General features: G+C 30.3%; 11 protein-coding genes, 1 long non-coding RNA gene and 6 pseudogenes across 21 annotated transcripts; 9 read left to right on the forward strand and 9 right to left on the reverse strand.

The window, feature by feature from the left end:
- The first annotated feature begins 1,721 nt into the window (after positions 1 to 1,721).
- Positions 1,722 to 2,164, forward strand: LOC149876836 (uncharacterized). Its single transcript, XM_090075016.1, has one exon. The coding sequence runs from the start codon at positions 1,760 to 1,762 to the stop codon at positions 2,162 to 2,164; it is 405 nt and encodes a 134-aa protein (XP_089931142.1). The 5' UTR covers positions 1,722 to 1,759.
- A 3,069-nt stretch (positions 2,165 to 5,233) lies between these two features.
- LOC149876837 (uncharacterized) lies at positions 5,234 to 9,446 on the forward strand. Its single transcript, XM_090075125.1, has 2 exons — positions 5,234 to 5,294; positions 8,863 to 9,446. Exons 1-2 carry the CDS (start codon positions 5,234 to 5,236, stop codon positions 9,444 to 9,446), a joined length of 645 nt encoding a protein of 214 aa, XP_089931251.1.
- Positions 9,436 to 10,502, forward strand: LOC145196031 (uncharacterized). Its single transcript, XM_090074887.1, has one exon. The coding sequence runs from the start codon at positions 9,606 to 9,608 to the stop codon at positions 10,299 to 10,301; it is 696 nt and encodes a 231-aa protein (XP_089931013.1). The 5' UTR covers positions 9,436 to 9,605; the 3' UTR covers positions 10,302 to 10,502.
- Positions 10,503 to 18,775: 8,273 nt separating this feature from the next.
- LOC149876838 (uncharacterized) lies at positions 18,776 to 20,319 on the reverse strand (annotated as a pseudogene).
- A 5,675-nt stretch (positions 20,320 to 25,994) lies between these two features.
- On the forward strand, positions 25,995 to 27,114 carry LOC149876839 (uncharacterized). The gene is made up of 3 exons (XR_016448588.1): positions 25,995 to 26,183; positions 26,422 to 26,611; positions 27,083 to 27,114. It is a non-coding gene; the product is annotated as an uncharacterized LOC149876839 (long non-coding RNA).
- An 18,429-nt stretch (positions 27,115 to 45,543) lies between these two features.
- LOC149876840 (uncharacterized) lies at positions 45,544 to 51,841 on the reverse strand. Its single transcript, XM_090074886.1, has 9 exons — positions 51,714 to 51,841; positions 50,678 to 50,914; positions 50,219 to 50,535; positions 49,423 to 49,577; positions 48,883 to 49,057; positions 48,107 to 48,302; positions 47,904 to 48,003; positions 46,467 to 46,516; positions 45,544 to 46,093 (listed from the first exon to the last, which is right to left on the reverse strand). The coding sequence occupies exons 1-9, from the start codon at positions 51,760 to 51,762 to the stop codon at positions 45,906 to 45,908; spliced, it is 1,467 nt and encodes a 488-aa protein (XP_089931012.1). The 5' UTR covers positions 51,763 to 51,841; the 3' UTR covers positions 45,544 to 45,905.
- A 2,590-nt stretch (positions 51,842 to 54,431) lies between these two features.
- Positions 54,432 to 58,115, reverse strand: LOC149876841 (uncharacterized). Its single transcript, XM_090075136.1, has 2 exons — positions 56,348 to 58,115; positions 54,432 to 56,186 (listed from the first exon to the last, which is right to left on the reverse strand). The coding sequence occupies exons 1-2, from the start codon at positions 57,342 to 57,344 to the stop codon at positions 55,414 to 55,416; spliced, it is 1,770 nt and encodes a 589-aa protein (XP_089931262.1). The 5' UTR covers positions 57,345 to 58,115; the 3' UTR covers positions 54,432 to 55,413.
- Positions 58,116 to 60,977: 2,862 nt separating this feature from the next.
- LOC145186369 (uncharacterized) lies at positions 60,978 to 62,998 on the forward strand. Of its 2 annotated transcripts, XM_090075142.1 has the most exons (5): positions 60,978 to 61,249; positions 61,345 to 61,743; positions 61,813 to 62,187; positions 62,284 to 62,522; positions 62,605 to 62,998. In XM_090075142.1, exons 1-5 carry the CDS (start codon positions 60,991 to 60,993, stop codon positions 62,755 to 62,757), a joined length of 1,425 nt encoding a protein of 474 aa, XP_089931268.1. In that variant the 5' UTR covers positions 60,978 to 60,990; the 3' UTR covers positions 62,758 to 62,998. The 2 variants fall into 2 exon arrangements, with proteins under 2 accessions (XP_089931268.1, XP_089931269.1); XM_090075143.1 differs by having other exon boundaries at positions 61,855 to 62,187; positions 62,284 to 62,737.
- LOC149876842 (uncharacterized) lies at positions 62,943 to 65,274 on the forward strand (annotated as a pseudogene).
- A 2,066-nt stretch (positions 65,275 to 67,340) lies between these two features.
- On the forward strand, positions 67,341 to 85,694 carry LOC149876843 (uncharacterized). Of its 5 annotated transcripts, none has more exons than XM_090074974.1 (9): positions 67,341 to 67,471; positions 75,211 to 75,447; positions 75,601 to 75,917; positions 76,373 to 76,527; positions 76,759 to 76,933; positions 77,262 to 77,448; positions 77,623 to 77,722; positions 84,536 to 84,585; positions 85,462 to 85,692. In XM_090074974.1, the coding sequence occupies exons 2-9, from the start codon at positions 75,366 to 75,368 to the stop codon at positions 85,650 to 85,652; spliced, it is 1,257 nt and encodes a 418-aa protein (XP_089931100.1). In that variant the 5' UTR covers positions 67,341 to 67,471; positions 75,211 to 75,365; the 3' UTR covers positions 85,653 to 85,692. The 5 variants fall into 5 exon arrangements, with proteins under 5 accessions (XP_089931100.1, XP_089931099.1, XP_089931097.1 ...); XM_090074973.1 differs by lacking the exon at positions 67,341 to 67,471 and adding an exon at positions 72,966 to 73,079; XM_090074971.1 differs by lacking the exon at positions 67,341 to 67,471 and adding an exon at positions 73,608 to 73,861.
- On the forward strand, positions 68,800 to 69,774 carry LOC149876844 (uncharacterized). Its single transcript, XM_090075126.1, has one exon. The coding sequence runs from the start codon at positions 68,800 to 68,802 to the stop codon at positions 69,772 to 69,774; it is 975 nt and encodes a 324-aa protein (XP_089931252.1).
- Positions 80,774 to 83,042, reverse strand: LOC149876845 (uncharacterized; annotated as a pseudogene).
- Positions 85,695 to 86,842: 1,148 nt separating the features above from the next.
- On the reverse strand, positions 86,843 to 98,300 carry LOC145186303 (uncharacterized). 5 transcript variants are annotated; one of them, XM_090074998.1, is made up of 4 exons: positions 97,910 to 98,300; positions 93,565 to 94,311; positions 91,832 to 91,886; positions 86,843 to 91,353 (listed from the first exon to the last, which is right to left on the reverse strand). In XM_090074998.1, the coding sequence occupies exon 4, from the start codon at positions 90,036 to 90,038 to the stop codon at positions 87,963 to 87,965; it is 2,076 nt and encodes a 691-aa protein (XP_089931124.1). In that variant the 5' UTR covers positions 90,039 to 91,353; positions 91,832 to 91,886; positions 93,565 to 94,311; positions 97,910 to 98,300; the 3' UTR covers positions 86,843 to 87,962. The 5 variants fall into 5 exon arrangements, 4 of the variants coding, with proteins under 4 accessions (XP_089931124.1, XP_089931125.1, XP_089931126.1 ...); XM_090074999.1 differs by lacking the exon at positions 97,910 to 98,300 and adding an exon at positions 94,482 to 97,889; XM_090075000.1 differs by lacking the exons at positions 91,832 to 91,886; positions 97,910 to 98,300 and adding an exon at positions 94,482 to 97,889.
- A 3,346-nt stretch (positions 98,301 to 101,646) lies between these two features.
- On the reverse strand, positions 101,647 to 102,656 carry LOC145189532 (uncharacterized; annotated as a pseudogene).
- A 6,546-nt stretch (positions 102,657 to 109,202) lies between these two features.
- On the reverse strand, positions 109,203 to 111,455 carry LOC149876846 (uncharacterized; annotated as a pseudogene).
- A 482-nt stretch (positions 111,456 to 111,937) lies between these two features.
- On the reverse strand, positions 111,938 to 112,781 carry LOC149876847 (E3 SUMO-protein ligase ZBED1-like; annotated as a pseudogene).
- Positions 112,774 to 113,791, reverse strand: LOC149876848 (E3 SUMO-protein ligase ZBED1-like). Its single transcript, XM_090075127.1, has 2 exons — positions 112,855 to 113,791; positions 112,774 to 112,784 (listed from the first exon to the last, which is right to left on the reverse strand). Exons 1-2 carry the CDS (start codon positions 113,789 to 113,791, stop codon positions 112,774 to 112,776), a joined length of 948 nt encoding a protein of 315 aa, XP_089931253.1.
- A 26,509-nt stretch (positions 113,792 to 140,300) lies between these two features.
- LOC149876849 (uncharacterized) lies at positions 140,301 to 142,416 on the forward strand. The gene has a single exon (XM_090074981.1). It carries the CDS (start codon positions 140,797 to 140,799, stop codon positions 141,982 to 141,984), a length of 1,188 nt encoding a protein of 395 aa, XP_089931107.1. The 5' UTR covers positions 140,301 to 140,796; the 3' UTR covers positions 141,985 to 142,416.
- Positions 142,417 to 144,179: the final 1,763 nt, after the last annotated feature.

Raw genomic sequence — 144,179 nt, forward strand, 5'->3', positions numbered from 1 at the left:
TATATTTGATGTTCTAAAAAAAGGATAAATGGTACAGATGTATAATTCATTAATACTTTAAGTATTACTACTATTCGCAATTATCAGAAAAAAAAATTTTCTATTAACGTCAAAACCTCTGTAATTTTTAAAACTTACAGAGGTTTTGACGAAACCGATAACTGAGTTAGAAGTTTCCACCAAAGAATTATTTTTTTTGCAGTGCTGCGAAGAGAGTTTTGTTAACAAACTTTTTTAAATTTTAAGACTTTTGAGATATCTCTGATAGGGCTAATATAGAACAGATTTCTAAATCTTAAATACAAACATTGCAAAGTGTCTTCATTTTTAACCATATCACAAGGTTAGAATTATTTTGTTTTACCTCCCATTTTAAGATAGAACAAACTCTAACCTTGCAATATATTATCTCTCATTTGTCTTTCCCACACTCATTTATGATAAATGAAATATTATATGAAATATGAAAAACGAAAACATGAAATATCTGGCCGCATTTTACAAGATAATCATAAATTTGAACAACATTTTAAAAGGTTTTGTATTATCAAATCAATTATAAAAAAGCCCATTAGAAAATACACCTACAAAAAAACGATACATAGTGGAATATATATAATAGAGCATATATAGTAGTCGAGGCAAAAACGACCAAGGAATTGAATGAAACTTTTCTAGCTTTACTTTTTTTGAGTCATTTTAAAGTTATCCTTACAGATCTATTTTATTATTGACAGATTTTGTTTACACGAAAAAAATTACCAAAGTTTACTAATGCTTATCTTGAAAAAATGATAAAATCTGTTCGTGCCGACAACAAATTTCTTTTACCTTGGTGTAATTTGTTTAGTATTTTGTCAACACATTAAGTAGTTACTTTATCCTGAACAGTCATGAAACTAATGCTATAAAAGTTAAAAACTAATGCTAAAAGTTTAAACTATAATAATAAGTTGCACGTCCATTTCTTATACGTCCATGCTTTAATTCCTTCCTTAACCCTTAAAGGATGGCGGGGTATTTTATTACCCCAGAGGAGTTTATTTTTAACTGCCACATCAACAAATTTTGTCTATTTAAACTGCCACTTCAGAACATCTTTTATTATCATTTAAGGAAGTTGTTAGTGTAAAATGTTTTTGTTTTACTAATCAATTGACAATAATATTGTTGGTTGAAAATTTAGTTACTTTAAAGACGGTTGGGGTATTTTATACCCCATGCAAGTTTTCTCATTTTTTAGTTAGTGAATCAATAAATAGTTATATAAATTATGTTTAGTTTAACACTTGCTTGTGTTTTAGTTATTTTTTAATAGGTATAGGGTATTACTTATCTTTTTTATGAGTAAATTATACCATATATTTATTATATATATAAAATCATTGTAACAACAATAGTGTGGTCATGTTGCATATATTTTGTTTTTATGTCAAAAATAATTATATTATTGATACAAAAAAATAATGCCTAAAATGTTTGTTATACATTTTTCACATATTTGGTTTGATAAACACTTAAACTATTTTTTAGAATAAACATAATTAATATAGTGAGTCGCCCAAGAAGAAATGCTGCAGTCGAGGCTAATAATATTATTTTTGGTTAAAATGAGTTATCTTCAAGTGATGGCTTAGCTGATCAAAACCTTACAGATGATGAAGAAGATAATATTACAGCTAACGATGAATGAGATGCTATCATATCTGAGGAAAGTGATGAAGAAGTTGTTCAGGAAAATCACATTTTAGATCAAAACATGATCTCAAAGAATGGTGAGGAAATTTGGAGTAAACTTCCACGTGTAGATGCTGCTCAGCCACGTGCACACAATATTATTCGACAACCAACTGGCCCAACAAGATTTGCAGTTCAGGTTTGCGGCCAAAGTGTGGATACTGCCTTTAAACTCTTTATAACCCCAGAAATGATTAGAATTATTGTCAACTGCACTAATGCTGAAGATCGTAGAATAAAACTAGAAGGATGGGTTGACACGACGGTAAATGAGCTTTATGAGTTTATTGGAGTTCTCCTCCTAGCTGGAGTGTTCCATTCTAAAAACCAAAGTATAAAAGAACTTTGGAGTAGATTAGATGGCATACTAATATTTTCAGCTTCAATGCAGAGAGATCGATTTGTTAACTTGCGACGATGCATTTGATTTGATGAGAGAGAAACAAGAAATCAAAGACGGTTTGAAGACAAATTTGCACCTTTAAGAAATATAATGGAAATGTTTATTACTAAATGTAAGAGTAACTACAATCCAAGTGCATATCTTACTGTCGATGAGCAACTAGTTACATTTAGAGGACGTTGTCCATTTAAGATGTTTATACCTACTAAGCCAGGAAAGTATGGAATGAAGATATGGATATTATGTGATGCTAAAACCTCTTACTGCATAAACTTGCAACCATATATTGGTAGAGTAAATGGAGTACGTGATGTTGGACAAGGTACACGAGTAGTTCTTGAACTAACAGATCACTTAAATGGAAGTGGTAGACACATAACAGCTGATAATTTTTTTACAAACATTCATCTTGCACGGGCATTGCTAGGACGTAAAATGACATATACTGGCACCATTAAAAAAAATAAAGGAGAAATACCAAAAAAGTTCTTGCCAGCCTTACATCAACCAGTTTACTCAAGCATTTTTGGTTTTCAAAATGACTCTACTATAGTTTCTTATGTACCTAAGAAAAATAAAGCAGTAATACTATTATCAACCTTCCATCACAGTAATGACATTGTTATGGACCATAATGAAAAACCACGTATTATTCTAGATTACAACAAATATAAAGGTGGAGTTGACACGTTAGACCAGGTTGTCAGGTGCTACTCGAGTCGCCGAAAGAGTAACCGATGGCCATTTACAATGTTTTGTAATATTTTGGATATTGCAGCATACAATGCTTTGATTTTATTTTTGTCAATTCACCCAAATTATAAAAATGGGGCTTCTCATAGAAGAAGAGAATTTTTAAAAGAATTATCAAAAAGTCTTATTAAAAAATTTGATGCAAATGATCTTCCACCAATAGTTGCAAATAATAATCTTCGCCAAGTAATTGCACAAAATAACCTATTAAATCAAGGTTAACCAATTCAAGAGCAGCACATAAAAAGATGCTATATGTGTCCTCGTGTTCATGACAGAAAAACCCGTCTGCAATGTGCATCATGTAGTCATTCTGTTTGCAAGGCTCATAGCAAAATCGTTGCAATAGTTGCCTTATTTAGAAGATATATTTTGTTTTTATTTAAATGAATTGTATCAAATATCACTTTTATTTTAAAAAAAATTGAGAAATTTGATATTTCTGTTAAAAGCACGTATTTTAATTTAAAAAGTTCAACATATTTTGTATAAAAACCTATATTTTCAGTTGGGGTAGTTTAATACCCCAGCCGTCCTTAACGTAACTTTTTTTTCCCGTCCTTTTAAGGTTGATTCCATCTTTAATTCCGTCTTTAATTCCAATTGCGGAAGAATTACAGGAATTGTGTGGTTTAAAGTTATCCGGTCTAACAATAAAATCAGTTGTACACAATGTTAAAGTCAGATCTTTTCTCTGTAATGCCCCAGCAGGATCATTTTTAAAAAGCACTTTTGCTCATACTGGATAATATTCTTGTAAAAGGCGCATTATCAAAGGTACTTGGGAGGGAAGGGTAGTGTTTAATGAAGAACAAGAAATTTGCAAGTGGACAGATTGCAAACTTTGCTGCCAATCGTGTAAGCAAAATAAAAAACAAAAGTCTCCTCTTATAGCTGCTGATATAAAATGTGATTCCAGATCCTGCCTTGACTATATGCATTAGAAATGTCTTAGGTTTTTAAAATGTTTTAAAAATCTTGAATTATTTCCGTAAAGGTGTTAGGTTATCACAAGCACATAATTTACAGATTTCTGAGAAACTTCGAAATTAAATCGAACTTAGAAATTAGATTGTTCGCTCATGATAAATTTCAACATTGATGGACAGAGAGGCGGAAAGAGAAGTTTTAAAGAAACTCATCTTTATAAATGTGTAATTGGTAAGTGTCTTTCAACGCTGCTTTCCAAAAAACAATGATTTTCTTGACCTGTTATTGTTTTATTAATTTTCTCTTTTTAGCGGCTGTCCGAGAGACATTTCCAAAGGAATCAGAGAAGACAGTGCGTAAATATATTCAGGACGTGTTAAAAAACACACCAGCATCAGGAAAACCATATTGAAAGTATAATCATGTACTCTTTTTTGTGGATGCTATGAAATATATTTCTATAGTGAATCATGTCTCTTTTTATCAATTATTTCATTTGGATAGTTCATATTTTCATACCTTTCTATTTTCTGTCACCACCTTCCAGTGTCCTTTTAATAAAATGTAAATATATATATATATTTATTCTGTATTTGAAGGAGACTGGAAGGGGTTTATATATATATATATATATATATATATATATATATATATATATATATATATATATATATATATATATATATATATATATAAAATGAAAATTTCAAGATGCTGTATTCAAAGGACATTACAACGACACAAAGAAACTGGTAAGAATGCAACTAGAAAACTTACTACAAGACCTGAAAAACTAATAAATTACAAGATAGAGAAATAAAAAAGATTTGTTTATCAAATAGAAGATACACCGCCGAAAAAATCAGGTCTGTGTACAATCAATTTGATGATCTTAAAATTAGCACTTCCACTGAGAAAGATTGATTGAAGAAATTTGGCTGGCATGGACATGTAGCTGCTCGTAAACCATTATTAAGACCAATTAATAAGACAAAAAGGCTAAATTGGGCTAAAAATCATCAACATTTGTAAATTGAAGAATGGAAAAACGTCCTTCGGAGAGATGAATACAAGTTTGAAGTTTTTGGTTCAAGACGTCGTGTTTTCGTGCGATGATTTGCAGGGGAAAGGTATTCGGAAGAATGTTTAATACCCACTCTGAAACATGGGGCTGGATCTGTGGTCGTTTTGGGATGTTTTGGTGGGGGGAAGATTGGAAACCTACACAAAATTGAAGGAATTATAACAAAAGAGGTGTTTAAAGACATTTTAGAACATCAAATGCTGCCTTCTGATGAGAGGTTATTTTCCGATCAGTATGTTTTTATGCACGATAATGACCCGAAACACACCAGCAAAATCTTCAAAACATATTTAGAAGATCTTCAAAGCCAGAAAATATTAAAAATAATGGAATGGCGACCACAATCACCAAATCTTAATCCGATAGAGTTGTTGTGGGAAGAACTCGGTAGGACTCTGCGAGAAGAACAGCCATCTTCTGTGAAAGACCTTTGGCACATATTGCAAGTAAAATAGGACGCAAAACAACCTGAAAAACTGTCTAAATTGATTGATCGTATGCCGAGGATCTGTACAGCTGTAATACAGAATAAAGGTGATTATTTTGACAAATCAAAAATTTAATTAAAACGTTAGTTAAAATTAGAAATTATTGATCAAAAATGTATAGTAAGGGTTGAACAAGACAAGAGTGGATCTTGTTTTTATCTTCTATTAAATCTACCAGATCATTTAAACGTTGATTTGACTAACAATATTTTCGCTATTGAAAAAACTAAAGATCCGTGACGTAACCTGGCCCAGATTAGTGAAAATAAAAATATTTACTAGATTTACTATAAAGATATTGGCTTTCAAAAAAAAAAGGGCCGCTCAACCTCCCTTTACTGGGTAAGTTCAGCTTTAATATGGCCAAGTTGAGTAATAAACCATGATACTCAAAGTTCTACGGAACCTTCAATATAGTCACTAAGTATCTAATAAAAAAGTGAGTTATTACTATTTACATTTCCGAGCATACCCTGAGTTTTTGAAAGGTTAATTGTTTGAATATTTTTCTGTAAGCCCAATTATCTCTTATAAAACATTTGTGAATATCATTCTTACCGTTTAAATATTGACTTTAAAACATGTATATTGTGTTTGGTATATTGATGTAAAAAGTAATAAACGAAAAATAAAAAATAAAACAAAAAGAAAGCGAAAAGAAACAAAGCATCAATATTTTTTAACAAAATAATAAAAAAAATTAAAACAATCTTAGTCATGGAAAATCAATCATCTTAGTCATGGAAAAAAAAAATCAGCTATTTTACAGTTGACTAAACATTAATGTCCATACTGCAATTAATTCAAACATAACTCAGACCTAAATTAGAATTGCTTTTCCTGTAGGTCAATTGCTTACAAACTTGACCCTGGGTTCCGTTATCTCCAGGCATACTTTCAGAGTAAAATTCCCAACATACAAAACAACAATAACAACCATAGTCGTATTCTGAACCTGAATTTAAACTCTTTTCTTTTTTCAAATGCTATTTTTTGTTTTTAAATTTATCCAATATCTCAACTAACAGTCTCTATATTCCTACACTCTCTGATTTGTTTTAAAGCATTTATAATTTTCTTATATTGTATCTATTTTAATATATCTCTTTCAGGAATATTTACTAGGATTGCAACTTTTCTTTTCCGCTTTACAACTGTTTTTGTCAAGCTTCGGATAAGTTTAAATGTTTTTCGGAGAAAATGCTTCTGGAATTATAGGAGCAATCTATGACAGGTTGACAAACATATTACCCTTCTGAGATTGTTCCTCAACCATGCACTTTGTGCACGAGCCAAGAAATGTTGAAAAAGTCTTAAAACTGGTATGATCTTATGCAAGATCATTGGAGAGATTTAAAAGGAAAACTCGGGCTTTTTCCCATAATTAGCAACGAACTAAGCAACTTTATTTCTTTAGTTTTTTGAAGACTGTAGAGTCTTTTTTAGCACGTCTTTAAGCGCTCTTTTGTCATACTGTTGTGAACTAAAATTGAAACAGTAGACTTTAAAATGAGACTAAAGAATTTAAAGAGATAAGGTTGCTTAGATTGTTGCTAGAGATGGGAAAAAGTCTCTCTTGACGTTGAAAACTAGTATGAGGACTTTCTATTGCTTTGTTTAAGAAAAAAGTCCTCGTAATCAAGAGTGCTAAAACTTTTTTATCATCAATTTTTTTTACCACCTAAGTTTGTACCATATAGTATCCATAAGATCTATTCAAACAACTTTTCTGAGCCTACATTAACCATTGGTGGAGGGGAGAGGGAGGAGAGAATAGCCTTGATGAGCGGGATTATTGATTTGAGCAGTTGAAAACAGATTATTGATGTTAAAAAAGTACTCTACGCGAATTACCTACACAATAAAGAAAACGGCAATAATTAATTTAACGTTATTCTTATAAGACCCAACGGTGGTTCTTTATTTTCCTAGGAATTTGAGACGGTCATGTTCATGTTCACAATTCCACGTTTTTTGTGGATCTCGGGTTTGAACAGTAAAAAATTTACATTCACGTGGGGGTCGTTTCCTTGGGTTTCAGTTAGCTAATTGAAAACAATTTGCATGATAATTAATTTGCCTATTTCAGAAATTTTTTCCTTCAATTAAGTTGTCTGGCCGGCTCTCTAATGACCTTATTATGAGAAATACATCTACGTTAGCACACTTTGAAAACAGACTTAAAAAGGACTCCTGTGATACAAGTTTTAAAATCTGCGAATACCAAGAGTAAACTAAGTTTTTAATTTGTTTTGTTTTTTTGAGTAAGTTCTTATTCTGTTATTTTACATACATACATACATACATACATACATACATACATACATACATACATACATACATACATACATACATACATACATACATACATACATACATACATACATACATACATACATACATACATACATACATACATACATACATACATACATTCATACATACATACATACATTTTTCTTTTCTTTCTTTATTTCTATTCTCCTTATTTCTTTATTTCTTTGTTTCTTTCTTTATTTCCTTTTCTTTCTTTCTTTCTTTATTTCTTTTCCTCCTCTTTTTTCTATTATGACGTCAGAGCACACGATACAGTAATTTTTGTAATTTGTAACGGTTTTTATATATTTTTGATTTGTATTTTATGGCTGATGATTGCCGTTAGGCATGAAACTTTAAGTACCATACATAGTTGTTGTTTCTTCGTTTTATATATATATATATACATATTGCTCTATTTATACAAAATATTGAGTAGGGGAGATGGGGGCGCATTGATCGCCGGGGCAGTATGATCTTTTGGCTTTTACTCGTTCATTTTTGCCTTACTAGAAGTGAGGTTGCAATTTAATTAACCATTATGCTTCCCTAATTGATTATTCGTAATATTTTTTCATAAGGTTATCAGCGTCAAAAAAAATAAAGAAAATATTGTTTTTCGTCATAAAAAGTGATTTTTTTAAATCGTACTATAATTCAAATATATTTTTTATTTAGATGTCTGTATGGGTTAACAACAATTTTATTTCAAATTTGTAAGTGTTAGGTGTATAATATAATATATAATTTTTATTTTGCTGCAATTTATACAGTAGATATTGCTATCAATATGTTACCTATACCTATTGAGGTACATTGATCTTTGACTATGCGGGGCCCATTGATCGGAGGATCAAAGTGCCCCATAGAAGACGAAGTGCCCCATGTTTTTGTTTATAAGCAATACAGTTAAACGAATGGAATTGTATTTATAATTTAAAATAAAACTATATATAAACAAACAATAGCTTTTAGCATTTCATTTTTTAAATCTACTTATGTTATAAGCTAGTAATAATAATACTATTATTTTATAATATCAAAAGAATAATATTTAACATAATAATTAAAAAATATTTAACATAATATTATTATGTTAAATATTAGCATTTATTAAAAACATATGTTTTTATTGATATATTTTTTTACAGATCTTAAAATGGTTAGAAATAGAATTAAAAAAACAAATAAAGTTGCTATACCAAGTGAAACAATGAAAGTAGCTGTTAATAAAGTTTTAGAAGGAACACAACTGAATGTTGTAGCACGTCAGTATAACATAGATAGAATAACTTTAAAAAGATATTGTCGTAAAAAGAGGCTTAATCCAAATGAAGCTTTCAAGCCTAACTACAACAATAGACAAGTTTTTACAGCAGAAGATGAAAAAAGTTTATCAAGTTATTTACTAATTGCATCAAAAATGAACTATGGCCTTTCAACTAGGTCAACGCGATTATTGGCATATGAATTTGCTTTAAAAAACAATAAGATATGCCCATCATCATGGATCAAAAATAAAATTGCAGGCATTGATTGGTTGCAAGGTTTTATGAAAAGACAACCAGAGTTGTCTCTACGAACACCTGAAGCAACGAGCTTCGCTCGATCAACAGCTTTTAACAAACACACTGTAAGAGAGTTTTTTCAAAATCTTAAAACGGTAAGAAATCGATATAAATATAATCCTAACTGTATATATAATGTTGATGAAACTGGTTTAACAACCGTTTAAAAGCCGGTAAAGGTTTTAGCTGGTAGAGGAAGCAAACAAGTTGGAAGAATCACATCTGCAGAACGAGGAACATTGGTAACTGCATGTTGTGCCTCTAATGCTATTGGAAATTCCATTCCTCCATTATTTATTTTTCCTAGGGTAAAGTTTCATGATTACATGATTAAGGAAGGACCTCCTGGATGTGTGGGATTTGCAAATCCTTCTGGTTGGATGAACTCAGAAATTTTCATAGAATGGATTAAACATTTTGTTAAATATTCAAACTGTTCTCAGGAATCTCCAGTTTTGTTACTTCTCGACAGTCATGAAAGTCATATTTCTGTTAAAGGCTTGGAGCTTGCAATTCAACACGGAATTACAATGATAAGTTTTCCTCCCCATTGCAGCCATAAATTGCAGCCATTAGATAGAACTGTTTTTGGACCATTGAAAAGGTTTTACAATTCTGCATGTGATAATTGGATGGTTTCAAACCCAAGACCAATGACCATTTATGATATTGTTTCAATAGTTCGAGAACCGTATACAAAAGCTTTCTCACCATCTAATATACAGACAGGATTTAGAGTAGCTGGCATTGAGCCATTCAATTCTGAAATTTTCGAAGATGACGAATATTTACCATCATCAGTTACAGATAGAGCTGCTCCAGATACAGTTACTATCACTCCTGTCAACAACATGGAATCTGAAATGATACCAGCACATGTTAATCACATAGAGTCTGAAATAACTATAGTAAATATTGAAACAAGTATTTTAAACAAAGTGTCAACAAGTGTTGCTTCTATAATCTCACCTGAGGTTTTAAAACCTTACCCAAAAGCATCTGCCAGAAAAAAAAAATGTTAAAAGTAGGCAGTTAAAAACAAGGATCTTGACTGATACTCCTGTCAGAAATGAAATTCGTTTGTCAAAAGAAAAGAAAATTTTGAAGCAAACCAAAAATCAACAAAAAGTCTCCACAAAAGATAAGAAAGAAACTAAGAATTACTTGCTTAGGAATAAAAAACAATGTAAACCAAAAGCTGCTTCACAACTTGACTTTCACAAATGATGAAATATTCTTAACCAAAATATTGTACTTTTAACAAGTTTTGTAAACTTAAAAGTTGTATTCTTATTTCAGTCTTTATATTTCAGTTCTTATAAATTTCAAGTTGTTGTAATGTTTTAAACGTATATAAAGCGGGTAGCTTATAGCTGCTGTGATTTATACATTTTTTAATTAAAAATTAGACTAGTGGGTTTAACTGCTTTATTTAAAAAGTAATTAAAAAATTTAGATGTATTATATGTTATACAATATTACCCTTTCACTAAATTATTTACAAGATTTAGTTATAGAAGTGTTAAACGTTTAGAAAATATTACGCATATAAGATCAATGTGCCCCAAGTCGGAGATCATAGTACCCCATAGTTTGGGGTACATTGATCTTTTGAGAGGGTTGTTTAAAAGTTAAAATTATTCATGTTTATCATTTTTTTAAATCAAAATATTTATATATTCCAAAAGCCAGATAGTTCTACATGTGTTTCGTAGTTAATAGGTTTTTACATCTCTTTCAGGTTCTGCGCAATTTTCAAAACACTGCTACGGCGATCAATGCGCCCCCATCTCCCCTAATATTTAACCATTTGTGTATATACTTTTCAGCTACTCAAATAGGAAGGTAAAAGTGAATAATAATTTCTTTTAAAAGTTTTGAATATAAATGTTTGATATTTGTAACTTTATATTTCTATTTAAGACTTTTATTTATATGTTTCTTTAACCTAACTATTTAAATACCACTATTTACATGATTCTTTAATCTAACTATATATTTACTAACACTTATATGATTTTATAATCTAACTGATAAAAGTATAAATATTTTTATATATTTTTCTTTCTTTAACAATAATAGTTAATAATCAAAAGCGTTTAAATTAAGTTTTGAAAAAGAGGTCTGACCTTTTTCAGATATCTTTAAAAGTGCGTCTTACTGACAGACGTTTTAGACGTCTACGAGACGTTTTGAAGACAAAAAAAGTCTTTGTGTCGGATGGGTAGCCTCTGAGTTTTTACATTCAAATGCATATTCACTGATTTTTAAGATGGTTGTAATAAATTTGAACAACTTTTAAAGTGTTCAAATTTATTTCTTTACATGGATTCAGTATTTGCAACAAATTGATCGGCTTTTGACAAAACTTAAAGAACAGGTTTTCGATTAAAATCCAGCTTAACTGCGCTTTTGCTATTCGCGTAACCATAAACCATTTTTGTTTTGCTGCTGTAGCCAATCATATCGCAGAACTGGGTTGGAAGAACTAAAAGTAGAATTTAAATAGGAAATTTTTTTTTTGATTTAAAATCTTAAAACAAGTAAATCAGTAAGCTTATTTCAAAACTGCAAGTAACCCATATATTTAAAATTCATACCATACCTTTATATGGTATGTTGTATAACATACCATATAAAGATATTGCAGGTATCTTTTAAAATTAAAAAGTAATTTAAAATAATTAAAGATGTTAAAACTAAAGATAACTATTTTTTTAAGTTTGAGTCCTGAAATTAATAAAAGAGAAACCATATATCCATTTAATATTATAATATAATACAAGCATATATTATGAAAGAACGTATTTAATTTTTGAAACTTGTAAAAATGAAAATTTAAAGGACAGTGACAGACGATTGTTGTTAAATTTTGAAAGAAAAAGATAATAAATTAGTTTACTTAAATTTCATGTCTGGAATTTTTTTCCCGTGGGTAACGAGAGCTATGTTGTCTAAAAGCTTAGTATCTAACATGTTCTTGTAAGTTGAGGTGGTCAATGATTTGAGCTATGCAAAACAAAAACCAGCGTCTCGTAGCTCGTTCAAAATGTATTTAGGAGGTATTGCTTTACCTGCGCATGTATGGGATATCGTTGCGTTTTCTAGCGTAATGCGCAAAATTTAGCACATTTTATTGGCAATGGAAATGTTGTGAATTGACATACATACATGCATACATACATACATACATACATACATACATACATACATACATACATACATACATACATACATACATACATACATACATACATACATACATACATACATACATACATACATACATACATACATACATACATACATACATACATACATACATACATACATACATACATACATACATACATACATACATACATACATACATACATACATACATACATACATATTAACTTTAAGATGACAAGTACTTCATTTTTTATTGCAAATCTTAATTTGTACATGCTTAGTCTCGATTGCAACTAAATAACACTTGAAGAGATAAGTTTTGTTTCGTTTTGTCCCGTCGTGCATAATCTCGCTAAAAAGTATTTTAACCATATTGTTAGTTCCTTTTTTTTTTCTTTTCCTTTCTTTATTTTTGTTATATACTCTTTTTTTGATAAATATGCTGTGTTCCCTAAACATTGAGCGCCGAAATTCTCAAAGGTAAACAAATATGAAAAAACGAAAGGGTGAAAACCAATTGGATTTAGCTAATTAGCTCTAAAATCTTCAATATTTTTGCAATCCAAACCTTTAATCATAAAATGTTCAAATACTTCTTTTCAATTTTTTCCTCGTAATCTATATGGTGAAGAACTTGCCAGTGAAGTCTTTCATTTACTTTTTAAAAACACACTTCAACCAATTATGACATCACAATGGGCTGGAGAGTATTCGTGTTCAAGAAAGAGAATATTATAAATGCATTAATCACTTAATTCAGATTAAAAAAACAGTATCTCTTTTACTTAATAATATTTATGGAAAAAAGTATACATTTACGGTTGACAAAGAATAAAGAAAACCATTCTGAATTGGTCATCAAAACGTTCAGTTTTCGTTTTAAATTACCGCATATGCAATTTCTCTGCATTCTCGATTCTTAAAGAGACTTTGGAGTTTCTAAAAGTAAAAATGATAATGGAAAGTGTGATTACTTTTGTACATGTAGTCCGTTGTCAATTAGGTGAGTGACGTAAGTATATGCAAGCTTCTTCCTTGACCATTTTGCACAACTTTTTGACTGCTCAATATCCAACTGAGCCAATAAAATCATTGTAAATATTTAATGGTGTGTAGCTTTTTGGAACTTAGAAAGTACTACACATTGTATTTGATACTCTTCATTAACTAAAATGATTTCAGAGGAAAAATAAACAGAGTGCACCTATTAAAAAAAAAAAGAAAAATCATCATTCGCACAAAAATTGAGCGAGATGGAGAAAAAAAACAAAAACCTATCATTTGTTTTGCAATACCTTATAAAAAGGACATCCGAATTTAATGCGTAAAAAATCAACTGAATTTACTTTACCCTTATCCGGCCGATAAGGATCCTATGGACCACTCCTATGATGCATTTTAGTATTGTGGACCAACCTGTTGTGTAAAATATTTAAAAAGATTTATATTTTTACGTTTTTACAGTTTCCATTTTTAGTATATGTGGAGTTTTCCACCAAACTGTATACATTTGTTAAAATGATATTTTATTTTTAGTGACAAAGCCGACCAACAGGGGTCCCCTTACGTGGCCCATACATACATAATGGCATAAAACAGCCAGCAAATGCCAAATGCCATTGTCTCTTTTTTCCTGGCATATAAGACTACGTTACAAGTTGTCTTTTTATATATAATTTTCCCGGTTCTGCGTATTGTAATTACTGCGTAATTACACACTGCGTAGCTACCAAAGACGTGGTATTAATTTGCCTTTTACAAAAAAGTAAAAGTTTCGAAATTCTGTAGGTGTTTGTAATTGTGGATATTTGTTCTACTTAAGTTTGAATTATTTCTATTGCAGTGACCTAGCTGCAAACTCAGAATTTATTTACCATAGACCTTTAAGTGAATTATAAGCATGTGCTGGAGCCAAAATTATTAAGTATTAACCTGATAGTTAATTCAACTCTCTTTTCAAACAAAATTTTTTTAATTTTTTTGTATAAGTTGTTATGTATGGATTATTGTTTTATCTAGCGGTTAAAACTCAATGTTTGTACATTTAACGGAGAAGGAGAGGGATAAGATTCTGAAACGGTGAAACTACCATTAGAAATGTAGGTGTGATAATCAGGACTCTTTGAAAAATTGTTAAGAAAATTTATTTTCTTCTCTTTGTTAAAAATTTCTTGGTTTCTTATTTTATGTAAGTATTCATTGATCCGCAACTTCGTCCCGAAGTAATATAATTTAGACCAGTGCAAGCAATTGAAAGTCTAGCTTGTCACACGTACTAGCTCATTTTAATGTTGTGATTATAGCATCCATAAGATCTAAGCAAACATACTTTTTTGACTCTACATTAACCATCGGGGAGGGGAGGAGGAGGAGGAAATAGCCTTGAAAAGAGGCATTATTGGTTTAAATAAAGAGTTGAAAAAAGCATGTTGATGTTCGAAAAAGTACGCTTTGCGAGTTATTCAAACGATAATGAAAATGGCAACAACTAATATAACGTTTTTCTCAGAAGAGTAAACAGTGACTCTTTGTTTTACTAGGAGTTTGAAACGGTCATGTGTTCATATTTCCATTTTTCTTGTGGATCTCAGGTTTGAACAGCCGCTTACTGAGGTTTTATTGGTTATATGCAGGCAGTTAGCATAATAATTCGTCTCCTCCGAAAATGTTTCCCTATAATCAAAATATCCGGCCAGCTCTCTAATGACCCAGTTATGAAGAATACATCTGCGTTAGCACGCTTTGAAAAAAGACTTAAGAGGACATCAGTGATACCAGTTTCAAAACCTGGGAATATCAAGAGAAAACTTTGACTAGGTTAAATGACCGGGGGACATTTGTTCTTTCTTAGAAACTTAGTTTTAATTTGCAAAATTTATGTTCTTACATAAACTAACAAAGTCTCTTATCAAGTTGATACGGTCAAGTTAAATTATATAGTTTGTAAAAGAGAATTTCCAAAGTTATGAAACAACAATGCCTTCCACAGGTTTCGAACGTTTGTCTTCTCTCTCCCTGGTTTTTTTCATTGTCTTTTAGTTGTGTTTACTTTGAGGATTCAATTGTAAACAAGAAGCACTGCATTTTAAAACAAGACATAAACAACGTTTTTTTTTTACTTTTACTACCATCATTATGTGTATTACAATAAAATGAACGAAAGAGAATAGATTAAAAAGAATAGGAAAATCCAGTCAGAAATTACCAAGATGCTAGCCTCGACGGAATTCTTTAGTGCTGATCTTTAAACATCGGATAGTGTTGATTTTCAAGTTTGAGAAGTTTTAGCTTACAGCGAAAATCTTATTAATGTTAGCAGTGCTCATTAATCAAAGATGTTACCTCTAAACATCAAATTAGCTAGATGGGCAGATACGCACAATATTTCACTTGAGTACTTGAATTATCTCCTTATGTTCTCAATAAGTTCTCAAATTCGGTTTTTAACATTTATAAAAGGGTTATAGAACGTTATGGGAGATTCCTAGACAAATATGTACTCATGAAATCTGCGGTGGCTCTTATACTTACTTTGGAATTCAGAAAGGTTTGATTCAAATTGTAAAAAGGAAATAATAAATTCGGTTGATTTTAGTTAGATTAAGATAAATGTCAGGATGGATGGTTTTCCTTTTTATTATCACTTGTACAAGTGTAGCCAATATTTGGCATGTTTCTCTGTTAAATTTTCAGTGCTGCATTATACTGTGGTAAATCTAAACCCCATGATGCATGTTTTAATTGACTGTTGTATTTAGATGGTATCTCCTCCTTCAAGTTAAGATGCATCTCTGATCATTGATCTTGTTTTAGTTTGCATAAATCTAGTCTATCTTGGAGCTAGGAAAAGAATATTGACCTTTTTAAAGCGGGATCTTTGAATATGCAGGCTGTCAAGCTTTTTAACATCTGACTGGTATCTTTAAATGGCAAGTTTCTGTCTGACTTTGTCAGCCACATTTGTTGTGTGAAATTCACAGGTGGAAAGCAACAAAGTTGAAGAAGTTTTCATTTATACTGATCCTCTTGTATTGAAAGCTGTGCTTCATAGAAACATGTATCAGTATTTTCTTTTGGTGCTACAAAATTTTGATTTTTAATATTTGAGTAACAACTAGCATCAAAATGAAACCTGTTTTCAAAGTAATTCAACCAAAAGGTTTATTTCATAATTCCTTACTCTGTTTCTATTTTGTTGAATACTAGCACTGATTTCATTTGTCATCTATACTGTTATCTATACTGGAAACTTGCCTAACTGTTTTGTAAAAAATGCTGCATCATTTTGTAGTGAAATCTTTGTGGTGTACAAAATTACCAGTTATGTTTAACTCTCAGAGGATGTTGATAATCAAGTTTAAGAGTGTTTATTTAATGAAGTCTGCTTTCCTGCTTGAATGTTTTCTGCAAACATTCAAGAAATTGTAACAATGCAACATCACATGTTACAAAGTGTCAGATTGAATTGCAAAATATTATCACCATTTTTAAAACTTCAAACCATATAAACTTGAATGTAAGTTTTTGATATTCTTGTTTTCTACATCAATTCTCTTTTTTTTATAATGCCAGATGATTTGCAGATGATAACTATTTGTGCAAGTATTTTAAGTTGAAACATACTAAAACATTTGCAGACTCTAAAGTTTTTGACATTAGTTTTGTTGAGAACTTTGATGAAGTGGTTTTCACATCCAAAAGGGTTCTGGTTCTCAAGACTGAATTAGCTAGAGTGAATAAAGTTTCTGCACTGCCTTTTGATAATGGTTTTGTATATTTTCCACTTTTGCATGAATATGAATAAAAATAGATGGCTTTGTTTCCAATGTTTTGATGTTTTGCTGTTATTGTTTCTGTTTTTCATTTTTCTTATATTTAAAATTTTATATATTGCTTTTTGTTATATTTTGAAATTAACTTGGTTAGATTATTAGATTCTATTTATTACTTATTGTTTTTGTTATTGATTATCACTTTTATGGTTTATTGATTTTGCTATACTTTTTACCATCTTTATGTTGCTGTTATTATTATTTATTGTTTTTATTATACTTTTGAATGGTTTTTTGTTATTAGTTGTTGTTACTATTTATGTTCTTTACAATAAGTTACTTTTATATTTTTGAATTATTTTTATTTGCTATAATGTTTATGCATTTTACTTATAGATGCTGTGAAAATTTGTTTTTAATCAGAAGATAAATGTGAGTCTCAGCAATAGTGAAGATGAAGAAATCAACAGTTTGAAAAAAAGATGTGATGAGCAGTATTTGAACTCATTACATTAACATGAATGTGGTTTTAATTCGTAGATCCACCAAATATTTTAACCATTTGTGCATATTTTTTTCAGCTACTAATTGCAGGATAAAAGTAAATATTTCTTTTCAAAGTTTCAAATAAATATGTTTGAAATTTGCACTTTTACATTTCATTTTAACCCTTTTACTTGAGGTTCTAATTCATTACTTATGTAGTCTAACTGGTATAGGTATAAATGTGTTTGCCTTCTTTTTTTACAAATAATGATTAATAAAAAGAAATTAATGTTGTGTTTTTGATAAGCTATGGAACAGAAAACTTGAAGTTTTGAAAGGTGGATAATGTACAGTAAAGTATTTTACAATTGACATGTATGACACGAATACTGATGTATTTCTCTATTATCAAAAAAGATTACAATGTGCAGCTACATTCTCTGTTAATATTAAATTCATATTGTGAAAAAAAAAAAATTATATTAATTTTTTGTTAATTTTCTTTCATTAATGACAAGGTCTTTTTAAACAGGCCGCGACTGCTCATTTTCCGTAAAATTAGCGAAGGTCGACTTATTTAAGGTTAAAATTATTTTTTATCCTTGCTTTTGTAAACAAACTTAAGAAACAAAGAGCTTTATTAGGACAAAAAGTTTTGGTTAAACTTCGGAAGCAAATTTTGTAGGAATCTTTTTTACGTTTACAAATAAGTTAATTACAATAAAAATTTTAAGAGTTTAGCTAAAAATGACTAAATCTCATTTTTATAACTAAGTTTATTCTAGCTGTTTAACACTTGTAATACAAATGATAAATTTTTTGATGAAAACAAACAAACATGTTCACTTTATTTTATTTAAATTATTTTGGATTTTTTAACTCAAAGTATTTTATTTTGAAGTTGAAAGATTTGCTTGTTTTATTAAACACTTCTTCCCAAAATCTTCAGAGTGTTTTTTACAATCATTGTTTTAAAAAATGTTTGCCAAAATGCAGCAAACTTTTTTAACACTTCGAACAAGCAATTGAAATTTACTATTGCAATTAATAAAAATGTCAATTAATCATCTCTTGCACAGCAATGGTAAAACTTTACTCATAAGTGTCACTTCAAATACAAAAAAACAATAAATAACAAAGTAGACTAAATTGTCAGAAGGTTCTCTTAGTCTTCCCCTGTTCAAAGAACTAATCAAAGTTCCATTTTTTTAAAACATATCAAAGGTGTCTGATTCTTCTAAAATTGAATGTAATTCTGGAAGTTTGTAAGCAATAAAACCTGCAATATGTAAAAGCCCTTAATTGCATTCATTTGGGAACTGAACCTCACAATTTTCAGATATTGACATATCAAACTCCACATCAAGTTAACAGTTATCACAGTGGTGATGAGCAGGAGGAAATATTGTAAAATCTGCTTGCTCATCTAGCAACTTTCCAGTTTTTTCGATTCTAAATTTTTTAATAACATTTTGCACAGTTATCAGATATGTCCCACCTGACTCTTGCTGATATTTCCTAAACTGTTTCTCTAGTGCATCTGAGTGCATATGTACTAGAAATACATAAGATACACAGCTATTTAACAAATAATTGGCAAAGCTTGAAAATCTTTTAGAAGTTTTTTGCAAAGCACTCGCAGTATCCATTGTTAACTTTTTCTCTCTTAATTTTGAATTTACGCATTTCAAATTTTCAGTAAAATAAGAAATATTGTTCTCTAAGAAATCTATTTGCCAATAATTGACTGAAGTAATAGGCTTTCTTCGAACATTATTTAATCTAATATCTAGACCATTAGCTTTACTTTTTACAATAACTCATCACTTGACAACTGTTACAATAAAAAGTGCAGTATCTTTAGCTTCAGGAACTTTTACACGTAATGCTGCAACTGCTTCATCATAAAAAACTTTGAGAACTAATCCAAAATTTTGTCGCTCAATTGGTTTTGGTGACTTGGTGCCTAATATTTGCATAATACTTGCTTGCTTAGAATCTGTTTTATTGTTAATAACATAACTAACAGCATTCTCCAGTTGAGAATAATATTTAATAATTCCTCTGTTTAAAAAAGAAAATATCTCCAGAATCTTCTAAAGTTATATATATTTAAAACTTAGGTACTGGTCCACAATGTTCATATGATATTAAAGATATATTTTTTTCTTTTTCAAAAAAATAAAATTTTTCTTCGCAGTAATTTAACATTGACTTCAAATATTTTACAATTGAATTAAGTTGAATAGCGTCCATTTTTTTGAAGTTTTTTTACTCATCAGGTAAACTATTTCTTTCAGAGTACATTAACCCAGTGACATCTACATTAACCCAGTGACATCACTATTACACCTGTAAAGACTGATGGAGGATGCACTGGAACAAAACTACCACCTTTGACTTTTTTTAATTCTGCATCTTTTTGCTAGTGCTTAACAAAAATTCGCTTATAATCTGTAAACACAAAGTTTGCATTTGGAAGTTTCTTAATCTATGACTCGCGATCCTCGGATTTAAAGGGAAATCTATACATTGTGACATAAAAATTATCTTTTATTTTTAATTTGTAACTTGAGGAGCAACCATAAACGCAGCATTTATTAGGCATTTTACGAGTTTAAGTAAAATAGGTTAAATCAATCAACCAAAATCCTCTTTGAAACTTTTCTCCTCCGTAAAAAAGTCGGCCTTCGCTAATATTACGGAAAATGAGCTGTCGCGGCGTGTTTAAGAAGGCCTTGATTAATAATGATAGTTGATTAATTAATTAACGAAAGGGTTTAAATAAAGCTTTGAAAAAGAGGTCTTACAGGCACATTATAATGACCGTTTTCAGATATCTTCTTAAATGCGTCTTACCGACAGAAATTTTATGGAAAATTTTTGAAGACATTGTGTCGGCTGGGAGACCCTGTGTTTTTACATTCAATCAAGTCACTTATGAAATTTCGAATAAAAATCCATTTGATGCAAATATAAATGCATATTGATTGTTTCTTAAAACGATTATTATGAGTTTAAACAAACTTTAAATTGTTCAAAATGATTTCTTTACATTGATTGAGTATTTGCGACAAATTGATCAGCTTTTATATTTTCTCATTTGTCATTTGACAAAACTAAAAGAAGAGGTTTTCGATTAAAATCCAGCTCAACCACGTTTTTTCTACTCGTGTAGCCGTAAACCAATCAGGTTTTGTTGCTGCAGCCAATCATATCATAGAACTGAGTTGGAAGAACTGAATTGAAGATTGAAAGAGTGGAATTTAAATAGAAAATTTGTTTTTTGATTTAAAATCTTAAAATAAGTAAATCAGTAACCATATATCTAATCATAGGTAACCCATATAATTAACATTCATAACATGTAAAGATATACAGATATCTTTTAAAATTCAAAAATCATTTGAAGTTCGTGAGGAACAAGTGTATTTTATTTTGAAACTTGGAAAAATTGAAAACTCATAGGACAGCGATGTGTTGTAGAATTTCGAAAAAAAGCTAATAATATACCCAGTAAACACGCTTTAGTTGGTCCAACTGACGGGCCAGTATTGGCTATAGTTGGCTAACTGTTGGCATTTCTTGCCAACCATTAACCGACTGTGTACCGCGTGTTTTTGAATCGTAAAAGTTTCCCGTAAGTTTTATAAACGTATTTTAATAATTAGTCGCATGGTCTAAGTGAATTTATTTTTATGATGACACCATTGTTGTATTTGTACTAGACATTTTAGCTCTATTTTAACTGCTATTAAAAGTTAAAATACAGCTAAAATGTTTATGTGCGTGTATAGTAGTATGTTTATGTGTGTATTTCTGTATTTCTGTATTTCTGTATTTCTGTATGTATTTCTGTATGTATTTCTGTATTTCTGTATGTATTTCTGTATGTATTTCTGTATGTATTTCTGTATGTATTTCTGTATGTATTTTTGTATGTATGTATGTATGTATGTATGTATGTATGTATGTATGTATGTATGTATGTATGTATGTATGTATGTATGTATGTATGTATGTATGTATGTATGTATGTATGTATGTATGTATGTATGTATGTATGTATGTATGTATGTATGTATGTATGTATGTATGTATGTATGTATGTATGTATGTATGTATGTATGTATGTATGTATGTATGTATGTATGTATGTATATATATACATATATATATATATATATACACATATATACAGGGTGTCTGCCAGATCAGGGGAAATCAGGGAAAAATCAGGGAAATCAGATATCTGCAAAAAATCTAGGAAATTAGGTTGAATTTTAGAAAAATCAGGGAGAAATCAGGGAAAATGGCTCTTCATCAAACTTACATAACTTAAATAAGTTGTATATAGTACATGTAATATAAAAGTTTATTTGGCAATAGTTTTATAAACTTTTCTTGCATCAAGCGAATCTTGAATCTTCACATGCAAAAATGTAAACAATAATACAACCCATTTTGAATGTATCAATACTTGATACATTTAACATGGGTTGTATTATTGCTTACATTAAATGTATCAATACTTGATACATTTATTGTGGGTTGTATTATTGTTTACATTTTTGCAGTTGAAGAGCATTTTTCTAAACGACTCTGGTCAATTTTTGTGAAATTGAATTTGGGTAACTTTAAATTAAATCAAGGAAAACAGGTAGAAGATCAGGAAAATATGAGGAAAAAGTCAGGGAAATCCACCTTAAAATATTGGCAGACATCCTGTATATAACATGCATGCGTAAAAGTTGTTATATTCTAATATATATGTTATAGTAAAATAATTTATATGTATTTTGTATATATTGCATAAATATATGCCATATATACAATATTGACATAATATATGCAGTATATAAATAAATGGTATATGCAATTGCATATACAATATGGCATATACATTTCATGTTAAGCATATATGACGTGTGTATATATATGCATATTCATATAATGCATATAATTATAGCATTTTATTAAAAGGGACATCAACTTCTAAAAACTATGAGAAAACTATTCAAAATTTTGGGGATCAGGAAAGTAAGGTTTTGGATAAACTATTTGTTTGTTGTTTTTTTTTGTTTTACTACTTGTTATACATTGTATATGTGGTACGCATATATACATTGATTATGATGTTGACATGTATTGACAAAAGAAAACTATTTATATTTTTTGTAAAAAAAAAAATTGTGTTTTAATTAATGTCATAAATGGATGAAGGCTTTAAAAAAATACATACTTCATGTTACAAAAATACACATTATTACTTTGTTATGCAGATAAAGGTTTTAAATAAAGCTCTTTCCTGTGACCTTAATAACACAACACAAAAATGTGCTAGAATACCATTTTTACAGCAATCAATTTACCTAAAGGGATAAATAACATGAATATTTAAAACTTTAACTCCAAATATTTGAGTTCCATAACACCTTCATCCATGTATGTCTTCAATTTAATAACTAGATTGTGTTTTTGAAACCAGTTTTCCAATAAGATTCAAATGCAATGAAATATTTAGGGATTGCAATCCCGCGCACTTTTCAATCCCGCGGGATCCGCGCGGATTTTTTTAATTTTTGTGCGGATCCCGCGGGATCCCGCGCGGGATTAGTAGGTTTCTTATGCACATTATAAAAGGCAAAATGACAATTGTATTTTTCTTTCAAGTATTTTAGAAAAAATATACTCAACTTATTAGATTGATAAGATAAGGTAAATAAAGCCAAAAAACGCAATTCATTTGTAAATCAATATAATTCTTAACATTTAATGAACAAAAAGATAAGCCAAAGTACATAGAACATCTTTTAGCTTTACGTAGAACTATTAGCTTTATTTGTTTTTTGAAATATCAAATTGAGAAAATGATTGTAAGAAATGGGCTCTTAAGAAACAGACCCTACTTAAAGTATCATCACTTAATCTACTCCTCAAAGGACTGCATATGTAACCAGCAGCTGAAAAAGCTTGCTCGGCCTCTACGCTTATTGGTGGTATGGTCATCAAGTAACTATGCGCTATATCTAGAAACTTGCCTCTTACTCCATTACTTTCATAGGCAGACATTTCCGGCTTCAATAATTTATCAAAGTCTAAAGAATCTAAATTTGGTCCTCTCCTTTACATTTTCTGTCCAGCTGTTCTTGTCTTTCTGTGCTTGATTTTCCAATTCTTTTTTCAGCGATAGAATTGTAGGAATAAGTATTTGGGAATTGTTAATAAAATTTAAAGCTTCTTTTTCTTCGAGTTCATTTTCTTCGTCGGATTTTTTAAGTAAACTAGTAGTCCATTTAAATTCTTATTACGACGTTGTGTAAACCTCTCACGAAGTGCCGCGGCTAAATCTTTGCTCAAAAGTGATGATTGCTTTCGCAATTTATTTAGCATAAATTGAAAAGTTGTTTCCACCGTGACAAGGTTCGATTCTCTTCTGCATTAAAGTTCGAGACCAAGTTTTAGTGGTGCTAGGCAAATAATTAAGTCATTGATTTTGGGACCACTCTTCTTGGGTGAAACGAATTTCTGACCCAACATTAATTAAGGCTTTTTCAATACACACTTTTAGTCTATGAAATCTTTCTAACATATCGAACATACTGTCCCACCTAGTTTTACAATCAAGAATCAACTGAAGCTTTTTCCCGTGTTCTTGTAGGATATCTTTCTGTAAATATGTATCCTTTTTGACAGGAGAGTTTTTAAATATTTTTACAACCTTTCTCACTTTTTTCATGAGATCTTTGTAATTGCTAACCAATTCAGCTGATGCTCGGTCCAAAATCATTGTCAAACCATATTCTTTATTTATAACTTCATCATCCTCAGTTTTACCACATTCATCTTCTTCTTCACAATTTTCATATGTAATAAACGATTCTTCGACTTCTCCGCTGTTTTTCTTGTATAAGATATCAATAACTGCAAGTTGTATTCCATGAGCATAACATAGCTGTTGATAGCAAGACATCATTTTACCGACTTTTACCATCACACTTGCTCTATCAGTGGTCATGGCAATAATGTCTTCTTGGAGGTCAATATCGAAGCTATTTAGCCTTTCTGAAACTAACTTGACGCAATATTCTGCATTACACGATCCATGGATTCGAATCAATCCAAGATTAAAGTGTTTCGCCTCTATATGTACATTTAAGTTTAAGTATCTCTGACTATTTTGTGATGCCCATTCGTCAAACGTTATCTAAAACTTTTGATTTTGCTTTTTTAGTGATGTGAGTTTTTGCATTATATCGGTTTTTACAGAATCTGAGAATTTAACTACCATCAATCTTATAGTATAAGGTGAAGTAGGGAGCCGGAAACCACTCTTTGAAAACAAGTACCGTAAATCTGAAGATGTGCAAAAACTATTAAATGTAAAGCCATCTTTTGCAACCATGCGCGATACCATTTTTTTCCATAGAAATTTCCTTTACGAAAAACGTGTCAATTGTTCTGACTTTTTTCGATGGAATTACTTCTTCGTCTTTGCAGTCGATGTATATTTTAGGCTCTAGTTCAACTGATTCATGCTGTTTTGAAGTTGAAGCTCCGTCTTGTTGTAAAACGTTTGATTTTAAATCGGTGCCACGTTTAGTTTTTAAATGGATTAATAACCCTTTAGTTGATCTTTGATTAATTTTTAAAATAGCCGAACATAACATGCACTTCGCATTTTCTTCATTATCACTTTTTTAAAATAATTCTATATAGTTTTAATTTGCGACATGCTTAGTACTTTTGTTTTAAAATCTTGATGTAAATAATTTTTAAAGACTTTTTAAAAAGTAGTTTTTAAAAGTATATTTTTTACAATTATACACGCACGTTTTCAATTTCACGTTTTCAACATACTCATTAACAAAAATTTCAACATACTCATTAGCGAAAATTTCAATATAATCATTAATTAAACAAAAAAAAATTTGAACGAGTTCGACTAATGTTTTGCTAAATAATTGTTTATTTTTGAATGATTTTTTTATATTTATAGCTAACAAAAATATTTTAATAGCTGAAGATAAATTTTTAAATTGATTTGTTTCACAAATACAATAAACACTTTTAATTTGATATCTTTTTTGTCTTTTTTGTTTAAAAGAATTGACCTTTTTTGTTTAAAAGCAATTGTTTCAAAATCCCGCAAATCCCGCGGATCCCGCAGTAGTTTTTGCGGGATCTTGCATGCGCTAAATTAATGCGGGATCCCGCGGGATTGCGGGATCCCGCAATGCGGGATTGCAATCCCTAGAAATATTATTTAATAATTTAAGTATGTTTATAGAGATGTTAGCAGCTTTGGAGTTAAGATTAACAGAACTGGAGCAAAAAAATACGTTTTTAGAAATTGAAAGTTTTTTGGATAATGAAGACATTGTTGTTCCCCCTGGCCTTCCAATTGAAAGTAAGGAAGATTTGGAGAGGATTAACCTTATGCTACAGATGAAACCTGAGCTGGCTCTCTATGTAATTTGAAATTATTTTCTATATTATAATGTTTGTAGCAGTCTACAGGTTGAGTTTAAACTAGTAATTATTATTTTATAAGATCAAAGATAAGTTTTTTTATAAGTCTTATAATTGTAATTTATCAAAGGTATTTAATAATACCTTAGTTATATTATACCGCATTACATTTTCATTTACCTTTGAAAAAATAATTTAAATAAAAAAAGTTGTAATATGTAGCATTATTTGCTTTTAGTTAGAATATCTGCGTTCTATTGGCGGTAAAGTTGAACGTCCAGAATACATATGACGTGTGTTGGGTGCCATGTTTTCTAAAAATTTTAGCATTTTATGTAATCTAAATGGATCTTCAAGTAAGATGGTAGCTACTGGAATGGGCAAGATTAAGTTGCAATGTTATCATTTTGTGTTAAAGTGCTTACTATGTAAGTATTATTAGTTATGTAAATTTTTAGTCTATTAAAGTCAACTGTATTATTATATTTACAAAAATATGTTTACAACACTAAGAAAGAATATAATATGTTAGTACTTATGACAATTACCAGTGTTGTCATTAGTTGTAAATTTGTAAGATATTATGTTCTCCCTTGGTGACTTGAACTTATCAATGTCGTATTTTATTCTTAACTAGAGATGTTAATTGCCAATGTAAACTATGATTTACTAGTATTCAACTATATGATTCTTAAAGAGCATATAGAAGTTTTTCTTGAACCTATAAGCTAATTGCTCTCGGTTATCATATGCACATATTTTTAAAACTGCCAACCAGTTAATGTAATTCTCGATTTGCAAAGTATATGTATAAGAGCTTAAAAATAACTTAAAAATAATTTGTATTTAAACAAAAAGTAAATTGAGTTTTTAAATTTATTTTCATTTTATTCTTTTAGCAGCAGTAAGAATTCAGTATCTTAATTCCAAGCACAAAGGTATTTACCCAATTGTTTCAAGATGGTTTCAGGGCGCAATTGATCAAGGAGATGGGGATAATAAATAGATAGACGAAAACCAAGGTTATAAAAAATCAGTTGCAGTTAATCAATGAAAAGAATATTTAGTTATTATTTTCTTTTGCAAATTTATAAAAGTTTATTTATCTTAATTTTATTTATAATTCTAATTTTTCTTAATTATTATTGATAATTATCTAATAAATCGCCACGTTTTTAAATACTTGTGTTTTAAAATATTGTTTTTAATTAAAGCTGCCAATATTAATTTCAAACCTTTAATAATATTAACTACAATAATAGAATATTTTTAGTTTTTTTTTTGTAAATATATTTTTTTAATGATCTGGAAATAAAAGTGTAATGATAAAAAATTTGTTCATTTTGTGTATTCAACTAAGTTATCTATAAATATAATACAATATTTTGTGTGGACAGTTGTACTGTTTGACTGGTAAAATCTGATATACAAACAATCATTATTAAATAGAAAATTAAATATTAAAAAGCAAAGTTATACTTTGTTATTAAGCAATATTCAAAACATGATTTATAACTTTTGCACTTTCAATTTAAGCGCAAAAGCGAATTTAAAAAATCGCGAAAAAAAATCATATAGTTGGGCCGGTAATGGTACCAACTGTTAGCCAACTGTTTTATTATTGTTGGGCCGTTAATGGCAACCAATTATTTAAAAACAGTTGGCTAAGTGTTGGTAAAAGCGTTACGTTTTTTTCACGGTACCAACTAAATAGCCGACTGTTGGCCCAACTGTAGCTAATAGTTGGTTATTAGGATCGGGCCAACTACTTACCAACTGTTCGATGTTTACTGGGTAGTTTGCTAACAATTTTATGCTTCCGGATCTTTTTGCGCTTCGGTAGAAAGAACTTTGTTGCCTGAAAATTAAATATTTGATTTTTTTTTGTAAGTTTAGGTGACTGATAAGTCGATTTGTTTAAAACAAAAATTAGCGCCTCGTAGTTAGTACAAACAGTAAACAGGGGTGTGTGTGTTGATTTATACACAAACAAAAGGATATTATTGCGTTCTCTTGACTTATGCGCCAAGTTGAGCACATAGTCAAGCGGTGGACAAGGAGAAGCGCTGTTCAATTTTAGAAATAAGGTGGCCCAAACATACAAACATGCCAAAACACAAATTCATTATTTTTTTTTTTTTTGCTTTTTGTTAATTGTGACATTTAAAGCGCTTTTTCTTTCGTAAGTTCCAACATCTCCTATGTTCCAAACTCCAGGGTAATATCCCTCTGTTTGATCTAAGTAAGAGTACCTTTTATGAGAGACGTTGCATAAATCAAACAGAGAAAATAAAAACATATTCCGAGCTAACATGAACTTGAAAATTCCTTCAAAAAATTGTTTGTTTACATATATTGGGTTTTATTTCTGTAATAAAATTATTTACCCAAAAACAGATATGCTAAAAAGCTTTATCGAATATGAAGTTTTCGGAATAAAATTTCGGTTTATTATATGTAAAGTCTTTGTGAAAACAGGTTTTTAAATATATTTATACATTTTTAAGTATATTTATATATATAAATATATACAATCTCACCAAAAGAAATTATAATTTCTTAAGATTTAGATTTTTTAACGGCAAAAATGAAAAACTCGATTACTATACTCAGTTCTCCAAAGTTTTACTCAAATATTAAAGTAATTCAGCAAAATTTGGTACTGGCCGTGCGTAAGACTGAGCCAAAGCCGAGACATCTAAAAAAGCCTCTTTATTTAGTAAATATTCTTTCTACATTTTCTATTGATTTATTAAGTAAATATGCTTTTTATTTTTTTTATGAAACAAATTTTTAGTTTAGCATAATATCTAGCTTCGCATTTCATTTGTTTGTTCATAGAAACCGTTTTCTCCGTGTTTTTTTTTAACTTGTGCCTGTTTAAGTTAAAGAAGAGGTATCAACTAGACAGAGTTTCTTTAATTTTTGATAACTTTAAATTTCGAAATGGTGTTCTTTCGGATAATAATTTTTTTCGGTTCGCAGATAATTTCAGCAATTTGCCTTTTGTTTGCAAAATGCTGCTGATTGGTTTGTTTTAAAAGCCACGTTTTTTCTTCTTACTCGTCAGAAAGGATTATTAGAAATTTATAAATTGCACGGTTAAGTGGAGGCTCAAAACCTGGGACTGTATATGCAAATAAATATTTCAAAAAATTTAAGGTTTACTATTTACCACAGCGAACGCACTTACTAGGCTGGATAAATATTTTATTCCAAACATTCTTGAAATTAAGAAAATTCTTCAATCTTATTTTTACTTAAAAGTGTAAATTACAAATCTTTTTCCTTAGGGAAGCTTTTGAGTCTGTTAAAGTTTAATAAACTCAAAATAATTTCCACATATTTTTAGTAGTAGAATCAAAAAGCCGTATTGAGTATTATTATTATTTCTATTCGGGATGACTACCCTGAAAACTTAATGGTTCTTTCTCTTCTCAACATTTAATGGCTTAGAGATAAGTAATGAAAAAGTCTCTGTTTACGCTCTATTTATTATATGTTATGTATTTTAAGTCAAGATTCAACCTTCATAAATAAATATATTTTAAATGATTCGGTATTCGATATTTTAAAATATTTTTGTAATTACCAAAGTTTAATGATGTTGATGATTAACTTTTTAAATATAATTCCATAAACAATTAAAAACTTTAAGTTTCCTCTAAAAGATGGAAACCTAAAGTTTCTATTCAAGCCTGTAACTGTATCTTGTTATTTCAACCTTCTTTAATGCTCCGCTACTTAATGAACCCACCTTATTTTTCTAAAAGCATTTTTTTAATTTGAAATTTTAATTCAAACTCATAATGCTTTAAGCAACCAACTTAACCAACCTATATACGGCGGGATCGGGGAAGGGAGACGGTAAGAGAGGGCATGAAGTGGCTAACAAAAAGCTCATGTTTTATAAATGTTTTAAAAAAACTTTTGAGTAATTGTTTTCATATTTAACTCAGAGATCTTCAAAAAACCAACGTTAACTGCATATCATGTTTACTGAGTTTAATTGTTGAACTGAGTTTGTGTTGGCTTTATGCTTTTATACCGAACGAACTCTCCATGTTTGGTTTATACATGACCTCCAACCAGCCCTATCGTAAATTCATTTAATGGTTGTGCGTTAGAGTTTTATGATCTTGTTCTTTATGTTTGACTCTTTGTGCAGGTTTTCGGTAAAATAAAAAGATGAGCATTTTCTTATACCCATGCTAATTGCCTGTCTCATGACATGATTGTAGAGTTTTTGAGTGCAAGTTTTTTTGATTTTATTTTGAAGATTTTCTTTTCTAAAGATTTTGGTTTAGTTTATAACTGTCATTGCAATAACTCAAGTTGACGTAAAATCTATTTTCACGCATATTTTAAGCTAAGGATCAAAGTAGTTGGGCTGATGGTTAAAGAGATACTTCCTTTATGTTCTAGAGGTGGTAAGAATGGTTACTTTTTAAGGAGCTGTTTTGACATGAAATGAGTGCACACAATAGTAGGATATAAAGTTTGAATGTCAGGTTGTTAATTTTTATCAGTCTTTAACATTTTAGGACCAACTGATGTGGCAGAACCGAATGAATCAATTTTGAATGATAACTCAGCTAAAATTATTGAGCTTTTACCATTATCATTCTTATTGTTAATATTATTAAATTGGTTGCTTCTGTGCTTTTTTTTTTTTTCACTTGCAAGGGTTTGAACGAACTTTGTCTGTTGGAGAGAATAAAAGTCCCTTCAAGGCTTTTTCTTTAGTAACTGATAAGATTTACAAGAGTTTGTACCCTAATCGACACGGAGAATTGTTGTGTTTAAGGTCTAATAAAAGTTGATCTGACCCTTCTTGCAAGAGCTCATCAAAGTTTTAAGAAATGTAATATGCTGGAGCATATTAAGGTGTTCGTGTAGTTCAGAAAAAAAGCCAATTTAAAAAAATGTGAATTTTAAGCTTTGGATTCACAAGAGTTACTTATTTTCTAAACTTTTGGGCATCTTTTGAGTTTTATTGATATTTAGAACAAGGTTTTCAGATGCCGCTTTAGTTGAAAATAAAAGCTAAAGTAAGATGATTGGAATTGTTGTCCTCGCTTTTTTCTGAACATGTTAATGGCAAGTAGAGCGTTTTTGTTAAAAATAATTCAAGTTGTTTAAATATTTTTTTTTATGCTCGTTTGTTTAACGATGAACTCAGTAGTTTAATTTAGTTTTAGTTATTCCTTATATTGTTTTTATTTATCTATTTAGCCTTTGTCCGAACTTGCACCTGTAAGAATTTCAATTTTAATAAAATTTTCAGTTTTAATGAAATCTAACATCTAACAGAATCAATATTGACATCTTTCATCTCAGCTTTGTTTAGATGATGGTTTTCATTTGTTTGCATTATCTTTTATTTGGTAATATGCAGTGTATCATTCGATCTGATAATCCAAAGAACCGCAAAGATTTAAAAGACGAATAAAATCAAGACAGATGTCATGTTACAGTATAAAGTCCATCGGCTATAACTAATATGTTTGCTTTGCTTTCTATATTAACTTGCCTTAACTATTGTTAAAATATTCGATATAGTGGAGAAACTTAAGGAAAGGGACGGGTGTTGAATCGCATAAACTCTGATTCTTTTAGAAACATTGACGTAAGAATAATTGAATCGCTGTTAGAAAGAGTGATAGAAACAAAAACTCAACAGACCGACTCATCCGCCCCAATACTCCAGAAACCTAAAGGGATTGGAAGTTTTTGTGTTTTGAAATGTAGAAAGTAATTTTTAAAAATAACTTTGCTTTTTATGGTACTGAAGCTTTGCTTGGATTTATGTAAATAAAATTCCTGGTTTAAATTGATGACAATCTCTAATATTACAATTTGTAAAACATTTAAGCTTAAGTAATGGTACTTTTGGAGTGACTAATTATATTTGGATAAAGCATTTTGAATGGAACTTGTCCCATCTAACTGTTATGAAAAAAGTAAAAAAAAGTAACTACGTCGATTCAGCTCGATTGTTAAAGGATACAGGTGGTATGATTCTGCAATTTGGTACCTTTTAAAGCACTTAGATGCATCAATTGATTGCCCATTGATTTAAAAAAAGCAATCAAAAACTTTGAAGCTGCAAGGAACATCTTAAATAAAATCTAGTTTAAGGCGATCATTGATAATCCGGTTGTTGTCAACTACACAACTTCACCAGAAAAAAAACACATGAACATTTTATTCCATAAATCGGAAGAGCGGAAAATAAAAGCATAATTGACAATTCTAGTACCTGCTGAAATTAGTGTACATACTAGTATTTATTTAGTTTGTGCAACTTTAATGAATGAGACTTTTGTAGTGCAACTTTAAAACAGGAATTAGATTTAGATAAAACTTCAATCATCAAAACTTGAAGTTTTTGCCTTTTTCTAAGTTTTTGCTAATAATATATCACGAAACGTAGCTAAAAGAGTTGTGTAAATATATAATTTTTGCTACAATTTGATTTGACATTACAGATCTCATATAATAACAAACGATTTACTCAAAAAAATAGCCGAGAAAGGTATTCACAGTTATTGACTCAGTTTTCAAACTTCCCAAAATTTAAAATTTCCAAAATTTTATTCAAATATCAATGTACTTCATTAAACCTCACTCTATATCTCAAGGCATAAAAAGTCTAATTTTTTAAATATACAAACGTCATGAATTCAGTAAACTATCAAGGGTACGAGGTTTTTCAACGGGTACTTTCTTTCTTCAAATCTCTCTATTATATATAACTAGCAGTAGATGTGTTGTTAACATTTTTCTTAGTTGGTAAAATACAAGGGATAGAAAGACATGTTCATGGAAGTATCCATCCCTAATGTCTGTTGTTCAAATTTATAAAATGGCTTTGTGTTAAAAAAAATCTTGTGCGAGGTTACAACTAATCAACTTAACAAAACATTTTGATTTAAAATTTACAAATATATTTAAAAAAGCCAAATGCTTTAGCGGCAAATAATAGATGGTTTTCATTAACTAATACGCTTCACTTAGAAAAATTAATCCCTTTATCTGAATAAGTCACATGATTCATTGATGGCTCTAGTCATACAGTTAAAGAAAATCTGTCACCAAATTGAGAATACGAAATGTCGGCTATTGTCGACTATCCACCAATAAATGTCAAATGGTGTGACTATTTCGATGGCTTTTGGTTACTATAAAACGAATGCTTACCATCAAAATTGAATTTAATCTCTACGTGTGAGTATTTACTTAACTTTAACTGATATCAGTGTTTAAATATCTTTACCTAATTAATCAACAGAAACGTGCACACCAATCTTTAGTTTGTAATTGCAGAACTCTTTTGGGAATTTTATCTTTTCAAAATTTGAAACTTGGAAATGATAGGCTAATCAAATTTTGTAAGTTACATGTTTTTTATTGCTTTGACGCTCTAATGTGACGCGACTCATTTGTTTACTATTTTTGTTTTTAAGCTTTCATGTAATATTATTTCACAAGTTTAAGAAAAACTAGTGAAACTTATAGGGGTATTAAAAAAAATGCATTAATGTCACGAATTTTTGCGGATCGAACTAACCGCAAAATTTAGAAGCTTTATTAGAATTTTGCAGATGTAATCATTCAAATTTAGCAAATCAGTTTGCGAAAATTTCCTCTTGCGAATATCTATGACATCAAAGTATAAGGGAAACAAAATTTGAAATACCAAAGCATATTTTAACGAATTTGTAATAGAAATTTCTTTTCATCTCATTCAATTTTTCTCTGAACACAAATCAATGGTTTATATTAATAGATATCTTACTCCGCATAAATTCCGAAAGAATACGTGAAGTAAACTTAATTTAGCTTGCAACCCCAACCCGGTAGCCGATAAAGCAGTATAAAAGAAAAAGCAGACGAAAATTAAAATCAAGTTATTGATGTAATAGACAAATATATTTTTTAACTACAATTTATGAACTGTTTTACCAACTTTATATTTAAAAGCATTAGAATCAGATATTTCAAAACTAAGTTGTCAATTATGCGGATGTTATTTTACTTAGCAATTGTAACTTAAAAGTGCCCTAGGAGAAGCCATTAAGTAACTGTAATAGCTTAACTTTGATCTTAAGTAACAGCTTAACTTTGATCCTATCATAGAGTTCCTCAATAAGATCTTCATTATAAAATGAAACTAAGAACAAAAATTTTACTTCTGCTTGTAATTGAAATAGTTCAAGATATGTATAAGTTTAGTAATGTACAAATTTTTGACCACTGCATGCACTGCTGTAATTTTTAAGCCACTAGGAAAAAAAGCTGAGGACAACTTTGTTCCATCTTTGAGCCAATTAAGCCAAAAACCTTAACTGTCAGAGGATATTTTTCATTAAAAATGTCTGCCTGATGTTTTTTGGGACAACTTTAACTTCTTTGGGTTTATATAACGATCATTTCTACTGTTATAAACAGCATCAAGGTTGAAAAAATTCATATCAGAAAATAAATTATTTGGTTTTTTTCTATCTTTGAAAATATTAAATAAACTTTGATCATTGCAGCCTTGAATCTTTTATTGAGTCTGTGATCAAGTGATGTCTTTCTTTTGCCCTTAACTTTGCTTTAAGGTATTCCTTTAAGATTTTTCTAATGGTACCTTCATTAATTCCGGCTTCCCCAGCAAAGAATTTCTTTAATGATAAAAATTAAAGCAGGTAATAAAATGTAATAAAATTCCAGCAGTTCGTAGGAGTCCTCTAGGGTGCTTCTGAGGTCTACATTCTGAGGTTACTATTGGACTCATTTTCAACTATAATTTAAAACGCTGCAAACATATATTAAACCTATAAAAACCGTACAGTTGTTTAAGGTTAAGTTAGAGTAGAGTAATCATTTCAAATGCGAAATCAGAAATAGACAAAATAACATTTTAAAAGGATTACTTTGAGCGGGCTTTTAGAAAACTGCCCAATTAGAAAAAGTAATACCTCAGAACTTAAGGCGATCGTGAGCTAACTCTCGCCTCAGAATGACAACTTTGTCTTTACAAAATTACAGCTAAATATTTGAGCCTCATAAAATCATGTCACCAAAATAAACAGCTAGAAAAATTAGGGAAACTCACAAAAAAATGGAGAAAAAGGTGAACACTATCTATAAAGCTAATAGTGCACATTCTTATCATAAAAGAATCCTAATTCCAAAAAGATACAAACGCCAAAAAAAAGTTTTTTATGGTTTTTAAATTGCGCTAACCTATCATACCCCTTTTGTAGCATTAGTAAAAATCCCTTCCTCTTTTCCCCTTCACCACTCTTCACCCCTAAATGAACTCGTGAGACTCCTACGTCTTGTCTGCACATGTTAAGAGTAAAAAGGTTCAACTCTCTTATGGAGGAGAAAAAGAAAATGTTAAATTTGAAAATTCAACAAAACCAACTTACTTCTAAATTAAGCGATGGTGAAGTATTTTATGCTCGACAAATTGGGCTATATAGTTGAATATTGATCAAACAAAAACAAGACAATTTTAATCAAAACAAAGTTTGCAAAAAACAAAGATAGCATTTTTATATTTTACTCCTGATTTTAAACTCAGAGTGATAAGTGATCTAATGAAAAGTCTTTAGTTATTGTTCGCTATTTGTCTTGACTAGAAAAAGACTTTATTAAAGAAAGAGGAGCTGAAGCACAGTTAGACCTGTTCTGATGCTTGTTCATCGCAGAACAAAAGCAGAATTTTGTATTATTTGAATAAATTTTGATAAAATTTGAGGAAACCAATACCAACTTAAAATCTATATTTTTCCAACCAATGATATTTTTAAATAGAAAAATTCTTTACTTCCTTATTGAGATTTTGGGCCTAGAGAAGAATTGATACTTAAAAAAGAAGCGATTATTTCTCCTCTGGAATATTACTGATGCTTTTCAGAGAGTGGAGCAGTGCAAAAGGTATGGTTGATGTCTTAAAGATAACCAAAAACTGGTTAAACTGGCTCTTAAAAAAATGCTATTTCCACTAAAAGATTATTACAAAAATTAGATCTTCATAAAAAAATACGTCAACAATTTTCAAAAACGGCAGAAGCAAATATAATATCGTTTCATGATTTTAAATCAGTTTCGTTTTTATTTCGTTTTTTTTCTTATATCATTTAAGTTTTAGTTTCGTTTTCGTTTTGTAGCTGATTTTAATATTCGTTTCTATTTCGTTTTTGAATATTAATTTCAGTTTAAATTTCGTTTCGGTTTCAAAAAAAGATATCGTTTTTATTACGTTTTTATTTCGTTTCACATACAAAAGCCTGATATACAGTCTTTAGTATGTGAAACGATAGTTTTTTTATTGCCGTGATCTTCTACTCTCAACGTTGTTAATGCATATTCTCAAACTTTTTTGTCTTATTTGTTCTCGGTGATAACATATTTTTTTTCCGGTCTGCAACATTTGTTTATAAACTATATGATACGTTAAGTTTTAAACAATATCTATAGATATTGTTTAAAACTTAACATATCTTTTGCGATGGAGTAAAAAAATATCTATATATATTTTCTACAAGAAAATAGTAAGTAAATTTATATTCTGCCCGCTATTTTACATGTTTACATTAATCTATGGTAATTTAAAGACCGGAACTTAAGTTAAATAGTTTAATGGCTATATGAAATAGGGGTGGTTTACATCACAGTAATGTTTAAATTTTGAGCTTGAACTTTTAAATAAACCTTAAGAGGTTTAACTTTAAAAGTCTAACTAGTCGTATGTCAATTTGTGTGTTCTTCACACTCATATTAAAAAAAAATTTCATATAAAATGGAAAAAACAGATTTTAAACTTGAAATAACTAATTTTTTTCGGCCTTTAATATGTTTGCAGACATATGACTGGTTAGAAATTAAACTTATAACTTAAGTTATAAATTGTTTGAAAAATCTGTTTTCTCAATTCAATATTTTATCTTCATTTAGAGCAGCACCATTTTATACCAAAATATGGTTCATCAACTATAAAGCAAAATTTTATATCTAAATTTGAGTAATTAAAAAAAAAATTTCACTTTGTTTGATTTTAGACAAACTAAAGCGCTTGGAGAAAAAAAAAATTTATTTGGGCTAAAAAAATACAGTGAAACATAACCTATTTATAAAAACGCAGAATTCGTGTACTTTCCAGAACATGCATTAACGGCGTTGAGGTGGCCTTACTTTTGTCTTTGAAAGGTTTAGGTTTTGTTTGGGTTTAACTCGAATTACCGCAAATTAAGATTGACAATAAAACTTTGGATCTCTTGCTTATTTGAAAGTACTACATGCCGTATTTTTATTTCGTTTTTTTACATTAAATTTAAGTTCTTATTTATATATCCTTTTCATCTTTTAAAAATGCTATCGTTTTTATTTCGTTTTCGTTGAACGAAAACGTTTGATTTTTGTTTTCATTTCGTTTTCGTTAACGAAAATGACACTAGGCAGAAACAATAGCAAGACTATTAGAAAACAAACTCAAAAAGAAAAAAATAATTGATGAGGAAATTTTAAAGGATTATTTGGAAAAACTAGAACATGCGAAGGTCTATGCCCGTGTTTTTGACTGTTGAGGAAGTAATGCAGTGTGAAATTGATGAGTTTAAAAAAAATGAACCCATGAAAAAACCTGATAATATTAATTTTGTTTACAAAATTTGTTTTACTAAAAAAACCTTGATATTTTAGTCGTTCAAATAAACTTTTACCCCGAGTAACAAAGATTCTTTAGTCCCAAAGAGATCTCTGCCGAAGCAGGAATGGGTATCATTAAAATATTTCAGGTGGTAAATGCAAGGGGTAAAAGTTTTCTTTCCAACAGTGTAAAGATTTAAATTCATTGTTTTATTAAAATTGCATAAGATATTTTTCGAAACGAGCTTAGAGACGGTGTTGCTGAAAGCTATAGAAAATTGCCTCTTCAAATATTGAAGAATAATTCTCAATCTGAATTTAACATAAATTCTACATCAAGCAACACCAATAGTAGTTTTTACTTTTTTAAATAGAGTATGATATTTTTAAATTGCGGATGACAATTGTTACGAAAATATGAAATTCAGAAGTGGGTCTTCATTTATCATGTACCATGGACAATATGATCAGAATATTGTAGGAGCTTGTGCTATGTCAATTTTAGTTGAGCCTATCCTAAGGAGATTTACTTGCAAACGCTAAAGCTTTAGAAAAAATAGTCACAAAATTTTTTTCTCAAAAAAATACGGACTTATTTTTTTTGAAAAGCCTCTCACATTTTAAGCCTTAAATCATAAAATAAAAGAGAAAATTTTAATTGCAAAATTAATTTTATAAAAATTGCAATAGGCTACTGCATGGGGGAGAGGAGAGAGCATTAGTACAGGTTGAACATTAGTACACAGGGAAATATTCAGCCGTTTTAAATCATTTTCAACTTTAGTATGCAGATAACAAATGTTGTTTATAATCACTTCTTCCATAGAAAATATTGTTAGGTTTTAAGCATTTGTTACCTGTAAATTTATCTTTTGTTTATTTTGCATCTAGATTGATTTTTTTCACGTTTGTTTTAACTGTGCATTGTGAATAAGCTATATATTTAATAAGCTTTTTAGGTTTTTTTTAATTTTTTTAAAATTTTTCTTTTTAGGTTTGTTATAATTTTTTCAAACTTAAGTTTAAAACTAAAACTCAAAAACAAAAATAGTTAAAAATTTAAAAATTTTTAGTAAATAAAAAAATATTTCATTTTAAAGCACTGACTCGTAAAGGGTGGAGGATTGTTACATTGAAATCGGGAAGCATTAGAACAGAATTTTTAATATCTGTTCTGTAGATTACATAAACACTTAAAACAGTGTTGTAAAAATATATTTTTTACAACCTGGTTTTTATTTTCAAATGCTTTGGTGATGCTTTCATGCACTTTGCACTATGTACCTATGCAATTTAAATATAGCTGTTTATTTACTAGTTATTTAAATAAATTATCTATATGTTTCTAGATATGTTATAAAATATTTTGTTAGTTTTCTTTAAGCTTCATTTTTCATTCAAACTGCTTTTTTTTTGATGAAATTTCTTACTGTAATGAATCAAGAGAGGATTGATACAAAAACAATGTTTAGAAATTTCAAAAGTATTATACTTAACCTTTAACATTACTGAGCTAAATTATATCAAAATGTTGCTAATACATTTAAAAATAGCGAAAATTATTTCCAATTTTTTCTGAAATTTTTTTTGTTTTTTATTTTCTTGTCGAAACACTTCCCCCTTTCCCAAACAAAAACATAAGTTTATATTTGTTGAAAGTTTAAAGTATTTTTCCTATCAATACGCATAAATGTGTCGCACAATCCTTCTAAAAAACAATCTTCAATTAGTCTGTGTATTTACAGCAGGTTATGTTTATTTCAAAAGACTGATACAGAAGTAGGTTCCTATTCGTTAATATCCAATATAAACAAAACAACAAACGCCGATGAAGACTTAATAAGTAATAATAATAAAAAACTTTTTACTCAAAACTTTTAAAAAAGATTTTAAGATTGATTTCATGGCGAAACTCCGGAGTGGCATGTACTCTGACCAATTAAGATTTCCTCCATCTGTATGTTTTACGTTCACTTTATCATACTATATCATACAACTTAAATAAATCACGTGATTTTAACTCAACAATGGTCTTTGGTTGGTAAAAGAGGAACAGACACCTTTTAAGAACAATAAACCCTTTGATCTCTAACCTAGTAACTCAATATATGCTAATAACTCCAGCACTATATTAGTTACAAATACATACCTGTGATGTAGAAGAAAAATATTGCAATAAAATAAAACTTTTATTTCGTAGCTATTTTATAAAGAAAAATATTCTAACTTATATTATAAAAGAAAAACATAAATTTTATGACTTAAAATTTCTTAATGTGTGATATCTTTCGAAGCAATTGCCCAAATTGCAAAAATTGCCCATATTGCATTTGCGGTTTACCGGGGCAAGTATCATAGTATTCCGAAGTTTCGCGTCTGTCCTTTCCCCTGTCTATTGAAACACACGAGACAATCTCTTTTCTTGCCATTTCGAAATATGTACTGTCTTTTGCCCGGTCTTTTTTCATGTGTTGAAGTGGAGACGGTGCATAGGAGCATGCTCTAAGACCTTGCAACACATCCCCAGAGACTATATTTTTGATTGTCATCAGAAAACATTTCCGCATTCAAAAAAAATAAACGTTAACTTTTTTTAGTGGGGACCTGGGGAGAAATCACATAATTTAAGGGAGTGCCAAGGAATTTTTTTGTTCAAGATAAGTAACGAAGAGGCATGGGGCATACTCAAATTTATAGTATGTTGATAATGGTGTGCAACGAGGATGACTTGCAAAAAATTACGGTAATTGGAGCTAAACCAATCCCTCCCCGACCCCCAACAGCCCCTTTCCTAGAACTTCGTCTCCTTTAATCATAAATTATTTTTTTTGTGCTATCATAAACTAGATCAAGATTCATCGTCAGATTTCAAATTTCATCAAAAAATTTCTTCTCGTTTAGAATTTGTAACCATGCAAAGCTGAAAATTACCTTTCATTACCCCCTGAAATAACTTTAAATGATCTTATTTTTTAAACGAAAAATTTTTTTTGTTGTTATTTGAAATCTGTTGATGAATTTTGATCTAGTTTAATATAAAACAAGTTAAAAATTGAAAAGGGTTTTTAAGAACCATAACCAAGGGGGGATTCGGAGGATCTTTTCGAACACCAAAAAATCATGCCCATGCCCCTGTATTTAGATTTTCAGAAATGTTTATGATAGATTTATCAATTTTTTCTTTTAATGTATTTAAAAGTATTTGTTTAACATTGAAATTTTCAGGCGGATATGTAACTTTCATTACTTTCTCTTTACATTTTTGTTGAAATAAAAACAAAACAAAGCAACCTTTAATTATTAACAATTAGTAAAAACTAGCAGCTGCTAATTGTTAATAGTTGCATAATAGCTCCTAACACGCGTTGACATACGAACTGAATGCATGTTTGTATCCATTATATTGACATTTGATTGAAATGACCGATATATCACGCCAATGTTATCAATCCATATCGGAAGTTTTCATTTGAAGCATTCATTTGAAATGCCAACCCAGTAGGCACACGACGTTAAAACAACGTTGAAATAACGTTGATCGACGTTGATCAACATTATTTCAACGTTATTTCAACGTTATTTCAACGTTTTTTCAACGTAGTACGCTTACTGGATAAACATTCAAAGAACATGGTGATTTTGTTAAAAGGTTTTGCATTTGCTGCTTAAGGAAAGACAAGGATTTAAGACCAATAATGCTGAAACAACTTATTTAAACCTTGATAAAAAGAAAAATGGCTACTCAAACCATATCAAAACTATATTTTAGAAAGATTATTCAGCAGATAGCTCAGACCTTCGTTCCATGCTTTGCTTAAAATGTAGAAAAAGCTTACAGGAACTGATCCTTACTTCACTATGCAGCCATGTTATGAAAGTAATTATAACTATATTGATTTTTAATCTATTATAGTTAAAACTTAATTACGTTATTTTAGTTATTATAGTTGCTATACAAATGCTATAAAGTTTAGGCCTGAATACCAGAGTTATTAGAGGGAGAAAATGTATATGTTTTATTTTTGAAAATGGGCGCAAATCAAAGAATTCCTCATCCCAGTACGATATTAGAAAGACAAAAGAATTTGACTGCCATAATAAAATCAACATCTCCAACAACGCAAGGAAAAGTTCTGTCCAGTTCTATCAAAGATTTAAACACAAATGACTCAGGGATCACCTTAGCTTTGAAAACTTTTGATCCAAAGCAACTCACTGTCTCTTTAGGAAAGCCTGAGGTTAAGATACCTTTCTTTTCTTTAGATAAATTCAACAAACTTTAATAAAACTAGATGCCAGGTAAGGTTTTGTAGCTTAAAAATACTTTTAAAACTAACTTTGTTATGAGTTTAAAGCCGATTTTTGTAATAACTTCATTATGATTTTTAAGTAATCGCAACATGATTGAAGTTCCACAATTTCTGAGAAATGAGGCAGGACGGAAAAGTGTGGAATCTGGTTTTAATATTAAAGTCGCTGAGAATAACAAGATGATTGGAAATTTATTTAATGGTGATAAAATCCTATTGCTATTAGAATTAAATAAAAGCAAAGAGGTATGTTAACTATTACCAAAATAAATATTTTTTGATAACTAGATTGCAATCTGTATCATTCATTTCGATTTTTTATGGATGTATAATTGGTAGAAAAAGATACTCCTATTGTGTATTGTAATGACATTGAAGAGCTTCTAGCATAGGTACCTCATCACAGTGGTCAAGGAACAAATAATGTTGATATCAAATTAGATGTAAATGGACGGCAGGGATTCCTTAAAGTTACACTGTTAATTACCCTAAAACCAGAGTTAAAAAGTAATTCCAGTGAAACTGAGCATGTGTGACGAATATGCATGCAAATATTTTAAAGATTCAAGCATCCACAAAACTATTACATTGGCCATTTTGCCTTCATTGAACAAAAAATACCATAACTTGCGGTTAATTTTGGATAAGTTGAACATTTCATCTTTAGATTATACAGTATTTGAAGATCTAAAGGATTTGCTTCAAATGGTTGGAAAACAAGCTGCAGCATCAAAGCACCCCTGCCCGTATTACATGAAGCCATCTTCTGACTTTCAAAAAGCTGATCATTATACTCTAGAATCTTTGTGTAGATTGTACAACCAATGGATGGCTAAGGGTGAAAATTTAAAAAAAGCAAAAAAGTACACAAATGTTGTTAATACCTCTTTATTAACAGGCGACAAAAACAAAAAAAATACAAGAACTTGTAAATATTCCTGGTCTACACATACTGTAAGGTATTGTACACAAAATTTTAAAAGAGATTGAAAAAAAAATAATGCCTGTCGGGACCTATTTGTCCCATAGTAATTTTTAAGACAGCCAAAATAAAAAAATTAAATCTTTTTTTTTTTTTGTATGAAGATTTATCACAAATTAAAGAAAAAATAAAAACATTTAAAAAAAAAAAATCATTGTCACACCTTCGACCACAAAGGGTTAAAACAGTTCTCTTGTTTTTTTAGTATTAGTTTCTTTTCAGTATCACTGACTATACCAACACTGAATTTTTATTAGTTTCTGTTTCACCATAGGCTCTCTCAACTCGGAGTTAATGCCATTTTAATGTTTCGCAAATTTATGAGCAACCTTGAAAAAAATCTCTAACATTAATAAGTTGCGTAGATTTTTCTCATAAACCAGTATTTTGTCTTGCTACAGATTAGACATCGCTGCAAACAATCACGTAACGTTGGAAGTTCAGATTGGAGAAACTTTCTAGGACCTCCAATATATTCACTCAGTGTTTATCGATTTTTTAGTTTTCTTAGCAACTTGTAATTCTATTTTTCCTTTTTCTATTTACTATGAATTTGAAAGGTAAAAGTTCTGGAATACAGGAATGCTAAGAATTAATATGAAATTTAATCTATAATAATTATAATCATACTTATGAGGTACATTTGATTATTAACTAATTCTTAGAGATAAAACGATTTTATGAATAACTGTAAACATATTATCATCCTGAAGCATAAGGTAAAACAATAACTTAAACAGTAACTCTATACACTTTTATAGCGTTTTTATATAAGATTTAGGGAAAAAACACAATATCGCTTGCGAAGAAAAAAGTTTTTCCGGCAGTAAAATTTTTTTTTCTCCAAAAAAGAAGTTATATCATTTAAATCAGGCTTTATGAATACAAAGGAAGTGACGGCTTGAATAAGATATAATACTTACATTTTCATGATTCCCTAATCATCATCTTTTTTTTCTTGCATACTTCTATTTCTATTTTAATGCATGATAGTACTGAGTTCAGGCTTCATAACTTATCTTATGCAAGAGACTTTCCTAACTGTTTTGTAGAAAATGTTGCACCGTTTCATGGTGCAACATTTTTTCCAATAACCCAATATCTTATGCTGCAAGGCATCGGTTTGAATTGCAAAATTTCTCAACTATTTTAAAAACCTATCTGTATGTTTTAGAGATTTTTGTTTTCTACGTCAATGCACTTTTTTATGATTCTAGAAAATATGCTTTATTTTTGTTGAGTTTTTCAAATTACTTATAAATGCTCTGTTATTTTTATAAAATATACAGCACATTTTTTGTTTCTTTCAAGCATCAAGATGCTGGTTTCAACATCTCATTTAAATCAATAATCCCTCTCATCAAGATTATTCCCTCCACCTCCTCATCCTCCTCCTCCATTCTCCTTCCCCTATGCCAAGTAATTATGTTCAAATGACGAATTTATAAATCCTATGTATGCCAGATCCTCAAGATTCTACTAACTCAGTGCTAGGTGCAGAGGTCTCAAATGCACTTGTGATGGTAGGGTTTATTTTATTATTGTTATTAATGATTTCTATATTTTATAATTTTTTAAATTGTTGTTGTTTCTAAATTTTGTTATATTTTGAAATTAACTTGGTGATATTATTAAATTCTATTTATTACTTACTATTTTTGTTATTGTTATTTTATTTTTACTGTGTATACTTTTTAAATTTTTTGTGTCGCTGTTGCAATTAAATATTGTTTTTATGTTACTTTTGAACGCTTTTTTATTAATGATTTTTGCTGCAATTTACTTTCTTTACATTAAGTTACATTATATTTTTGAATTAACTTTATTTACTAAAACTGTTTATGTATTTCAATTACTGATGCTGCGAAAATCTGTTTGATCAAAAGATCGATAAATGTGAGTTTGAATAACATTGAAGCCGAAGAATTCACTAGTTTGAAAAAAGATGATATGAACAGTATTTGAACTCATTGCATTGTGCAGTTTAACTTGAATGTGGTTTGATTGAGTGGATGCACCTAAAATTTTAACCATTTGTGTATATACTTCTCAGCTACGCTAATTAGAGAATAAAAGTAAATATTTCTTTTCAATGCTTCAAATAAATATATTTGATATTTTCAATTTTGTTTTCCAATTTTCACTTTTACATATGTGATTCTGTAATCTAACTGATATAAGTATAAAAGTGTTGGTCTTCTTTTTTTACAAATAATGAGTAATAAAATGAAATAATTGTTGTGTTTTTGATAAGCAATCGAACATAAAACTCAAAATTTTTAAAGATGGATCCTAATGTACATTAGAGTATTTCTATTTTACAAGTGACAAGTATGACATGAATAATGATGTGTTTCACAATTATTCAAAAAGATTTCAATTAATATAAAATTCCAATTGTGAAAAGAAAATGAATGATATAAATTTTTTATTAATTTTCTTTCATTAATAACAATATTTAATACACGAAAGCGTTTAAGTTAAGCTTTGAAAAAGTGGTCTTACAGACGCAATTTTATGACCTATTCAGATATCTTTTAAAATGTGTCTTACTGACAAAAGTTTTACAAAGACGTTTTGAAGACAAAAAAAACAACCTATAATAGAAGTCTTTTAGCCGTCATTGTGTTGTCTGGGTAGTCTCTGAGTTTTTTACATTCAATCAAGTCACTTATGAAATTTTGAATAAAAATCCATTTGATGCAAATATAAATGAATGTTGACTGTTTCTTAAGATGATTGTCATGAGTTTAAACAACCTTTAAAATGTTCAAAATGATTTCTTTACATTGATTGAGTATTTGCGACAAATTGATCAGCTTTTATATTTTCCCATTTGTCATTTGACAAAATCAAAAGAAGAGGTTTTCGATTAAAATCCAGTTCAACCACATTTTTGCGACTCGTGTAGCCATAAATCAATCTGGTTTTGTTGCTGTAGCCAATCATATCGTAGAACTGGATTGGAAGAACTAAAAGTAGAATTTAATTAGGAAATTTGTTTTTTGATTTAAAATCTTAAAACAAGAAAATCAGTAAGCTTATTTCTAACCGTAAGTAACCCATATATTTAACATTCATACCATACCTTTATATGGCATGTTATATAACATACCATATAAAGATATTGCAGGTAGCTTTTAAAATTAAAAAATAATTTAAAATCATTAAAAATATTAAAACTAAAGATAACCAACAAACTGTTATATTTTTTTGAAAAAGTCATTTGAAATTCGTAAGGAACAAGTGTATTTGATTTTGAAACTTGAAAAAATTGAAAACTCGTAGGACAGCGATATGTTGTAGAATTTGGAAAAAAAAAAGATAATAATATTGTTTGCTTACATTTTATGCGTCCGGAACTTTTTTCGCGTTGGTAGCAAGAACTTTGTTGCCTGAAAATTGAAGTATTTTATTTCATATAGTATTTTCTTGTGAGTTGTGCAGGTTAATGATTCCAGGTGTGTAAAGCAAAAATTAGCGCCTAGTTGTTTGCTCAAACAATAAATAGGGGGTGTTGGTTTGTACACGCACGTATGGGATATTTTTGCGCTCTCTTGACCAAAATGCATAGTTGAGCACATTTTTAAGCGATTGACCAGGAGAGGCGTTGTTCAACTTTAAATGTAAGGTCGCGCAAACTTGCGTATGCGCTACGAAAACGCAAACAACTGCACAAATACATTTTGAGCACAATTTAAATTTTTCTTTTGCTTTTTGTTAAATATGATATTTAAAAAGCTTTTTCTTTCCCTTTTTTTTTCTTTTACTTTGGTTTTATGAAAGTTTAAAAATACAATTTCTGATTTTTATGTGAGTTTAATAATACAAAAAAGCCAAAAATGGGAACGAAAATAAAAAGCAAAATATGTGAATGAGAACTTTGCGACTATTTTGGAATTTCTGCAAACAGTTTAACGACTCACGTTCTTAAATTTCGCATTTTCAAAGATTATTGAAGATTTTACATGTTACATCATTTTTACACAAGTTATTTGAGCCCTTGAAAACATTAGAATTACCGAAAGTTAAGCAGAAAAATACGCCGGGCGGTTTTTTGAATAACCATTACTAATGTATCTTCTTTTCCATCAGTGACAGCAAGCAAGTTTGCTAATCTAAAATAGGTTTTTTTATAATTAAAAAGTGGGCTCTCAAAATTTTCAACACCTTTCAGTCCCAAGTGCCCTGGTAATAGAGTGAAGTGGTAATAAATATCATCAAACATTGTCAAGAGCTAAAATTATGTCAGCGTAATTTCCTTTTTTTTCAAACAATATAACTGAGTTGAGATCGGACTAAAATAGCGCTGAGATTGCGCATTTTTCCAAGTATTGAATTAGCAAGCTGCGTTACGAAAACTCAGTTCCTTGAGCATCACTCTATGTACAAATATAATAACAAACAGGTCTGTAAAATGATTTATAATGATAACAATAATATATGTAAATGTAAAAATAATAATTCCAATAATTTTTTACAGATATTTTCCTCAGAAGTGAAAGACATAAGAGTATGCTTGTGAGGCACATATTCAACACTGTTAAAGGGATTATTAACATCATAATAGAAAAATGAAGTTATATATGTATATATATATATATATATATATATATATATATATATATATATATATATATATATATATATATATATATATATATATATATATATAAATATAAAATTTCATTAAATACTTTAAATTATTTAGTAATGCTTCTGCTTTATTGAAAACCTATCTAAATAAAACAGAAAAAACAACTTTTAAAGAAACTCTTTTACCTAACTAAAACAGCTTTGCAGACATACTGGTGAAGGGCAGTGTCAAGCACAGTTTCATTTTTATTATTATAACTCCAGCTGGGATAAATCCTCGTAATATCTAACAAAAAGCAATTTTTATTTTTGGATTAAAAAAAAAAACGTGTTTACATACACGGCCTCTTTTTACCTATATAGAATAAACCTAAGTATTGTTTGAGCACCTTTACTCTGTAACTTCTCATGTGACTTTTGGAAAACAAATTTCTTAAGTGCCAACTTGGTTGCATTGTTTATAAACTCGTTACCGAGTATATCAGCCTTAGCTGTTAAAATTGCATTTCCAACTCGTGTATTTGTTGCATTAGTATCAAATAACAGGGTGAACTGCAGTATAGCATCAATATAAAGTTTGGGTAACTGGAAATGAAAAGGTAAGTAAAATGTTATTAGGTAAATGTAAAGTAAATATAAAAATATAAAAAAAAAAAGTAGAAAGAGTGAAAAAAAAAAACTTGCCCAAAGTTTGCAAACAAAGTTAACGAATAATTCTGCAAGTTGTTGTAAAGACATTAAATTAAAACAGTTTTTTTTTCAAAAAGACTTAAAATCGCTTTTGTTCAACAAATAAATAAAAAAAAAAAGTGATCTTCATTAACATTTTGTTAATATTTTTGAATATTTGTAAATGTTTATTAAAGTTTGTTTATATTATTTTATGTGCTAATATTTGTTAATATCTGTTTTATTTATTTACAGTTCTTAATGCTTGTTTACATTCGTTTACTTTTCTTAATATTTATTACTATTTATTTGTGTTTATTCATATATTTCAATATTTATTCACATTTATTGACACCAACACCAACATTTCATTGGATTCACAGGATTTCACAATTTTGTGCTTCAAAAGTCTTTTTCAGCACAAAATTTGAATGAAAGTGATGAGTGATAAAGTGTCATCAAAAGTTAACATAAATACAATTGAGATTTTTCTTACATAAATCATGAAGTATGGTTTCTTTTGAGTTACTGTTGGAACCATGCTCAAATCATCCCACAGGACGTTGTTGAAAACTAACTCGCGGTTGTAATATAAGAAAATAAAGACATTTTCGAGATCAACAACGCACTGGGTATCGGGCTTCAGTTGAAAGTTAAGATAGAATATGTTACTAAAGTTATAAAGAACGATGTTAGACAAGCTATTTTCAAAATGAAAATAGGGCAAAGTAAATTAACCTAATTTGCTTCTATTGAAATATTTAAAAAAAAAAAGCATTACTTAATTTAAGAAAAACCATTTCGCTAAAATTTGATAAAAAATTTTAAAGTTGCGTTAATATTAAATGTAAGTAGTAATGCTAATCTAGCAGATAAATATAATTATTATAACTAATTGTTAGGATTAATTGTTATGATAAAATATCATTATTTATTATTATAATTAATTGTAGTTGTTATATTTACAATCATTTGTTATGGTTATCAGTAAGATTTATTTATATCGGTTCTGAAGTCTTAAAATGCATTTACTCACTTGGTGACGTTGTTTGAAGAAGAGAAAACCAGAGAACAGTTTTTTGCTGGTCGCAAAATTGTAAAAGGAGTTAGTCTAACCAAAATTGACTTTGAGGTTGTTAAAACCAAGGCAACCCATTGGATGTGATTGCTTTCTACTAAATTATCGCCAACCTAGTGCACAATCCCAAAATACAATCGCAAAATATAAACTTTAATTATGTTCCTGTTAGCTAAAAAGGATTTTTATATTTAGACATAAATGATTTTAGATTCAAGAAAAAAGTTCGCAATATATTGCAAACCTTACATTATTTTGTTTCATCGTTTTATAACTGCGCAGAATTAGTATTCGATTAAAACCACATAATTTATCTTTATAGGTATTAAATAAATTCATGCCAAACGAAAATAAACTTGTCTCATTAAATCCTTATTATTCAAAACTTTAAAAAAGTTCAACATTTTCCAAAAATTACGTTGTAATTCGAAAAAATATGAACTTTTTCATAAGTTAAATTCCTTAAAAATCCATAGAAAGTTGTCTAAACTACAAGTAGTGCCTAATTTTTCAACTCTGACTCAACATTTTTTGCATCTACCACAAAAAAATCTCTTGAAAAAAATTAATATTTTTAAAGTGGTTGTTAAAAAACTAGATTTAATTATAAAAAATTTTGAACATTCTTCTTGAAGAATATTTGAAATTTTCGTTGAAATCTACGTCTGGAGTATGTACACTGACATTTACATAATTGTTTATTTAGCATAAATTACATAACATAATAACATTAATTACAATAACATAATATTACCTTAGTAATGATTGTGTAAGAGTTCTCAAATTCCTTTTCAACTCCATTTCCAACGAATGTTTCAAGGAGTGAATTTACAGTTCGACTATCATTATTTCTTGGGGAAATTCTACTTGTGTAGCTGGTTCTTACTGGATATATACTGTATAAGTAATTTTTAATCAACATCCTCTTTGAATAAGTTGTCGGGTTGTTAATATTGTCAATAAAAAATACTGAGCTTGTGCTGTTCCCATCCGAAAAAAATTTGATCTTTATATCGAAATTTAGGAAACTACCGATTTCGCTATTAAAAACTTGTGGCGTGGCCATTCCGTCTGAAAGAGATTAAATGTTACAACTACAAAAGTAAGTAAAATTTTTACAACTAAATACTATTAATAAATCTCTTGTTTTGTTAATTTAATTTAATTAAGCATCTTGTTTTGCCAACAGCTAGAAAACCTGACGAGTACTTACAAAAAAAGTGAAGAAACTCCCAGTTAGTGTTTCCAGTAGGTGTCGTTCCCATTGAATTCGTGACGCACTGGCAATCATCGGAAGGTATTCGTCGTTGTACTCCTACATAAAGTCCGCCAACAGCAAATTTTTTCCAACAAATTTGTGTGCATTCTTTCCTTGGTGAAATCTTTTGGGCTTCGAAATTCCCGACATCTCCTATGTTCCAAACTCCAGGGAAATATCCCTCTGTTTGATCTAAGTAAGAGTACCTTTTATGAGAGACGTTGCATAAATTAAACAGAAAGTAAAAATACATTCCAAACAAACATAAGTTTGAAAACTCATACGAAAAATTGTTTGTTTAGATATATCACGTTTTATTGCTGTAATAAAATTATTTACCCAAAAAAAGATATGCTAAAAAGCTCACTTGAGCTTTCGGAATAAAATTTCGGTTTATTTTAAGTAAAGCTTTAGTGAAAACAGGTTTTAAATATATTTATCAGGTTTTCAAATAGATTTATATATTTTTAAATACATTTATATATATAAATATATGTAATCTCACTATAAGAAATTCTAATTTCTTAAGGTGAAATTTAATTTTTTTAATGGCAAAAATGAAAAACTCGATTGTTTAACTCAGTTCTATGAACTTTTACTCAATAATTAAAGTAATTAAGCGAAATTTGGTATTGGCCGTGGGTAAGACTGAGCCGTAGACGAGGCGTTAAAAAGCCTCTTTATTTAGTAAATATGCTTTTTATTTTTCTATTGATTTACTTGGTAAATATGCTTTTTATTTTTGGTAAATATGCAATTTTTTTACGAAGAACTCAAATAAGCTTTTACGATAACATGGAAATTGTTCTCTCCCTGTTTTTTAACTTACGACCGGTTTAACAATAGCGACCTGTTTATATTAAAGAAATGGTATTAACTCAACTCAGAAACGATGACTAGAAATTAACTAATTGCACGGTGAAGGGAGGCTCAAACCCTGGGACTGTATTTACAAATAAATCTTTCAAAAAATTTAAGCTTTACTACTTACCACAACTAATAGCGAACACTGAGAAAAAATATTTTATTACTTCAAACATTGTTGAAATTAAAAAGATACTTTACTTAAATTTTTACTTTTAAGTGTTACTTACAAATCTTTTACCTGAAGGAGTCTATTAAAGTTTAATAAACCAATAACAATTTCTACATATATATTTTCAGTAGAATCAAAAAGCCCGCATTGAGTATTTCTAAGCGGGATGTCTACTCTGGAAAACTTAAGGATTCTTTCTCTTCTCAGCATTTAACAGCGAAGACATGAATAATGAATACATGAATAATAAAGTCTCTGTTTACGCTCTATTTATTATATGTTATGTAATTTAAATCAAGATTCAATCCTAAACTTGTTACTGTAACCTTCCTCAATGCTCTGTTACTTAATGAACCCACCTTTCTAAAAGCATTTTTCTAATTTGAAGTTGTAATTCAAACTCATAATGCTTGAAACAATTAATTCAACCAACCTTAATACGGCGCGATCGGAAAAGGGATATGGTAAGAGAGAGCACGAACTGGGGAACAATGAGCCCGTATTTTATGGCTGTTGTAAAAAAAAAACTTTTGAGAAATTTTTTTCATATTTACTCATAAATCTCCAAGCAACAAGCGTAAACTGCATATCATTTTTGCTGAGTTTGTTAAATGAGTTTGTGCATTTATACCCAGCAAATTCTCCATGTTTGATTTATGCATGAACTCCAACCAGCCCTATCGTAAATTCATTTAATGATTGTGCGTTATAATTTTATGATCAGCACGATCTTGCCGTTTATATTCGGCTCTTTGGGCAGATTTTTGGTAAAATAAAAAGATATGCATTTTCTTATGCCCAAATTAATTGCGCATCTTATGACATGAACGTAAAGTTTTTGAGTGCAAGTTTATTTGATCTTATTTTGCAGGCTTTCTGAAATTTTATCTTTTCTGAAGATTTTGATTCAGTTCATAATTATTGTTTTAATAACTCAAATCGATGTAAAATCTATCATTCTATATACTTTCTTGTATGAGTTTTTTAATTTGATTTTTTTTGAAAATGCATTCACTTTAACAGTTTTTTGACTGGTTTTGACGGCCATTTTAAAAAATTGTTTAAAAAGCAACATCTCTATTCTATTATTACCTTTTAAACTAAATTAGGTTATATATTACAAAACTAAAACAGGAAAAACCACATAATACAGGCTATGCATTTCAAAAAATCGATTTTTTTATCTCTTTAGGTTGCAGAAAGCTTAGATAATATGAATTTGTATTGTTAAAACAAACTATTGATCCATTTTATCGTTGGAAAAAAACATGCGAACAAAGAATGGACGCACTGGACGAAGAGAAAATGAATTTAAACTGAAATGATTAAAGCACACATTGAGTTCTGTGAACTATCATCAAACATTATTGACCCTTGCGGCATAAAATTTCATGTTAACAACAAAAACTTAAGTTCTTTTTTAAAAAAATTGTTTTAAATATCTTTTCATCATTAAGTCCTTAGCTTTCTTTCATGTGTGGAACATACGCGTAGAAAAACTACAGATGACCCGTCCGTGGACCAATAGATTAGTGGTAATGGTCATCAACATATCCAAGCATGAGTTATTAAACACATAAACAATTGCCCTTCGTAGAGGACTGAACATTGTACTCTCTGAAAATATCTAATCACATATAATTCACACACAAAGCTGCCGAGAGAAATTTCGGGCCCCGGGAAAGTTTTCTTAAGGGGCCCTCATTATGATCAATTTTATACCGAGAACCTAAAGAAATGTGCTCTGGTCATTGAAAATTAAAAATAAAAATTAATTAAATCTTTTAACTAACTTTTATTTTTAAATCTTTTTAAATCTTTTAAGTCAAATCTATTTGTATCTTTTAAAAATTATTTAAAAAAGTTATTTATACACACACGGGACCCCGGGAATCTTCCCCGTCTACCCCCCTCCTCTCGGCGGCCATGTTCACACGTAAACAAATTTAAACAACCGTCGTTAAGGGAATGCTGTTTCGGAATCAGCTTGGTGCTCAAAAACAGACATCTTTTTTTATTAGAGTTAGGTTAGAATTACACCGAGCAGGAAACTATTCCAATTAGAAAAGTCAACTTTAAAATGAATAGGAATACTTGGCTAGAAATTTGATAACTAGCCAAGAAGTAGACCGAGGAATTATCCATTTTAGAAGAATCATTAACACAAGGCAAGGAGTTGGAATATTAAGCTAAAAGCACACCAAACAGAAACTTAATCCAATGTCATTTTTATTATAATATTAGCATTATTATGCATATAAATTTGCTGGACCTGGTACATAAGAAAATGAAAGTTTTTAGGGATAACATATATGACTCATATGCTAAATAATATAATGTCAGGAAAGGCTGTAAAACGATCTAATGCATATTTATCATTTACACGCCAAAATATTTTTTCATCTACGTGAATATTTAACTTTTCATCCACGTGAGTCTGTTATATCCTCTGGACATCTGTCGGTAAATACTTTTACTACTCCTTATCAAAGGACTTTTGCTATTTCTTCTCTGAGGCATTCACTGCTTGGTCTCGATCAATTTATGCAAACTCAATTAAATTATCTTTTAATACGCAGAGGTTTAAAAGAAACTATTGAAGAAGACCATTATCTTGCTGAAGTTATGGTTAGCAGAAAAGCTCACTACCTGAAGCAAACAGAAATCAAGGGCTTGATTGAAGCTGTGAGATGAATATTGTTATATATTTTCTCATTATATTTTTATGCCATAATAAGTAAAACGTTTGATGAAAAATTAACTGATTTCTTTAACATATTTCTATGAAACATAAAATACTTCCGTGTTAAGTGAAAAAAACAAATTTACTGTCAACATAAAGCTAAAAAAGTTAATAAACGATATAAATTATCTGTGTGTGTGTATGTTTATATATATATATATTAGGGTGGCCCTTATATGATGATAAAAAATTAAATAAGAGCAATGTTAAGTCTGACCATTTTAAATGGTTCCATTTCATACAAAAAAATTATGTGTAAAGTTTCATAAAAAAATATTAATATTTAGAGGTGGCTCAACGCCGTCAAAGTTTTCTCATATACGAATTTTTGATGTCTGTGACAGAATTCAGCACATTTTGCCATCAGTTTCATACAGAAAATTAATTCTAACTACTAAAAACAGTTCTTAATTACAGAGACAAACACAGAAACAATAGAATACACAAAGTTACACATCTTCACTTAGTTGAACTAGTTAATTGTGAAGTAAGGTGGATTTTTTCACATTCGGAAAGTTTGCCCGGTTCTGTTCGATAACCTGCAGAGCATATTGCAGCTGTTCTTCGCAAATCGGCCAGACTTTGTTGCATCTTGGATCAAGGCAACTCCTCGTTCTGCATGGTCGTTTGTTACTGCCTGGGATTTCACGATTGCCTCTGCAACCTTGAAGTCATCTCTCCTGTTCTATGATTCAGGATCTTCGGCCAGGAATCCATCTGGCATGCCCAGAATAGAAAACAGGTTTCTGCTTCTTTTTGAGACAAAATCAGGAAGCGTCTTTTGTTGTACTGTCGCCAAGTCCACCACGACACGTTTCAAAGGTACTTCTTCTCCTTCCTGTTCTAATGATCTTTTAACAATTTCGCGTTTCGTAGTGAAATCCACTTCTGGATCGAAGAGGCTGAAAAGGATCAAATCTTCTGACAGGTACCAAAGATGGCCCGCAAGCTTGCGTGATGTTGCGGCACCAATATCTTGATCAGGGTAAGCCTGGAGTTGTTGAGTTGTAGATCATTCCTAGCGGCTTTGTAAGCCAGAGGCGCCAAAAACCAGAACGTGATATAAACCTTTGCAAGAAATATGTTCACACGTAGGAGGCCACGAGACTCTCGCAAGGTCAGCTTAAACTGTGATCGAAACAGCCAAACCTTTATACTGTAAATGGCTTTCGCCATCCATCGAGCTTGATGCATTGACCCAGGCGCTCGAAAATTCTTCCAATCTGTAGGCTTTCTTCCTAAAAAGATGAGCATCAGTTTGAGCAGCTCGCGATAGTCATCTCGTGGCTGATGATCTTGCAGCTGCTGTTCACAGAAAACAATGATTACATGTTTGACTTCGGAGAGTTCAGCTGAGGCAACATCATCCGAAAAGACATCTTCATAACTTTCCTGGTCAAAGGATGACCACTGTGCTTGAAATCGTTTGAAAACGAGTATTTCCGGAGCTTTACTGGGTCCCATACAGACACAAAAAGCAGCAGCCAATACCAGTTCCATGATGTGATGTCGACAACCAAAGTGCAGTAGAGGCCGCCCTAGTAGCTGTTCGAGAAGAACGCAAGCGCCAGACAGCCGACCGGTGTTGGAAGAGGTTGTATCGAAACACATACCATGGACAAAGTTTTCCAGCTCCCATTTTCGGATAGCATCATAGACTGCTTTGGCCTCGTCTTGTCCAGTGCCTAAAAAGTAATTTATAGTAGTCTTTATTAAAGTTTGTCTGACATGATTTCACATTCACATTTCATAATAATAAATGATTTCGAAATTTATAAAAACATTTAACTAAGATAAAAGTAGGCATATATATTATACCATTATATATTATACTATTATGTATTACCTGCAGGAATCTTTGGAATATCCAAAAGCTTTGTCTTCCCCATTGTTGTGACAAGAATGGGCAACCTATCCACCTTCTCTGTTCCAGTCAGATCTTGCATCAGCTTGCCATCCCAGTGTACTGTAAGAGCAGTATTTGGCTTGAAATGTTGAATGATTCCGGAGGCAATTTGCTGTCGGTGTTTCCGACGGAGTCGTTGGATGGTTGATCTATTCAAAGCGAGTGATTCAGCGTCTTGTCCAAGAGCCCTCGAAGCCTCAACGATGACCATCATAGCAGCCCTGTCGCTCATTTTATTTCTATCAAGCATAGATGCCAGCTGTGGTGAAACAACACTTTGGCGTCCTCGCTTTCGTGATGAAGAAGGAGTAACAGTACTTGTGCTTAGAACTGGATCCTCATCTTCAGGTTCAGACTGACTTTCTTCTGAATCAGCGCTGCTGCTCTCCAACACAGCTTTATCTAGCAAGGTGTTTTTATCAAGTTGAGATCGATGTACTCTCTTTTGCAATATCTGCTTTCTCTCATTCTGCTTTTTTTGTTGTTGAAGCAGAACCTTATCGATTCTGCCCATGCAGCCAGGTCGTCCCTTTTTTCTTTGAGATTCCAGAAAGACCTTATCTTCTTGATTCTCAATTAGCTCCATGGCATCAGCATGTGCAATGTCGAACAGTTCTTCTATTGCGGCTGAAAATGCGGTTTCATTTGTTTGTTGAGTCTCGGTCTTGCGGCTCTTGTTTTTCTTTAGACTTTTCCACTCGAAGAATAATTGCTCAAGCTTTTTGATGGAATCTTGATGATGCCTGGTTGGAATTTTAGCTCGAAACCAGAAATCTTCAACTTTCTCAATAGCGTGGGTTGCAGCCTTTCGAATATCCTCTTTCAAAACATTGTGGAGATGTAGAAAGTGACCAAGAACCTGCTTCCCTGATGGCAATTTACTACCTTCAATTCTTTCAGCAGGGCTAACAAGATAAATTTGTGAACGCAATGCCATCTGAAAATGCCAAACAGATTTATACTAATCATCATAATATTATAACATAATATTAAACTATGCAATTTTTGGCATAAACAAATTACAAAATTACACATGCCATTGACATGCCATGCAATAATACAAAACGAAATCTACAGTCATACAGACTCCCTCATATAATTATATATATAACATAATATATTTTATAATTAAATTGACATACTAACCTTTGCTGATTGCTAATATCTGTGATTATTGATAACTATTAAATAGAAATTTTATTTTGATTAATTAACAAACAACAGTAGAAGAAGAAATTTATAATACAAGATGGCTACAAAGAACTAGCACAAGATTTATTTAAATATTATATAAGATGCCCAATAGGTGCTAATATTAAATTATATTACATGTTTAGTTTTGTTTACTGAAAAAAATGACTGAAGAAAATTATGAATTAATAAAATTACTGAGGAAAATTATAAATTATTTATTTAGATATATTGAAGAACATTTTTTTATGCGTTATTACCTTTATATTTATTATAATTTTATATTTAATTATTTTTTAGATTAGTACATTATTGAAACATGATATCTAGTTCAAATTATTGATTGAAATATATTTATTTAATATTCAAAATCATTTATTGAAAAGAACCTGAAATTTTTTTTCGCCGATTTTGGTATTCTCACAAAACTAAAGCTTAGTTGAGCCACCTCTAAATATTGTTCAATCCTGCTCATATTTGGCCTGAATTATTTTTTTATATATTGGAACTCATCTGAGGGGTCAGACAATGATATATTAAAACTTCAAAAATAAGGGCCACCCTAATATATATATATATATATATATATATATATATATATATATATATATATATATATATATATATATATATATATATATATAACATTATTATTACATAGTTAATCATTTACGAACAAAGAATAACATAATGCTATTCTTGATGTTAATGCTATTTTATTGACTAATTCCCCTGGGCAAACATTTTGGTGTATTCTTGTTCTCAGACTCCAATCACTTCTTTATATTTGCAAAAATTTAGTTTTTGATTTGTGTTCTTCTTAAAATACCAAGTCGAATTTGGTTGGTTTGAGTTAATTCAAGTTGAACACCATGTACATCATCTTCATCATTTTCCTCATAGATAATGTCATCTGGAATTTCTAATCCTAAGGAAATGCAAAGGTTCTCCAGTAAATTGCAAGTAAAAAAATATTTTGCAGCAAGTTGTTGGGGTGAACTGAAGTGTTCCACCACTTTTGTGCAAACACCTCCAATGGTTTTTGAGACATCCAATGGCTTGATCCACAGCACTACGTACCTGACGAAGAACTTTATTAGAATATATTTCCTCTGGTGTAGTTGGCTGATTAAACAGTGTAATCATGACTGGCGACAACCCATATCCTGAGTCTGCAAAAGGGAAACCTGCATTTGGATCATATTCTACTGTCTGTTTTAATGCAGAATTAGAAAAAATAAAGGCATCATGGCACAATCCAGGATACTTTGCAACAACAACTTTCTATCAGCATCAATGACAATTTGACAGTTATCCTTTTCTAAAAAAAAGAAGTTAAAAATCTTCAAAATGTTAAAATGTTTGAAAATCCTGAGAGCAGCTAAAACCTTTATGGGAAACATTGACATCATCTTAGAAAAACTGTTCACCTTGGCCAAAACAAAACATTGTTTTTTTACATGATCTTTTATCATAAACCTTATCAAACCTTATCATAAATTTTATCATGACCTTACATTATGATATTGTTTTAAGAGTAGCACTTACATTAAAAAACTTGATGTTTTCAAACTTTAAAGAACTATGAAGTGTTATTTAAAATATTAAAAAAAACTTCAATTTTTGTAATAAACATGTTGCACTTTGTGAAATTGAAGTATTGTCTCTTCATAAATTAAATATTTTTTTACATATTATTAACAACATGAAGCGCTTCATAATAACTTAATAATGTGAAATACAGCATAAAAAACCATTAGCACCTAAAAAAAAGGGAATAGTAAATAATTTTTTTTTTATAAAGAATAATAGAATAGAAACATTTTTTTTGAACCTTGTATGCAATATATGCAATTATACATAGACGGAATAAGTCTGTGAAACAAAAGCTTTTTTAAGTTTCTCATGTTAACTATGCCTGTGTAAGTAGGCCAAGCAGAGTAAACTTTTTAACTAATGACCTAAAGCAATATAATCAAAATGATCAGGTATCAAATTAAAATGATCAGGTATTAAATTAAAATGATGAGTTTACCTGCAAATATATGCTGGTTGATCAGCCATAGTAAATCCTTTGATTTGTATCATTGTACTATCTATTACTCCAAGAAGACCTTTAACTCCAAATGATTAAATGTACTTTCTCTTTGTTTCAGCGATCTCCTTTGGACAATCATACCATCTGATAAGGTGATGATAGTGCTGAACAAAATATTTGCAGAACTGCCGAAGTATGCAACTACAGCTTGACTGGCTTACATGAGAGGTGTCACCTAAATATACATGAAACAACATGTGAACGAAATATGCATATTGACTATTATATTTTAATCAATCAAAGCAAGTTAGTTATCTGACAGAAAAGTGAACTTTGACAAGGTTAAACTCCAAATAATTTAAAAAATACAGTAACCTTACCAAAAGTCTAAAAAATATAAAATCACAATTTAGGAACAGTAGGAGGGTGCAGTAAAAACTAATCTTTTGACAATCTATCATGCTAAGTTAAAAAAATTAGGGTTTGTTTCATTTTTGCTATACAATAACAAAGCACCATATTTACATATAAAGAAAAAAGAAATTAAACTTTATTTCTTAGCAATTAATAAACTGAACAAGGAATAAAGGGTAATTCTGCATCAAATCACCCAAAATTTAGAAAACTTTGAACAATTGGTCCTCAAATTTTTTAAAAACTTCTTTGGCTGTTGCATATTAAAAAGAAAAGTTAACACATAAAACTTCAGCTAAAAATGTTGAGTGGTTGACAAGATAATACAATTTTAATATTGACCTGGTTTCCCAAAATGACCCGGTTTTCATAACATTCTGGAAAAACATTTTTCTTAAAATAATAAGAAATAAAAGTGGCAAAAGTATGAAAATAAACATATATGTTTTTTTGATGCTGAATTCAATAAATGTACTTAAAATGCTCAAATATAAAAGGAACATGCCTAAAAGTTAACAAAACAACTAGTTTCTATAAACCAACATTTGGGGCCCAATATCTCAAAACACCCCCACACACATGACAAAAATAGGTTTTAAATTTTAGGTCAGAGTTCCCCAAATATTTTTATGGAACTTTTATCAGTGACTCTTCAGGATACTGAATCTAGAAGCTTAAAAATCAAAAGGTAGCCGTTTTTGAAAAAGACGATTTCAAACTTTTGTATATTATTTTATAAAAGGGGAGGGGGTGAGAGTTGTAAAGTTAAGGTTTTCCTTATAAAAAGTCAATATTAACACTTTCTAATGATGTTAAAGTTAATCCAGTATTGCAGGCAATTAAATTTTGATCATCTTAAGATGTTAATTTTCCTATAGAATTGTTGATGGAAGCATTCTTTACTTTATATAGCAATTTATTTGTTTAATATAATACTAGAATGTTTCAAACCCTAGTTATTGTTTCGTTATTGTTAATATTAAACATAAATTACTTTATTAGAAAAATGCCTAATATATTATCTAACAAAACAGTAAACAGCAAAGAAAAACGAGACCATTTATTGAATCAGAAAATTATTTGTTGCTGTTGTTTGAAGAAATGCTTAAAATGTATTCCAGTCACGAAGTTATTAGAGGCTTACATAAGAATGTATGTAAAACCTGAATATTCAATACCTGTGTACAGTTATCCAACAGGTATATTCCATATTATGATTAACTAATGCAATTATTTTATTAAAAAATACTTTCTGAAAATAATCATTATTTAAAAATTAATTTACTTTATATAGGCATTTGTCCAACATGCAAAAAGTATGTAAACTTACTGAAAGGAAGTAAAGACATACCAAATGCAGTTAAAACTCGATGGCAATCTTCCCAATTATCTAGATGTGTAAGCACTAGAAATTGTGAAACATGCACAGTTTGTTCAATAGCTAGATCCAGATTTCCACATATGAAAAAAACAAAGAAATTACTAAGTTCGAATAGGATGTGTAATGTTTGCTTATGTGCAATAAAGAGAGGAATTCGACATCAATGTAATGAAATGAATGTGTATACAAATCTTTCTGCTAAGTTATTTAATGCTTCAAAAAAAGTTCAGAAAAAAGTCACTTCAAATGTTTTAAGATCGATTATTAAAAAAAAGAAACTTAAGCATGGAATCCAGACACATCTAAATACTGGTAAATTGTTTATTAGATTTATTAGTGTTTTCGAATTGATTAAATCATCTAAAGTATTTTATTATTCAGGTGGGTTGCCATTACCTATAACTATTGGTGTTCCGCAATTAGTTATTAGGAAAGTCAAATTTGAAGAAACTGAAAAAATGATTATTCAACTTGGACTTAGTCAATTCAAATCACGCATCCTTCTGAAATCCTTAAGGAAAAGTGGAGTTCAATTTGAGGCGAATCTTGAAAAAAAACTTTGCAAAAAAAGTAAACTCCTATCTGAATTTTATGATGTGAAGACAATTTTTGCAGAAGAAAAAAAAAAAAAGTTGTCAACCGATGTGTCAAGAGACCTTGTTTATGTTTGTCAATTAACCGAGCTGTTTAACTTTGTAATGACTTCCAGAAAGCAAAACCCTTTCCAAACATTAATACGAACTGGAATTGATTCAGGTAAAAACGTTATTAGATGAAGAAATATTATACAACTTATATATAATATAGAACTTAATAATATATATTTTTTAAATTAAAATTAATATTTCGTAGGAGGTGGATCACTTAAGGTAATTTGTAACCTATTTGATCCAGAAAAAGAACAATGCAAAGATCAAAGTTCTCATGGAACATACTCTGGAATTAACCATTCCATAGTTCTTGCATATTGTGAAAACTTGCAGGAGACACACAAAAATTTAGCCATTTTATTAGATCTTCTAAAGCTAGAAGATTGTAAATATGTTCTTGCAGCTGATTTGAAAATAATTAATATTCTTCTTGGAATTTCAGTAAGTTATGATTTAAAATTAATTTATTATGTAACTTTTAATTAGTTAATTAGGATTTTTCAAAAAACATAAGAAAATTTAGTCTCATGGCGGTATGTATGCTTGTGCTTGGTGTGAAGGAGAATGTGAACTTTTTGGTGGGTTGACAAGAACATTTTTATCATTGGATCTACGGCATCAGAGGTACATGGAAGCTGGTTATCGAAGCTCTGAAATGAAAGATTATAAGGTGTAAATGTTAATTATTATTTAATTTAAAAATTTAAAAATCTTTTTATTAAATAAAAAAATATTTTTTTCAAAACTGGTAATCAAATTAATAAACTTTGATAGAATGTGGTGAATGTATGTCTAATAAAGGAGAGAAACAAGTCAAAACTAGTTCTTGAAGTAATTCCTTTGCCGGAGCTTCATATGTTAATGGGATTTGTAAATCATATATCAACTTATATAATTTTTTATTGGCCTGAATACAAAGACTGGGTCAACTCACTTGGATGTATTAGAAGAGGATACCATGGGGGAACATATGAAGGCAATACATGTAGGATTATTCTTAAAAACTGTAACCAGCTTTCACTAAGGCTACCAATTGAACTCTTACCACTTCTATGTCCAATGAGAAAGTTTGAGAAATTAGTTCAAGGAACCTTCGGAAGTTATCTTAACCCTTGTTATCTTCAACTAATAACTGACTTTGTTTGTTCCTACAAAGCCACACAAGAGTACTGTTCAGAGGTACAGTTAAATATAATGAACTTAGAAGCAGAAGAATTGCTGAATCGTTCAGCAGTACTAATTTATAGATTAAAAAATTCAGATATTTTGATATATATTTATAAATTTAAAACATTGGATACAAATATTTTTTTTTAATTGTTAGCTAACAGTATAAAAAAATCTTAGTTTTTTCTAACATTTGCATTTTGTAACATGAATCAGGTATATGAGTTAATCAGGTATATGAGTTAATATGGATAATAAGAATTGTCTTTTTAAAAGAATTTGACATTTTTTCTCTTCAAAAAAAAATTCCGCTCCATTTCAAGGCCAATACAACTTTTTTAATGTTTGAGATAACTAACTTCGAGATAAATTTTAGATAACTAAAAATTAACATCTTAAGATGATCAAAATTTAATTGCCTGCAATACTGGATTAACTTTAACATCATTAGAAAGTGTTAATATTGACTTTTTATAAGGAAAACCTTAACTTTACAACTCTCACCCCCTCCCCTTTTATAAAATAATATACAAAAGTTTGAAATCATTTTTTTCAAAAACGGCTACCTTTTGATTTTTAAGCTTCTAGATTCAGTATCCTGAAGAGTCACTGATAAAAGTTCCATAAAAATATTTGGGGAATTCTGACCTAAAACTTAAAACCTATTTTTGTCATGTGTGCTCATCAATTTTTTTTTTTTTGCTATTAATATTTTCAGCTGCTTATAATCTTACTAGGCACAAAAAATGTAACTGGAAAAACAACTGAAACATATGGAAATTTAATTTTAAAGATGTATTACTTTTGAAAGAAATTATTTTAAAAAACTTGCAAATAGAATTCTGTAAAATATTACATTTAGTTTAAAGACTCTTTAAAAAAAAAAGAAAACAATTTTGTTATATTTAAGGAAGGCGAAATTATATGATAACTAAATTATTTGATATTAACAACTGAAAAAAACATCCAGTTTTGTTTTTATATGAAAACTGAATAAGTGTGAAATTGATGTGCATTTATTTTTAAAATTTTGATAACTATATTTTTTAAAAGTTTACAATAACTAGTTTATAAAAAATCAGTTATAAAACATTTATTGGTAAATTTTATTTAAATATATGCAAATATATCTATAAAGAAAACTAACAATATCTATCAGCATAAAAAACTATACAACAGCGGGATTCTGAAAAAGTTTGAATTATTCCTATATTAAAAAATTTTCTCATTTGTCCAAATTACATTTATTTACTGATGGTTGCACAGGACAATACAAAAATTGTAAAAGCTTTTACAATCTATGCAAACTAGAGAGCGAATTTGGCCTTAAAGTTGAATGGAACTTTTTTGCCACATCCCACAGAAAGTCACCATGCGATGGGATTGGTGGTACTGTAAAAAGGTTAACAACACAAAAAAGTTTAAAACAACCATACAGAAACCAAATTCTTACATCAGAAGTTATGTTTGAATTTTGTAATGAGAAGATCAAGGTTGTTACTTCATTTACATAAAGGGATTGGACTTACAATTGCAACGTGAAGAGCAAAAAGAAAGGTAAACTGGTGTAACAACTTTATCTGGTACTGGTAGCTTTCATCAATTTATACATCTTGGAGATAACAGGATTGGGGCAAAGAGGTGTACTACGGACACTTATTATACAATTATCCACTATCTTAAAAAGAAACAAGATATATTTCAACTTGATGCTGTCACTTTAGGTTGTAATGTAGCTGTGGTCTGTGATGATAAGTGGTGAATCGGCATTGCAACTGAAACCAACCTAGAAGAAGTTGGTGCTAAAGTTAAGTGTCTTCACCCAAATGGTCCATCAATCTGTTTTAACTGGCCTGAAAGAGATGACTACTGTTTTATTCCCAACACCAACATAATGAAAAAACTATCTGTTCCACAAGCCTACTCTAGTTCCGGTAGAAACTATGTGTTTGAAAATGCTGAAAAACAGGAAGTACAAGTAAAATGGGTGCAATATTGTAAACTATTACACACACAGTCAAAATAACTTACCTCTTCGATACCTTTAAAAATCTTGTATATATAAGTAACTTTTTAAATTACAATTAACTTATTTTTATTTCATTTACAAACATTTTTAGGGGATTTCTTTCAAAAGTAATACATCTTTGAAATTAAAGTTCCATATGTTTCAGTTGTTTTTCCAGTTAGATTTTTTGGGCCTAGTAAGACTATAAGCAGCTGAAAATATTATATATGTTTATTTTCATACTTTTGCCACTTTTATTTCTTTTTATTTTAAGAAAAATGTTTTTCCAGAATATTATGAAAACCGGGTCATTTTGGGAAACCAGGTCAATATTAAAATTGTATGATCTTGTCAACCACTCAACATTTTTAGCTGAAATTTTGCATGCAATATTTTTTTTTAATTAAGAATAATGTGTCAAAATATAACAAAAAAGGAAGAAACATGGTTAAATGGACTGGATGATTTGATGTGGAATTACCCTTAAGTTATTTTTAAGTAAGCAAACATGATGAGTCTAAAAACTGGTTTGCCACTCCAAGTTTTTCCCTGAATTATCCCTGAGTAAAGAATGTTTTCCCCCAAGTTTAACTTTAAAAACTTCCTGAATTTCTCCATAATCTTTCCAGGTTATCCTGAAGATTTTATTTATACATCTTAAAACATACTATTTATACTAACACGCTAAAAGTTTTACAACAACATTTATATCTGTCCTGACAAGCCATTCTTTAAAAAAAAACATAAATTATGGTAAATGGAAAAAACATTTTTTCTGTAAACAAAGTTTTCCAGGTTTTCCCTGGGATTTTTGCTACCTCTAGGTTTACTAGGTATTCCAGGTTGAATAAAAACCCTGTATAAAGTACCACCTATAAGCTGCATTTGTAACAATCCATTAATAACAAGTATATCTAACAATAAAGAATTATAAGATTATAGCTAATCTTTCTGGCATTAACTAATAATTCTTACCAATTACTGCTTGAAAACTCCCAGTTGATAAAAGCCTTAGTGCTATTAGTACTTCTGCTTCTGAAGAAATTGGGTTGCTTTTCAATATGATTGGTGACAAATTATTGTGTAACCTGTTGACAATATCTCTTATATTATTTTTTGGTAAACAAATTTTTTGAAGGCATTCCACATCTAGTAATTGCTTAAAGCAACACGCTGAGTCTCATGACAAATTCAATCTTGACCATGAGCAGCTTAAATAATTGGAATATCCATTCTGACTAAATTTTTATAAAGCTGTTAAAACAACAATATGAACTGTGGTTGCAGAACTCAGTAAGACATGTACATGTCTTATTGAGTTCTGCAACTGTAATATAGTTCTGCAACAATAATAATAGCAATAATAATAATAATAACAGTACTGTTTCAAAACTTTCATTGAAAAAGTTTTTAATATAAAAATATAATTTTTTTATATTATTATTGTAACATTTAGTAAACAATTCAATTATACTAATAAGTCTTTTTTTTAAATATTCGTGTTTTGTTAAATTAACTAATGGAAACGCTATTTAACTTTTTAAAACTACCTTTTCATTGCCACATCCATTCTAAATCGTTTCGATTAGTGTGTTCCTTTAAAAGCCACTTTGAAATTCGCGCAATTAGAATTTTAAAACTGGCTAAATTATACCCCAAGCAAATATGCGCATAATTACAAGTGGACTTTGATCGACTTCTGAGTGATTCTTTCGCCAACCATAACTTTGTTGTTCAATTTTGTTTAATATTACGCATGCGCAGTTAGGCGTTTACAGTTTTCAAAAAGCGTTCTTTAAACGTTTTTCTAAGGTCCCGCAAAATTATAAATCGAATAATAAAAAAAATTTTATCAAAACGTTTATCTAACGTTTTTAAAACGTTTTACAAATATATTCGTCGTTCAACCGACCATTAAACGTTTACTAAACGTTTTCAAAACGTTCATGTGCCCACTGGGATCTAATAGGTAGGGTGGGGCAAGATGACCCGTGGGGCAAGAAGTCTTTTTGCTTTTGTGAGAGTATCATAGAATAGCAATGTTTTATTCCTCTATTATACTATTGATAAAGTTAAAACAGTATTGTGGAGTAAAAAATGTTTTTAATATTGCTGTTAGTTGAGGTTTAAATTGGTTTATAACGTTTTGGAGTATTTTAGTAAGTTGCTTCTAATTTCGAATGTTTATTGGATTGGCAATACTGATGCGATTAAGGTAAGGAATGTGTTATTTTATAAATAATTCATCCCACAATAATATATAGTAAAGAAAGTTTATAACTGAGCAATAAAGTTAATTTTATTTGTATTAAACTTGCACTCACTACAGATGAGGCAAGATGTCCTCGGTTACGTGGGGTAAGTTGCCCTCAAAGGGCTTCTTGCGTCGTGGTTTTACGGAATTTCTACCATTTTTAAAATGTGTTTAGAACATTAAAGCGTTTACGAATTTAGTTATTGACTATGTTTATATGTTGGTTTATACGTTGATAACTATTATACATATTTATAAATAGCTTTTTAAAATAACTTTATATATTAAGTAAATGTTATAATGTGTATGCTAAGTAAAATGAAGCTGTATTAAGCTAAGTAAAATGAAGCTGCAATTGCTGCAATTCAATGCATATTTGTAAAACTTTTACAAATATGCATTTGCATTCAGCTGAATGAAGTTGTATTACATTCAATTACTTATCAGCAATTGAATGTAATACAACTTCATTTATTATTACATGCGTGTAATACAATTTTTACTAAAAAGAGCTGTGTTTAGCTTGCAACATCATATTATTAATAACTGCAACATCATGTTATTAATAATCTTAAGTAATTTTGTATGTACATGTAACTTTAGTAAGTTCTTATTTAACTCAAAGAGAGTTAATTTATGGATTTTATGTAATGTATAAAGTAAAAATGTATTAAATAATTGTATAATACTGTGTATGTGTTTGTATGTTCATATAATTAAAATTTCTTTAGATACATATTTAAATATTACAAATAATGGTGAGAAATTATGTGCAAAAAACACAGAGAGGTGCAACAAATAATAGAATAAAGTCAGCATTAGATGCAATCAAGATGGGCTGCAGTCTAAAGAATGTTGCATCAGAATTTAGTATTAACAAAAAAACATTACAGCGTCATCGAGATGGAAAAGTAAAAGTAGTTGGTGGTTTATCTCTGGGTGGAAAATCTCCTATTTTTAGTAAAGAATTTGAATTAAAGATTATTACACAAGTTCAGATTATGGAAAGAGCATTATTTGGCTTGACAACAATAGATGTGCGTCGCCTAGCATATGATTTTGCTAAACAAATGGGAATTGATAATCCTTTTAATAAAGAGTCAAAAATGGCAGGAGTGGATTGGCTGCGAGGATTCATGTCTTGCAATCCACAACTTTCTATTCGAACTCCACAAGCCACCAGTATAAGCAGAGCCATTGGCTTCAATAAACCAAAAGTAAATCAGTTTTTTTCAGTATACAAGTCATTATTTGAGGAGCATAAGTTTTCAGCCAAATAGCTCTGGAATATGTATGAAACTGGAATCACAAATGTCCATAAGCCAGGAAAAATAATTGCAACGAAAAGCAAACAACAAGTTTCAAAAATGACTAATGGAGAAAGAGGTGCTATTGTGACAGTTGTGTGTGCAATGAGTGCAAGTGGCGCTTATGTCCCACCATTATTTATATTTCCCCTTAAGCGAATGACTGATAGGCTGGCTGTTGGTGCACCTTCAGGCTCAATTATTAGAGTTAGCTCCAGTGGATGGACTGATTCATCTTTATTGATTGAATGGTTAACACATTTTGTTGCTGTGACTCATGCATCTAAAACTAATGAGCAATTAATTGTACTTGATGGTCATCACAGTCACAAAACACTTGAGGCCATTAACTTTTGTTGCGACAATGGGATCCATCTCATAACTCTTCCACCTCATTGTACACACAAGATGCAACCTTTAGATCATACATTTTTTAAACCATTGAAAGTTGGCTACAATACAGCAGCAAGCAACTGGATGTTATCACATCAGGGGCGTAGAATTTCATTTTTTGACATGGCAGGTATTTTTGCAACTGCCTACAACTTTACTGCAAACATTGACAAAGCAATCAATGAGTTTAGATGCTCTGGTTTATACCCAATAAATGACCTTATTTTTAACGATGAAGCCTTTGACGCAGCTTTGCTCACTAATGAAGCTGAGCCATTGGAAATCTGTCAGCAATCTAGTGAATTGTCTAATTTGCCTCTTGTTGCACCTATACAGTTGCCAAATGTCATGAGCACAACAACTACTGCTGCAAAATTAAAGGCTGTTGATGATGCAGTTTTGCCAATTGTTGATGAGTGTCTTGGCCTTAAGTCTCCCTTAAAAATTTTGGAAAAGATTTCTCCACGTCCCAAAATTCCTGTATTAAGACAACGAAAGAAAAAGACAGAGTCAGCTGAAAATCTTACTTCTTCACCTTTCAAGAAACGGACTAGAAGAGCATGAAAATAATGTAAAAGAAAAGCAACAAGCAGTCATAGTGGGTAAAGAAAAAGCTGCAGTTAATAAGGTGATCAAGCAAAAAATTAAATCAATAAATTTGAAGACAAAAAAGGTGAAGAAGCCTGAAAATCAGAAAGCAGAAAGACCTAATCAAATAAAGAAACAAATGAAAAGGAAGAAAGATATGGTTTCTGCCTCTGAAAGTTTTATCACTGATACAACTCTATGCACCATTTGCTCTTGTCCATACAATATGCCACCATTTGATGATTGGACACAATGTACTAAATGTACATCTTGGTACCACTTTTCATGTGGTCCAGAAGATTCAGACTTATGCTACTACTGTGAATCATAATCATGTATATGTTATTTGAACATTTATGTTAGTGATATAAATTAAAAAGAAGTTATTTATCTTCAAGACAATTGCATAAAATAATTGCAGTTTATATTTCAGTTATTTTAACAAAATATAAAGAGTTTTTATAAAGAACTATTAATAGCTTTTATTCTAACTGATAGTTATTTTTAACAACTGTTTTAAAGGTTTGAGGCAATATGCACTCCTTGGAGCATCTTGCCCCACGGCTGGGGCAAGATGTCTCCTTGCACAATTATTAGTTTTTTTTAATTTAAAGTTTATCACCAGTAATAAAGTAGTTATTTTATCTCACCAATGTTTTCTCTTATAAGTAAACTTTGATATTAAAAAGAAAAACAACTAGAAAATGTAAAAGCATTTGTTATATACGCTAAAGTTTGTTAAGGGGGGCATCTTGCCCCACCCTACCCTAATAATATTTTAACATTTTATTTACTGGTTTTGACTTTTAAACGGAATTTTTTTTTTTTTTTTGTCATTAATTTTTATTTTTTAAAAAAAATCTGATTAAAAAATTTTTTATCATGTCAGCACTTTGTTAAAAAGTTTTTAACAAAGTAAATAAAGAAAAATAAAAAACAACTTAGAAAAAATGGAAAGAAATAAAAGAAAAAAAATTTGGCGTAATTAAAAAATCTTCAGAAAAGCAAAGTAACCCTCATTAAATAAAAAGGAAAACTTTTCAAGCAAAGTATTTAAAAAGCCATTTCAAGCTATTATATAAGTATTTGAAATACAATATATTTATATTATATAAATATTGCTATATAAGTATTTGAAACTTCAACTATTTTCATTTATTCCTATATTGATGTTTTATATGTCGTTTCGTTTTTTCAGTTGTCATATCTTGATAAAAAGCAGAAAGAAAAAATTCTCTTTGTTTTTTCAAGATAAATTTTTCAAGATAAATTTTTCAAGATATGCTCACTTTCAGAAAAAAAATGAACTAGCGAGACACATGCGCTCGATGATCTTTTTACTTTAATCAAGGCCCAATCCTATAAAGCTGAAAAATGTGTAATTTACGCAAAGAAACAGGGCTTTACTTATGCAAAAAAATTTTCAAAATCTCCAATCTTATATACAAAATTACGCAGAATTTTTGAGTAAATTAAGCAAATCTTTTTGCAATTTCGAACTTCTGCAAAATTTTAAAAAATTTTGTAACTTACAAAGTTTTTTAAAATTTTTGTGAATGTTAAGTGTTTCAATATTATTTTTGACATTTTTCTACAAGTAAGCATTGTGTGAGAAGCATTGTTTAAGTTTATTTAAAATATTTAAAAATCCATCAACTTAAAGATGAAAATTTTATCAAAATGGTAAGTTTACTCTAGAGCAAACTCAAGATTTATTGCAATAAAAGACATGAAAGACTGAACAGTAGGCGTCCATCACTCTACAAAACACGGGGTTGAAGGCCGTAGTATTTACAAAAAATTTTTATTATAGAATAGTTAGCACTCACCATTGTTTTTTAGAGTGACGAACTCCTATTTAAACTGTGATTATGTCATTTTTATTTGTGTTTAAAATTACATAAAAGTAGCAAATGAGCTAAAGAAGAGTGTTAAAATATCTCCAACAGTTGGAGTAGAGGTTTACCATCCATTAAATAACTTGTTGTTTAATGGTGGTTAACTTCTAAAACAAACGTTTATCATTTTAGTAAATGAAATTTAGTTTTAATTAATTGAAGATAAAATCACTGAGTACATGAATTTTTCCATCTCTAAATTTAAGAAATACAGACCCTTTTTTTGGCAAAAAAGGTGAATGCGGAATATATATAATATAGTACGCAATTCTCTTAAACGATGAAATGACTACTTTAAAAAACCTATTGGGGCATTTTGAAGCGATAATGCGGTAATTGATTTGCTTTTACGAAATTTTCACCAAAAAAATCTCTTAAAGTATGCAGGGAAAAACTGATTTAATTTTCTTTTGATTAGAAATAACCCTATAGTTCATCCTACAAACTCTTTCTCTTAATGTGCAACAATCTCAATTAAAGTCACGATCTGGTTTGATATGGTTTGGACTTTGATATGAATGCAGCAGCTCAGTAAAGTTTTTGAAAAAAATTTAATTATGCAACAAAAATCATTAACTTAAAATCGATATTCATACAAACTCTTGCAAACGCTTCAGTTGTCTTATGTCGTCATGTAAAAATATATAAAAATTCTGATTAAACATTTAACAGACAATCAGCTGCGTCCATCAATTCATATCAATATTGATTATTATGATCGTCTTTAACCTTATCCTGTTGAGCTATGTGCATTTCTTGCGCAATAATCTAAAAGTTACACCCTATAATACCAATAGTGCCAATCTAATAAATCTTGTTCTGTAAAATATCATAGAAACGAATGCTATTCCTAATCTTTGAAAGTATTTTTATTTGCTCCTTTTTTTTTTTTTGCAGAACTTTGCTTAAAAACAGCCGAAGTTAATAAATCTTAAATCTAAAAAACTTTCTCGACTAAAACTTAGTAAATAAATGACCCATACGGATAAAAACTGTTTCCATCACAATTGAAAATTGTTTACAATACAAATTTTTAGAAATTATGCTTTCTTATTCTAGCTAATTTCTTTGTAGTTACTACATCTTTTTCGTTGAAAGAGCCCATGGTTTGCATGCACCCATCAGGAAGTAGATAAAAGACTTCCTTCGCCCAAGTTAGCCTTCGTGATTACTGTTTACAGGAGGGCATTCTCCTCGTTGATCAGATTTGTGTCAGATTTTGGCAATAGTAAACTTTTTTATTTATAATTCTTATAAACATGTTTCAAACGAGAACTTCAAATCTGCTTATGTATGAGTTTCGCTTTAAGGTTTTTTTATGCTAATCACGTCTCAGCTTCTCATTTTCTTCTCAAGATCTGAGTCAGATATTTCAACTAAAAGGTTGGTTTCTTTTGTTTAAAAATATTTGGATTAAACACGTGCTTCAAATATTATAAGAAAGTTAGGGAAAATAAATTCCAATTACATAGCAGTAACATTTTTAAATGTTAGCTATTTAAATTGTGCCGCGGCAACTAAGAATATCGTTTTAAACGACTCCAATTATCTTAAAGACAGCATAAACTACACCGAAGTCTTAAGATATAACAGAATCATATCAGATAAAGAGGACTTGATCATAGAGTTTGAGATGCTGATTAGGACGTTGTGCCTAAATGTTACCTATGTGCTCTAAGATTACCCGGCCTACTATTTATAGTTGGCCTGGTAACCTTAGAGCGTATTCTTTTTAACGTGGTTATAAATACTTTTTACAAATATGTTTTTTATTTTGTTTTACTTTTTATTATTATTTTTGCCAAAAATATTTTAAGAGGTGTTATGATTTAAGATGGCCAGATTAATCTTAACTTACATTTCGTAATATACGATAAATAAAATATATATACAGAGAGAGAAAGACTTTTTGATTATTTTGAATCTCAATTGCTAGACATCCCACATCGTAATAATCAATGACCGCTTTTTCATAGAGTTAGAAATAAATTTTTATAAGTTCATTAAACGTTAATTTGCTCAATAATTTCATTTAGGAGAAAAATTTGTAATTTATACTTTAAATTGAAGTTCTTAATAAAGAAATTTTTTAATTTCAGCAATGTTTGAAAAAATCAATTTTCTCAGTAAAGTAATCTTCTTTCTCAATATTGCTATTTATTGTGGTAAGTAGTAAAGCTTTAACGTTTATGTTTTTAAACTTTATTGTTTATATGTGGGTGTGTCCAGTGCTTTTATTTGTGCCCCCATCCTTCCACCAATAAGAGAATATGAAATAATTAAATATATAAATAAGGGGCTTTCAAAATACTTTTATGCTACATTTTCTTTAAATCAATATACGTAATTTCCGATGTGCGTGCAAAATTAATGATTTACTCATTCAAATTAAAATATGCTGATTATATTTCAGTCCATTTTTAATGGGATAAAAAAAGATAAAGAACGGAGTTGCCAGAATCGCATTTATTCTAAATTCCCAGAATTCCATTTATCATAAATTCAATATTCTAAGAAATAAAATTGACTTTATGACTTAGTCAAGAGCACTGAATACTTGCAGATACCAGAACAAGAAGACATAGTTGACAACTAGATTTTGATACCAACTTCGAAACTTATTTCAGTTACCAACATGAATTAATTATCATTTAATAGCATATTTATTATTTTTTTAAAAAAAGGTTTGTTTGCAAAAAAATACGATTTGGACAAAATATTCATCATTACACAATAACCTTTTTTTTTTTTTTATCAAAGTTTACTTAAGTTTTTTTTATCATAGCCATTAGCAAAACAATTTTTTATTGTAGAAAATCTAGTTGCTACTCACTTCAACAAAATTATTTCAACTTTTTATACAATAAGATTTTGGTAAAATTTGTTTTTTATAATGCTTTACTTACGCTGATTGCAAGGATTATAAAAGGATTTTCTGGATCATAAAATGCGCTCAAACGTTTGAGGGAAAAACAAATAATTTAAGAGAAAATTGAATTCGGGAGCATTTTTATGGAAAGAATTTGGATTCATTGTTAAGCTAAAAAGAAGTAGGAAAAATTTCTTTTTTCCATTTAATAAGCACTGGACACTGGCTTACTATCAAATACTAGATTGTAAACTAGAGTTTATACTTAATGGATTTTTACCCAACATCAGAACCAGTCAGCCTCTTTATTAAAATAAGCCTCATTATCAACAGTAAACCTTTATCTTAAATAACCAGTTGTGTAAAACTTGCTTCGTTAAAGAATAGGCAAACAGAGAGGTTCCAATTATATAACTTATTTTCTTTCCTAGTAAAAAATAATCGAGTTATGTTGGATTTCTTTGTTGTTTTATAGTGTAAAGCAAATTACTTTAGAAGGAAAAGAAGGGGTTTCAGGGATCCTAAACCATGCAAACTGTTTCAAATATAACAAAATTTGTTTTGAATAAACTCTTCAAATTTTAAACTTTTGGCTAAAAATTTCAGTTTTTAGAAATGTTTAAACTGCTCAATTTTGTTATCTAGATCAGACTGAAGGATATCAACCCGGAGTTTGGAGCTCAAATATTGAAGGGTATTTCGAGATATCAACAACATCTACCAGAAAAGAATGCACACAGAGATGTTGGCGAGAATTTGTGGCTGGGATTGTTTATGTAGGAGCACACCGGCAAAAATATATGAATGCCTGTTTCTGCACAACGACTTCAATGGGTAAAGCAGTTGCAAACAACTCAAACTGGGAGCACCTTCATTTTATATGTAAGTACGACAAAAAAAATTTTATCAGTTAACAAAATCAAGAACAATTACTTAATTACTTATTATATTACTAATTATTATAAACAAATACAAAATAATATATACTAATTGCATAATAATATTTTAGATTTATTATTTTTTATTCAATTTCAGATGCAATGGCCACTCCACAGACTTTGAACTCCACAATCGGTAACTTATTGCTTTTCAATATTAGGATTAAATTTTTCTCTGAAACGAACGGCAGCAGTTCAATCTTTTTCATTGACAACATCGACAATCCTACCACCTATTCAAAGAGGATGTTGATTAAAAACTTTGTCAGCAGTGTGAATCCAATTAGAACCAGCTACGCTAGAAGAGTTTTGCAAAGAAATAATGACAGTCAAACTGTGAATTCAGTTCAGGAAACATTTGTTGGAAATGAAGTGGAAAAAGAGTTTGAAAACTCCTACGCAATAGTTACCAAGGTAACACTTATCTTACGAAAGCATTTACGTATCATCAAAATCATATTTTGGATTTTTGGATCATTTTAAAATTCATTTAGTATTAATTAAGCGCTATGGTAAAATCGCAAGATACAAACGGTGGACAAGTTTATACAATTTACGAGATTAGGTGAAATGAAATTAACAGTCCGGCCTTGTGTATATTTTATCAGAAGTTTCTAAAGTTTTTGCATTAGATATTATTTCTTAAGCAAAAATCTAATTTAAGAAAAATGCAAAATGGTTTTTCTAATGCAAGAAATTACAGAATAATGCAGGAGATTACAGAATAATGCAAAATTGCATAAAAATATGAAAACTGAGGCCTCCTTTTTTTCAAAAGGAATTTTTTAAAAATTTTCAGTCTTTTTTTTCCGTTAAAAGTAAAAACTAAAATGTGTATTGAAGAATTTTAATTTGGGATTGCGCACTAGGTTGGCGATAATTCAGTTGAAAACAATCAGACCCAGTGGGTTGCCTTAGTTTTATCCACATCTAATTCAATTTCGATTAGACTAACTTCTTTTACGATTTTACGCCCAGCAAAAAACTGTTCTCTGATTAGTTATTCTTCAAGCAATATCACCAAGTAGGTTAACGTTCTTTTATATTTAAGAATAGGAATAGTTTTGGGTTTGATTAGCAAAATTTATTATATATTTTTATAATCTAAAATATACATTTTGTTACTACTTAATATACTTAAACTTTAAATCAAGTTTAACATTTCTGATAACTTCTATTTTTTTGTTAACTAAAAAAAAAATTATTTTGCGTTTTCGCGAATATTAATTTTATTATTTAATATTTGAATCTTTAGCAACATTTACTACCTTAACTTTCGTTTGGAGACAAACACCATGTGTGTTGTCGATCTTGAAAATGTAGCTATCCACTTAAATCATCAACGTGAGTTAATTTTCAAGAAAGTTTTGTTGGATGATTTGAGCATGGTACCTTCAACAGTTCAAACCGAATCGTATATCATGATTTATGTAAGAAAAAAATTTAAAGGCTGTTTTTTTTTTTTAAAAAAAAAAAAAAAATTCAAATAGTGCTTCATCTTTCAGAGTTTTTGATCACTTTGATGCAATTCCATAGTTGCGTTGCTAATATTGCGTATAAATGTCACAGTTCGATGTTATTTATACTAGTTCGATGTTATTTATACTATTTATGTTATTTATACTACATAAAAGCAGAAGTATTATTTCCTTTCTTTTTTACTTTTAACTTATGTTAATTTAGATAAATACTAGACTCACTTTTCTACTTTGTAAAAAATATTTTGCTTTTAAGTTTTCGTTTTTTTTTTAATTTCAGTTACCCAAACTTTATATTGATGCAATCCTGAAGTTTTCCTTGTTGTTTGATGTTAATGCACGTGTGGGAAATACAACTTTTACAGCTAAGGCTGATATTCTCAATAAAGAGTTTGAAAATGATGCACCCAAGTTGGCAGGCAAAACGTTTGCTTTTCAAAAATCACAAGTGAGGTTACAGAATAAAGGTGCTCATCAATTTTAATTGGTTTATATTAAGAGGAGTGTGTAAAAATATTTAAATTTTTATATTCTAATCTAAATAATTTTACAGATTACTTTCCTCATTAAGGAGTGGTAATAGACAGAGAGTTATCACATGTTTCCATTTTTAGCTCAAAACTAAACTTGTTTTATGTTAGATAATATGCGTATTTATCCCAACTGGGTTTTTAACAATGAAAATGGAATTGCGTTTGACACTATCCTTTACCAATATGTCTGCAAACCTGTAAAAAAAAGGTAAAAGGTTTTCATTGGAAAGGTTTTCATTGGAACTTCGTTACAAAGTGTTAAGAAATTCATGAACACAGTGAAATAGTTGAAAGTTACTACTTTGTGAATTGTTGCTTGTCTTAACAACGGTAGATTTATATATATATATATATATATATATATATATATATATATATATATATATATATATATATATATATATATATATATATATATATATATATATATATATATATATATATATATATATATATATATATATATATATATATATATATATATATATATATATATATATATATATATATATATATATATATATATATATATATATACACTACCGTGCAAAAGTCTCCGCTCATGTGTAATATTTGCAAGGAACAGTAAATGCAATACATTTTAGGATGATTTTAAATATATAAAAAGAATAAAATGTTAATATAAAAAGTTGATGAGGCCAAATCATAATTTTGCATACTTTTTCCTTTTCTTTTTGTTTCAAATAATTTTGTTTACCTTTGTTTTGTTGAGTTCTGCTGCTAAAAACATGGCAGAAATTTTTCTATATGAATAACCTTTTTCACGTAAAATACATATAAAGTTCTTCAGTACTCTTTATTAAATTTAAAACTGCACAAAAGTTTTAACCAAAATATTTTTTGTAAGCTTAGGTTTGACAGTAGCATGATACTTTCCGGCATGGTAAGGATGTTTTCAGTAATTTTAATTGGTTGCTTTTAATAGACTTATGTTTATATTTATACTTGAAAATGGCATTAGTGTGCGCATTTAATGTCTTGAATTTAATAAAGAATTTGAGAAATGGTGAAAGTAAAGAAAGAATATTGTGAAGAACTTCGTGGCAAAATATGTATTTTACGTGAAGAAGGTTATTCATATAGAAAAATTGCTTCCAGGTTAAAAATATCCGAATCAGGTGTGAGATATGCTCTACAACGATTGCATGATATTGGTTCCAACAGTGACAGATCACGTTCTGGAAGACCAAGAGTTACATCACGGCAAGAAGATACGTTTATTGTTGCAGCAAAAGAAATAGAAAAATTCCAGCCACAATTTTAACAGCAGAACTCAACAAAACAAGGGTAAAGCCAGTATCAACTGATACTGTAAAAAGAAGACTAAGATCAGTCAACTTAATTGGACGCATTGCTGCACGTAAACCTTTGTTGAGGGCAGTAAATAAGAAGAAAAGATTGGAATGGGCAAAAATGCATAAAAATTGGGGATTAGAAGATTGGAAGAAAGTTCTATGGACCGACGAGAGTAGGTTCGAACTTTTTGGTACCCGACGTCGCGTGCATGTTAGGCGTTTACCTAATGAAAGAGTGCTTCCTCAATGTATACAAAGTACTGTAAAATATGGAGGTGGTAATATTATGCTTTGGGGATGTTTTGGCAATGGGTTAACTGGAGATTTAGTTAAAATCACATCTACCATGGATAAATACATGTACCATAATATTTTGGTTAAGCACGCGATTCCATCTGGTATTCGTATTATTGGGAAAGGATTCATCATGCAGCAGGACAACAATCCAAAACATGCATCTGGATTATGCAAAAATTATTTGAAACTAAAAGAAAGGCGAAAAGTTTGCAAAATTATGACTTGGCCTCCTCAATCACCAGATCTATCACCCATCGAAAAGTTGTGGGATGAACTGGATCGGAAGATCAGAGAAGCAGGTGAAACATCTTTTATTAATCAGCAAATGCTATGGGAACGTTTGCAAAAAGCTTGGAATGAGATAACAGCGGAAACCATGAATAAATTATTAGCCCGAATGCCAAGATTATGCGCTGCTGTTATACGCTCCAAGGGGTCTCATATTGATGAAAATAAAATTTAACATTTACAACTTAGTATATTAACATTTTCTTGATTTTATATATTTAAAATCATCCTAAAATGTATTGTATTTACTGTCTAATTCATTGTTTAATAAACAATTAAAAATAAACGCAATTTTCTTGCAAACTTTTGTTACTTTATTGAAATATTACAAATGAGCGGAGACTTTTGCACGGTAGTGTATATATATATATATATATATATATATATATATATATATATATATATATATATATATATATATATATATATATATATATATATATATATATATATATATGTATATATATATATATATATATATATATATGTATATATATATATATATATATATATATATATATATATATATATATATATATATGTATATATATATATATACACATATTAGGGTGTCCTAAAATGACATAAATTTTTTTAGTTTTTAACTAATTTTAGATTTTCAATCAGTTTCATATGTATTTTTATCTACTAAAAGCAAAAAAAAAAAAAAAAAGCGAAAAAGTTTCACATTTGACCCCCCCTCGCCGCTCTTTTTTTCGTATTTTTTTTCTAAAAAAATGACAAATAGGACTAAAATCATTTTTGAAAATCAACTATGTTCGCATTTTTTATAATTTTCTTGTGTAATTTTGTTTAATAAAACTTAATCAAATGTTATTTTCAAAAAAATTTCATATTTGACCCCCTCATAACTCCTTTAAAGTGTTTTTGCCCCAAAAAAAATCCTTATTACACTCCTTTTATATATCTATTATTTATATCCAATATAATTGATTGTTACTACAATTTCAAACAGTTTTGTAATAAATAAAAATAAGAATCTATTAAAAATAAATTTTCACCTGGTTTATGACCCTACTGCCCCCCCTTCCCCCATACCCCTTCCCCCATCCCCCATCCCCTATCCCCCATCCTTTCTCATAATACCCTTATCGTATGATTTTTTTCTAGCTAAATATGGTACTTTATAAATTATAATTTTTGATTAAAACAAAAAACTTGATAAATACTCAATTATTAAACAAAGAAGCAAAGAAATGATTGGTATAAATTTATAATATTAAAGCACAATAGGAATAAGTATTAAGAAATTCAAAATCTCATTTTTTTAAAATTCTAATAACAAAATAACAATATTTTAAAGGTGTAATAAAAAAGAGATTGTTTATAGCATATTTTCAAAAATTAAGTTTTTGAATTGCTTGTTTATTTATGTGAGGAAGAACTTTTCGATGGTGTTCTACTGCACGTAAAAGAAATTCTTTCTGCTCTTCATTTTTTGTAATAGATGTTGCATAGTCTTGAATTAGTTTAACAGCTCGTTCTGCTGTATCGTTTACAGATTTCAGTGGTTTGATATGCTCAAACATGTATTTAAAGTTTGTGTTAGCTTGCCAAAACTTTGGGGATTTTGCCAACCAACCATCGTCCTCGTTTATATATCCAAATAAATTTAGAATTTTGCTTGATTTTGGTCCAATTAAATCAGTCAAACAAGGACTCTGCTTTAGAAGTGGAAATTGCGGAAAGCCTATATCAAGTTCACAGTTTTCTTTTATATTTTTCAGAATTGTTTTAGCAATTTTAGTTTTATCACGATCAGATACCTTATTAGAAAATAATGAAAGAGGGGAAATCTCTTTGGTTAAATACAAAAGATGCCGATTAAATGTTTCCAGGGCAGCAACAGCAACATCATTATCAATTTTTTTATAAAAAAGCATTTCTTTGTAGAATTCCAAGTCATTAAATGGGGCATCGATTGTGATTGTGCACGTAAGCCATATTTTCACATAAAAAAGTAAAGCAAATTTACTAAACTGTGATAATTTCTCTATAAAACTTTCTTCACACTCTGCCAGGTCAGCAAAAGCAAACATTTTTGAAGTGTACAAAATTGTACCCATCCATCTAGCATGGTGTTAGGCTCCAGGTTTGTGCCACTGTAAAGTTATTTGTTTTGGATTGAGTAATTGGAAAGCAAGTTGATAACATTTTCGATAATCATCTCTTAATATTTTTCGAGATTTCTGGTTAAGTAAACCAGACAAAAAAGTTATTACTTCTGCTTGCTTGGTCTTTAATACTGGTTCTTCGATTTTTTTTTTCTAAAAGTAGTATCTGAAGCTAATGAAAGTTTAGGCCATACCCCATTTTTAAAGTGTTTAAACGGCTCGTAATTTCGAGATCTACATTCTCCAAAAGCTTTTAAGTAAACAGAAGACAAAACTCTTTCAAAAATATGATGTCGGCAGGCGCACCAAAGTATCTTTTTATCTATAGTGTTCTTCAATTAACTTTGCAGAACCATTTATCCAACCTGAATTTGATGGAGTTGTATCAAAAATCATTGCCACAAGCGTTTTTTCTAGTTTCCATGCCTTTACAGCATCTATGGTAGCTGCTGCCTAACTTCGCCCAGTTGTATCAGGAATCCTGGATACACACAACAACTTCCCTTCAGGTGCCCTTGGTTTTCCTGTTACTCCAACGTTCCACTTTACCATCGACCTCAGATACCAGCTTTGAATCCCAGTGAATGGAAGAGTACATGGGTGAAATGAATGTTTTCTTAATATCATCTGAATTTTGCTGTCGAACTTTGTTACCTGATCTGTTCGCTGTGCTTTTTGAGATAGATATTTCATCTAAATTGTGACTTAATGCTTCAGCTACAGCTAAAATGATCCCAGATCTTTCTCTATTGGATAGATTTAACCTATCAGCCATTAAGGAAACTTTAGGGTTTTCTAATATCTTGATTTTTTTGTTCTGTCTAGCAATAGTACTTTCTTCATTTTTATTATGAATTTGTCTTCATGATCAAATGCTGCCAATACATTGAAACCTTTTTCTTTTATGTTTTCCTTTCTAGATTTCTCTTTTTCAATAGCCTTGATTTCATGTTTCTCTTTCTCCTCCTTTCTCTTCACTTTCATAGCATAACTCTTGTTTAATGGGTCCAAAAATTGCTTTTTAAAATAACTCTGATCTGAGAGAAAATCTATATCTGAGATCTGGCTATTGATACTACGCGAGGTATCTTTTCTTATCAAATTTTCTCCATTTGATGCTGCAATATCAAGCAACGATGATAGTTTATTAGTAAAACTCAGAAGTTGAGCTGCATAACATTTTTTTTTTTGAATTTTTAATCAAGTTCTCTCTATGATGAATCAGATGCAGTATCATTCTAACAATGTCTTTCTTCTGTTTTGTTGGAATTCCAGCCATTTTCCAAAAAACATTAACATTTTTCCAAACTACAGATGCAACTTCTTTTTTACCAGTTAATTTCAAATCAAATCTTGTAAGATAAAGATAATGGCGTACAACATCTCCATTTGTTGGAAGTTGATAATATATCTTTGCTTCAAGGGTAGGTAATAATTTACCAACAATATTATCAAATTTCTCATCCTTTTTCCTAAATTTACTATTGCTCATAACTGATCGAATATTTTTTATATATGCTATTATATCAATAGATAAAATGTTACTATAAATTATTTGAATAATGTATGTAACATTAATAAAAAATCATAAAAAATTTTCTCATTTCAAACATTGCGAATAATATTATTTAGTAATTTTTGAGTCATTGAACTGAAACAAAATATATTTACTAATATAAGCTATGATACATAGATTAGAATTATAATAGTGATCAATAGTGATACAAAACATATTTAGCTGCAATAATAAATTTATATATTTAGCCTAAAATCACAGTTTATAAGTAAATAATTTTGAAAAAAAGGGGTGGCAGAGGGGGTAAAAACTTTAAAAGAAGGGCGGGGGGGGGTCAAACTTCATAGTTTTCCAAAAATCATCTTATTTTCACTTTTAACGGACAAAACTACACACAAAACTAAAGAAAATTTTTTTTTTTTGGGACACTCTAATATATATATATATATATATATATATATATATATATATATATATATATATATATATATATATATGTTAACAAGAAAACTTCAAATAATGCGTATTTTCTAAACACAAATAATAATTTATTAAGAGAAATTTTCGCTGGGTTATGGTTACCAGCATCATCAGCTCGTAAAATTATTTAAAGTTAAAAAACAATTTAAAATTAACTGACGCTAATAGTTGAATGACTTCTTTCTTTTTTATCCTTACTTAAAAAAGTGAAAAATTGTGTCCGAAATTTAGTTTTAACAAATTGGCCATTATCGAGATTAATACCGCCACTTAGAGGGGAAAACGGTGTCTCTGTATTTCAAGAGTCTCACGGACCTTCTAATCAAACTTTTTTGTCTTTTTAACTTAAGAGTTTTAGTTTTCTTCCTGTTAATTTCTTCTGAACATGATTTACTATGTGTGGCTTTTGCAGACTGATGATTTAGGTTCGCTATTGGATGGTAATTTTGATTTGTTTTTACACGTTAGTAGAGATCTTAAATTAGGATTAGATTTAAAAACTACTCTATATCCAACTTTTCTAAATATTTTTCTTAATATTGGGGATAGTGATGGTATCCACGGTTATAATGCTGTATGAAGGGTGTCATACTCGGATTGAATTTTTTTTCCTTTATGGAACATTTTTTACTAAAATTATCAACTATTATTTGTGTTTGAAGAATACGTATTATTTGATGTTTTCTTACTAATATAACATACACTTTTATACAAGATGTCAACATTCAATTCATATATATATATATATATATATATATATATATATATATATATATATTAAAAAAATTGCATATATATCTAAATTATACTCATATGTTGTACAGATATATTCCGCACTTACATCCAACACTCCAAAGAAAAATACCTCCAATAAAAAATATGCTAATATTTATTGTGTTAATGAATACATGTTTAAATAAATATTTATATTTAATACATATTAAAAAATGCTTGAGATGATTATTTTACATTCAAAAAATCATTTTCAGACAACAAAGCTCTTGCTATCAACGTGAAAAAAAATCTGGACGTATCACATGTAAGTGCTCTACTTCATTTTAACTTTTTTTGTGCCTTGAAATGTAACAACAGTTTAGCTTCTGCGTCTCGTTATTTTTTTCAATCGAGACAAAACGAGACAACCCATTAAGGTGTGTTCCGTTGAGAAAAAGTCATCGGGGCATTTAAGTTGAGCGCAAGGAAAAGTCCGGGAAATAAATGAGACAAAACAGTTGTCCCGGAATAGAAAGTTTTTTTCCTAATTAAGCAATTTTTGTAACTTCGTCCGAACCTAAATTGACAAATTTTATCCAAATATTTACAAAACATAGACTTAGGTTCAAATAAGATGTTTAGTAAATTTTCTGAGAAGAAAGCTTGTAAATTTGAAGTTTGATGTTTGAAGATTGTGGGTACATCGCCAAACAATCTACCTTTCAATTATGAGGGATAGAAGCCGGCAACTGCTTTTTACTTTAACAAATTTACAAAGCAGATTTAAGAATTCTTTTTTGATTTTTTGAACGTTTAACATTACTGGTTTGTGAACTTCTAACTTTGTGTCTCGTTATGTCTCGTTATGAATTTAAATTTGCTGTTAGAAACACGTTGTTGACCAGTGTTTATCTTACAAAAATAACACATAATTGTTAAATATAATGAATACTTACAAATGCTGGTACAAATAATGAATACTTACAAATGCTGGTTTGTTAACTTTTAACAAAATTTGTTCTTAACATATAAAGATTATGGAACATTTACATACATCAAAATTTTTGTATTATTATTATCTATATTATTATCATCAGTATTATATTGATATTATAAATATTTAATGGTATTTGACTGTATTTGTTTCGTTCAATACTATAACTTTGTGAAACAGGTTCTCAACTTCATTTCAAACTTTTAGTTCTCCCAACCCAATTCTACGAAGTAATTGGCTACAGCAACAAAACACAATTGGTTTATGGTTACACGAATCGAGGAAATGTGGTTGAGCTAAACTTTGATCGAAAACCTGTCCTTGTTAATTTGCCAAATGACAAATGGGAACAAGTGAAAGCTGATCAGTTTGTTCTTGCAAAAACCCAAAAATTTTAAAGAAATAGGAAAAAGACCAAATAGTATTTTATATGCAGCTTTTTGTTGTTGTTTAAAAATATAACAAGGGTTTTGTAAAAAAGATTTGTTTAGTCTTTTTCAGTTACGTGGATTTGGTGTTTATTGAAACTGAGAAAGGTGTAAAATATTAATTGCGCTAAGGATAACTCATTCCCTTTTAATTCCATTTTTAAAGTTGCTAATAGGTTTTTCTCATTTCAATCCACACCTTTAGGAAAGTTGAAGTTCTCGGTGAAACTCGTATGCTACAACACACCGAATACGCTTGTTAAAAGAAATTCCGATAAATGGAATGTTGTATACTGAACACATCTGACGTCTCTTCATGCATCAAAATGAGTTTTGCACAAACACGTTTAAAGTCTAATGCCTTTGAAACTGTTGCTAAACGGATTATCGTTTCTTTTTGTTTAATGATATAAAAGATTGTTTTTCAATTGATAAAGACGAAGATGCGATTGACGATGAAGAAAATTCGACTGGGATTATCTCGAGGGATAAAACCAAAAGCTTATAAAAAGTATAACAAAATAATTAACAAATTTAAATAAATAAACACATAACTCATTTTACAGGTGATAAAAACGTTTTACGTGATCACTTTCATGCCATTTTGATGAAAAAAAAGTTTAAGTTTTAAATTTTGAACTTTAAATTTTGAAATAAACAAAAAACTTATCATTATTTCTAGCAACTTTTTAATTTACTAATCTCGCTACACCACAAACCATCAGAAAAGGGAAATATTCTCTTTTTAAATAGAGCGTTTGATAAAAAGTGTTTTTAATTCGCACTCAATGTCCTTGTTTAAAGTAAACAAAACTTTCATAAAGATCATCACACGGTAGCAAACAATGTTGATTATTATAAAGCTTTCAATTTTTTCACTTTGCATCAAGCCAAGAAGTCCAAACAGGTAAATCAAAGTGCTTTTCTAAAATAGATTAAAAAGTTTATAAAAATAAAAAACAAATTGGTATGATAAGTAATGGCGGGTCTTTTTTTGTGTATATTTATATTTATCGTTTAAATATTGTGTGTCGGGGTTTCTTACGAGGAATGGGGTTTAATGGTTTGTATTTACGGAGGATAGGGGTATGGATGTTGGGATGCCTCTTTTGGTTCTGTGTAATGGTAGCACTCTGACTTGTGCTATAATGCGTACTTACTTTTCTCGGCGCGTGATATATTTCTTCCCTATTTTCTTTATGATTAACAAATCTTTTCCGTTATTAACAAATAATATATTCTCCACTTTAAACTATAAAAAAAAAACTGTTTCTTACTAATTCTTCTGTTCCTTCTTTTATCGTTTATCATGTAACCAACTATAAATTTCCCTACCCTAAATGCCCACCCGTATATCCCTTATGTCTATAATTTGTCTTCCTTTATTTAAACAATTTTCGTAACTTTCTCAAAGCCTTCTCGTAACCTATCTCTTAGGTTCTTTCTCCTCTTCTCTCCACTTTTTCCCTTTCGCTGCTCCTCCAACTCCCCTTCTTTTTAACTCCCCCTTTAACTCCCCTTTTCTCTTCGAGTTTCTCGTTTTTATATTTGTTGTTTTGTTTTTGGGCGTTGGCGTCTTTTCATTTTCGTTAGGTAGCGTGTAAAATATTAATGGTTGATTTCGGGTGTTTTGATTGTTGTGAATAGCATCTTGGTTAGTTAGGTTTAGCTTCCTCACATAGCTTCGTTATTCGATAAAAATCGTCCCTTGATTTTTCTTTTAGCTCGGTGGAAGAAGGGGAAGGGTGGGGTAATAGTATTGTGTGTTCTTTCTTAACGACACATTAGTGGTGAGTTGACGTTAGTGTAGGACAGTGGGAAGGTAGTGGGTTGTTTGGAAAATGGGAGTACGGTGAAAAGTAATTATCGATTGTCTTTGTTTACATAATGTTTTTTCGGTTTGGGAAAGGAATTTATTAAGGATACTTTCTTTTGGTTCACTTGGTAGGTATGCGATTTGAAAGTGTTACGAGACGGCTGTTTGTAACGAAAAACGTTGTTCACGAAGTTGAAGTTTTCATTCAGGCTCGCAATAGTTTAACTGACCTCCTCTTTCTTTTGTAAACCTTCTTTAGCGATTGTAGGTTACGTTTAAATATTAAAAACCCAATTATAAATTATATACAATTATAGACTTGCCGCATCAGTTTTTATAAAACTAATAAAGCATTCACATAAACATAAAAAATGAAAAAAATTTAAAATGTCACATCAAAACAAATCGCTATTTAAAAGTGTAACACCAAAATAAAAAGTATATACTAAATCAATAGCTCGGGCTTATACCAAAAAAAAAATGTGCCCTGTAAAATTACTCTTTTTTTTTTTAAAATTTTTTTTTTTTTTTTTTTTTTTGTTGTTGTTGTTGTTGTTGTTGTGAAAGATAAGGCCGTTATTTAGTTGGATAGTTCTATCTTGGCTATCAAGTGATTGTTGGATCGCCCCACCAGCTTGTAAACTTGAAATTAAAACGTATTCGCCTGCTTGTTGTATGGTATGCATTCCGAGGGAATGCATTTCTTCGTAGTCATGGTGAGGGTCTTCCCACACAATAACTTTTAAGGAGTTCTTGATGTAGCAAATTCCTGCTTTGAAAGTTTGATCTATGGTGGAGGGGCATTCTGTGTCAGTGACATGTTGTTCAATGTGGCTTGATTTACCTACTAATTGGGCGGGAAATCGGCGAATTTCAAACAGATCTTGGGTTAGTATATTTGTCTTAAATATTTGGCATTTGTATTCCTCAGAAATTTTATTTTTCCATTGACCTTCTTCAATTTCAAAAATTAACGGTTGTTCAATATTTACGATTTCGGTTGGAGTGGGTAGATCGTCTTTTATTTTGTTGTTGTTATTGTACAATGCGTGAAAAATGTGTCTTACACTTTCGATCGGCGAATGTTCTCTTATCTTTATTAATGAAGTTTTAAGAATTTGGTTATACACCATGGCAAGGCAAAGCTCATGTGGGACTCGTATTTCATCATCTTTACGAGATCTAATACTAGAAACGAATATATTTTCATGATTACATGTTAAAGTTACTTTATAATGGGTACAAAGGTAGATAGGAAACTTAGAAACGGTTGGGGAGTGACGAAACACATCCGCGGTATAAGTTTTTAATTCGTAATCTTCTTTGTTCATTTGATGTTCGCAGTTTTTTATTGTGGGGTATTCGTAAATTCCCATAGGCGTGGTTTTAGCGCAGTCATATACCGGCCCAATGTCAATACTTAGAATATGTGGAGCTATTAATGTGAAAAACACGAATATTTGCGTTAGTAAATAATTAACACTGTATTTTCTTCGTCTATGAGAGCTTCGGTTGAAAGTTGTCAATAAACAATTTCGGGGTAAACTGTCTGCTGAGGTTCCAATGTTTTTATGAGGTACTCGGAGCTGTTCAAAATAGATTCGTACTAGTTCCGGACTGAGGTTGTTTTCTGGCTCCCAAGTATTATTTATTTCGTCATAATCTTTCCATTTTATGAGGAACTCTCTCTTCCCTCTTCGTGTTCTGTGGTTTCGTATTCCGTCCACTTGAAATATGTTATCTTCATTTGGTTCATGCCAATTCTTCTTTTCTGTATTTGTAGGGGGAACTAGGGATCTCGTTGTTTCCTCGTCTTTTTTTTGGTTTTGGTTTTCGAGTCTTTCCGCGTTGTTAGGTTCTTCTTTTAATGTTTGGGAATTCATTTGTGGATTTTGAACACTTTCTTGTTTTGAGAGGTTCTGATCTGCTGTAATATTGTTAATGCGTTCGTGGAATTTCTTAAGTCTGTTTGTGTGAATGACTGTTGGTCCCTTACTTCCATCGATTTTTTGGATTTTAAAGTTAACTGCTGAAAGCTTTTCTAGGATTATATACGGTCCTCGCCACTGTTTCTGTAGTTTAGGAGATAGTCCTTTTTTTCTTTCTTTACTGTGAACCAATACTTTATCACCTTTTTGGAATGTGGTTTCTTTTGTCGCTCTATCATAATAAAACTTATTTTGTAATTGTGCTTTTTGTAGGTTTCTTCGTGCAATTTCGTGGGCTAATTGAATTCTGGTTGTTAAAAGTTTTCTGAATTCTGTGATCGTGCGGGGAAGGTCTTTTTGAGTATATAACGTAATATCGGGTGGTAATCTAGGTTCTCTCCCGAATTGTAGAAAGTAGGGCGATTCTCCACGCGAGCTGTTAATAGAAGTTCTATATGCGAATAAAGCCGCATTGATGTGTAGGTCCCAGTCTTTTTGGTGGTCGCTAACGTACATGGAAAGTGTTTTTACTAATGTTCCATTGAATCTTTCTACCATTCCGTCACATTCGGGGTGGTACGGAGTTGTGTTTATTTTCTTAGTATTTATCATACCACATAGTTCACTAATCAATTTTGAGAGGAAGTTGGTACCTCTATCCGTCAAGAATGTTCGTGGAGCTCCATATCTCAGGACTATATTATCTAGTAACAATTGCGCTATAATAACAGCGTCAGTAGTAGCTGTTGCAAAAGCTTCTGGCCAGGCTGTCAATCTATCTTGGAAAACAACTATATACTTATTTCCGGAAATAGTAACTGGAAATGGTCCTATAACGTCACAAGCGACTTGATCCCAAGGTTCTCCTGCTGGTATGGGTTGCAGAGGGGCTTTATATTGAGGAGTTCTTCCTTTCCTTTTAGATCATTCTGTACAGCTTTGAATCCATTTTTCTGTTTCTGAATACATTAGTGGCCAAAAATATCTTTTCCTAAGTTTGTCAATTGTTTTGACTAAACCAAAATGTCCTGATATTGCGTGATCATGAGCCCAGAATAGAATGTCGTTTCTGAATTTCGGTGGTATTACTAACTGTTTATAAATCCCTTCAGTAGAATTTTTGCTTGGTTCATATATGTGATAGAGTATATCATGTTCGTCGAGTAAATATTGGTTGATGTCAACTAATAGTCGCGCCGCTTCCTTTTTGTTGTCAGGGATAATCTTTTGTTTTAAGTAATTTATCTTGTGTAATAATTCGAGGTCTAATCTTTGTTGTCGTTTAACTTCCTCTTTTTCTGATGTTATTTCATTTTTTATTATAAAATGTTTTGTTCCTCCGATTAAATCCTCTTTAATTATAGATTCTATTTGTCTGACGTCATTAGGGAGTTTATCATGTGATATGGGATTGACATCCAGCTCTTTCTTCGCCGAATTATGATGGTTTAGTGGAAACAAGAATGTGTCATTGTTGTCTAATTCCTCCTCATTACGGATCTGATCTGTTTTATTCGAGCTTATGTTTTGTTCCAGTGTTAAATTTTTGTTTTTGAAATCAATCACCCCGTTATATTCGGTGAGAAAATCTATTCCTAAGATTACATCATAGTTTAAATTGTCTATAACATATGTTTTAAATGGGTAAACTATCTGTCGTATCTCAAAATTAAGCGTCAGCATTCCTCGTATTAATAGTGCATCTCCGTTGGCAGATGTGACTTGTTGTAGATCACTTGGGTGTAACGTGCGACGTTTCTTCTTGTTTGAAGTGAGTAGTGTGGAATAAAAGTTGTAGCTTGTGGCCGTTATTGCAGCGCCAGTGTCCACTAGTAACTTCTTCCACTGATCGTCTACTTTTCCCCATATACTTAAATTAGATGGCTGTGATATGTCTTGGCTGTCTTGTATCAGTGATATTTAAGTTCTAAATATAATTTCAATTTCCATTTTTACTTCGTTCTTGTAGCATTGATTTAATTTCTAATTTTTATTTTACTTCTTTTGAATCAGTTCTGATGAAATTAATTTCAGTTCAGTTCTTATGATTTTAATCATTTTAGTTCTTATTTCAGTTATTAAATCAGTTCATATTTTACTTCTATCAAATTTTACAGCAATTAGTAGTCCTAACGACATACTTTTTTTGAAAAAATTAAAGTGTAGTCTTGAAGTCAACGAATTTGGGTAACTTGTACTAGTTACATTCATTTAAAAAAAAAATCTTATGGCTCCTTCCTGGGCCTTAAAAAAAGAAAAACTTGCCCCACCCCGGGGTAAGTTGGCGCAAACTATAAAAAAGATTATTAACGTATTAGTGAGTAAAAATGTATACAAATTATTTATTATTTCTATGAGCTAGTAGCAGTTAGTAGTTTGAATATGAAGCCAAAACAACACCCCACCTTTGTTCCTGGTAACAAAACAACACCCCACCTTGGCTCCTGGTAACAAAATCCCCTAAAAAAATTTTTTTGTAAAAAAATTCAAAAGTATTTTTTTTGTAAAAATAAATTTTTTCAATATTGTTAGAAATAAAAATTTAAAAAAAATTAATTTTATAAAGATATTTTTTATTTTCCAGCTTCCCCTGTGAAAATTTTGCCAATAAACCCTAAAAGCTTTTCAATAAACTGCCTAAAGATCCTGAAAAACGACAACTACTAAAACAGCCTGACTGATAATAGCAAATCAATTGTGACTGGAATATTTATATTAGTTTTAGTCGTAGGACCCAAGATGAAATGGTCAATTAGGAAAGTTCCCTGAGATTTCTGATACTTTTTGATAAAAGACTCAGCAGATAAACGCAATTCGTCAACTTACCCCTGCTGAAAACTAGCCCCGGTCTCCCCTATCATTATTTCAAGAAATAATGTAATACATAAGTTTCAAGAAAAATATTTAAACAACTTTTTAACTTAGTAACCATATTAACCACCTTAGTAACATCTAAAAAAGGATAAAAATAGTCATAAAATAGTCATTCAATGATTCAATTGAGTTATAATAAGAAATTGAAAGAAAATATCTGGTTGAATTTAAATTACAAGTTTTTGTTCAGTTTCGTAAAATTCTCATCTCTAATGATTTTTTCATTCGATTGTGGCGACCAACAGTTAAAATTCCACAAAGTGAAAATATCCTTTCTACAAACGCCTGTGATGCTGGGGCGGACAGTAAATCTTCAGCCAAAATTGCAATCTTGCTATACTTGCTTTTGTTTTGTTTCCAAAAGAGCAGGCCGTTACTTGGCAGCGCTTCATCACCGCTTATGTCTACCAAATACCTTGACAGCTGACTTGCAACAGTGAGGTTGTTTTGGTTATAAATTTTTCTTTCTTTTGTAAAGATTTTATTTGACAAGAACTTAAAGCGCTTTATGGCAGCAAATTCACATTCAGATCCATTTGACTCAGCAGCAGCTTATAATTCTTGTTCTACTCCACAAACTTTTATTATATACATCTTTGCTGCATGGAGCAAGGTGCCCATTTCCGGTGTGAGGATAAAGACAGTAACGGTTGAATCTAACAAATATGCAGCAGACGGAAGAGGATTAAACGTATCTGAGTCCGGCTGCAGAACTGTTTGAAACCGTTGACGTAGATCTCCAAGAAGATTCGCTATCAAAGACTTGCTGGTAGGATATTCTTGTAAATAGCATTCCAAATTGAGTATAGATGGTAGAACCTGTGAAAGAGACTAGGCATCGGTCTGAAGTATATCTGTTTGTACTGCAAAGGGTTCCGAAAGTGAAGTAATGTTTTGAAGACGAACCCATTCATATGCTTTGAATGTGTCGATTCTTAAATTTAAGTAAACCGTCTGAAATTAAAGTTTACTAATAGCAATTGTAATAACTAATAATTATCATTGATATACGTCTCTTTTTTCCATACTGTTGCAATGTGATTTAAAAGGCAGGGTAAAGTATTTCCGTGTTATTAGTAAACCTAATTTAAAGACTATATACCCTGTCTTGTTTTTTAATGATAATGACTAATGAACTTCTTACAATTTATTACCATTTTCGTTTTTTTAGTTTATATAAGGTAAGACGCAATTTTGTAGACTTAATAAAATTCCGAAAATAATTTATACACACTAATAACATAAATAATAAAATAATATGTACCAATTTCTATAAGAACTTCATTCACCGATGTCTTTATTTTAAACAGCCGGTCAATCATCTGATATGTACTGTTCCATTTTGAGGTGCAGTCAGTTATCACAGACTTCCCACACTTGTCAATAAGTTTCTCAATTGCCACACTTGATTTCCTAATTCTTGATACAACTTGTCTCGTTTCTAAGGTGGTTGCACTATAATGTTCATAAACTGGTTTTATGAGAAGCTGGAGTGTGTGAGCCATACAGGGCATTCGACGATATGGAATATGATCTGGCAGAAATAAATCAGTTTGTTCTGACTGAGACTGGATCTCTTCCTCATCAGTTTCATGTTCAGACTAGTCAGATTCAAACTCATAAGATTCAGATTCGTCAGATTTTTTAGCTGCATACACTTCCTGTAAGAGCCTGATGGCTTAAATCATATTAGACCCGTTTTCTGAAACAATCAACATAACTTGATTTTCTCTAATACCCCACTGGTCAAGACATTTCTTTAAACATTCGGCAAGCATCTCACCCGTGTGGGGATGTTGGAGTTCTATCAAATTTAGGAAAGCATGTCGTGCTTTATCAATGGTGGTGTCATAGAAACAAGCAGATATTCCAAGGAACGATGCTGTGAGACGCTTCTTCGTCCAACCATCAAGACAAATTGTTACTTTGCGTGTACGATTCATCAAGTCTTTCAGTTGTGCAGATTGTAGAAGAAAACGCTCGTTTATCCGCTTGTTCAGTGTTGCAGACCCTGTAATATAAAATTTAAATCAGTTAAAATTTAATGCACATCAGTTTGGGTTTTTAGTTACTATAGTGTTACATTAATGATACTATAATTACAGGCAAACATTTAAAAATTGTTTAGCATTGAATGAATTTAAAATAATAATTTAAAAATTTAGTTGTGTTAATTATAACCTGGCAATTTAAATTTTGGGTCAAAAGTTTTTATCATCTTTCAAAACGACGGCTGATCTAGCAATACCATTGGATAGCTGGTATTAACAATCATTTCAATCACGCTATCCTGACGCACTTGATATTCATTTGATTCCGTTGGCCACGCGGTGATTCGGTGTTCAAAGCACTCTCTTATTGTCTGAGTTTTTGTCTTTCCACTATTTCGGGAAGATATAGAATTGCTGTCATCAATTTTACGTTTCAAAAACATTTTTTCTGCATTTCGTTTTTTCTTTTCATCCGCGTAACATTTGTGTGTGTCTTTATGTATTCTCTGAATGTGCGCCACCAAGTTACTGGAATTTTTTCCGGCAAGAGATGCGCCACATACGCTCTCATTAATTATGTCCTGTACTAGACACGTGGATTTGTCATTTTTTTCATCGTAAACGAAGAATTTCCATACAAGACTGTCACGCTTCCTACCAGCCAACAACCTTGATAAACTCATTATTCTGTTATTAATTTTCAACTCTTAAGAATCTTTAGATGTTTATTTTATTTTACAACAAAAGATTGAACGCATTGAATTTATACTTAACGTAATGACAAGCACGTTTTGTGGTCCATTGATACATTCTATAATCATTCCAAATATCATCGTTATGGTCAAACATGTGCGCCAATTTTAAAGCAAGTATGCAAAATTTGTAAATTAATTGTCAAAAAAAACTTATTAGTGTATCGAAATTTCTTTTAATATTCAATAATTTTCGTTCGCTAATAATTCCTAATTTTATTCCTATTTTCGTTTTTTGATGCTTATATTCAATTCTATTTCAGTTTTCGTTCTTCAGATATATCCTAATTTTAAATTTTTATTCACATTAACGAAATCAATTATTTTTACTTCTAATTTTACTTCACGTTAATGAAAATATCACTGTCTTGTATCTGATTGATAATTTGCTTCGATGATGGAGATTGAGGCAGTTCTATGGGAATGAGGGGTTTATCCATCACACTCTTGACTGGAATAGGAATAGAGGGGGATTCATAAGTTTGGTTTATTTGAACATTTCCTTCTATTTGTATAGTAATTGGTGAAGGCTCATTATTATTGCAATTTAAGACATTATTCTTTTCAGGACCTAATGGGTGTCTATTTGTAACCATTTGTGAATTTTTTTGATCATTTCCAGGGAGGCTAATTGGGTTAGTTTTATTCTCTAGAAGTCCTTGGATGGGTTTTGAGATTTTTATCGGAATATCGTTAGTTAACTTGCAATCGTTATCGTGGACAGTTATAGAAACGACTTGTGAGTTTGGTATTGGGTTAGCATTCTTTTCTCTCAAGGTAAATGTGCTATCAGGGCCGCTGAAAATCATAGATTTGTTAGGACTTATGATGTTTTGACCATCTAAATTTTCACCACATGAAACGTTTTGGTTGCACTTTAATTCTAAGACGTTTAAGGGTGGGTGGTGTCTGGAATTTTCGTTAAACTGCTGGGGTTTTGTTTGGGATCTGTCAAGGTTGTTATTTGGGTTCTGGTCATATCTTCTATCATTATATCGTCTTTCATCATATTGCCAATTATTTTCCGCTAGGTGGTTCCGTGGGTTTCTACCGTAGTTTTGTTGAAGGCCCATGGTTTGAAAATTCACGCGGTGGGTTATTGGGTAGAGGGATCCGGGGATCACGGAAAACTTGGTCGCAGTATCGGGCTATATGACCTACATTGTGACACTTGTAGCAGGTGGGTTGGTTTTGTGGCTGTGAGTAGTGGTTTTGTGGCATTGCCTGGTTTTCAGTTTGTTGTTTTGAGAGCCGTAATTTTAATTGTTTTAGTTCCTGTCTTAATCTAGCGACTTCTCTGGTTGCACCTTCAGGGGTTGCTAAGTTGGCGGGTGTTGTATTGTATGCGTTTAGAGGGGGTGTATCATTTTCCGCAAAAGTTACCGTATTTGTTTTCGAGGGTTTATTTTGTAGTTTGTTCATCGCTTTCACTATAGTTTCAACTATTCTCTCATCATCGTCGTTGATAACGGAATTGTTGACTCGTGCTATCCTAACTGCTTTCGTGTAGGTTGCTGGTTGACTTAAGAGGAGTCTCTGTTTAAGGTTAGGGTTCACGCCTTGTATAAATAGGTCTAATTTAGTTTCTTCACTAACGTTTAATTCTTGGCATAATTTCTCGAGATTGGCTATAAACTTCTCTAGACCGCTATGTCCTTCTTTAAGGCTGTATAGCTGCGTCTTCTTTATCCACACACGCTCTGGGGGTTCATACTCATTTTGAAAAGCCTGTACGAGTGAGTCAATGTGCTGTTTGTTTTTTTCTGGTAGGGACTCGTAGTAGGTGGAAGCGGACTGGTTCAGACACAGGGGAAATGCGCAAAGTTGATCGTGGCTATTCCAGTTATTAAAGGTGGCTACTCTTTTAAACTGAAGAAGGAATTCTTTGACGTCTTTTTCGGGGCTTCCATTAAATTTCGGGAGGTTGGATCTATCTATTGAGGGTCTCACGGAGAGTGTCAACTTTTCAAGCAGAGCTGTCAAAAGAGTATCATCATTGCGTTTCTCTGGAGTATTATTTATTACTTGTCTGTCAATTGTTTCCGTAAGCCTTTCTAAAATTCTTTCTAACCGTCTGTTGTTTAAATCGTCACTTCCTATAGAGTCTCTATCGTAGTTGTCTTGTGGGGGTATTTGTACTTCGGGGGTATTAACATTTATAGCAGCCGGTGTGGTAGAGAAAAATATTGGCACTGAGCTGGGATTGTGGTGATTCATTTTAATTGTATTTAAATCTCTTCTTATAAATTTCTTCTTTTAAATTTTTTTCTTTTAAATTTCTAATAAATATTTTCTCTTATTTTTTGTAATTTCCTTCTTATAAATTTTCTTGTTTCAATTTCACCTTAATTATTTCTTGTAAAATTTCTCATTTAAATTTTATTCATAAAAATTTCCTCGTTTAAATTTCTTCTTATAAACTTCCTCGTTTAAATTCCTTCTTATAAATTTCTTCTATAAACTTCTTCTTAAAAATATTTTTTTTTGTGCACACCTGAATGCAGCAAAGTTCTCTCTAATTATGCAGAAGAAGAGAGACGAATTTAATCTCGGTGGGACCTCCAATGTGAGGCGGGTGTTTTTGTGTATATATATATTTTTATCGTTTAATTATTGTGTGTCGGGGTTTCTTACGAGGAATGGGGTTTAATGGTTTGTATTTACGGAGGATAGGGGTATGGATGTTGGGATGCCTCTTTTGGTTCTGTGTAATGGTAGCACTCTGACTTGTGCTATAATGCGTACTTACTTTTCTCGGCGCGTGATATATTTCTTCCCTATTTTCTTTATGATTAACAAATCTTTTCCGTTATTAACAAATAATATATTCTCCACTTTAAACTATAAAAAAAAAACTGTTTCTTACTAATTCTTCTGTTCCTTCTTTTATCGTTTATCATGTAACCAACTATAAATTTCCCTACCCTAAATGCCCACCCGTATATCCCTTATGTCTATAATTTGTCTTCCTTTATTTAAACAATTTTCGTAACTTTCTCAAAGCCTTCTCGTAACCTATCTCTTAGGTTCTTTCTCCTCTTCTCTCCACTTTTTCCCTTTCGCTGCTCCTCCAACTCCCCTTCTTTTTAACTCCCCCTTTAACTCCCCTTTTCTCTTCGAGTTTCTCGTTTTTATATTTGTTGTTTTGTTTTTGGGCGTTGGCGTCTTTTCATTTTCGTTAGGTAGCGTGTAAAATATTAATGGTTGATTTCGGGTGTTTTGATTGTTGTGAATAGCATCTTGGTTAGTTAGGTTTAGCTTCCTCACAGTAAACTTTTTAACACTTCCTTTGATTTTGTTTTTTGATAAGAGTTAAAAATTTTCATCCTAATTCAAAAAAATGTAAACAAGTTTTTTATTTCCCTTTTGTATATTGCAAATGTCATTAGCTCCTCATCACCACCTATACATATTCTTTAATTCATACTGTATGAATATTTAGCGAGTTATTCATTTTGCATTGATTTATATAACTTTTTTGCATTATCACTTTAGACAACAACTTTAGCTGCAACTTTAATAACCGCAATTACAAAATTTCTCTCGACTAAGTAGATTTGGGCTAGTCCACTTTTAACTGGATGTTATCTCAATTTACTGGCAGTATTACCATCATTAGTGTTTCCAAAACCTTTTTTGGGCATGTCAACAATAAGACTTAGTTCTTCCCTAAACATCATTTGGATAAATGCTTTTCTTTCTTTAACTGATTCTTTCTACTCAGAGGTTTTAGCATAAAATGACCTAATTTTCAATTTATATCCAAGTTGAAGAGTGTACTCAAAGCATCTTATCCAAAGGTGAAGAGGTGAAAGGCCAAAAGATTAAGCTTCTTTATTGACAGGTTTAGATCTAATCAATATACCATCATTCATCTCTGTTGGCTTTGCTGAATATTACAGCTTTGAGAAGATGTAGTATTTTTTAGTGCATTAACAACTTTTCCATCAAACATAGTCAAATCCATAATTGCTGTCTTTGTAGATGACTCAGCCGCTTCTAACTCTAAACTTACTACAAATGGTTCAAGTTTCTGAATCCCAATTCGTAATACTTCCTCTTCTTCTTTAATTAGCATATCTGTTTCCTTTTTGTACTGCAAACAAACTGGTCTGCAGAAATGTGTACTAGATGGTTTTTTGTTGTACCATATCACTGTATCATTAACAGTCAGTTTAAGAGGCACAATAGATGTTTGGAAAACACTCTCTTTATTTTTAATAACTTTATCTAGAGTTGTATCTAAATATTTTTGTTTATACAGACTCTGGCTAGACCCTCCATCAAAACCGCCTTTGAAATGCATGATTTCATGTTGATTGATATCTTTAACCAATAATTCAGAAAATATTTTATTGCAACTATTTAGACTCAAGATTCTACACAGTGTGTGATTAAAAAGAGATTGAAGGGAGCAAACTGCAGATGTTTCTGAAAAAGTAATATTATCAGAATAGCATTTCTTTTTTTTCAATTAAAATTTTATGAAGAGACGGATAGATGTTTGCATTTTGTAATAAGGAGCTATTTCTGATTATCTGGTATTGTTCATCAGACAGTTCAAATTTAATTTTTAGGCTGAGAGCATCTTCAACTTCCATTTTAACAGGTTCAAGCATAGACATGTTTTTCCTAATTTCATTTGCTTTATCTGGGTCCAAAGCCTTCTTTACTTTAAAAATAAAATTGTTTCTACTAATATTGGATTTTTTATAGAAGCTAATGCCAATGCTTCATGATTGCTTTCAGCTAAATGGGCAATTTTATCTCTTTTGCTTCTTTCACCAAAATTTTCCCAAACTTTATTTTTTCTACCTGGACCTTCTTTAAATCTAAATCTTTTAACAAGATCGGGGAAAAACTCCTCCTGTAAATAGAAACTTAATTAAATAGAATGATTGCATAAAAAAAATTATTAACAAATAACTCTGTTTCTTTACCGGCAACCAAACACCTTCTTTTAAAATCAATCTATCATAGTTTCTATTATGCATAGCTCCCACTTTTGCTTTAAAAACAGACAACTTATTAACTTAGCTCCCACTTTTGCTTTAAAAACAGACAACTTATTCTTTAAGTTAGTAAGCTCTGATTTATTGAAGTAATCTTCATGAAGGTTATAAACATTTAAAACTTCTTTAAACAAAGAATCAAGTAGATTAACTTTATTGGAACTTAACTCTTTAATTTTTTGAAGAAGATCAATTCTTTTCATGTTTTATATATTATCTATAACATAACACACAAAAGTTATCAATAGTTTAACAATCTTATTGTCATTTACATTATAGCTTAATAGCTACAATACTTGCTTCAATTTACTTCAACCTTTTATCGTATACTCGCTAAATGTAATATTTAGCGAGTAAATGATAAAAGCTCTATTTTAGATTGGAGCAAATAGGTTACCGTTTTGCTTTCGTCACGCATATTTAAAATTAATTAAAACTAAGGATTATGGGATCGAAATGCGGACAAACAGCACTAAAATGTATAATAACACTGCAACAAGTGCCTTTGTTTTTCGCAATTAAAATGATATTCCTGGTGCAAAACTATTCGAAAATCCTTTAAATTTTTAAAATCTTTTCTCGACCTGTTTTCCCTGGCTTAATTTAAAGCTACGAAAGCTCGACTTCAGAGAAAATCAACTAATATTCGCTTACAAATATGCTTTTAAATGGAAATATAAATATTATTACAACCTTCATTCAAAGTATCAATAGAAGGCCATGAAAAAAAAATCTGCTGAATAAATTTTTACATTATGTATATGATATACAACTGACATAGGCCATGCAAGTTTGACAAGTAGTCATTTCCCCTGTTTTCCCCCTGATTTTTTGGGAGAAACTTGAATTCCCTGACTATTCCCTGTTTTCCCTGTTTTCCCTGATCTGGCCAACACCATGTATGTATTACTTCTACTTTTTGGTTTATTTAATAACTTAGTAATTAAATTAAAAATTAACTTAAAAATCATTTAACAAATTAAGGAAAATATCCATCTGCTAAACAATGACGACAAAAATCCCCAACTCATTAAAAAACAATTTCAAACTTAATTATATTACTTTCTTTTTAAATGAAAACTATTATAAGTTTAAACAAAGGAACAACAATTACTTAAACAAATACACACAAAAAAGCAAGTTCAAATTATTTAACACTAATTTGAATACAGTTTTCAGTGTTAAAATTTAGTGTTTATTCTTAAAACCTATGGAATAAGATGCATTATTAACAAACTTACAAAATAAAAAATAAGTAAAAACATCCAAATGTATTTAATACGAAGATATTCAAATATTGTTGAAAGTTTACCAAGCATGATGCAACAAAGAATAATTGAGATGCTATTGGTGCTAAAGGAAGAGGCATTACTCTATCAAGTAATCTAAACTTTTTCAAACGTTCATTAAATCGTTCAACATGAACTCGTTTTTTCAATAAGAAAGGAATCTTGAAAGTTAACAAGCTCCATAATTCCACACTTTTGAAATAAAGCCACATCACGAATGCTACCCTCGTATAAATCTGATATAAATGATGCAGCACCATTTGGATTAATTGCAATAAGATATTTCATTGTGCAATGGCTTTTATACGAAGAATAAGTATTTCCTTGCTGCGCATAATTCTCTGGCACCTAACACCTAAACTCTATACAGTCAATGATGGCACGGATATTCTTGAATGGTCAACAATGTGACAAAGAGTTGTTCTTTTAAGATAACTTCAAAGACTTTGTTTCAAATCTCACACTCCTAGAGCTTTTCCAATATGTTTATACTTTGCTGGTCCAAGAAAGTTGTACAAAGTAGAAAATTGAAATTCAGTAATACCAATAAAATATTTACAACTTTTTTCTGAAAAAAAAAAAAATTTTCCATCAACATTGTATTTGCAACTAAACAATGCAACGAATTAGGTAAAGTCTGATTTAAAAGAACAGTGATTTTCTTGATTTTGATTTAAATTATTGTTTCAATCTTTGCTCCAAGCATATGTTAATCATATACAGTTTGAGTAGATTTATCATATATTGTAGCAGTAAATGATGCAGAAGAATCTACAATAAAGTCATGGCTATTCCCAGCAATAACATTATCAATATTGCACTCTGTAACTGTTACAGAGTATGTAGTGTTATAAGAACTAACAGAGATTAGAAACTGTGTTAATATTGTTGTTATCATTTTCGACAACAAAATCTACACGATGTAAACTTTTCAATTTAGAAATATTATTTCGAATAATCGGTAATTTTCTTTTTCTTTTACTATTTTTCTCCAACTGATCTTTTGAATGACTCGCACATATAGGATGTGGATTTTCTTCAGAAGGACCCTTTCCTACAATAAAATGCAAGGAACAAATATAGGTGTCTTTTTTAACTTTACACGTAGGAAAAAATTTACGACCACAAGCATGAAGCCATATCTTGCATTTATCTGTTCTCAAACTTTGCTGGAGTTTTTCACATTTTGTCATCGAATCTTTTATATTTCCAACTTTTGGAAATCTTAAAAAAAATATACCAGGGGGCAAACTTTCATGGTAGCGAGAATCTGATGTGCATAAACCCCAACAACAGTGTTGCACCCTTAGACAATTTTTTTTACTTGCACTGGTAGTAAACGTACTTGCATTTTGTTATGTTTGTCCGCATTTCGATCCCAGTATGCTTTGCGAAATATTTATTAAATCTATTTTTAGAACCGCAACGGTACCCTATTGGAGCAGGTAAATTTATGGACGTGGATAGAGTGCCGAAAGTCGGCACTCTAACGAAATTTGCTTATAGTGCCGGAAGCCCGTTTATTGGTTGAAAAAGTCACGTGTCAAAACAAATTCCGATTTCATATATTTTAAATTCCGATCATAAAGGAAAATATTTGAACTATATATTTGAAATTTTTCATTTCATTCATACTTAAAAGATGTCAACTAGTTTTGCATGCAAAGATACATTTTTATCATTTGAAGATTTAAAATCAGTTATTAGGAAATATGAAGATTCTCATTTTTTGCATTTGTGGGTTCGTGACGCCAAAACAATTGAAGCTGCTAGAAAAAACCATTCCAAGAAAAGCTGCTATAATAGCTCCACAGATACAGTATTACTATATAAAATATTGTTGTATGGTGGAAGGAAATTTACAAATAAAGGCAATGGAAAACGTCAAACTTTGTCAGTACTTTTTTTATTTTATAACTTTATTATTATTAATGAAGAATTTATTATAAATAAAGGTTTAAAAAAATAAATTGATAACTTATTAATGCATAGGAAATAAACAAAGTTCTAATTTAAATGCCTTATCTCATCAAAGGATAGCATATTCTTTTCATGAAAAAGTAACCGGTTTTGAACATGTTTATTATAGAACTTATAAGAAAGAGTGTCCATTCTTCTTAAGTTTTAAAGCATCAGAAGATGGGCAAACATTAATTTTGCAAGATTTAAACAATCAACATAATCATGAAGTATCTGAAGTAAGTTATAACATTTATGATAAAAAGTCCTAAAATATGTGAATTAAATTCTTGAAATTTTTTTGAACTTTTTTTTTTGAATTTTTTTCTTGATAGTTAAGACATAATTTGACAAAACAAGACTCAACAACTTTGTTAAAACTTTGCAAAATGTCAATTATTAAGATGGCTTTTTTTTCTAAGAGACTTTCAGCGTATTGAAGAAGATCATCAGATTTTGTAAACATTTTTTGGCAATCAGGACCATTGAAATGTCCACCATGGTAAGGCTGAGGATTAATATGATGATTTTTCAGCCAATTATTGAGAGAACCCAATACTCTCTTAAGACATATCAGGATCTAGTTGACATGACCAATCATCAGGTGGAGTTCCATAAGGGGGAACAATATCATGCACAAGTAAGTTTTCAAAAATTTGGAAGCTTTAGAACAGTTTTGGTAATGAAGATTTTTTAGGAAGTTGATGTTTCTGATTTAAAAGTGTCTGAGCTCATGATTCCTAGGTTCACTCTTAAAAATCCTCCAACTCCATCAACGCCCATTTTTGTAATGTGATTTAAAAGAATGTCTCTTTAGATCAGCATTTTCTCATAGACCTCTCTCATACTTTTGCAGCAAACAATTGTTTTCAATGATTTAGTACCATTCTCTGAATTACACATCATAGATGTTATTTCAAAATCATCAAGAAAATCTTCAGTTAATTTTTGTAATTTTTCACGGAAATACTTTTTAGCTAGTTTTTAACCACTAATTTTTTTAAAATGGATGCCACCTTGATGATCCTAAAAAACAAAATATAGTTAAAGAAAAACTTAAAAACAACCTAAAGTAATAAAAAACCTTTGGTAATAAATTACATTTGTACCTAATTGGACTTGAAAATAATTTCTTCTAGAACCTTGATGGAGATAAATTGTTCCCTTCGGAAAACATGTTTTTTATTGTACAGAGAACATGTTTTTTGATGCTATTTGAAATAGATTTAGCTGAAGTATTAATTTTTTAAAGAAATAAGGCTTCTCCTTACTGACACTAGTCAAACAGCTTGAGCAACGTATCTCTACCTTTTGCAGTACCTTTTTTTGTCTGAATTGTTTGTTGCAGTGATTGGATGAAGAGCTTTTTCTTTAACTCTTGCAACGTCACAAATTAAACACTCACAAATGTTGCCCGAGTTTCTTTAGATACTTTTACAGAATCTAAATCAAAAAGCTCTGGTAATGGAGTATAATGCCCCTCAACTTTTCTTCTGATGGATAATCTTCAACTTTCACTAACACATTTTGGGACACGGGCATCTTCAAAATTAATTTTTTTTTTCAAAACTGTCAATGCTTTTTGCTCAATAAATTCATTTAACTCACGTTGAGTCTTTTTAAAACAAATGAATGATACAACACTTCGGTTATCTTCAGGTTTTCTTAAAAGTGGCATTTTTATGAATGATGCATTTTTGTTCAAAACTCATAATTATATTTCTTAAAATGCAAAGTACTCATATCAACTTGTTAATCCTCTAAAATTACCGCAAGGATGATTATATATTTTCCCCGATTCTTAATTACAAATTGTAACACAATCAGATGGAATCTACAGCACAATAATTTTTCTAAAAAACTGTGATCCGAAGGTGATCAAAAATAATACTCATTTTGTATTATAAACTTAAATTTTAAAAATCAGACCGTTTAAGTTTGTAATGTCACTTACTTTTAAGTCCACATATCACTAATAAATTATTTACTCTATTTTAAAAAAAGTTAAAGTTGTAAAAATAAATAGAACTGGTTTTTAATAGTTGCCCATAAGTGTGCCATATATGGCACATAAAAAGTGACCCCCACGCCACAACCACGCATAATTACTGGATCGGCATGTCCCTATCTCTTGCAATCAAAATGAATTATTTAAATATTGCATGCTGTAAAAATGCAAAACTGAGTTGTCATTTGGGCCATAAAAAAGCCTTTTTTTTTGTCAAACTTTAAATGCAATTTTCTCTTTAATGCCTGATTTTAAGATTTAGATTTTTATAAACTACAAGTTGTACTCTTTCAACAACCCAAAGGATTTTCTCGGGTAATGAGGTTAGAACTAACTGTAAATAAGGGATCCGTGTGTTTGTTTTGAGTATTTTAGCGGTCGTCTTTATATTTTTGAAGTCATTTTAAATAGCACCCGTTTACTTTTTATTTTAAAAAATTATAATCTTTCTACTCAGTAATTTAATATCAGAAGATAATCTTTCGATATTCTTGTAACTTATTTACCAAAAAAAAATCACCATCTATCAACTGTAGGATGAGGGAAACATGAAACAGATGTCTTTTGAAGACAAGCGCAGGTATTTCGAGATCTTGTATTGAACAATTCCGAAATAGCTTTAAATATATTTATAAAAAAAAGACTCTGGAAATGTCTTTGCTGCCCTCTCCGTCTCTAAAACAAAAACAAAAATTTCAACTAAAATTGTGGGTAATGACAAAAGCTACTGATAAAACACAAATACATTTAAAAAGCTTGAAGATAACAAGAAATACGCCACAAATACCATCCAAATTAGTAAAAAATACAAAAAGCTTAATTGACTAAACTTAAAATTATTCTATTTGAGATAAGAGATCTATTTTCAAACATCTTATTATGCAGCTTTTTGTTAGCATTTAACAGTTTAATAGTCTGTTTTGGCTTTCAATATTTGTGGCGTATTTCTTGTTATCTTCAAGCTTTTTGAATGTATTTGTGTTTTATTAGTAGCTAGTTGGGCTAATGACAAGTTTTTAGTAAAAACTGGTTCAGTAATGACCTGTTTTTTCCAATTGATGAGTTCAGTGAGGTCGCAAGCATCAAGGTTTATAGTTTGTGGAACTTTAAAAGGCCTCACATCAGTGGAGCCACTTCTAGCCTGACTGCAATTACTATATCGACGGCAAGTAACCTCTGTTCCGAGTTATCAGAAGATAGAAGTATGACAAGTATATTCTCAGGATGAGCACATCAAGATACATTTTTTTGATAAAGTTTAGAACTCTTTTTTGAAACTATTATCTTGCTTCTGCCAAAATCGAAAAGCTTTAAAAGATGAAAAAGTTCACATTTAATGTCATGCTTTACTTAAATCTCAAAGAACATTGACAGATAAACCAGTGTCACCGAAGTTGCGAGAAGCCTTAAGATCTCTGCATTCTTAGGTGTAAGACCATGCTTGCTTATATAGAGAAGGAAGCACCTCATGCCACAAGTAAGCTAATGACTGTGAGAAGATCTACCTCATTTAATCAAGCTTTCCTTTCAATATTGCATTTCAATACATGCAACTTAACCGTAAGAGCTTATTTGCGAAAGAAAATCCTTTCTGATATTAACAAGAGGCTCCAGGAGGGAGATAAAAATTAGTCATTCTTTGAAAATTTTCAACTTTGGAAAAAGTTTACCAGCTGCTCCACACCATCCTTTCTCTGAAGAGATTGGTCCATCGTGCTTTCTACAATATGAAAGAATGGAAGCTCATTAATGTGAAGCATGTAAAAAGATCTAAATGGCTTGAATACTTCATGATACGCTTATAAGCACAAAAACCTTTATCATATATGAAGTGGTTTAAATTTTCAACAAGTTTCCCTGACTTTATCATATCTTTCAGTTGACCATAGGTTATAGCAGCAGTAGCAGTCAATGACCTTGTTACAAACAATCACTTAGTTTTGGAAATTCAGATTGGAGGAACTTTTTAAGACCTCCAAGATACTTACTCAGTGTTTGGATTTTCTTGTTTACTGAGTAATTAACAATGCCATTTTTCCTTTTTGTATATATGTATATATATTTTGTATATATTGTGAAGGCGGTGGATTTCGTTAAATATACTTTTATGTTAAAGATGTGATGATTAAATGTGACTATGGTGACGTTAGCGCGATAGGAGCATCAGACTTTTTATTATCAATTTTTAACGCATAAAGCAATAATAAAAATATTATTAATAATAATATTGCCTTACTCAAAATGTAGACAAAAATAAAAATACTTACGGCTGATTTTTCTTCTAATACTTGTTTTCTTAATCAATACTCTCAATTATTTCTCATCAATATATATTCTCTTGATATTAATATAACTCATACAAATAACAATACATTATTACTTATAATAGCTCTTGTTTAAAGTTACTCAAATACATTTCCTTACCAAATCCTTCTCATAAGTTCCTCTTTAAATTTTCCGTAAAATTCTTTTCATAAAATTCTCTTTCAATCTTAAAAAATCCTTTTCTCATACAATCCTCTTTTAAAATCTCTTAAAACTCTTTTTAATTCTTTTCTCGTATAATCTCTTAAAATCTCTTAAAACTTTTTCTTTCTCTTAAAATCCTTTTTAAAATCTTTCATAACTCTTTCTTAATACATCTTCAAAACTCTCTTTAAAACACTTTATCAAAATCTTCCCGAAAACATCTCTCCAAAGAGAGGGCTCCAAAAAAATCTCCCCATAAAATCTAAAACAAAATCTAAAAGATTTTCTCAACCGCAGTGATATTTAAGTTCTAAATATAATTTCAATTTCCAATTTTACTTAGTTCTTAAAGCATTGATTTAATTTCTAATTTTTATTTTACTTTTTTTGAATCAGTTCTGAAGAAATTAATTTCAGTTCAGTTCTTATGATTTCAATCATTTTAATTCTTATTTCAGTTTCTAAATCAGTTCATATTTTACTTCTATCAAATTTTACAGCAATTAGTAATCCTAACGACACATTTTTTTGAAAAAATTAAAGTGTAGTCTTGAAGTGTATGAATTTGGGTAACTTGTACTTGTTGCATTCATTTAAAAAAAAAAATCTTCTGGCTCCTTCCGGGGCTTTAAAAAAAAAAACTTACCCCACCCCGGGGTAAGTTGGCACAAACTATAAAAAAGATTATTAACGTATTAGTGAGTAAAAATGTATACAAATTATTTATTATTTCTATGAGCTAGTAGCAGTTAGTAGTTTGAATATGAAGCCAAAACAACACCCCACCTTTGCTCCTGGTAACAAAACAACACCCCACCTTGGCTCCTGGTAACAAAATCCCCTAAAAAAATTTTTTTGTAAAAAAATTCAAAAGTATTTTTTTTGTAAAAATAAATTTTTTCAATATTGTTAGAAATAAAAATTTAAAAAAAATTAATTTTATAAAGATATTTTTTATTTTCCAGCTTCCCCTGTGAAAATTTTGCCAATAAACCCTAAAAGCTTTTCAATAAACTGCCTAAAGATCCTGAAAAACGACAACTACTAAAACAGCCTGACTGATAATAGTAAATCAATTGCGACTGGAATATTTATATTAGTTTTAGTCGTAGGACCCAAGATGAAATGGTCAATTAGGAAAGTTCCCTGAGATTTCTGATACTTTTTGATAAAAGACTCAGCAGATAAACGCAATTCGTCAACTTACCCCTGCTGACAACTAGCCCCGGTCTCCCCTATCATTATTTCAAGAAATAATGTAATACATAAGTTTCAAGAAAAATATTTTAACAATTTTTTAACTTTGTAATAAACATCTAAATAACCATACAAATAGTCATAAAGTAGTCATTCAATGATTCAATTGAGTTATAATAAGATTTTTTTTTTGAAATTGAAAGAAAATATCTGGTTGAATTATAATCACAAGTTTTTGTTCAGTTTCATAAAAATTCTCATCTCTAATGATTTTTTCATTCGATTGCGGCAACCAACAGTTAAAATGCCACAAAGTGAAAAAATCCTTTCTACAAACGCCTGTAATGCTGGGGCGGACGGTAAATCTTCAGCCAAAATTGCAGTCTTGCTATACTTACTTTTGTTTTGTTTCCAAAAGAGCAGACCGTTACTTGGCAGCGCTTCATCACCGCTTATGTCAACCAAATACCTTGACAGCTGACTTGCAACAGTGATATTGTCTAAATCTTTCCTTCTTTTGTAAAGATTTTATTTGACAAGAACTTAAAGCGCTTTATGGCAGCAAATTCACATTCAGATCCATTTGATTTAGCAGCAGCTTGTAATTCTTGTTCTACTCCACAAACTTTTATTATATACATCTTTGCTGCATGGAGCAAGGTGCCCATTTCCGGTGTGAGGATAAAGACAGCAACGGTTGGATCTAATAAACATGCAGCAGACGGAAGAGGATTAAATGTATCTGAGTCCGGCTGCAGAATTGATTGAAACCGTTGACGTAGATCTCCAAGAAGATTCGCTGTCAAAGACTTGTTGGTAGGATATTCTTGCGAATGGCATTCCAAATTGAGTATAGATGGTAGAACCTGTGAAAGAGACTGAGCATCGTTCTGAAGTATATCTGTTTGTCCTGCAAATGGTTCCAAAAGTGAAGAAATATTTTGAAGACGAACCCATTCACTTGCTTTGAATGTGTCGATTCCTAAATTTAAGTAAACTATCTGTAATTAAAGTTTACATATGACAATTGTAATAACTAATAATTGTCATTGATGTACATCTCTTTTTTCCATGCTGTTGTGATGTGATTTAAAAGACAGGGTAAAGTCTTTCCGTGTTATTAGTAAACCTAATTTAAAGACAATATACCCTGTCTTGTTTTTTAATGATAATGACTAATGAACTTACAATTTATTAGCGTTTTCGTTTTTTTAGTTTAAATAAGGTAAGATACAGTTTTGTAGATTTAATAAAATTCCGAAAACAATTTATATACACTAATAACATAAATAATAAAGTAATATGTACCAATTTCTGTAAGAACTTCATTTACCGATGTCTTTATTTTCAATAGCCGGTCAATCATCTGATATGTACTGTTCCATCTTGAGGTGCAGTCAGTTACCACAGACTTCCCACACTTGTCAATAAGTTTCTCAATTGCCACACTTGATTTCCTAATTCTTGATACAACTTGTCTCGTTTCTAAGATGGTTGCACTATAATGTTCATAAACTGGTTTTATGAGAAGCTGGAGTGTGTGAGCCATAAAGGGCATTCGACGATATGGAATATGATCTGGTAGGAATAAATTAGTTTATTCTGACTGAGACTGGATCTCTTCCTCATAAGTTTCATGTTCAGACTCGTCAGATTCAAACTCATAAGATTCAGATTCGTCAGATTTCTTAGCTGCATGCACTTCCTGTAAGAGCTTGATGGCTTTAACCATATTAGACCCGTTGTCTGAAACAATCAACATAACTTGATTTTCTCTAATACCCCACTGGTCAAGACATTTCTTTAAACATTCGGCAAGCATCTCACCCGTGTGGGGATGTTGGAGTTCTATCAAATTTAGGAAAGCATGTCGTGCTTTATCAATGGTGGTGTCATAGAAACAAGCAGATATTCCAAGGAACGATACTGTGAGACCCTTCTTTGTTCAACCATCAAGACAAATTGTTTCTTTGCGTGTACGATTTATCAAGTCTTTCAGTTGTGCAGATTGTCGAAGAAAATGCTCGTTTATCCGCTTGTTCAGTGTTGCAGACCCTGCAATATAAAATTTAAATCAGTTAAGATTTGATGCACATCAGTTTGTGTAGTTAGTTACTATAGTGTTACATTAATGATACTATAATTACAGGTAAACATTTAAAAACTGTTTAGCATTGAATGAATCTAAAACAATAATTTAAAAATTTAGTTGTGTTAATTATTACCTAGCAATTTAAATTTTGGGTCAAGCGCTTTTATCATCTTTCGAAACGACGGCTGATCTAGCAATACCATTGGATAGCTGGTATTAACAATCATTTCAATCACGCTATCCTGACGCACTTGATATTCACTTGATTCCGTTGGCCACGCGGTGATTCCATGTTCAAAGCTCTCTTTTATTGTCTGGGTTTTTGTCTTTCCATTATTTCGGGAAGATGTAGAATTGATTTCATCAACTTTACTTTTCAAAAACATTTTTTCTGCATTTCGTTTTTTTCTTTTCATCCGCGTAACATTTGTGTGTCTCTTTATGTATTCTCTGAATGTGCGCTACTAAGTTACTGGAATTTTTCCGGCAAGAAATGCGCCACACGCGCCCTCATTATTTATGTCCTGTACTAGACACTTGGATTTGTCAGTTTTTTTATCATAAACGAAGAATTTCCATACAGGACTGTCACGCTTCCTACCAGCCAACAACTTTGATAAACTCATTATTCTTAGGGCTGGTACTGATTAATTTTTTTTTGTTCGATTAATCGTCTAAAATTTTAATCGATTAATCGATTAATTTCGATTAATTCTGAAGTCGACAAAATAACCTGCTTTTCACCACTGGTGAGGTGAAGTTGTTATCGGTAAACGTTAACTAACTACAGTATTTACAAACGTTAACAAACAAGACACTTAATGCCTGTTATACTGTATTCAGTTTAATTGACAAGTACAAGTAGGCATCACTTTAGCCAGTCACGTAAACAAACGAGGACGTTAACGTTTTCTGGAAGTAGACAAGATCGCAGTTTGTTGACAATGTACCATGACGAACTAAACAGTCTTTCACAAGGAACAGAAGTGGCAGGTACACACAGAATTGTCTGCACAAAACTGCTCAGGTTAGGGTAACGATGCATGTTCAGTTGCCATCACATGAGGGGATTCTCAGTTTCTGGAATTACACCTTCTTCTTGATGTCGTGTAAGCTCAGCCAGTGAGCCATGTACTGTTTGTGATTCATCTGATGAGTATTGCGATTCCGAGTCGCTGACCAACAGAGTAAGTTTCAGTTTCTTACGCACAGGTTCTGATGCCTCGCCAGTGCTGGTAGTAGTTTCACGTTCAGCTCTCTGTTTTTGGTTACAGTACACCCGAAATGCATTAGAAAGTAATGTCCAAACTGCTTCACGTTTCTCTCTTGAGAGACAGCCGAGTTTCTTGTAACGTGGGTCTAATGCCACAGCCATTTGCAACGTTGGCAATGCATCAATGTTTTCAATGCGACCTGAGAAGTCATTTAGTGTTGCAGATTTGAAACGTGCTATATACCCTGGATCGTCATCATTAACCCGCAGAAGTTTGCGCAAAAATGCTTCAAACGGAAGTACAGCCGAACATGTAGCATCCTGTTCACTACCAATATACTCAGTAGCATCTGCAAGTGGACCCAAAACCGAGACAAATTTTGACATTTTCTCCCAGTCCAACTCCCTTAGTTTATCTCCAGTGTAATTCTCGGGATGGTCAATATGATACTGCTTAATGGCATCTTTCACTTCCAGCAATCTGGCTAACATTAGGTAGGTACTGTTCCACCAAGTAGCTACATCCTGCTGCAATTTGTGAAACTTCACATCGTCAGACCTGTTAGAGGTACTGGCTTGGCTGGCCTTTAGCTCTGATGTATTCCTTGAACTGCGCTTAAAATGTCCGACTAGCTGTCGACATTTAGCCAGAATAGGAGATGAATCAGCTGCTTTCAAACCTGCTAGTATGCTCAGTTGAAGACAGTGAGCAATACACGGTATATGGCTGTAATCCGTCCGTCCTATAGCAGCAACCATATTTTGTGCACTGTCCGTTACGATACAGCTAATTTTTTCAGCAATGTTCCACGTTGCGGCAAACTCTTCATAGAAACTGGCAACATTATCAGCAGTGTGCCTTTCTTCAACATTTATGCAAGCTAAAGCGACAGACGTCAGTTTCCACTCAGAATCAATCCAATGACCTGTTATCCCACAGTACGATTCATTGTTGGTGGAGGTCCAAAAGTCAGTAGTTAGAGCAATACTATGAATGCATTCTAGAGCTTTCTTGTGCTCATTCAACTTCTCATTGTACATCTCTCCAATGATAGTGTCGATTGTACGGTAACTGGGCAAAGTACAAGTCTGGTTTTGAAGGGAAATACGAAGCACCGCCTCTAGTCCAGCATCTTCTACAATTGCTGTTGGACGTCCAGAACTGGCAATCCAATGAGCTATTGCCACCTTCAGGTCGGCTGAGACCTTTTCACTGACAGGCTTGTTTGACTGACACGTAAATAAATTGATGATTGATTTTATCTGAGGGGTCATCTTACGTTCACTGTCGACAACCTGTTGATATTTCAGAGGATGCTTGTGCTGAAGGTGATAAGTCAGCGATGTGTTTGAGCCACGGAAAGCAAACTGTTTATTGCAGTGAACGCAATATATTTTGTCACCTTCGTCTACTTTACCATCAGCATTCAACTTGAAAACAAAATGCTTGCTTAACTTTCCAGTTAAATGTTTGACAGAAACGTTGCTTTCATTAGTTGCCGCAGCCATATTTGCAAAACAAACTTTGTTTACTTTAGAAACGGATATAGAAATGTAAGATAATGTTCCCAGGTCAGTAAGTATTTTAAAATATGACAAAATTTTTCGTCGAGATTTTCAAGATACGCGCTTTCAAAATTAATTTTATATTTATCGAATTCTATTGAAAAATTCTAAATTTAATACTCTTTTCCGTCATGGCTAATGACTTTGAAACAATTGATTTTGAAAAGTTGCGTTTAGACGTTTTTAAAACTTTTAAAACTGAAAATAACTTCTTTGCGAATGATTTATATGAAAACGATATATTTTTTTTATAAATTTTTATGCTTAACATTTATCAAATTAACAGATATCAAAATATATTGTTCATACTAAAATTTAAATTAGGCCAAGTACCATACCACTTCACAAATAATTTCTTTATAAATAACGTTAATAAATATAATATAAGAGAAACAGGTAATCTTGAGTTTATTCTAATTGAAGAATATTAAAGTTAACTTTAATATTCGAGTAGTCTTAATACAACTAGTTGTACTTAATATGTAATATATTACCTATATTGAACATAGTATATATTATTCACTTGTAAGGGCTTCGTGATAAGATCAGTACGATCTTCTTGAAGTCCTGTCTGTACTATTTTAATTATAATTATAATCTCATTTATATATTTTGACTAAGGAAACTTGTAAATATTACTATTATAAATTACGAAACTTGTAAATATATATATGTACGGCAAAAAAAAAAAATAATAATAAGTAACGGAAAACCAGCAAAAATTAATCGAAATATTACTGATTAAAGAAATTTTAATTGATTAAATAAATTAGCGATTAATCGATTAATTAATCGTTATTTTCGCAGCCCTAATTATTCTGTTATTGATTGATTTGCAACTCTTAAGAATCTATAGATGTTTATTTTATTTTACAACACACCCATTGGCAGAAAAAAAGAATTACTCTGGCAAGCTCCAGAAAAACCCTTTGGTGGGAGCATTTTTGACACTTTCCTGATCTCAAAACTATAAAAACTGAAATCATCCATCACCGTCCGTGAAAGAAATTTCATTTTTAAATTTATGCTTTATAAAAAACAGCAAACGACAGCATTAAAAGTTTTTGGCATTTTTACAGCCGCAGTAACCTTAGATTTTCATATTAAAAACAATTAAAAACATATAATCTGGTTAGTGAAACTAATTAGAATATAAAACTGCAAATAATTTCATTTTTACTAAATCTGAGAATGAGCAATTATTAATGATCTACATTGCTCTTATGTTACGCTAACTTTAGGTATTCAGTATAAAATTTTGCGATCATTATTGAATATTGTTTGTAACTTCCATGCTGTAATTTCACCAAAATTAAAAAATAATTTTTAATTTTGAAACTATATAACTTTTATCAAATCCAAGAAACAGCAATTATCATTTTTAAATTTATGCTGTTACTCAAATTTTGAATTGCGCACTAAAAAATCTACATTTCAGTATTGTTATGGAATAATTTTTTAAAAGAATAGTTTTTTCAGTTTCTAAACCTAAATTGAAGGAAAAGAATGCCAAATCAAGCCAAATCACACGATGACTGCAGAAAAACCGTCTGTTTTCTCTGCATGAGAAAGAGCTCAAGGTATTGTGTTATTTTTTCCTTTTTCTTTAATAATTTGATTTATTTATAAAACATTTATTTCTTCATTTCAATATTTAACATAAAATTCTTTTGATATACATTATCTGATGAGCTTTATGTATTGTTTTCAGAGTTCTCACAAAATCTATGATGGATGATGTGTTGAGCATACTTTCATCAAGTCTTGATTTTGCTGACAACAAAGTGCCTCTTGAAATATGCGATACTTGCCGAATAACCATAGGAAAGAAGAAGAATGGAGCAGAAGTCAATTTACCACCTCTTTTTGACTTCACATCTGTCAAAGTTCGACCTTCAACAAGGGGCAACAACTGTGACTGCCTAATCTGCCAGATTGGTCGAATGAAAGTTTTTCAAAAGCACCCACTTGAAGATCAAGAAAAATTGGAAACAGACCAAACTCAAAGAAGATGCTCAGACTGCCTCTCCATTATTGGAAGAGGCATCTCACACAACTGTAACACATTTACATTTCGAGAAAATATGAGACAACTAGCCATCACGGATTCTAAAGTCTCTGAGCAAATTGCATCCACTATTGTTGCAGCCAAAAAATCCTCTCCACATGGGACAATCAGACTGTCTCATGCAGGTGGTGGTCACCCCCTACCACTAACTAAAGGTGATTTAAGTTTCTTTCAATTAGTGAAACATAAGTCAACTGAGTGAGACAGTTGCTTTTTGCTAGAGTTAAAAAAGTTTAATGGCATTATTATGAATGTAATACAATCAAGACAATAATGTGATGTAATGATAACTTTCAGGTTCATTAAAAACAAATAGACTCTTTGGTGATGGTCCTATCTTGAGCACTCAGGATCTTGTGCAAGTGCAAGTTAACACAGGCCTGTCAAACACAAACATGAAGAAGTTTGCATCAACCATCCATCACGTGTCCAAGGGTCAGATTTTGATGGTGGTGGTGGTTTCTTGAAAGTAAGTTTGGGCATTCAAGAGGCAGAGCAGAGCATGGAGGCAGGGTCACCACCAAACAAGAAAACTTTAGCCACACCAACTGCCAGGGACAGTGGAGTCAAAAAGCAGCTGCTAGTTGCAATTCCTGAGGATGTGCATGAAAATTACACTAATATTCAAAAGATCCTCAATCTTCTTGTAATCGAGAAAGTTGACCTCCTCTCAACAGATTTGAAGTTAGCCAACATTGTTTGCGGCCTTCAGTCACATGCCAGCTCTTACCCTTGCACATGGTGTGATGCCTCTCACAAGAATTTAGCCCAATGTAACACCCCTCAAACATTTGGCTCTTTGAGACGATGCTTTGAGGATTTCAATGCAAATGGTCAGGATTTGAAGAAAGCTAAGCTATCCAAAAATGTTGTCAACTTGCCACTTCTAAATGTACCAGACAGCACACTTGTCTTGGACGTCATTCCACCAATGGAACTTCACCTACTTCTGGGTGTTGTAAACCATCTTTACAACATTCTAAGGGAGTCTTGGCCAAAAGTCTCAGCTTGGCTAAATGGTCAATATCAAACCACAGCCTTTACATATCAAACATATACATATCAAACCACAAACATATACATATCAAAACAATAGATATCAAACCACAGCCTTTTCATGGTGGGCAGTTTGCTGGCAATGAATGCAAGGAAATGCTGAAGAATGTGGATCTTCTTCAGAGAATGGCAGAACAAGATTTGACATCTTTGATACAATTGACACCCTGCAAAAATTTGATTCTGTGGTTTCTGCATGCTTTGGAAACAAATTGGAACCTGACTATGTAGAAAGAATTGATAAATTTCACACTGCATTCTTGTCTCTGACAAGAGGAAGAATCACTCCAAAGGTTCATGCAGTATATTTCCACGTGAAAGAGTTCATTGAAAAACAAAGGGAACCACTAGGAAAATACAGTGAGCAGGCAGTAGAGGCTATGCACCACAACTTCAAATTACACTGGAGTAGATACAAAAGGCCAATTGATCATCCTGAATATGGGAAGTGGCTAGAAACCTGTTTGGTTGACTACAACAGCAAAAGCTTGTAAGAAAGAGAAAAGTATGAATACTAGAAAATAGTGCACATTTTCTAATTCTTCAATGAGAAAAACTGCTTTTTTCACTCTTGGATAACTTGTTGAGTAAAAGCTGTAGTACTCAACCATAACTTAAGGATCATTGATGAAACTATCAAAGATGCAATTTTCCGTTGTAGTTTCTTCTGATTTTGCAGATTATTTTATAGCAACTATTGAATATCTTTTGTTTTAGAAAAAAATAGTGTTTAAAAACTTGATTTGTTATATAATCTTTTGCAATTTTTTGTTAAACAGCTACCTTTTGTGTTTTTTATGCCAATCTAGAATAAAGAATATTTATAATACTGTAAAAATGCCAATAAATATTGAATGCTGTCATTTTCAATTTTTTAAGAATAAGCAAAATTTTAAACACACGGCGATAGATGATTTCAGTTTTTATAGTTTTGAGATCAGGAAAATGTCAAAATTGCTCCCACCAAAGGGTTTTTCTGGAGCTTGCCAGAGTAATTTTTTTCTTCTGCCAATGGGTGTGACCAACTTAAAAAATTAGCGTTCGGCTTACGGTGGTTTTTATAATAGAACTTCATTGTTTAGTTTTTAGCGCATTACTTTGCCTCGGTTATATTTTTATTCAACTAATAACAGAATATGGTTTGTTTTTTTGTGTGTTTTTGTGTGTAAATCATGTTTTGAATACTTTTAAAAAACCACCAATATTTTAAATAAAGTTTCATTTTTCTAAAAAAACAATTTTTTAATGAATGAAAAAGTCAAATATACAAAAGGTTCATAATCTTAAATTCCCCCCCCCCCCCCAATCTCTCCAACAGAAGAATATTTGGTACCTTTACTGCGTGCAAAAATAGAATATGAGTGTGTCATTACTTTTTAATAAAATTTGGCAGGTACATAGAAAATAGATATATAAAATTGATTCAAAAGTTAGAAAAAAAACCCATCATCCCTTCAATGTCAATTCACTTCCAGAACAGGAATGAAGTTTTCAATAGCAATCAAATCACTAAAAACATTAGTAACTGCAAAAAAAAAACAGATTGCAATAAACTTATAACACTCTACTTTTAAAATATTATCTAAGTCATTATAAAATTCTAAAAAAAAGACGAGAAAAATCCATCCTTACAACACCTTCCTCGAGCACGTGGTGAAAAAATGGTCACAGATTTTAACTTTAAAATCGGTGCCGTAAATCGCAGATATGCACATACCTAAATAAAGCAAATGAAAATATTAAAAAGAAAAAAAAGAAAAAAAAAAGGGGACAAATGGTGTTCAATATTGGTAAATTTAAAAAATTAACAAATAAAAAGTGTTATTGTAATCATTTTTCCTTATGTTAACACAATATTTTAAAATACCTGTAATTTTGACATATTTTTAACTTAAGCCAATCATCTGTTGGGTCATATCTTTTTTTAATTGCTGATTCCACCTTTCGATTTGGCCAATAAACAAAGCCATTCTTTATCCAATTTGATGGAATTGTATTTTCGTACTCACAAACAACACCTTCTTTTGAATACTCAAACCAAACTGCTCTGGCCCACACCATAGTTCAAAGATTTTGACTGTAAGTTAGATGTTATTAGCTGATAATAAATTGAAAAAACCTGTAAAACCTTTAGCAAGAAATTTTGAGGAGAGAATTTATTCTAGTATATTCAAAGTGTTTAACTCTCTTAATAGTGCTTATTTTTTAAATAGTTATATTTTTTATCTTAGGAAACATTTTGCGAAGTATAACTAAAAGAAATACGAATATTTTCAAGCATCAAACATACTTATAAATTGTTTAATGTCAGAAAATAAAATTTTTTTTGACTAATTTTCAATACAATATAAAAAAATATAGTTTGCACATCATATTTTATTGTGAACTGTTTCAGGTTTACTCTTCAAAAAAAAAAAAAAAAAAAAAAAACAAATACTGCACATCATACTTTAGGTGTGAATATTTTATGGAAAATTAAACTTCCTCTGTTTTGAAATACTGTTCCAATTTATAGATTGGAACAGTATTTTGAAAAAAAATTTTTCATTAAAAAAAAACAAACAACTTTTTTAAAAAATAATTGTGCAATGTAGTAGACTATATTATCGGCATAAAAATGTTCATTACATTATAGAAAAATGTCTAAATTTTATGTAAAAAATGTGTTTAATTAACAACATAACTTATTTTTCATAATTCTTTATGTTAAATGCAAATCAGAACAGTATTCGGAACAGGGGGAGTATTAAATAACAGCAACAGTAATAATATAAATATAAATGAAACAACTATAAACTACTGAATTTTTAATAAAAGGTAACTATAATTCAACATTGTGATGCAGTGGTAGATGTTGTTCTACGCATTTAAGAGCCATTTTATTTCGTTTCTAATATCTTTATTACTTGTCAACAACCTCGACGACGTTACAGAAAAAAAATGTTCGCTATATATAGCATTTAAACATACAACTTGTGACTCTTATCAACAATTAATAATCGTTATAAAAACTGTTATAATAATAAAATTATGCAACGTGTGAATCTTGTCAATAATTAGCAAAGCTAATTATTGGCACATTATTGACACATTAAAATCACAACAGTAGAATAACAGTCCCAGTTTTATATGGAATAGCACATGCTTTATTTTTTATTTCAATTTTTTTAATGAATTTTTTCTGAGACCTATTGTTTGCATGCAGAAAATAAATATCCAAGAGTTTTGAGCAACATGGATTGCTAAAAAACCCATCTAGTCTGCACAACTTGTAAAAATTACATTCAATATCATTTTCATTTAAAATTTTTGTAATGCAGATCACTTTTAGTGAATGAAGGAAAAGCCAGCTGTCTTTGTTATTAGATGCAGTTTTTGTTTTCATAATCTTCTCATTTTTATAAGAACTAGTACTTTCATTTTCAATGATTCTTTTAGCAATCTGTGACAATGGATTTTAACGTTTACGAATATACTTTTTAAGAGTTCTAAGGTAAATCTCAAAAGTGAAACCAGAGATTTCTTGCAATCTAATTTAATAAAACAATTATGAAAGTATTGCTACACCTTTAGAGTGTAGCTAAGATGACCTTAGCTTTAAAAATACCTAAGCTAAGGTGACCTTAGCTTTAAAGGTCCTCTTTTAAAAAAATCTTTTTGGAAACTATGGAACTAATTTTTCATTTTTGTTTCATACTTTTGATCTTATAATTTTATGCTATAATATTCTTAGGTTATAAAACGAAATTCAAAATAATAAACAAAATACATAACAATCAAAAAGAAAATTCAAAAGTATAAAAAGTAAACATACCTTAGGTTTATTCTTTTCTAGGTTCTTATAGGTAGATATTTCATTTAAAAATATTTTCTTTTTATTGAAGTCAGAACTAAGGAAACCAAAGAATTTGACAATTATTCAAATGAAAGCATGCAAAAAATTTATAAATGTCATTAGAATATATACTTATCACATTTTTTCGCATTATTATGTTGCGTTAAAAAAGATACTTTATGAAATATTGTTAAATTAAAATGTGTTCTATAAAAACTCCACGTTATCAACACATTTATTTGAAAGAAATTTTTTTTTATTGCAAAAAAAAATAGTAATTGTGAATGTCTTCTAAATGTGTTGTTTTGTGCCTTAAGTCATTAGGCATTTTTTCTTTAAAAAAAGCAATAATCGCTTTTCGGAATCCGTTTAGAATTGATTCCTCAACGTTCAGATTGATTTAAATGTCATTTTAACGCGATCTAAATCCATTTTAAATCAGCAAATGCCTGTAGGGGAAATACATTTGCGTCGGTAAATTTTTTATTGCTATTAATAGCAATAATTATTGCAACACGCGTCGATGTTAGAAAATAACTGAAAATTACAGGTACGTGCCAAGGAGGTTTAATACACAGGAGACGGTATAACGTGATTTTTTTGAAGCCAGTTTTGAAATTTGGCCGCCATCTTGGTTAACCCAAAAGAATTTTGCGGAACTCAGGATTTTATTTAAAACTTTGTTAAAGCAAATCAAAAGATTGCAATCATTGCAATGAAATGATTGAATAATTGGTCAGTTTATGCTTGATAACTTATACTATCATGTAAAGAATTATTTGCTAACTGATAGTCTTCTTCAGTTCATTTCAATAACATTCGGAATACTGAAAAAGACATTCAGATAGCTGTATTTCAACATGCTACCAACAGAGACTGTATTTCAGATACACGAAAGATTCTTGTGAAAAGAAAACCATATGTTTGTGAGTTGAAACAAGGATATATTTACATATATATAAGATACTAAGCTATAACTTAAATGTATGTATATAAATGCATATATATACATGACACTATCATAACATATATATATATATATATATATATATATATATATATATATATATATATATATATATATATATATATATATATATAATTAAGTTATAACTTTTAATTTAGCTTTATATGATTTATACTGAATAATAATAAAATGATAGATATTGATAAACAGATTTAAATTGACATGCCATCTTGTTCTGCCTATGGGTGTACTTCAAGAGATTGTACTGGTGGCATTACATTTTAATGTTATGTAAATGGTTGATACAGAGAGAAAGTTTTCCAAAGTTTTCTGCAAAGTATAAAAATGAAAGTTTATAAATTCATATTTTGATATTGGTGAGGTTGTAAACACAGCAATAAAGATATCAAACAAACGACAAATTTTTACTACTGATCTAAAATAATGACAAAGTTATAAATAAAAAATCATATGTAGTATATTTATTGCAAAAAAAAAAACTCACATATAATATATTTATTTCAATAAAAAACTATTAAGTGATTTTTCTGAAATCCCCCTTCCAGAATTGACAGTGTTTTTAAATGCATGTCTTTTACTACCCTAAGTTATTTAAAAGGAAATAGCTTACAAATTTGAAATTTAACACAAAATTTTTTTTGTGTTAAATTTCAAATTTGTAAGTTATACCCTGGTTTGTGTTAAATTTCAAATTCGTAAGCTATTTCCTGGTTTGCAAGTACTTTTCAGCATACCAGGTACTGGTATGCTGAAAAGTACTTGCAAACCAAGCACTGGCACCTTGTTCTGCCTATGGGTGTACTTCAAGAGATTGTGCTGGTGGCATTACTTTTCATAGGTACAGTAATTTTTTTTTTGGAAAAATAAGAGGTTTATTGGGTTGTAATAAATACCCTTCAGCAAAACAGTTTATTGGAACATATAAAAAATTGCTGGTGCATAATGATATTCAAGATATTCTTCATGGAAACTGTTTGCCATTGCAATTGTACCTATTTTGACTGCTTCTAGTAAATACCAAAACATTGAAAACATTGATGCTCCTTCTGTTAGTGTTTTGAATAACTCTACTAGCAGAAATAGGATTATTGAACTACTAGAAAACTCTGTTACTGATCATGATTATTTTTTTTGTTTACATGTTCACAAAGTATTGTGGCTTGTATTGCAGGATTTGCTGTATTTAGGGGAAAATCTGGGGTATTTGCTACACTGTGAAACATGTATTTCAGCGCTAAATACAAGTAGCAAACAAGAACAATATGCATAAACTTGAAAACAAAAGGTGTATTATTGATATTTCCCTCAGAAGATGATCATGACATTTGCATTTTGTGTGAAAAGTTGTTCAGAATAAATGTAGTACACAACAGCAATGATTCATCATACTTGTCAAATGTAAGGTGCCATGCAATTTTGCAGTCAGAATATCAATTCACAAAAGTTTGTTTTTATTTCCACAAGAAACGTTCATACTGTGTAAAACATGGTGTCTGCTAATTTTGTGTTGACATACAACTATCTGAATGTCTGTTTCAGTATTCCATATATTTTGGAATAAGCTGAACCAGATAATCAGTTAGAAAACAATTCATTGTAACATAATACAACCTCGAAAATATAACTGGCGAATTATTTATTGACTTGTTGCAATGCTTTGATTTCGTTTCATCTGTGTTTTCTCCATAGTTCTGCGCAAAATATAAAATTTTTTTGGGTCAACCAAGATGCTTTTTTGGCGGCTGACTTTTAAAACTGGCTTCAGCGCGTTTTATATAAACGTATATACCGTACCGTCTCCTGTGTATTAAACCTCCTTGGTACGTGCGTATCTGGGTTTTCACGGCACCAATTTTAAAGACAAAAACTGTGACCTTTTTTTTCACAGCGTGCTCGAAGTCGGTGTGGTAATGATGTAATGATTATTTGTCTTTTTTTTTAGAATTTTATATCAGCTTAGACTTTATTAAAAAAGTAGAATGTTTTATGTTGAATAAATTATGGTTTTTTTTTAAGTGTAATAAATTTTTCAGTTTTTTTTATTACTATTTAAAATTGTGTTCCTGTTCTGGTACTGCATTGATATTGAAGGGATGTTGGTACATATTTAAAATTTTCCAGTCAACTGTATAGATCTATTTTCTATATGCCTGCCAAATTTCATTAAAAAATATTCATGACCACATACCGTATTTTTCGACCTAGTGGAGGTACCATTTCCACCTCTTTTAGCGCTATTGTGACTGTTACACTTTATAAAACTGTTTCTGCTATTGTTACTGTTACTTTTTGTTATAAATTCTGTTGTTTTTTTTACAGTTACCAGTGATTTTCATTCGGTTTTAAAATCTCATTTATGTTCCGGAGGTGCATTAATATTGAAGGCATGTTGGTATATACTTAAAATTTTACAGGCAACGGTATAGATCTATTTTCTATGTCCCTGCCAAATTTCATCAAAAAATATTCATGACCACATACCCTATTGTTCCACGCAGTGGAGGTATGTATTTCCACTTCTGTCACATATGTTAGGGGGAGGGGCGGTTTTTGACAGTAGAGAATTCAGTATATTTGTTTTTTTTTATTCATTATAATGATATATTTTATTAGAACTGTTATTTATATACTTATCTTTCATTGAAATTCATTAGTAACGATAAAAATAAGGCAAAAACACTGAGGCTTTTAATATATATATATATATATATATATATATATATATATATATATATATATATATATATATATATATATATATATAATTATTGTAAATATTGTAAAAAAAAACGCGATATTTTTTTATGCATGTTTTATAAAATTTTATTCTAAATTTTATTATTACGTTTTAATCATTAAAAATACTTTGTTTCTTTAATTCGAAACTTTTTTAGTTACGTTTTTTAATCGTTTTGCACATTTCACTATGCAAAATCATGCGCAAATTAACAATGATTCTATTACAAAGCTGCCGTTAGCCGAACGCGAGTTTTATACGAAAGTTGCATTTTTCTTAAGCAATGCTTCATAAAAATAATGTTACTTAAATGAGCATAACTTTTTTTGTAATAATTCTTTTTTCATAAAGTTTTCACCATTTTATTACAAATTCAAAGCTCTTTCGAACCATATATAAAACTTGAATAAATAAATGGTTTGAAATTTTTGCACACGTACCTAAAAATTAATGTTGAAAAGCCGTGGAAATTTTCAACGTTTGTTTTTAATGTTGAACTTACGTCGAAATAACGTTGAAACTTAGATCGTTATTTTTCAACCATATTTCAACCAAATTGCAACGTTGAAATAACGTTATGTGCTTGCTGGGTCGGCTCTACTTCCGTAGTTTCTTCCACAGGTAAACGACTACGACGCTGACTGCTAATATGAAAAGAATCTCTAACTGCTTCTTCTTGAGCTTGTGTACAGTTTTGTTGACGTTCATCCGCACTTTCGTCTTGTGTTTCTTCTAAAACTTATATAATTAATTTTCTCCAATTTCTTAAGTATTCTTTTCTTGATACAAACATAATTTTACCTTTTTAACGAAGTTTGTAACTTTTATTAAAAATTGAAAACTTCTGAAAAGAAAAAGAAATGGGAACTATTTTTTTTCCGCAAATGGAACTAAAGAAGAAATTTAAGATATAATTAAGGAAGGAATTAAACCATGGACCACCTATAAATAACGTTGATCAACGTCGATCAACGTTATTTCAACGTTGTGTGCTTTCTGGGTACGTTTTTCTTTTCATGTTTTACGCTTTGTAATAGCATGGTTCGGTTTTTTTTAGGGATTAAAATATAAATTTTATAATTTGTTCATTTGCATAACTTCAAAATAAATAGTAGAAAAAAACGCTGGTTTCGTCCATGGAAGTAGAGTTCTTAAATAAAACAAAAAAACTTTTTGCAGTAAGAGAAACTGCGGACTTTTTTTCCGGGAAGTTTATCTGCAAAAGTTGGCTTCATAAGTTACGAAAGCTGTTCTTATCATTTTAAAAACACGTTTCCCTTTTATTTATTAAAAAACCACGCTCGTTCTTTACGACCTTTTAAAGAATGCTTTTGTTTTAATTATATCATTACGAAAAACGATCTTTTTGTTTGTAGGACGACATTTAAAGCCCCAGTTGTAATGGAGAACAAGTTTAATGGTGTAAAAAGTATTTACTTTGTTTTTCTAACTTGATAAAGAGATTCGATTCTCACAAAAAATCTTGTTCCTTAGTTGAAAAACTTCCATAAGATGTCTTTACAATGCTTGCAGATTGACATATGGTTGGGAAAAATTTACTGGATGTCTTTGTGGAAGACGTTACAATCGATAACGTAAAGGAAGAGTTTAAAACAACACTAGAACAAACTTTTCAAGTACTAAACCAATTTCGAAAAAATAATCCATCAAAATAATGCTGGATTATTTTTTCGACATTGGTTTAGTATGATATTAAAGCTCGATTACTTTTTTGCAAGAGATTGTTGAATGCGAACGATCTAGGTTTTTGAACTGCAATATTTTTTATTTGAAAGAACATTTTTCTTTCTTTTTTTAAATTTTGTTTTAAAGGGATCAGGGTTCGAAAAAAAAATTTTGATCTTCATGCCTTCAAATTAAAGCGCAAAAAATTCCATGTGGGAACATTAAATTTTAATTGTGATTAATTATTTTCAAATAAACAAAAGTTCACAAAACTCACAAACCCCACAAAAAAAACAAAAGCTTCATAACCTTAAAAGTTTTGATGTGCAACTAAAAATTTTATTACGATTTCCCAAGTGAAGACTTGTTAGAGATTTTATTGTAATGATATCTAAAATAATTTTAGCAAAAAGTAAAAAAAAAAACTTATGGGACTCTTTCATATAACCGTCGCTAAGAAACATCAAATCATCAATATACTTCCTAATGTTTGTGGTCGAGATAGTAAAAGAAGAATTCAGTCACTTGAAAAAGTGTTCAATTGTAGTTGTGTGGATAAAAACAACATGAACTTTTTATTTCACAATTATTATCCTGACACTCAGTTTTCTAATGCCTTTTTCCTTCAAAAGCGTTCTTTTCCCGTAACTATGAACTTAGTAAAATTCACGAACAACTTTACGAAAACATTGATTCGGATAAATAAATCAGCGTTTTAACTGGAACGTCTGGAGTCCGGAAAACTCAGCTTGCTAGAAAATATGAAGTAAAGTTCAACTACTTATTTGAAAGAGCTGTGTGGTTGGATGCATCAATAATAAAATATTTTTGATCTTTGCCACATAGCAGGCTAAAAACTGCAAAAGATTCTCATGGCGTTGCAGTTGACATGGAAGTACTTTCTAAAAAAATCCTAACTACTTTGAAAGTGAAAAACATATTTATGACGACATTGATGATTAAACCGTTGAGAACTTTGAAAAATACGTGTCTATTAAACCGAATGTATTTCGTAAGTACCTTCATAATGGAAAGCATGGTCTGATAATACTCATCAAATCAAAGTTAATCCATTCTCGTATCAAGATGCATTTAATTTCATGAGAGCGAACATTAAAACAAACAATGACCGAATAGTAAAAGAAATAACCGAAACGCTTCAATATCACCCACTAGCCATTCACCTAGCGATTCTTTAAATAAACAACAACAACATTTCATTGCAGAACTATGTAAAGCTTTTTCAATCCTGTTACTTGAAGTTGGCATTCCCACCTAAGCTGAGACAAAAAATGCTGTAACATCAATCAACTTAGTATTAAGTAAAAAAAAAAACCTCATATGAAAGGTCACTTAAAACTTACACCATTTCTTGAGTCGCCACAGTCAAAACATTACAAAACAACTCATTCATGACATTTAAAATACCTGAGCATAAACGTAGAGTGTTTGATAAACCGCTCAGTATTATCACTTAATAATAATTCGTTGCTTGATCGTTTCGAAGATGGTAGTGAGAGTTTCATGATGCACGAAATGACTCAGTTAGCGTGTAAATCTTATCAAAATAGTGGAGCAACTATGGAAACGCGTAACAAAAACATCATCAAGTTTATGAAACTACGGTAAAAAAACGTAATCGAACATATAGATGATGAGAAGCTTTTCCACTTCCATTTTCTGCACATGTTTTATACAAACCAAGCAAAATTGTGCGTAGCTTTCAATTAACAAAGTAAGAAAATCCTAAGCTTCTTATCAAATAAAGGTTTATTTTAAAAGTGCAATAAACATTCTTGATTCAATTCAAAACTACAACACCAAATCAAATAGAGCTGAAAACAAAATAACTATAAATACTTAACATGAAATAGCACCGTGTTTAATAGATATTGGAAAAGATAATAAATCTTTAGAAATTTACTATTAATTTGAAAAAATATGCACAAATGTTTTAGGAATCGATCATCCATCAAGATTGGTTACAAAACGTGATATAGCATGCTGTTTGGATGGTATGGGATAATATAATGAAGCTTTAGATACTATTTTTAATTGAATATATATCTTTATGAAAAATATTTATAAAGAAATTTATTTTAATTTGTTTTAAATTATATAAAATAATAAATGGAGCACCAAACAGCCAGCTTAGGTTTGTGTAACAAAAAGTGGTTGGATGGTGAAAATAATTTTAGTTGCAATAAATCACTTCATTTCTCGTAGTAAACCATCTTTAGATGTATCCTTTACTCTTATTAATTGATAATCATGAAAGCCATCTTCTCAAACAATTATATTCGCGAAAAAATCCTTGATTTTATTATGATTTTAACCACACTACAGTCACTAATTGCAGCCTTTAGAGATTTTAGTGTTGAGCCATTTCTGTTTTATTTTAGGCTGGCTCAAAATGAATGTTGTGATGCTAGCTGGCTAATGCTAAACATTGTGATGCTTGCTGGCTCAGCTAGTATCACAAAGTTTTTCAACGTTTATCATTTGCAATAGAAAATGAAGTGGATTTGAAAAATGTGGGATCTATTCACTTAATAGGTAATTACACTAGGTAACAAGTATTTTGCAACCCAGACTTTTTCAGGTGTTCTGGGTTAATTTAGGTGTGCTGATTACAAATTTGTCACTCTTTTAATCCTACGATATCAGGTTTTAATATTGTAGCTTAAAAACATTTTTAGTGTTATAGCCAAAGTTAGCCAATGCTCAGCTTTAATCAAACATTTGAAGCCATCAGTTTAAATAAAACAGGTACATATAATGATTGTTTTATCCTAATGTCAAATAAATCAGACAACTATGACTTTAAAAGTATTTTCTTGGCGATGATGTCTTGGGCTTATATTCCATTGTCACTTTCACGCTGTAGAAACCAACCGAAACCCCCCATTAAGTTGCTATCAAAACGACCCTGATACCAGTGTTCCATAACAGAATTCTCCTGGTGGAATGTTTCCCCTGTTTGTCACTAACAGCTATTAGATTGACAGGAAAGAAGCTGAGGTGGGAATGCTGGAAATGAATTTTTAGAGACATTCTACAACCCAGGTTTTTGTATGCCACTATCAGGTTTTCCACCAACTACACTTAGTCCTCAGATCTGTAATTTCCTAAAAAGTTCTGAATCATCAACACAAATGCCTCCCAAGCCCTCACCTCTATAGGCTACAGTTGTACATTAAAATTAGGATCACGAATTACTTTACTTACCTGTGGTACGGTGAAAACCCCCGCAGTTATATTTGCGTATGTGAGAACGGTCTTGAATTTACCTTGGAATCATGAGACAGCGCCTTGACGAGTTATTTAAACAGCCCTAGTTTTATATGAAGAGGTTGAAGGAAGACTTTGCTAGGATTTACCAATGATTCCTGCAGAACGTTAAATTTTGCAGGTACATGATCAATTCTCGCAGGCCAGTTGTTGACGAGGTAGTGATTTACATCGTCACGACTGTTCCAAAGACACAAGAAGAGAGAACTACCTTGAGATCAGCGCTGATATTCCAGTTGTGTTTAGTGTACTTGATAACTCTAAGAGGAGTCTTCATCGATTTCCAGGTCTCCTTCAAACCCACTGCATGGGCTACTAGAATGGACGGTTTGACACTACCGTTATGTATCAGAACAACTTTTAGACTGACTTTACAGGAATCAATAAATAGCCGCCAATCTTTAGGATTATATTTATCATCCAGTTCTGCCATTAAATCATCAATATCAACATATTAACATGTATTGTTTTCCTTGTTACAAAATTTCGCAAATTCGTTGTTTCGGTCCCGAAAGTGGGAAATTATTGCTCCTTTAACCAGTAAGTTCCATTCCTGTAATCTTGACCTAGGAGTTCTGCTTTCTTTATTATTAACCCAAGGTCCCTTATCAGATCGTTAAGTTTTCCCTATGTGATAATGTGGGATTTGTTTTTGTTATGATGTGGTTCATAAACAACACCATTCTTTTCATCACCAGTTTGTTCTTCTTCCTCACTATCAAGAATAATGTCGGTCGGAGGGGAGGAACACGATATATAACACTGGAAGGGAACTGGTTTTATTGCAGATGCACAGTTAGGGTATGCAAATGAAGTTTTGGTTTTCTTAGAATAACCTGTTATATGTGTCATGCAAATGTAGCAGTCCGAATAATGGTCTTTCGGATCGCGCCATGTTGGTATGCAAAATGCATTTTTTTTTTTTTCTAATTTAACCATTGAGTCAGACCGACGTAGCAAACACTAAAGCAAACAGGTGGAGCCTTGGTCCTTCTTGATCCGCCAACTTTACTGCAAAGTAATGGTAATAGGTTACCTTTACTTTGCATGACAAACTTTTCCACTGATCACCAGTCGTAAAATTTCCACAAAATAACAAAAATTGTCAGATTCGTTCAAATAACAACGTTTAGATTTCTTTATCTCCGTTACTCAACAGTTTATAACTCTTCAGTAAAGAAAACAAAACATTTAGACATTTCCAAATGGTATACAAAAGTTTAAATTTAAGTTTCAATACAGTAAAATATCAAAAAACTAAAAAAACAAGTTACTTAAAAACTTTACGCGATACAAATATTCTAATTACATATTCAGAATCAGCGCAATAATCTTTATATGTCTGAAATAATTTTGATCAGGTAGCAGATAAATTTTGAACTTGTTCCCAAGTGTTATTTGGGAAATTATGGGGGCGAACCGTGGTGTAAAGGCATAAACAAATTGAAAAAGTGATACTTATGTGGATTATCCTCTAAAGCAGCCCAAAATAGTGACTATACTTTTCCGAATGAATCAATGACTTTTATGCTGCGCTATTAAAATTTTAGTTATCAATACTGGAAGAACTTTTTTTACTGTCTATTAGCAATAAAAGTACATGAAATTTCATTTTATGTAGACATCTCAGTATATTAAATTTCGGTAATTTTAACATAACAAGTGTACTCCTTGATTGATGGGCGCCTTTCATCTACACAACAATATTTAAATACTATAACGAATGCAGTATTTAATCGATCACCATGCTATCAATATAAAAAAGTGCGGCAAACTATTTTTTAAAACATGAAAATACGGAAGCTACCTTATCAACTGTAACAAAATAAAGCTGGTAAATGTGATGTTAAATTAAGTAAAACGTATCTTTTCAAGTTTTTATCTTGAGGAAACTATTGTAAACAAGATCTTCTGCGTTTTAAAATTAGACATAAAAACGAGCTGTGGTTAACTTTTTATTTTGTTTACTTTTACTGTTATCATTATGTTTATTACACTAAAATAAACGAAAGAGGAACAGTATACAGTAAAAAGAAAAAGTTAGCGATGTATATATCGAAAAAGTTAGCGATGTTAGTAGTGCTCATCAGTCGAAGACTTTTGCTCCAAACATCGTTAAAAGGGCAGTTATGCACAAAAAATAGCCTAAGCCGTTGAATGATCTCCTTTAGTTTTTAATAGACATGGTCATGAGAATTTGTAATAGGATGCCAAAGCGTTGTTTAAGACTCTTAAAGAGCATGTACTCATGAAATCTGCGGTGGCTTTTATACTTGTTTTGGAATTCAGGAAGGTCTTATTCAAAGTATAAAAAAAATATTGATTTAGTTGATTTTAGTAAGACAAAGCTAATTGTCAGAATAGACAGTTTGCTTTTGTTTTTACCATCATTTTTACAAATGCGGCAAATTTTCGGCATGTTTCTATCTGTTTTTATTGTTACACTTTACTGTGGAAAATCTAAGCAATCCCATCCTGTAGATGACTTTTTTAAAGGTTTTTTTTACTTTTTTTCATGATTTCAGGCAGTTTTTCTTTAATACAGGCTTTTTTCTATTGAAAGTTTTTCTTCAATGCATGTATCAGCATTAGGATATATCAAATGACATTAAACATAAGCATTTTGAATAATGACTAACATATGAACTCCTATGTTTTTGGGTATGGGGAATTCAGTTTTGGTGATATTTCGCAAAATTTTAACAATTAACTACAAGGAAATGGGAATTAAGTTACTAGTTTTATAAAAAATTAGTCTTTTTTATATAATGTTTAATTTTAAAAGAACTTACACAATATTAGATATATATTAAAATGTTGTAAAGTTAACACAAACCATGCATAATATAACAGATAATAATTAAGATTGACTGGGTCAGAAGGTATAAAGACGGTTAGAGGTGTATATATATATATATATATATATATATATATATATATATATATATATATATATATATATATATATATATATATATATATATATATATATATATATATACATATATACATATATACATTGGTGACAACATAAATAGCTTATTTTCATGACCAGTTGGTTTTACTTTTTAATACCAAATTTTTTGTTTATACATCAATTGCTGTTAATTTTTATAGCATCAACAATGTTTACTTTCTTGAACGAGTTACTCATTAGACATTTATAACAATCAAACTTTATTTGATAACAAAAAACCATATAAATAATTCGCATATGAGCCAATTAATTGGATGCTTTAATGTGTTTGGCATTAAAATCTGCTAAACAACAGTTTTTTTTGTCTTGTTTTTCAATTTTCTCTTTAATGCCTGATTTTAAGATTTAGTTTTTTATAAACTACAAGTTGTACTGTTTCTGCAACCCAAAGGATTTTCTCGGGTGATGAGGTTAGGACTAAATGCAATTTAGGGATCCGTGTGCTTGTTTTGAGTATTTTAGCGGTCGTCTTTACATTTTTAAAGTCATTTTAAATAGCACACGTTTACTTTTTATTTTAAAAAACTTAAATTCTTTTATTATACAAAATTATAATCTCCTATTCAGTAATTTAAGGATATACTTGTAACTTATTCACCAAAAAAAAAATCATCATCTATCAACTATAGGAAGAGGTAAACATGACACAGATGTCTTTTTAGGACAAGCGCAGGTATTTTACATCTTTTCCGGTATCTGTTGGTAAGGACAAATGCTACTGATATCACACAAACCTATTCAAAAAGTTTAAAGATAACAAGAAATACGCCACAAATACCATCCATATTAGTAAAAACACAAAATGCGTTATTGACTAAACTTAAAACTATTGTGAATAAGATAGGAGATCTATTTTCAACATTTTATTATGTAGCTGATCGTTAGCATTGAACACTTTAATATAGTCTGTTTTGAATTTCAAAAAAGACATTATTTCTCGACTTCACAAATGTGCTCGTATAAAACCAGCTTTTTTATTCCTACCTCAGACTGACTGACCTGCCTCTGTAACTAATTTGACTGCTCTCTCACACTTTGGATATGTAAAGAATATGGAGGCAGCTCCAAAGGAGAAGCTCTCTACACATTGAGTTGGGCCTATGACAAGTTTTCAGTAAAAACTGGTTCAGTAATGACCTGTTCTTTCCAATTGATGAGTTCAGTGAGATTGCTAGCATCAAGGTTTATAGTTTGTGGAACTTTAAAGTTCCACAAACTATAAACTTTGGAGTCATATTCACTTCTAGCCCTGACTGCCTATATTATATTGACGGCAAATAACATCTGTTGCGAGTTATCAGAACATAGAAGTATGACAAGTATATAAGATACATTTTTTTGATAAAGCTTAGAAGGCTTCTTGATACTATTATGTTGCTTCTGCCAAAATCAAATAACTTTAAAAGATGAAAAAGTCCGCATTAATGTCATGCTTTACTTTAATCTCAAAGAATATTGGAAGATAAACCAGTGTCACCGAAGTTGCGAGAAGCCTTAAGATCTCTGCATTCTCAGGTGTAAGACCATGCTTGCTTATATAGAGAAGCAAGCACCTCATGCCACAAGTAAGCTAATGACTGTGAGAGGATCTATCTCATTTCAGAGCAGCTACTTCTAGATCAAGCTTTCCTTTCAATATTGCATTCCAATACATGCAATTTAATCGTAAGAGCTCATTTGCGAAAGAAAATCCTCTCTGATATTAACAAGATGCTCCAGGAGGGAGATAAAAATCAGTCATTCTTTGAAGATTTTCAACTTTAGAAAAAAGTTTACCAACTGCTCCACACCAACCTTTCTTAGGCTTTTCATTTGCAGTATCAATGCCGATTAGTCGGAGATTAAGATCTTTATCTCTTTTCATTAATAAAATTAAATAATCCAATAGCACATTCATAGACGTAGAACGCGCTGGGGCTCGGGGGCTCGAGCCCCATCCGGAAATATGTCGCTGGGGCTTTGCCCCACCCGGAAAAATTCACCAAGCTTTCAAAAATATTTAAAAAGTAAAAACCATATTATACTTAAAGTTTAACAAATATAACAATTTAAAAACATTGTAGTATTTCCGCAAATACCTATGGTAATTTTCAAAAGTTTAAGCTTTCAAAAGGTGATATTATTTTTCGAATTTCAGAAATTCCACGCTTCTGATGAGTCTCAAGGGAGTTTGAGATCTGTAAAAACACAACAAAAAGCAAATTAATGGAACTACTTAAACTAAAGACTTGTGTGAGTTAAACGTTCGTTTAGTATTTTTTTTCTTTAATAACTTTGGCAGGATTATTTGTATTAATTATTTAAAAGTTTTGAATTAAAAATCATTTGAATTAAAAAACCTAAGTTTTTGAAGAAATTTTTTAATTGTTTAACAGTACGTTGACTTTTAAGTAAAAAAGTTGTACGATGTTGTAGAATGAAGAAGATTAGTAAATACTTTTTAAAAAAAGAAAATCAAATGGAAACACTTGCATTATTTTCTGAATCTCAAAATACTAATAACTTCCAAGATAATACTCATGAAAGTTTATCATTTGTTCAGTCAGATGATGCAACTGATTCAAGCGCTGTTGTTAAGTCCCCGTCTTTTACAAGACAGTCATCAAACAAGGGAAGAAAATTTAAACAATGCTGGAATGAAAAATATAAATAGGTTTTTACATGACCGCGAGAAAGAAAAAGTTTTTTGTTCTACCTGCATTAAAGCTACCCAAATGAAAATGCCTTTACCTCGTAGTTCAAGAGAAAAAAATTCGTACGAAGCTTTTATTTAGACGGATTTTCTAATTGGAAGAAAGCGTTACAAATTTTTGGTTCTCACGAGCGATCTGCACTCCATAGGGCGTCTGTTAGTATGATCACCTCAGCAACACTGGAATCGATCGTTATCCAACAGCTTAATTATCACCAAAATAAAGAAATGATGGATAATCGTAAAATCAAAAATATTTACAACACTTCTTTATTTGATAATTCCTCAATTTTGTTTAAGAATTTATTTACTGGATAACTAAATGTTTCTTCTTAATGTGTTAGGGAACGCAAGGCCTTGCCATTCGTGGAAAGGTTGAAAATAATTCAAACTTACGCATGCTACTCAAACTACAAGCAGACGATTCTCTGGAACTGAAGAAATTGTTGAATCGTCCTGAAAACCAAAAGTGGCTCTCGCCTGAAATTGAAAACGAAATCCTGCAAGACTTTGCTCATACAATGCTTCGCCAGCTATGCGAAAGTATAAGGGAATCATAATTCCATAGTTTGATGGCCGATGAAACAACGGATATGTCCGCAAAAGAACAAGTTTCGATCTGCATTCGGCGTGTTAATGAAAAATTTAAAATTGAGGAGCTTTTTATGGGATTTTACCAAACTGGGAACATCAAGAGCGTAACTTTGTTAACCTGTTTGATGGACGTTTTGAGGGGGAAAGAAGAGCGGATAATTTACGTGCACTGCCGCGCTCTTAATCTCAACTTGGTAGCACAAGATTCTGTTGAAAATCAAACACAGATCAGGAATGTTATGAATTTAGTGCAATCATTCATCGCATTTGCCCGTAGATCTCCAAAACGATTGACATGTTTCAATAAATTTTGAAATGTAGAGGATGTAGAAAGCGAAACATCACTGCGGTCATTTTGTCCCACTCGATGGATCCTTAGAAAATCGTCCATTGTATCTATTATAAGTAACTACTCCGCCATTATTAACTGGTTAGAGGATTTTGAAAATCATTCTGATAATTCAGCCAAAAATAAGTCAGAAGCAGCGGGTTATCTGGAATCTTTTTGTAAGTTTGACACATTTTTCAAATCGGAAATTTTGCACATAATCTTCACGATAATCGAGGATGCTCATACAGCACTCCTAGGTAAATATTGTTTTATTTCATAGTGTTTTTTTTTTTTTTTTAATATTATTATTTTAAGCAAATTATAATGTTATGCGTTTATTGAAAATCATTTTAGGCATGCATCTTAACTTTTGAAAAGAAAGAAATACCATTAACACGCGTAAGGAGTTGTTAAAAGAAGGCCGGGGTGATACTCGCTTCAAAGTCTTATGGGATTCAGCCGTTGTAGCAGCAGAATGTAGTTTACTTGACAAACCAGAGATGCCACGGAAACATCAAAATTTAATGGAAGTGGAGTTCCATACTTTGATATGACTCCAGAGGACCACTACCGCCAGCTTTTCTATGGATTGTGTTATGCATCTCTGGATTGTGTTACAACTCCTTCGCGCCATATTTTTGAATCATGCAAAATTCAAGAATATTCAACTAATTGATTTTGAATCAGTTTTGAATGAGCTTGTAGACCATGATGGTGTTCTTTTTTAATTAATTCCACTGATTCCCGAGTTTGGGAAGCTGGTAAAAATTTTACTATGTATGCCTGTCACCTCGTGTACGTGCGAGCGCTCTTTTTCTTGTCTTCGTAGGCTAAAGACTTACTTGCGTTCTACAATGTCTCATGAGCGATTTAATCATCTCGCTATTTTAAATTACCATCGCGATATTGCCTACACTCTTGATCTTGATCATTTGATCGATGAATTTATAACGCGTGCCTCCATACGCATGAATACATTTTACTTGAGAAAATTAATTACATTTTTATACCCATTGAAACAACTTTTTATTTCTTATTATAGATTTTCAACTCCTACAAAATAGTTTATGCCCCATCGGGAGAAACTAAAATTCTACGCCTATGAGCACATTGTTTAAATGTTGTTGATTTAGGCTCTGGTGTTTAACGAGTAAGGTAGCAGTCTTTTCGATCAAAAAAGATACGATTTTCTTTTACATCATTCTTTATTTCATCTGAATATCCTTGTGATCTTATCATGTATTAAGGTCTTATTTTTTCTAATATAAATAAAAAATCTAGTGATCATATTTTTGCGTATCCTAAACTTTCCTCTACTCTTGATACTTCATGACACGCTCATTGGCACAAAAGCATTCATCACTTATGAAGTGGTTTAAATTTTTAGATTTTTAACAAGTTTCCCTGACTTAATTATATCTTTCAGTTTACCATAGGTTATAACAGCAGTAGCAGTCAATGACCTTGTTACAAACAATCACTTAGTTTTGGAAATTCAGATTGGAGGAACTTTCTAAGACCTCCAAGATATTTTCTCAGTGTTTGGATTTTCTGGTTTACTTAGTAATTAATAATGTCATTTTTCCTTTTTGTATATATTTATATATATTTTGTATATATGCTATAAATTTGAAAGGTCAAAGTTCTGCTATACAGAAATAATAGGAATAAGTATGAAATTAAATCTGTAATAGTTATAACAATACTTATGAGGTATATTTGATTATCAACTAATGCTTATAGACAAAATGTTTACTCAGTGAAATATTTGCTTTCCTGGTAGAAAATTTCCTGCAAATATTTAAGAAACTTAAACCACCAATAATCAGTTGTTGCAAAGCATTAGTTTGAATTGCAAAATTTCAAAACCATATTTAAAACATTCACCGGAAAAACTTGTCTTTATGTTTTGGAGATTCTTGCTTTCTACATCAATGCATTTGTTTTATGATGGAAATTTTTTTTTTCTGCATAGTTTTTTAAATTATTTATAACTGCTCTGTTGCTTGATTCATGTTTACCTCAGATTGTTCCCTCCTCTTTCTCCTTCTCCTCTTATCCTTCCCCTATGCCAAGAAATTATGTTCAATTGATGTTATTATAAATTCTATGTGCAAGATCCACGACATTCCACTAACTCACTGCTAGGTTCAGAGGTCTAAAATGCATTTGTGCTTGCAGGGTTTTTTCACTGTTGTTACTAATGATTTTTAAAATTTTTTGAGTTGTTATTGTTTATTATTTTTGTTATATTTTGAAATTAACTTGGTTATATTATTGAATTCAATATGTTTGTTATTTGTTATCGATTATTGAATTTTATTCTTTATACTTTTTAAATTGCTTGTGTTGCTGTTGCTATTATTTCCTGTTTTTAAAATACTTTTGATTGCTTTTTTATTATTAATTGCTGTTATTATTTATTTTCTTTACAAAAAGTTACTTTTTGTTTTTGAATTATTATTGTTAACTTTAACTGTTTATGTATTTTAATTACTGATGCCATAGAAATTTCTTTGATCAAAAGATTGATGAATGCGAGTTTGAGAAATAGTTAAGCTGAAGAATTCACCAGTTCAAAAAGATGTTAAGAACAGTATTTGAACTCATTAAGCTGTTTAGTTTAACATAAATATGTAAACAAATTATGTTTTTTAATTACTGACGCTATAAAAGTTTGTTTGATCAAAATGTGTTTTTGATAATCGAACCAAAAACTTAAAGTTTTTAAAGATGGATTCTAATATATAGTAAACTTCTAATATATAGTAAACTTCTAATATATAGATTCTAATATATAGTAAACTAGAGCGCTTGCATAATAAGCAAGGAGCTCCAGGTTCAATACGAGCTTTGGACAAATTTTCGTGTCACGGTAAGGAAGGAGGCGTGAACTTCCTAGTTAAATGCACTTCCGCGGTGTGCCCTGTGATAAGATCGTTGGATCTTCTTGGGGGCACCTAAAAATAATAAAATAAAAAAAAAAAAAAAAAAAATTTCTTTTTTACAAGTGACATGTATGACATGAATACTGATGTTTCCTTATTTTCTTAAAAACTTAGAGTGTATAGCTACATTCTCTATAAATATTAACTTTTTTAGATTTATTATTAATTGTCTCTCATTAGCACACAGCAAAAAACATTACGCAAAAATAACGGTTACATAACGTTAAACGAAAATTTTGGCGTTATGTTTACCGTAATGTTAAGTTGAAATAGTGTTGAAAGTGTTATAGTCCGTAAATGGTGCTTAAATCATTAGTATAGTAATATATATTTGCAAAGCGTTATGTTTAACCGTTATGTTAAACAGATTATCTTATCAGTAAAAAATAGCGCGAGTTTAAAGAATCTTTGCAACTTTTGTTTATAAGGTCTTTACTGTTTTAGTTTTCTTATTTTATTTTCTCAAGGTAGTTACTTCTTAGCATTTAAACGACATTTGGGTTGTTAATGATTAATATTATATATTTATTTATATATTGATATTATTTAATAATAGTGATAATAATAATAATAATAATAATAATAATGATAATAATAATAATAATAATAATAATAATAATAATAATAATAATAATAATAATAATAATAATAATAATGATAATAATAATAACAATATATGTATGTATGTATGTATGTATGTATGTATGTATGTATGTATGTATGTATGTATGTATGTATGTATGTATGTATGTATGTATGTATGTATGTATGTATGTATGTATGTATATGTATGTATGTACCCAGCTAGCAAGAAGTAATTGGCCCAATGTATGAAATAACATTGGTGAAATATTTTTGGATTGGGCCAATGCTTCTCCAATGCTTAAACTTAAAAGTTTTTACTTTAATTTAGCCGACGCAACTGTACCAATAGCACAAACAATTTTTGTAATGCGCTAACTTGACGAAAAGAATTTTGTTATAAAGTTTTCATTGTAAGATTATAGCATAAAAGTTTTTAACGAGATTCTAATCTTTAAATATAAATATTCATTAAAATTATTGTATTTTATTTAAGTAACATTTATTAAAAAGTAATGTAAATATTTTTTTACAAAGTGCAGTATAAAAAAAATTATTTTTCATGCACTGAAAAAAAAAAATATTTTTGTTATAAAAAGAAAATAAATAAAAGTAAAGTAAATGAAAAAGTATATGCTAATTTTTTGTTGTTGTTAATTAATATCTAGAAAATGAATAGCTATACAAAAGGTTATTCATACTCAACCATTCGTCGAAAAGTTAAAAAACAAGCTCAACTTGATTTAAATAGAGTATATAACAATTTTCCGGACCATACAAATTTTTGTGATGTCAAGCAGCTAGTTTAGCAGGAAGATACAACTTTATTAAAAGATGAAAAAGTTTTGTTTAGTGACATTACGGCAATTAATGCCCAGACAACAGATTTTAACTTAAAGAGTAATTTTAGTTCTGATTCAATCAGAGATTTAAATTTTGCTAATGATAATGTCAATGATGTTGATTTGGAGGAAAATTACTATGTTTCATCTAGCTCTGATGATCAAAATGAAAATTTTGATGGTGAAATAAACAACATACTTCGCGATTGGTCTCTGCATTATGAAATAACCCATGTGGCACTTGCATCACTTCTATGCATTTTTAAACCATATTTGCCAACTTTACCACAACATCCAAGGACATTATTAAAGACACCTACAATGTTTGAAGTTAAAAAACTAAAAAGTGGAGGAGATTATTGTCACATTGGACTTGAGAATGGTTTAAAAAACTGCATTAATGATATGTTTATACTCGAGAATACAAACATCCTCTTGCAATTTAATGAAGATGGGTTGCCTCTATTCAAAAGCTCTTGTGTCTCAGTATGGCCAATACTTTGTATTGTAAAGAACTTTAGTACAAAAGAACCATTTGTTGTAGGAATATATAGCGGAAAAGAAAAACCACCAAGTGCAGCAGAATTTCTTGAAGAGTTTGTTGAAGAAACTAAACATTTAGTAGAGGATGGTTTTTTGTTTGGTAACAAAAGGTATTCTGTTAAAATTCATTCATTTATCTGTGATGCACCTGCTAGAGCATTTGTCAAAGGTATAAAAGGTCATTCTGGTTATAATTCATGTGAGAAATGCACAACAAATGGTGAATATGATGGCAAATTAGTTTATCCTGAAACAAATGCACCTCTACGAACAGATTTAGCTTTTTTTGATATGATTGACAAAAAACATCATCTCAAGGAGTGTCCTCTAAAACCGTTGAATGTTGGTTTTGTAAGTCAGTTTGGTCTAGACTATATGCATCTAGTTTGTTTAGGAGTCATGAAGCAATTGATTCTTTATTGGAAAGGCCCAAAAGGCCCTTTGCACGTTCGAATTGGTACACGTGCAATGGATCAGTTGTCTAATAGTCTAAACTCCTTATCACAAAATATCCCTTCTGAATTTGCAAGAAAGTGTCGTTCTGCTCATGAAGTTTTACGCTGGAAAGCTACTGAGTTTTGTCTTTTTTTACTTTATCTGGGCCCATTAGTGCTCTCAAATGTTTTATCATTGCCATTATACAATCAATTTATGTTACTAAATGTAGCTATAACTATATTGATAGATCCAGTGTTTTCTAAGGATTACTCTGAGTATGCTCATGAATTACTTGTTTTATTTGTAAATGAAAGTAAAAGTCTCTATGGTAAAGGATTTCTTGTTTACAATGTTCACTGCCTAATTCATTTGTCAAAAGATGTGCAGACTCTTGGTCCATTAGATAATTTTAGAAGTTTTCCTTTTGAAAATTTGTTAGGACAGTTAAAAAAAATGATTAGGAAAGCACAATTTCCAATTCAGCAATTAGTTCGCAGATTAGGAGAGAGAAAACTATGCATTGTTTAAAAAATGATAATAACTTGGATGAGCTTAATTCACTTAAAGGTGAACATTTTAGTGGCCCTTTACCTAATGGATTTGAACATGCAAAACATTTTTAAAAAGTTCAGTTAGAGAAATGGTTTTTTTCAACATCAAATCGAAATAACTGTTTTATTACAAATGATGGTGTACCGTGTCTCATTCATAATATACTACTTATGAATAATAATATTACATTTGTTTGTGAAAAATTCCTAACTGTTTATGAAAGTTTTATGTTTCCAATTTCATCAAGAAAATTAGGAATTTGTAAAGTGTCTAGAAACAGTTTATCTAAATTGCAACTTTTATCTGTTTCAATGGTTTTCAAAAAATGTCTTTGTCTCCCTACAAAAGTTGATTCATCAGATTATTTTATTGTACCCCTGTTGCATTAAACTTATTTTTAAATTAAAATATGTTTTTTTTAACTACACCTTTAGAAATGTTATAGTTGCATTTATACTTTTATTTTATACTTTTTATTTTTGATACTTAATTATAGTTAATTTTTCATAACTTATGTCTTAATAAGATAAAATGTAAAATGATTTCTGAAAAAAAATTTAAACTTTAGTTAAAAAATTTCAATTTATATATATATATATATATATATATATATATATATATATATATATATATATATATATATATATATATATATATATATATATATATATATATATATATATATATATATATATATATATATATAAATAAAAGTTTTTTATGCAATATCTTTGGCAAGTTTTCAATAGTTTGTTTTGCATAATCATTCCTTAAAAAATAACATACCAAACTTTTGATTAATTTTTTTTTTTTTAGTAAGTTGTGAGATTGCTTTTCCAGAAAAAAGTAAACAGGAGTTAAATATGCCTGATGAACAAAATGAAGATTTCACAATACATTCTTGCAAAGCTAAATCACCAGAAACTGACAATTTGATTGATCTAGCTCAGCCAAATTTTAATTTGTATTCCCAATGTAAAAGCATCACTAATTCATCTTCATCATCAATGCCAAATGCAATCTCAGGTATAATTTTTTGCTGCCTAAGATGCTTAAGTTCTAGATAAACTGTATGTTGATACTACTTTTACTAGTTTTTTATTTGAAATAAATTTTGCAAGTTTAAATTTTTAAACAATAATAGAATTTTCAATGCATGTGAAGAAATAAAAATTTTATTAATTATATTTTTTACAAAGATGGTTAAAAAGTATGAAAAAAGGTTCCATTTTGATGAGTTATTAAATTGATTGTGTTCTGCCTTATCTTTGAAATTGTTGAAAATGTTATTAATCCCTTTTTTGAATAAGAATGCTAAAATTTTAATATTTAAGTTTTGCCATTTTTTATTGTGCAAAAACTATAAAAAAAAAAGTTTTATATAATTATTTTAACTATAGTATTTATATATTAAAAATTTTTGTACTGTTCAAAACTTTAGGAATATTTCCAAAAGATTTGCATGTGATTCTAAGCAGACTTGCATCAATAGAGACAAAGCAGGCCATGCATTCATAAATTTTAAATTCAATCCTTAATGCTGTAGCTCAGCGTAAAAGCTATGATACTTTGCCTGAAGGCATAAATCTTCCTCTTGATTGTATTCAAGAGTTAACAGATTTTGATGAGAAACTAAAAGAAAATAGCATTTTCAAGTTATTAGTATGTTATTTGCATAATTTTAATGTTGGTCTTTTTTTAATTATATATATTTTCTGCTATATTTTATACATATTTATATTTTTTATCAACCCTTGGAATTAAAAAAAATGAGGTCGGCAATAAACTGTCGACCTTAAACTGTTAGAGTTTGGCAAAAAAATTTTGATACAAAGGTCAAACCAAGGAGGTTTAACAAACAGGAGACAGTGTCATGTGACTTTTTTAAAACCAGTTTTTAAAATGGCAGCCATCTTGGTTAACCCAAAACATTTCACGGAACTTAATATTTTTCTAAAAAATTTATTAAATTCTAGTCAAAAGATTGCACCAAATTTTTAAATATTTATCAGCTTATGTTTGGCAGCTTATACTATCTTATAAAGAATTATTTGCCAACTGAATGCCGGCCCTTATTCTGAGGGCTGATTTTATATATTTTTATATACTTTATTATATTCTTAAAAACTTACGTTAAGTTTAAAATATATAAAACTTGAAAAGTTTAATCT

Source organism: Hydra viridissima, unplaced genomic scaffold, assembly GCF_058129835.1.
Source record: "Hydra viridissima isolate aposymbiotic clone 2 unplaced genomic scaffold, HvirCarnegie_v1 scaffold_18, whole genome shotgun sequence".
NCBI classification, from domain to species: Eukaryota; Metazoa; Cnidaria; class Hydrozoa; order Anthoathecata; family Hydridae; genus Hydra; species Hydra viridissima.

Coding starts and splice junctions, on each gene's coding strand:
- LOC149876836 (XM_090075016.1), top strand. CDS start 1,760: ATGATCTCAAAGAATGGTGAGGAAATTTGGAGTAAACTTCCACGTGTA.
- LOC149876837 (XM_090075125.1), top strand. CDS start 5,234: ATGGAATGGCGACCACAATCACCAAATCTTAATCCGATAGAGTTGTTG. Junction 5,295..8,862: donor GTTGTTGTGGGAAGAACTCG/GTAGGACTCTGC, acceptor ATTTTTTTACAG/ATCTTAAAATGGTTAGAAAT.
- LOC145196031 (XM_090074887.1), top strand. CDS start 9,606: ATGATTAAGGAAGGACCTCCTGGATGTGTGGGATTTGCAAATCCTTCT.
- LOC149876840 (XM_090074886.1), bottom strand. CDS start 51,762: ATGTTTGAAGTAATAAAATATTTTTTCTCAGTGTTCGCTATTAGTTGT. Junction 49,578..50,218: donor CTTACACAATCATTACTAAG/GTAATATTATGT, acceptor ATTGTGCACTAG/GTTGGCGATAATTTAGTAGA. Junction 49,058..49,422: donor TCTTCAAACAACGTCACCAA/GTGAGTAAATGC, acceptor TTATAACTTTAG/TAACATATTCTATCTTAACT.
- LOC149876841 (XM_090075136.1), bottom strand. CDS start 57,344: ATGGCATTGCGTTCACAAATTTATCTTGTTAGCCCTGCTGAAAGAATT. Junction 56,187..56,347: donor TATTCCAAAGATTCCTGCAG/GTAATACATAAT, acceptor ATTACTTTTTAG/GCACTGGACAAGACGAGGCC.
- LOC145186369 (XM_090075142.1), top strand. CDS start 60,991: ATGTTTCAAACCCTAGTTATTGTTTCGTTATTGTTAATATTAAACATA. Junction 62,188..62,283: donor ACGAACTGGAATTGATTCAG/GTAAAAACGTTA, acceptor AATATTTCGTAG/GAGGTGGATCACTTAAGGTA. Junction 62,523..62,604: donor ATATTCTTCTTGGAATTTCA/GTAAGTTATGAT, acceptor AAGAAAATTTAG/TCTCATGGCGGTATGTATGC.
- LOC149876844 (XM_090075126.1), top strand. CDS start 68,800: ATGTATGAAACTGGAATCACAAATGTCCATAAGCCAGGAAAAATAATT.
- LOC149876843 (XM_090074971.1), top strand. CDS start 73,798: ATGTTTGAAAAAATCAATTTTCTCAGTAAAGTAATCTTCTTTCTCAAT. Junction 73,862..75,210: donor CAATATTGCTATTTATTGTG/GTAAGTAGTAAA, acceptor TTTGTTATCTAG/ATCAGACTGAAGGATATCAA. Junction 76,528..76,758: donor TCTTCAAGCAATATCACCAA/GTAGGTTAACGT, acceptor TTGAATCTTTAG/CAACATTTACTACCTTAACT.
- LOC145186303 (XM_090074998.1), bottom strand. CDS start 90,038: ATGATAAATACTAAGAAAATAAACACAACTCCGTACCACCCCGAATGT.
- LOC149876848 (XM_090075127.1), bottom strand. CDS start 113,791: ATGGCTGCGGCAACTAATGAAAGCAACGTTTCTGTCAAACATTTAACT.
- LOC149876849 (XM_090074981.1), top strand. CDS start 140,797: ATGTTTGAAGTTAAAAAACTAAAAAGTGGAGGAGATTATTGTCACATT.